Source organism: Mobula birostris, chromosome 3, assembly GCF_030028105.1.
Source record: "Mobula birostris isolate sMobBir1 chromosome 3, sMobBir1.hap1, whole genome shotgun sequence".
Classification (NCBI taxonomy): Eukaryota; Metazoa; Chordata; class Chondrichthyes; order Myliobatiformes; family Myliobatidae; genus Mobula; species Mobula birostris.
The window spans coordinates 172884634-173006529 of record NC_092372.1 but is presented as its reverse complement, the minus strand read 5'-3'; the positions used below and the strand labels follow the sequence as shown (position 1 = coordinate 173006529).

The 121896-nt window shown below is 40.6% G+C and overlaps 1 protein-coding gene across 3 annotated transcripts; it reads right to left on the bottom strand.

The window, feature by feature from the left end:
• Window positions 1-320: 320 nt before the first annotated feature.
• On the bottom strand, window positions 321-105750 carry LOC140195421 (cytoplasmic dynein 1 light intermediate chain 1-like). Of its 3 annotated transcripts, XR_011885467.1 has the most exons (14): window positions 105552-105750; window positions 105388-105461; window positions 97610-97726; window positions 92499-92729; window positions 79698-79867; window positions 67604-67697; window positions 56598-56733; window positions 53149-53260; window positions 52439-52498; window positions 48382-48426; window positions 46735-46855; window positions 39157-39267; window positions 36815-36883; window positions 1215-1268 (listed from the first exon to the last, which is right to left on the bottom strand). XR_011885467.1 is itself a non-coding variant. In XM_072253691.1 (13 exons), the coding sequence occupies exons 1-13, from the start codon at window positions 105707-105709 to the stop codon at window positions 1159-1161; spliced, it is 1539 nt and encodes a 512-aa protein (XP_072109792.1). In that variant the 5' UTR covers window positions 105710-105749; the 3' UTR covers window positions 324-1158. The 3 variants fall into 3 exon arrangements, 2 of the variants coding, with proteins under 2 accessions (XP_072109793.1, XP_072109792.1); XM_072253691.1 differs by lacking the exon at window positions 36815-36883 and having other exon boundaries at window positions 324-1268; window positions 105552-105749; XM_072253692.1 differs by lacking the exons at window positions 36815-36883; window positions 92499-92729 and having other exon boundaries at window positions 321-1268.
• Between the last annotated feature and the right edge of the window lie 16146 nt (window positions 105751-121896).

The following is a 121896-nucleotide window of genomic DNA, read 5'->3' as shown; positions in this document are numbered from 1 at the left end:
TTTATCTGAGCAACAACGTAAGCACATTAAAAACAAGGCACGTATGGAAATGACCAAAACAAAGCAGCCATATAAATAAAGATCACCTTTAAGTGGTGTAGTCTGCAGAGAATTTGATTGTTAGCATTCATTTAATCTAATGTTTAATGTTCTTCCATTTTCATTATTGGAAATAACCACACAATTTCTGGGCCTTCAACACTTAAAAACAATTAAATAGGTGAGAAAAAAAGTCTTGGTTGAAGCACATCCATGTGAACTTTAATAGGGGCAGAGAACATTAAAAGTATCCTCCTAAATGACAGACAAAATTTGCATAGAGAACAGCTAACTGTGAATTACATAAACTACTATTTCCTGAATAAAGGACCAACATGTTTTAGATCTGTTGAAGAGAATAAATACAACTTTATTGAAGGATTACAATCCTTACATCTTTCTGTAGTTAGAAACAGCACAATACAGAAACCAGACAGAACTGTGTGAAGGAAGTATCATAAAACAACCAGAACAAAGGATGAAAGTTTCAAGTTGAAATAATGTACATTCCTTGGGTGACTGACCACTGCCCCCTTTTTCCAATTTTAACACTGCAGTTTACAATTAACAGGCTACCATACAAAAATCAGGCATTTCACCATATTGTTCAGGCTGTTTAAAGAGTACTTCTGTTCAGCATACTTTTTAAAATTTGGCCACCAGCAATGCATCTTTGAGGCAGTATTTCTGTAATGCAAGTTTGTGAAAAGTTTATTTAAGTAGCCTGGATTCCTGCTATGCCTCTAGCCAGCAAAACTTCTAGATACTTCGTTTTAGGCACCGTAGTTATGATTTGAATCTGACATTTCCCAATTGAACACCTGGGAAATATAAATAACTTGCCAAAACTGGCTGCAAATTAGCATTATTTTAACAAAGAGATGCAAAGTCCAATAATTAAATTCATCTCATTATTTTCCTCAGAAAACACATCAATAGAATCATTTTTGCAGCAAACTCCCTCTTAATAGCTTCTGTACATACAACGAACAATTCATCGAACGTAGTAGTCCAGTATTTCAAAACAAAAACAGCCTATGATCCTCAGTACATGTTCTGAAGGAAAAAGGAAAGGCAAAGCCAACAATATAGTATTAAGAATCACACAGTAGCTTTTCTTCAGGATGCTTTGTCTTCTGCTATGGATGTATGGGCGGGAGATACAGCTTCTGGCTTACGTGCAATTCTGTCCAGTTCTGCTTGTACATCCGTTAATACGGGTTTATGACCTACAAATAGAAAGGAGCTTGAAATCATTATGATCATTGTAAACACCAGGAAAAACTAGTTATATATCTGTCTGTAATCTTAATTGAACATTTAATCACTTTTGAAATGAGCAATTATCAGTTATCACATGCAATGACTTTGAAGAATCTCAAGTAATTAAAGCAATTCTGTCTTTTATAGGGACAGAACTAACCAAACAACAACTAAAATATGATTTACATTCCAGGTAACCTGTCACACTAATTTGTTTTTGGGTCTCTAAAAGCTTGCACATTGTGAGGATCCCTTGGTGTCTTTTGACAGCAATCCGACTTGCAAGTTTATGAGGAGGCAGGTGAAAGGTGATATAATAATATGACTCTTATGATTGTGGATGCAATCTATCAAGGGATGTTCATTTTTTGTCTTAATAAAGGAAACAAACCAAATCAACTGTGGAAGTATAAACTATTTTGATGACTGGCTTCTTAAAGAGACTACTTGAAGAATGTGCATTTATGTAATTGGCTTTTTTCAGATGGCCAATCATGTAACCTTCGCACAGGAACACAGCAGAATTGAAGCATTTTACATGATCAATATGAATGTCTAAAAATACATTTTTAAAAGCTCCTTTCACCAGATATTCCAGCTGAATCATTTACTCAAAATTGGATTCACTAGCTGTCAATGCAGTAGAAACTGATGACTTATCAGCAAGTGTAGAATTAATATGGTTTATCAGCGGCTATATTTCATTAGGAGTTTGAGGAGACTTGGTGTGACACCAAAGATACTCGCAAATTTCTACAGCTGTAATGTGTTGAGCATCACCGTCTGGTACAGAGGGGCCATTGCACAGGATCAGAAAAAGATGCAGAAGGTTGCAAACTGAGGCAGCTCCATCATAGGCACTGCCCTCCCCAGCATCAATGACATCTTCAAAAGACAAGGTCCATCATTAAGGACCACCATGATGCAGGACATGCCCTCTTCTCACTGCTACCATCGAGGAGAAGGTGCACACTAAATGTTTCAGGAACAGCTCCTTTCCCTCCGCCATCCGATTTCTGAATAGACGATGAACCCATGTTCACTACCTCAACACCCCCCCTTTGCACTAGTTATTAAATTAAAAAAATATATCTTACTGTAATTTATAGCTTTTTATTATGTATTGCAATGCACTGCTGCCACAAAACAACAAATTTCACAACATATTCAGTGCCCATAAAAAGTATTCATCTTCTTTGGAAGTTTTCATGTTTTATTGTTTTACAACATTGAATCACAGTAGATTTAATCTGCCTTTTTGGATATTGATCAAGAGAAAAGATTCTTTCATGTCCAAGTGAAAACAAATTTCTACAAATTGGTTTAAATGCATTACAATTATTAAACACAAAGTAATTGATTGCTTAAGTATTCACCCCCGTCACGTCAGTATTTAGTAGATGTACCTTTGGCAGCAATTACAGCCTTGAGTCTGTGTGGATAGGTCTCTACCATTTGCACATTTGGACACTACAATATTCCTCCATTCTTCTTTACAAAACTGCTGAAACTCCATAGGTTGCATGGGGATCATGAGTGAAAGCCCTTTTCAAGTCCAGCCTCAAATTCTCAATTGGATTGAGTCTATTCTCTGATTTGGCCACTCCAGGATATTAACTTTGTTGTTTTTAAGCCATTCCCTGTGTAGCTTTGGCTTCATGCTTGGGGTCATTTTCTTGCTGGAAAACAAATCTTCTCCCAAGTCGCAGTTCTCTTGAAGACTGCATCAGGTTTTCCTCCAGGATTTCCTTGTATTTTGCTGTATTCATTTTATCCTCTACCTTCACAAGCCTTTCAGGGCCTGCTGCAGTGAAGCATCCCCACAGCATGATGCAGCCATCACCATGCCTCACAGTAGGGATAGTGTGTTTTTGATGATGTGGGGTGTTTGGTTTACACCAAACACAGCGTTTAGTCTGATGGCCAAAAAGCTCAATTTTGGTTTCATCAGACCATAGAACCTTCTTCCAGCTGGTATCAGTCTCCCAAATTACCTCTGGCAAACTCTAGCCAAGATTTCACGTGAGCCTTTTTCAACAGTGGCTTTTTCTTTGCCACTCTCCCATACAGCTGTGACTGGTGAATCACCCAGGCAATAGCTGTTATAGATGCAGTCTCTCCCATCTCAGCCACTGAAGCTTGTAACTCCTCCAGAGTTGTAATAGGTCTCTTGGTGGGCCCCCACACTAGTCCCCTTCTTGCAAGGTTACTCAGTTTTTGAGTGTGGCCTGCTCTAGGCAGATTTACAGCTGTGCCATACTCTTTCCATTTCTTGGTGATAGACTTAACTGTACTCCAAGGGATATTCAGTGACTAGGAAATTTTCTTGTATCCATCTTCTGACGTGCTTTTCAATAGCCTTTTCGTGGAGTTGCTTGGAGTGTTCTTTTGTGTTCATGGTGTAGTTTTTGCTGGGAGGCAGGCTCACTAGCAGTCGGACCTTCCAGATACATGTGTATTTTTACTAAAACCAATTGGAACACCATGACTGCATACAGGTCTCCAAAAACAGATCTCCATTTAACTAATTATGTGACTTCTAAAACCAAATGGCTGCACCAGTGATGATTTGGTGTGTCATATTAAAGGGGAGGAGGTGAATATTCATACAATTATTTTGTGTTTTATATTTGTAATTAATTTAGATCACTTTGTAATATTCTATTTTCACTGCGACAGAAAAGTCTTTTTCTGTTGATCAATGTCAAAAAAGTCAATTAAATCCGTGATTCAATATTGTAAAGCTACAGAACATGAAAACTTTGGCGGGGGGATTCTTTTAATAGCCACTGTACCTGCGATATTAATCCTGATTAGGAGAGGAGTAATATTGAAATTTTCAAATTGAAATAGTAGCACAAAGGAAATTGAGGTTGCCTGGGCACATGGGATTTTTGGCATCTAAATCAACAGCACACCTAAATAATATTGGCTATTTAACTAAGTGCATTGGTTGAGGTATTAGGTAAGTAATGGATACAGGTACCAAAAATGCTTTGATTATTACAAAGAACAGAATTCACTTGTTTAAAAAAAAGCAGAACACAATTAAAATACGGGTTATCACTTCGTAACATTTAAAGTAATGATTGGAATGATAATTTATTTTAATCATATCAAATAGTATTTAAGAATTCACTTTATTTCCAAGGGACAAAAAACCCCGCATAAATATCTATAAATAAATGCCTGTCACTTTCAGCAAGTAGGTGGAACGGAGTTAAAATAACAGCTGTAAAGATATTTTTATTCCAATCTTTTGTGAATCAAATTGAGGATTCTGTTTGAATCTGATCAAGGAATAATGGAATTGCAGACACTGATGAGTCCATTTATAGTTTAGAAACCATAGTGCATTTTGATTTTAATTATAATTTTAGAATGCCACGCAGGTAATTCAAACCACTCTCTCCTAATGTTCATGTCTTCAATTTATTTCATGACAGTTTTGAAGTTCTTGATGTGAAAGTTTTAAATTGGAACATTTTAATCCCAAGCATGTTTAAAAATGAAAATGATTTCCAGTTTCATGAACTAAAGTGGGACAGATATTATAATTTAACACATACTCTGAATATTTCCCAGTAGTAGTCACCATAAGTATTGGCAAGTTTTGTTTGCCTCTAAGAAATGTGAGGAAACAACTTTAAAAGACTTGAGGGATCTTCAGGTTTTATATATAAAAAAAAGAATTTGCTCAACAAAACTAAAAAATTTTAATTAATCTAAAATAGGCAAAGCTCCAATGTTTTAATTATACACAACAATAACTGTAGCATTAGTGTAATGGAATTTTAAAATTATCTTTAGAGTATTTTATAAATCCCTGTACTAATCAGTGCAAACATCAAGAGAAGAAAATCACTGCACAACATTTTAAATAATTTAACATGATTTTAGATTCCTAAAAAAGTGGTTTTAGTCTCTATAAGAAAATACCAAAATGATAGCTTGAAGAAAAAATAAAACTGATGGACTTGTTATGGAAGTCAATTCTAATTAAATCTTGTATCTCAAAAGGGTTCAATGAAATGTACATCTCAAAAAGCCATGAATCAAAAATTGCCCAATATTGCCACAACTAGTTAGGATAGCAGAGTTATGAAAAGGATAATATTACTAAGGTAACACACATGGAATGCTCTCGGCTTGAAATGTCGACTGTTTATTCCTTTCCACAGGTGCTGCCTAGCCTGCTGAGTTCCAGCAGCATTTTGTGTGTGTTACCTTGGATTCCAGCATCTGCAGATTTTCTTGTGTTCGTGATATTATTTCTAAATGGTTAGGGTGGAAAATTTCACTTTTCATTAATATGATCAGTTTCTAATAGAATCTTATACTTATTAGTTTTGTGAGTAATTTGCAACTAACTCCACTAAGTAATACTGAAAGTTTGTAAAATATTTAATTAATTAATAATTAAATATTGACTGTGACTAGCCACTGATGTGGATATCATCAAGTAATCGGGTATATAAAAGACAATATGCACAGCACAAGTTAAGGAGGAGCTGGGTAGAATGCAATTGTAATAAAATCAGGACTATCCAGACACAACATCAGCAATGCATGAAATGATGTGTAGAAATCCTTCCACTAGGCTGTCATAACAAGATTTTTGATAAATACACCTAAATTATCAGCAAAATGTCTTGCAATTCAGTTACTATGTACAAATTATGGCTAAAGTGTTTCTAACACACTTTAAACAGGTCATTCTGACCATCCTGTGCAATTAACAATGGCAGTTTAGCAAATAACTCAAGTTGTTGAATTTAACAAACAGTACCATATGTTCCTCCTTGATTGTAAGGAAATTATTTCAAAATTTTCTCTTTAATCTTGTAATCACTTGGAGTATGTTGTAACATTTCATTTCACCTTGTACTGTCCATTTCTACTGATCTAGCAACTTTATCGTTTACCTACATTGCACTTTTTCAGTAGCTTTTACACTTTATTCTGCATTATTATTGTTTTACCTTATTCTAGCTCAATACACTGTGTAACAATTTGATCTGTATGAGCAGAATGGAAGGCAACCTTTTCACTCTATCTTGGTACATGTGACAATAATAAATCAATATATTTCTTTAATTGAAAAACATCCAAAATTTGAAATTTTATTAATCAACACTTGTAGATTTGTACAACTGTTACTGAATCCAATGAAAATACATTTTAAAAGCTATTTCATATAGCCTTGTATTTAATTATATAACGTAACATCTAAACAACATGAAAACATTTCAAATAACCCATGTCTTATATTACAAATTTATCAATTTATTGCTAGGTCCAAAGACTTGACTGCAGATTTCTCAATGGAAACTATTACAATGACACAGGAACATAAACAGCTATCTATTTAAATGGCCATTGCATCTTGGGACTCTTGGCAAGTTGAACAAGATCTGGGGTAAATAGAATTAACCTTCCACTTTATTAAAAAAAAGGATTAAACATTCTCCAATTCTCTCAATTGCCAATGTGCTAAAATGAAAATTTTACAATACAGATGATTCCCATTACTGGGGGTGGGGCAGTGCAATTTCAGTAATGCAAAACCATGCCATCTGCACATCCATTAAGAAACCCAAGCTGGAAAAAAACTGTTAAATTATGTTCCCCCACAGATTCCATCAGAGTGAATTTTATTGTGTTTTTTACAATTTTGGATGGTGATTTGTGAATTCTGTAAGGGCAAATAACTGTAATATAGAGGTTGCTAGTATTGGCTAAGTTTTTAAAAATTCCCACAGTTGAATTTGACTATAAAGGAGTTTAAATTTGCTCTGGAATGAAGAAGCAAGGATTACCACTAAATAAAAGGTAATCTGGGGGAAAACTCCATAGAAATTTCCATAGAAAATCTGATGCAATTCATTAAACATCCCATTATTTATTTTCTTTGCTGCTTTCTTTGAGGCATCATTTCTGAGTCAGGTCACCTGAGGGCAGCCAGCCACTGGGTTTCTCAACACTCACACCACGCTGGAGGAACTCAGCAGGTCGGGCAGCATCAGTGGAAACGATGAGTCGACGTTTCGGGCCAGAACCCTTCGTCAGGACTGCAGAGGCCCTATAAAGAAGGTGGGGAGAGGGTGGGAAGGAGAAGGTTGGTAGGTTCCAGGTGAAGAACCAGTAAGGGGAAAGATAAAGGGGTGGGGGAAGGGAGGCAGGGAGGTGATAGGAAAGGTGAAGAAAGAATAGGGGAAAACACAATGGGTAGTAGAAGGAGGCAGGACCATGAGGGAGGTGGTAGGCAGCTGGGGGAGGGGGCAGAGTGACATAGGGATAGGGGAAGGGAGAGGGAGGGAATTACCGGAAGTTGGAGAATTCTATGTTCATACCAAGGGGCTGGAGACTACCTAGACAGTATATGAGGTGTTGCTCCTCCAATCTGAGTTTAGCCTCATCATGGCAGTAGAGGAGGCCATGTATGGACATACCTGAATGGGAGTGGGAAGCAGAGTTGAAGTGGGTAACTACTGGGAGATCCTGTCTGTTTTGGCGGATGGAGCGGAGGTGCTCGATGAAGCAGTCCCCCAATCTGTGTCGGGTTTCACCGATGTAGAGGAGGCTGCACCAGGAGCACTGGATGCAATAGATGACCCCAACAGACTCACAAGTGAAGTGTTGCCTCACTTGGAAGTTCTGTTTGGGGCCCTGAATGGTGGCAAGAGAGGAGGTGTAGGGACAGGTGTAGCACTTGCGCTTACAGGGATAAGGTGGGAGATCCGTGGGGAGGGACGTGTGGACCAGGGAGTCACGGAGGGGCCGATCCCTGCGGAAGGCAGAGAGGGGTGGAGAGGGAAAGATGTGCTTAGTGGTGGGGTCCTGTTGAAGGTGGCAGAAGTTGCGGAGGATAATGTGTTGCATCCGGAGGCTAGTGGGGTGGTAAGTGAGGACAAGGGGAACTCAGTCCCTGTTGTGGTGGCAGGAGGATGGGGTGAGAGCCGAAGTGCGGGAAATGGAGGAGATGCGGGTGAGGGCATCATTGATGACAGCAGAAGGGAAACCACGATCCTTAAAGAAAGAGGACATTTGAGATGTCCGGGAATGAAAAACCTCATCCTCGGAGCAGATGCGGTGGAGACGGAGGAACTGGGAATAGGGAATGGCATTTTTGCATGTGGCAGGGTGGGAAGAGGTATAGTTGAGGTAGTTATGAGAGTCAGTGGGCTTGTAGAAGATGTCAGTGGACAGTCCGTCTCCAGAGATGGAGACCAAGAGATCGAGAAAGGGGAGAGAGAAGAGGGAGAGAGAAGTGTCCCGAGACTGGGTTTCTCAACTTGGCTTTTCTTGACTTGTTAACCTGAAAGCTACTGCCATTATTAGTAGACCGAATAGAGTTAACATTGCAAAATAGTTAACCTTGTTCATTGTACAGTGCCTATAAAAAGCACTCACCACCCCCACCCCTGGAAGTTTTCATGTTTTACAACATTGAATCATAGTGGATTTAAATTGGCTTTTTTGACACTGATCAACAGAAAAGACTCTTTCATGTTAAAGTGAAAACAAATTTCTACAAATTGGTCTAAATTTATCATTAAACACAAAATAATTGATTACATAATTACTCACCCCCTTCAAGTCAGTATTTAGTAGATGCACCTTTGACAGCAATTACAGCCTTGAGTCTGTGTGGATAGGTCTCTACCAACTTTGCACATCTGGACACTATCATGTTCTCCGATTTGTCTAACAAGATTGCTCAAGCTCTATCAGATTACATGGGGATCATAAGTGAACAACCCTTTTCAATTTCAGCCACAAATTCTCAATTGGATTGAGGTCTGGATTCTGACTTAGCCACTCCAGGATATTAACTTTGTTGTTTTTAAGCCATTCCTGTACAGCTTTGGCTTTATGGCTGGGATCATCTTCTCCCAAGTCACAGTTCTCTTGGAGACTGCATCAGGCTTTCCTTCAGGGCATCCCTGTATTTTGCAGCATTCATTTACCCTCTACCTTCAGAAGCCTTCCAGGACCTGCTGCAGTGAAGCATCTCCACAGCATGATGCAGCCACCACCATGCTTCACAGTAGGGATGGAGTGTTTTTAATTATGTGCGGTGTTGTTTGGCTTTTGCCAAACACAGGGTTTAATCTGATGGTCAAAAAAGCTCAATTTTGGTTTTTATCAGACCATAGGACCTTCACCCAGCTGACCTCTGAGTCTCCCACATGCCTTCAGTCCAACTCTAGCCGAGATTTCATGTGACTATTTTTCAACAGTGGTCTCCTTTTTGCCACTCTTCCATAAAACTGTGAAGCACCCAGGCAACAGTTGTATGTACAGTCTCTCTCATCTCAGCCATGGAAGCTTGTTACTCCTCCAGAGTTGTCATTGGCCTCCCCCACTACTCCCCTTCTTACACGGTCACTCAGTTTTTGAGGATGGCCTGTACTAGGCAGATATACAGCTGTGCCATATCTTTCCATGTCTTGATGATAAACTTAACTGTAGTCCAAGGGATATTCAGTGACTTGGAAATCTTCTTGTATCCATCTCCTAACTTGTGCTTTTCAATAACCTTTTTTGCAGAGTTGCTTTGCATTTTCTTTTATCTTTATTGTGTAATTTTTGCCAGGATACAGACTAACCAGCAGTTAGAGCTTCCAGCTACAGGTGCATTTTTACTACAATCAATTGAAACACCTTGACTGCACACAGGTGATCTCCATTTAACTAATTATGTGATGTCAGAAACCAATTGGCTGCACCAGTGATGATTTGGTGTGTCATATTAAAGGAGGTGAATGCTTATGCAATTCATCATTATGTATTTTATATCCGTAACTAATTTAGATCACTTTGCAGAGTTCTGTTTTCACTTTGACAGGATTCTTTTTCTGTTGATGTGTCAAAAAAAAGCCAAATTAAATTTGGCACCCCAATCAGTGGTGCTCGTTTAAAGGAGAGTTTTGTGGGTGTTTGGTGTCATTCTGGTGGCCCAGTCAGTAACAGGAGCAGTGCATAGTGAGGAGGCTTCTTGAGTTGGCCCTGGGTAAATTGTCCAGGTAAGTTTCTGTTAAGTTTCCCCTTTTTCTTACTGTGTCAGGGGCACTTAGTATAATTTATGTGTTCTTCAAGCTGGATGTTGGGAATCCTGGGAGACCCAGAGTCTCCCAGGGAACTACATCTGTGTGAAGCGCATCCAGCTTGTAAGGGAGAGTGAGACCATCGACTGGAGTTACAGGGAAGTAGTCACCCCTAAATTGCAGGTGGCAGGTAGCCAGGTGACTGTCAGGAGAAACATAGAAAATAGGTGCAGTAGGCCATTTGGCCCTTTGAGCCTGCACCGCCATTTATTATGATCATGGCTGATCATCCAACTCAGAGCCCTGCCCCAGCCTTCCCTCCATACCCCCTGACCCCTGTAGCCACAAGGGCCATATCTAACTCCCTCTTAAATATAGCCAATGAACTGGCCTCAACTGTTTCCTGTGGCAGAGAATTCCAGATTCACCACTCTCTGTGTGAAGAAGTTTTTCCTAATCTCAGTCCTAAAAGGCTTCCCCTCTATCCTCAAACTGTGGCCCCTCGTTCTGGACTTCCCCAACATCGGGAACAATCTTCCTGCATCTAGCCTGTCCAATCCCTTTAGGATTTTATATGTTTCAATCAGATCCCCCCTCAATCTTCTAAATTCCAACGAGTACAAGCCCAGTTCATCCAGTCTTTCTTCATATGAAAGTCCTGCCATCCCAGGAATCAATCTGGTGAACCTTCTTTGTACTCCCTCTATGGCAAGGATGTCTTTCCTCAGATTAGGGGACCAAAACTGCACACAATACTCCAGGTGTGGTCTCACCAAGGCCTTGTACAACTGCAGTAGTACCTCCCTGCTCCTGTACTCGAATCCTCTCGCTATGCCAGCATACCATTTGCCTTTTTCACCGCCTGCTGTACCTGCATGCCCACTTTCAATGACTGGTGTATAATGACACCCAGGTCTCATTGCACCTCCCCTTTTCCTAATCGGCCACCATTCAGATAATAATGTTTTCCTATTTTTGCCACCAAAGTGGATAACTTCACATTTATCCACATTAAATTGCATCTGCCATGAATTTGCCCACTCACCCAACCCATCCAAGTCACCCTGCATCCTCTTAGCATCCTCCTCACAGCTAACACTGCCACCCAGCTTCGTGTCATCTGCAAACTTGGAGATGCTGCATTTAATTCCCTCATCCAAGTCATTAATATATATTGTAAACAACTGGGGTCCCAGCACTGAGCCTTGCGGTACCCCACTAGACACCGCATGCCATTCTGAAAAGGTCCCGTTTATTCCCACTCTTTGCTTCCTGTCTGCTAACCAATTCTCCACCCACACCAATACCTTACCCCCAATACCGTGTGCTTTAAGTTTGCACACTAATCTCCTGTGTGGGACCTTGTCAAAAGCCTTTTGAAAATCCAAATATACCACATCCACTGGTTCTCCCCTATCCACTCTACTAGTTACATCCTCAAAAAATTCTATGAGATTCGTCAGACATGATTTTCCTTTCACAAATCCATGCTGACTTTGTCCGATCATTTCACCGCTTTCCAAATGTGCTGTTATCACATCCTTGATAACTGACTCCAGCAGTTTCCCCACTACCGACGTTAGGCTAACCGGTCTATAATTCCCTGGTTTCTCTCTCCCTCCTTTTTTAAAAAGTGGAGTTACATTAGCCACCCTCCAATCCTCAGGAACTAGTCCAGAATCTAATGAGTTTTGAAAAATTATCACTAATGCATCCACTATTTCTTGGGCTACTTCCTTAAGCACTCTAGGATGCAGACCATCTGGCCCTGGGGATTTATCTGCCTTCAATCCCTTCACCTAACACCACTTCCCTACTAACATGTACTTCGCTCAGTTCCTCCATCTCACTGGACCCTCTGTCCCCTACTATTTCTGGAAGATTATTTATGTCCTCCTTAGTGAAGACAGAACCAAAGTAATTATTCAATTGGTCTGCCATGTCCTTGCTCCCCATAATCAATTCACCTGTTTCTGCCTGCAGGGGACCTACATTTGTCTTTACCAGTCTTTTCCTTTTTACATATCTATAAAAGCTTTTACAGTCCGTTTTTATGTTCCCTGCCAGTTTTCTCTCAATCTTTTTTCCCCTTCCTAATTAAGCCCTTTGTCCTCCTCTGCTGAACTCTGAATTTCTCCCAGTCCTCAGGTGAGCCACTTTCTCTGGCTAATTTGTATGCTGCTTCTTTGGAATTGATACTATCCCTAATTTCTCTTGTCAGCCACGGGTGCACTACCTTCCTTGATTTATTCTTTTGCCAAACTGGGATGCACAATTGTTGTAGTTCATCCATGCAACCTTTAAATGCTTGCCATTGCATATCCACCGTCAATCCTTTAAGTGTCATTTGCCAGTCTATCTTAGCTAATTCACGTCTCCTACCTTCAAAGTTACCCCTCTTTAAGTTCAGAACCTTTGTTTCTGAATTAACTCTGTCACTCTCCATCTTAATGAAGAATTCCACCATATTATGGTCATTCTTACCCAAGGGGCCTCTCACGACAAGATTGCTAATTAACCCTTCCTCATTGCTCAAAACCCAGTCCAGAATAGCCTGCTCTCTAGTTGGTTCCTCGACATGTTGGTTCAAAAAACCATCCTGCATACATTCAAAGAAATCCTCTTCCTCAGCACCTTTACCAATTTGGTTCACCGAATCTACATGTAGATTGAAGTCACCCATTATAACTGCTGTTCCTTTATTGCACACATTTCTAATTTCCTGTTTAATACCATCTCCGACCTCACTACTACTGTTAGGTGGCCTGTACACAACTCCCACCAGCGTCTTCTGCCCCTTAGTGTTACGCAGCTCTACCCATATCGATTCCACATCTTCCTGGCTTATGTCCTTCCTTTCTATTGCGTTAATCTCTTCTTTAACCAGCAACGCCACCCCACCTCCCCTTCCTTCATGTCTATCCCTCCTGAATATTGAATATCCCTGAACGTTGAGCTCCCATCCCTGGTCACCCTGGAGCCATGTCTCTGTGATCCCAACTATATCATAATCATTAATAACAATCTGCACTTTCAATTCATCCACCTTATTACGAATGCTCCTTGCATTGACACACAAAGCCTTCAGGCGCTCTTTTACAACTCTCTTAGCCCTTATACAATTATGCTGAAAAGTGGCCCTTTTTAATGCTTGCCCTGGATTTGTCGGCCTGCCACTTTTACTTTTCTCCTTAGTACTTTTTGCTTCTACCCTCACTTTACACCCCTCTGTCTCTCTGCACTGGTTCCCATCCCCCTGTTGTGAACTAACCTCCTCACGTCTAGCCTCTTTAATTTGATTCCCACCCCCCAACCATTCTAGTTTAAAGTCACCTCAGTAGCCCCCCGCTAATCTCCCTGCCAGGATATTGGTCCCCCTAGGATTCAAGTGTAACCCGTCCTTTTTGTACAGGTCACGCCTGCGCCAAAAGAGGTCCCAATGATCCAAAAACTTGAATCCCTGCCCCCTGCTCCAATCCCTCAGCCACGCATTTATCCTCCACCTCATCGCATTCCTACTCTCACTGTCGCATGGCACAGGCAGTAATCCCGAGATTACTACCTTTTGCGGTCCTTTTTCTCAGTTCCCTTCCTAGCTCCCTATATTCTCCTTTCAGGACCTCATCCCTTTTCCTACCTATGTCATTAGTACCTACATGTACCACGACCTCTGGCTCCTCACCCTCCCACTTCAGGATATCTTGGACACGATCAGAAATATATCAGATATCAGAAATAAGGAATGGGACTGTGACTAGGCAATTAGTGCAGAGCACCCCGTGGCCATTTCCCCAATAATAAATATACTATTTTAGATACTATTGTGGGGGATGATCTCCCAGGGGATATTGCAGGCACCAAGTTACTGGCACTGAGCATGGCTCTGCGGTGCAGAAGGGAACGAGGGAGAAGCGGGGAGTGGTAATGACAGGGGACTCTATGTTGCCTCCTAGGTGCCAGGGTCAGGGACGTTATGGAGTGCATCCACAGCATTGTGGAGAGGGAGGGAGAGCAGCCAGATTCTTGGTACATATTGGTACTAATGACATAGGAAGGCAAAGCAAAGAGGTCCTGAAGAGAGAATTTGGAGAGCTAGGTAGAAAGCTGAGTAGCAGGACCTCCAGGGTAGTAATTTCTGGATAGTTGCCTGTGCCATATGCCAGTGAGAGTAGAAACAGGATGATTTGGCAGATAAATGCCTGGCTGAGAAGCTGGTGCGGGGGTGGGGTGGGGAGGGCTTCAGATTCTTGGATCACTGGGATCTCTTGAGGGAGGTATGATCTGTACAAAAGAGACCGGTTGCACCTGAACCAGAAGGGGACGAATATTCTCACGGGCCGGTTTGCTAGAGCTGTCAGGGAGGGTTCAAACTAATTTGGTGTGGGGGGGGGGGGGTAGGGTGGGAACTGGAATGAAGGGACTCAGTATAGGACAGATAATTAAAAAAAAAAGAAGCAAAGATAGCAAACAGTCAGACTGTCAGGAAGGGCAGGTAGATTATAGGACAAAACTGCAGCCAGCAGGGTGAGCATCAGTGAATTGGGGATGAAGAATCAAAAGGGTAGCAAATACAGTACTCAAAAGTGTTGTTTCTCAACACACAGAGTATAGGAAATAAGGTGGATGACCTTGTTGCACTTTTACAGATTACCGGGTATGATGTTGTCGCCATCACCGAATTGTGGCTGAATGATAGTTGTAGTTGGGAGGGTAGGCAGAAGGGGTGGCGTGGCTCTGCTGGTAAAGAATGGCATCAAATCAGTAGAAAGATGTGACGTTGGATTGGAAGATGTTGAATCCTTGTGGGCTGTTAAGAAACTACAAGGGTAATTGGTAGTGTGGAGGAGCAGAGAGATCTGGGGGTACATGTCCACAGATTCCTGAAAGTTGCCTCACAGGTAGATAGGGTAGTTAAGAAAGCTTATGGGGTGTTAGCTTTCATAAGTCGAGGGACAGAGTTTGAGTCGTGAGGTAATGATGCAGCTCTATAAAACTCTGGTTAGGCCACACTTGGAGTACTGTGTCCAGTTCTGGTTGCCTCACTATAGGAAGGATGTGAAAGCATTGGAAAGGGTACAGAGGAGATTTACCAGGATGCTGCCTGGTTTAGAGTATGCATTATGATCAGAGATTAAGGGAGCTAGGGCTTTACTCTTTGGAGAGAAGAAGGATGAGAGGAGACATGATAGAGGTGTACAAGATATTAAGAGGAATAGTTAGAGTGGATAGCCAGCACCTCTTCCCCAGGGCACCACTGCTCAATACAAGAGGATATGGCTTTAAGGTAAGGGGTGGGAAGTTCAAGGGGGATATTAGAGGAAGGTTTTTTAGTCGGAGAGTGGTTGGTGCGTAGAATGCACTGCCTGAGTCAGTGGTGGAGGCAGATACACTTGTGAAGTTTAAGAGACTACTAAACAGGTGTATGGAGGAATTTAAGGTGGGAGGGGTATATGGGAGTCAGGGTTTGAGGGTTGGCACAACATTGTGGGCCGAAGGGCCTGAAATGTGCTGTACTGTTCTATGTTATATGTTCTAAAAGGACCCTGATGGCAGTTTTATAGAGACCTCCTAACAGTAGCTGAGATGTGGACTAGATTACAGTAGGAAATAAAAAAGGTGTATTGAAAGGGCAATGTTATGATAGTCATGGGAAATTTTAACATGCAGGTCGATTGGGGAAAATCAGGTTAGTAATAGATCTCAAGAGAGTAAGTATGGGGATTGCCTATGAGATGGCTTTTCAGAGCAGTTTGTCATTGAGCCAACTAGGAGATCAGGTATACTGGATTGGGTATTATGTAATGAACCAGAGATGATTAAGGAGCCTTAGGAACCCTTAGAACTCAATAGGATTGAAACTTGATAGTGAGAAAGTAAAGTCTGACGTAGCAGTAATTCAGTGGAGTAAGGGAAGTTACAGTGGTATGAGGGAAGAGTTGGCCAAAGTAAATTGGAAGGAGATGCTGGCAGGGATGACAGCAGAAGAGCAATGTCTTGAGTTTCTGGGAAAAGTGAGGAAGGTACAGGACAGGTGTGTTCCAAAAACAAAGAAATACTCAAATGGCAAAATAAGTACAGCTGTGGCTGACAAGGGAAGTCAAAGCTAATATAAAAGCATACAACAAAGCAAAAATTAGTGGGAAGATAACAGCATTGGGAAGCTTTTAAAAACTTAAAGCAACTAAAAGAATCATTAGGAGGGAAAGATGAAATATGAAAGCAAGCTAGTAAACAATATTAAGGTAGGTAGAAAAAGCTTTTTCAAGTATATAAAATATAAAAGAGATGAGTATGGAAATAAGACCACTAGAAAATGAGACTGGAGAAATAATAATGGGGGACAAGGTGATGGCAGATGAACTAAATGAGTATTTTGCAGCAGTCTTCATTGTGGAAGACACTAGCAACGTGCCAGGTGTTGAAGGGTGTGAGGGAAGAGAAGTGAGAGCAGTTACTATTACAAGGGAGAAGGTGTTCAAAAAGCTGAAAGACCTAAAGGTGCATAAGTCACCCATACCAGATGAATTGCACCCTAGGTTTCTGAAAGAGGTAGCAGTAGAGATTGTGGAGGCATAAGCAATGATCTTTTAAGAATCACTGGACTCTGACATGGCTCTGGAGCACAGGAACATTGCAAATGTCACTCCACTCTTTAAGAAAGGAGGGAGGCAGCAGAAAGGATGTGGTACACCAGTCAGCCTAACCTCAGTGGTTAGGAAGATGTTGGAATCAATTGTTAAGTATGAGGTTATGGAGTACTTGGTGACATAGGATAAGATAGGAAAAAGTCAGCATGGTTTCCTTAAGGGAAAATCTCACCTGACGAACCTGTTGGAATTCTCTGAAGAAATCACAAGTAGGATAGATAAAGGGGATGCGGTGGATATTGTATATTTGGGTTTTCAGAAAATTTTTGACAAGGTGCCACACCTGAGGCTGCTTATCAAGTTAAGAGCCCATGGTATTACAGGAAAGTTACTAACATGGTTAGATCATTAGCTGATTGGTAGGAGGCAGCAATTGGGAATAAAAGGATCCCTTTCTGGTTGGCTGCCAGTGACTAGTAGTGTTCTGCAAGGGTCGGTGTTGGGACTTCTTTTTATGCTGTATATCAATGATTTAGAATAGATGACGGATTTAGATGTTGCCAAGTTTGCAAATGATACAAAGATTGGTGGGGGGCAGGTAGTTGAGGAAACAAGGAGGCTGCAGAAGGCCTTGGATTAGGAGAATGGGCAAGAAAGTGGCAAATGAAATAGTGTTGGAAAATGCATGGTTATGCATCTTGGTAGCAAGAAATTAATGAGAAGACTATTTTCTAAATTGGGAGAAAATCCAAAAATCTGAGATGCAAAGGGAGTTGGGAGTCCTTGTGCAGAACACCCTAAAGGTTAACTTGCAGGTTGAATCAGTGGTGAGGAAGGCAAGTGCAATGTTAGTATTCATTTCGAGAGGTCCAGAATACAAGAGCAGGGATGTGATGGTGAGGATTTATAAGCCACTGGTGAGGGCTCACCTTAAGTATTGTGAACAGTTTTGGGCTCCTTATCTAAGAAAAAAAGTATGGACATTGGACAGCGTCCAGACAAGGTTCACAAGGAAGGTTCACAAGGATGATTCTGGGAATGGAAGTGTTATCAAATGGGGAACATTTGATGTCTCTGGGCCTGTACTCGTTGGAATTTAGAAGAATAGGAGGGATTCACTGAACCTTTTGAAAGTTGAAAGGCCTAACAGAGTGGATTTGGAAAGGATGTTTCCTTTGGTGGGAGAGTCTAAGACAAGAGGGCATAGCCTCAGGATAGGGGAGCATCCATTTAAAAAAGAAATGTGGAGAAATTTCTTTAGCCAGAGGTGCTGAATTTGTGGAATTTGTTACCAGAGGCAGCTGTGAAGTCCAGGTCTTTGGGTGTATTTAAGGCAGAGATTGATAGATTCTTGATTTGCCACAGCATCAAAGTTTATGGGGAGAAGGCTGGAGAGTGGGGCTGAGGAGGGAAAAAAGTATCTGCTATGATTGAATGGCAGACCAGACTCCATGGGCCAAATAGCATGATTCTGCCTCTTTATTTAATGGTCTTAAATCCACTGTGATTCAATGTTGTAAAACAATAAAACATGAAAACTTCTGTGGGGCTGGGGTGGGGTGGGGTGGGGAGGGGATGATTACTTTTTATAGTCTATATACTTGCCTTACATTTATAGATTGACATAGGAAGGAAACAGACTATTTAGCCCACTGAATCTGTGGCAACCATTAAACACCCAGTTACATATACCCTTCACCAAACCCACTTTATTTTTCTCATTTAAAAGAAAATCAGCCCCCCTAAGATTATAAAGCATCTAAAAACCAAGGACAATTTACCACTGCCGATTAACTTATCAGCTGGGTAGCACAACTCTTTACATTACCAGCAACCCAGGTTCAATTTCTGTCGCTGGCTGTAAAGAAGTTGTACACTCTCCCCGAGACTGCACGTGGTTTCCTCCGGGTGCCGACTTCCTCCCTCATTCCAAAGACATATCAGTTGGTAGATTAATTGGTCATTGTAATTTGTCCTGTGATTAGGCTAGAATTAAATTGGGGGATTGCTGTGCATCGTGGCTCGAAGAGCCAATTCTGCATTGTATCTCAAAAAATAAATAAATAGCACATTTTTAGGATATGGGAGGAAACTGAAGTACTCAGAGTAACCAATCAAGTCACAGGGGGAATGAGCAAACTGAAGTCCGTATTGGTGATCAGGACTGAACCTAGGTCACTAGCACTTTGAGGCAGTAGCATTATTAGATGTGCTGTTATGCCATCCACTTTTACTCTGTTAGCTAAATTTTCATCTCCACTGATTCCAATTTGAATTCCTTTATTGCTGCCCTAGATGGGAGTAAGTGGCACAAACAAACAAGTATAAAATTTTCCACCTTGCAAGATTTGCCAGTCAAGAATGTGAGCTAAATAAGGAAATATAGGGACATTTGGTTTTGCTGTAGATCTATTCCTTGGTACCTCTCCAGATTAAAATAAAAATAAGAATATTAAGAATAATTCCCACTGCAGTGTTTGAGATTCTGCAATATTAAACCAATTGGCAAAAAAACTGGTGCAGAGAATTAGTGGAAGTATTGATGGTGAAATTCTGCTTCTATCTCTTATGGTTTTATGCTGTTGTTATTTCATAAATACTGAATTGGTACTACTCAAAATGAATCTAAACCAAAACAAAATAGAATCAAACTGCCAAATGCTATATGAATGGCGGGGTCAAAATGAACAGATTTATTAACAGTGTATATTAGAAGCAGCATATTTCCCCTACTGGAGACATTTAAGAGGCTCACAGGTAGCCACATGGATGAAAGAAAAACAGGGCCCTAAGGGAGGGAAGTGTTAAGATTGATCTTGGAGTAGGTTAAAAGATCAGCACAACATTGTGGGCTGAAGGGCCTGTACCTTATACTGTGATGTACTACATGTTCAGCAATTACTGTCTAGCTCACAGCTGATGCATAACTGTTTCTAGGTGCCTTTATTTGTTTTTTTACTATGAATGAAACTTCTTCCTCCGCAGCTGGGATTATTTGTGCAGGTTTGAGAGAAGTTCAATGAACACGAGAATAAAGTAATTGTGCAGCTTATTTTTGTGATATTGCCAGCATTTCATGAATCCTTTAACTACCACAAAAGTATTTTCTGCAGAGTTAAGCTCCTCATTATTGGGATTTCCAGTGATTTTTTTCCCAATAGGTGCAAGAAGGGAAACACAGATTATGCAACCACTACAATATCTATTCCAGAGACACTTGAATGGTATTTTAACTAGACAACCATATACTTATTTCAGGGTAATTTTCTAGCAATTTAAGCATCCACAAAATCCATTTTTCCCTCCAACCCCATCCAAAAAAAAATTAGAGCAGGCTGCATGCTTCATGCTTAAGAAGCTAAAGGCATTAATGACAAATACCAATATCTGGAAAATGACAGAATTTATGATAAAATGTGCAAGGCACAAATCTTGCTCTTAAATTTGTTGATGTGTAGTTGAAACAAATTCATTACTCTGCATTAGGTCATTTTCAGCATCACTATTCCTTCCTCCAATTTTGATAAGCCTGCAATTTCTCAACAATGAATCTGTATCCCTTATAATCCAGGAGGATCGATGATATTGCTCAAAATACAAACTGGACACCAAATATACATGTAAAGTTTGCTTTCTAATCTCCTGATTGATTAAAGCTTTCAAAAACGCAAAGGCAAATAAACATTGATTTACTTAGAGGAAAAAAAACTTCTGAAGACAGTTGATTCTACAACATGGTAAATCAAAACTAACCTCATGTTCATGCTGACCAGCTAATCAGAAAATTTTTGAAGTGATTATCGTGATTTTAAATAAAACAACTTTCCTGTTAGATCTGGTTCCACTTCAACCTCCCTGGATCCATTGAATTATGTCTTGTTATTTCCTGTCTAGCTAGGAAATTCTAACCTCTGATCATAATGATAGTCTTTAAGTAGTGAATAGCTTCTTAGATTTTAAGTCCTATATCAACATCATGGTTACAAGATTATTGTTGAGACAGAGTACTTGGCAGTGCAGTCAATTTCCTGAGCTATCATAGATCTTCATCTACAAAGCTGAAACCAAGAATGTGATGGAATTCTTAACTACTCAGTTGGTAGGGTCCAACTATTAATAACAAATTCTTAACAGTAGCGAAAACACAGTGGATTTCAGTTAATCGGGCTATCTATTAGTCGAGGCAAACACTCCTTTGGGACAACTCTTAAAGAACAAAAACAAAGTGAACATTTGCAAAACATTTTCTAACTAGCATCAGTCACATGCATGCCATGTGGCTGTTGGGCACTACAATATGCTTACAGCGAGTAGTTTATAAATAGCACCACTTGCACGTTTGTGTTAAAAAAGCGCTGATTTTTGTCATGGATAGTTTGCAAGTAACAACAGTAAGACAATCCAGAACTGTTGTTTTGCTCACTGTGGTTTCAAGCATTTAGGCTTGGAGATGCCAGAAATGGTCAGGTGTGAAAAAGAAACCATTTCATTACTTCAAGTTAGGAACCATAAACAATTTGAAGGTATCAACAATGATAAGACCATAAGATATGGGAGCAGAAGTTGGCCATTCAGCCCATTGAGTCTGCTCCGCCATTCAATCATGGGCCAATCCAATTCTTCCAATCATCCCCACTCCCCTGCTTTCACCCCATACCCTTTGATGCCCTGGCTAATCAAGAACCTATCTATCTCTCCCCTAAATACACCCAATGACTTGGCCTCCACAGCTGCTCGTGGCAACAAATTCCACAGCTTAACCACCATCGGACTAAAGTAATTTCTCCTCATCTCTGTTCTAAAAGGATGTCCTTCAATTCTGAAGTCATGCCCTCTTGTCCTAGAATCCCCTACCATGGGAAATAACTTTGCCATATCTAATCTGTTCAGGCCTCTTAACATTCTGAATGTTTCTATGAGATTCCACCCCCCCCCCCCCACCCCATCCCCATCAACTCCAAGGAATAAAGCCCAAGAGCTGCTAGATCCTTTCATTCCTGGAATCATTCTCGTGAATCTTCTCTGAACCCTCTCCAATGTCAGCATATCCTTTCTAAAATAAGGAGCCCAAAGCTGCACACAATACTTTGTGCGGTCTCACGAGTGCTTTATAGAACCTCAACATCACATCCTTGCTCTTACATTCTATACCTCTAGAAATGAATGCCAACAATGCATTTGTCGCCTTCACCACCTACTCAACCTGGAGTTTAACCTTTAGGGTATACTGCACAAGGACTCCAGTCCCTTTGCATCTCTGCGTTTTGAATTCTCCCCCCCATCTAAATAACAGTCTGCCCATTTACTTCTTCCACCAAAGTGCATGACCATACACTTTCCAACATTGTATTTCATTTGCCACTTCTTTGCCCATTCCCCTAAACTATCCAAGTCCTCTGCAGGCTCTGTTTCCTCAACATGACCCACTCCTCCACCTATCTTTGTATCATCAGCAAATTTAGCCACAAATCCATTAATACCATAGTCCAAATCACTGACATACATTGTGAAAAGCAGCGGTCCCAACACCGACTCCGTGGAACTCCACTGGTAACCTGCAGCCAGCCAGAATAGGATCCCTTTATTCCCACTTTGTGTTTTCTGCTGACCAGCCAATGCTCCACCCATGCTAGTAACTTCCCTGTAATTCCATGGGCTTTTATCTTGTTAAGCAGCCTCATGTGTGGCACCTTGTCAACGGCCTTCTGAAAATCCAAATGCACCACGTCTACTGCATCTCCTTTGTCTACCCTGCTTGTAATTTCCTCAAAGAACTGCAGTAGGTTTGTCCGGCAGGATTTTCCTTTCAGGAAACCATGCTGGCTTTGGCCTATTTGTCATGTACCTCCAGGTACTCTGTAATCTCATCCCTAACAATCAATTCCAACAACTTCCCAACCACTGAAGTCAGGCTAACAGGTCCATAGTTTCCTTTCTGCTGCCTCTCACCTTTCTTAAATAGTGGACTAACATTTGCAATTTTCCAGTCATCCTGTACAATGCCAGAATGTATCGATTCTTGAAAGATCATCGTTAATGCCTCCACAATCTCTCCAGTTACTTCCTTGAGAACCTGGGGGTGCATTCCATCAGGTCCAGATTTATTCACGCTCAGAACATTAAGCTTCCTGAGCACTTTCTCAGTCGTAATTTTCATTGCACAAACTTCACTTCCCTGACAGAATTGAATGCCCAGTATACTGCAGACATCTTCCACTGTGAAGCTTGATGCAAAATATGCATTCAGTTCCTCTGTCATCTCTGCATCCCTCGTTACAATATCTCCAGTGTTATATCCACCCTCGACTCTTTTACCCTTTATATACTTAAAGCTTTTAATATCTTCTTTGATATTAGTCACCAGCTTCCTCTATAATTAATCTTTTCCTTCCAAATGACCTTCACTAGTTTCCTCCTGCAAGTTTTTAAAGCTCCCCAATCCTCTATCTTCCCACTAGCTCTGGCTTCCCTGCATGCCCTCTTTTGCTTTTGCTTTTACTTTTACTTTGGCTTTGACTTCACTTGTCAGCCACGGTAGTGTCCTTCTTCCCTTTGAAAATTTCTTATTATTTGGAATATATCTGTCTTGCACTTCCCTCATTTTTTTGCAGAAACTCTAGCCATTGCTGCTCTGCTGTCTTTCCTGCAAAAGTCTTTCAGTCAACTTTGGCCAGTTCCCCTCTCATGCCATTGTAATTTCCTCTATTCTACTGAAATACTGTCCGATTGGATTTTATTATTTTTTTTTCCCCTCTGAAATTTCAATGTGAACTCGATCATATTGTGATTACTGTTCCCTAAGGGTCCCTTAACCTTAAGCTCTCTTATCACCTTTGGATCATTGCACAACACCCAATCCAGCACACCCGATCCCCTAGTGGGCTCAACAACAAGCTGTTTTAAAAAGCCATCCCTTAGACATTCTACAAATTCTCTCTCTTGAAGTCCAGTACTGACCTGGTTTTCCCAATCCACTTTCATGTTAAAATCCACAACTGTTATCATGACATTGCCTTTCTGACACACTTTGTAATCCACATGCCAGCTGCTGTTTGGAGGCCAGTATACAACTGAGATTAGGGTTGTTTTACCCTTGCCATTTCTTAACTCATCCCAACCCATACCTTGAATGTTGGAATTAAAATGAAGATTTGGAGGATGCAATTGTCAAAAGCACTGTTTGAAGGTACTATCTGCACTAGGTGTCTGTGCTGATTTTGTTCATATACAGTCAATCAAAAGAATATGTCAGCATACCTCCAAATTCAAGGTTCCTCCAATAATGATCAGAAACTAATAAAGAGTTTTATAGTACTGTAGTAGTTTTGGTTGTTCTAATTTGCTCTGTATTTCATTTAAATACATAAATTGTTACTTAGTTAAATGGTACTTTGTCTTTTTTATACTGTTTTAACTAATTCCATGAAACTTCAGCTAATTAGGACAGCTGCTTAATTGGGTCAAAATGTACTGGTCCTGATGTATCCCAATTAACCAGAATCCACTGTATTAGTATCTCTGTCTATCTTCTCTTAAAGTCTCAGTATCCATTAGGTAGTCAAGCTTGAACAATTGCATATGCACCATTCAGGATTCAGGAGTGCCCTCTAACGTCAAGAAACTCAGCCCATCTTTACTGGTTTCTCAGTTGACTCTTTATAGTCAGCATAGCTTCTATAGGCCTCTCAGTCATCTCCCCTGCAGCTCTCAGATTCACCTCCATTCATTTATCAAGTGGTTTAGCATCATCTGTGGAGGGAACAGAGTGTGTTTACTTTTCCAATTGATGAGCTAAAGCAGGACATGCAGTGACAGCTCATGTGAGCAGGCTGGGCAGCTGGACCGGTTGGAATGAATGGGCACAAACAGCACATCAGGCCAGGTAGGAGTCAAGCCTGCGACCTATGATCAGTAGTCAGACCCAACAACAACTGCATCACTTTCCCATCTGAGGAAAAATCTGGCAGCTTTCAATGCCGTAGTGCCATAAGGAACAGCTGACATAACAGGCTGCAAGAATCTCTAAAGAGTTACTACATAGCAACTTCTTTATTGCTCCAGTTCAACAGCTGAGTTGCTGGAGAGGACAAGTAGAAAGTAAGTTGATCCTTTGGTCACTGACTCTTCCAGCACAAAAGACATCTTTTGTCTTTCTTTACTGGCCAGCAGAAATTCCCACAGATCTTGCCACGTGAAGGGAAAGAGGTTGATGGCAGAGGAACTGCTGAACTGTTGTCATGGACGAGACAGATCTTCAGCTCACAATGTCCATTGCTAGCTAAGTATATGGCAGAACAGAAGACTGTGGCTTCATTATCCAGTGTGCACAAGCAAATAATGCAACCGTTCTGGAACTGACGCGCCTTGATATGATTCAGCAAGAATTTCATGCAGGCTCTTTTACATGGTCCTTATAGATTAAAAAATGCAAGCTTAACTTAAAATTGTAGTAACATCTTGATATAAAGTTCACCAAAAGTCCTTAATTAAATATGAAAAAATCTACATAGTGAAATTAATTTACAGGAAGTAAAATAACAGTGGGGAGGGAGTTAATGTGGTGCCAAATGCCTGCCTCTTTGAACTCATCTGCAGAAGCAGCTTAAATTCCTCTCTTTAATGTCTCTTTTTCCCTTTTCAAGGTGGCTGGGGTTCTATTGAGGTTCCTCAACTGCAATCAAAACTGCATTTTTTTTTTCACAGCGATGAGTTCCTGTTCTTGAGCTCACCAGCTCACCAGTATGGAAGTTGCCAGGGTGCGTCCCATGGACGACCGATTCCAGACTGGTGCTGTGGACAGAGGCGTATGTGTGTGTGTATATGTGTGTGTGTGTGTGTGTGTGTATATATATATATATATATACACACACACACACATATACATATATAAAATTCTCGAGTCGGAGAATCGCAGAATAAAAACCCGTAACAGTGATTGTTAGTCTTCCTTTTTGCTGTAAAATGGGTGACATCTCTCTGTCCCTTGTTAGAGAGGGAGGGAGGGAGAGAGAGAGAGAGAACATGGCATGTCAAACTGTCGGGTAAATAAATGTTTTTGTTGACTGCACATCATGGCCTGTCTTTGGGGGCTTTGCTGTTACTTGGTGGGTGCTGACAGTTTTTGCTGAAATGGGTGTGGGGGAGGGGGGAGGTTGCTGCTTGCGTGGGGGGGGGTGGGCTTTGGGATTCAAACATTTTTCTGTCATTCATTCTTTTATGGTTCTTCTGTTTTCCATGGATGTCTGTGAAGACCAAGTATTTCAGGTTGTATACTGCATACGTCCTCTGATAATACACAGAACCAATGAAACCATTCGATATCCTTAAATAAAAGCTATACATCAATTTGAAAAAGCTGCCAACCTTGTGTTTTTCACTTGTTGCACTGTGGTCAAGATTCATTGAAATAATATATTTAACATGGTTTTAAATAAATCAAGAAAAAACTGGAGAAATTATATAAAATAATTTTTTTTTTAAAGAGACAATTAGGCAGGCCTACAACTTTTATATCAGAAACTTTGTCAATGATCAGTGGGCTTTATCCTCAATAGCTAGTTTATTAAGTTAAAGCAGAAAGGATGAGACAATCATCTTTTTTGGGTCGTCTTACAGATGAGAAATTAGGGTCTTTAAGCATGATAAAGAAAAGCCACAAAGAGGGGATTATTCAGAAATAAGATTAAAATAAAATTAATCAAAATTATTTGCATTAAACAACAAACTGGCAATTGGTATGCCAAATGTTTTTTGTAAAGTTTATGTAGAAAATAGAACTTTGTTAAATAAATAAATAAATAAAGAAAGAGCTTAGCTACCTGAGAAGACACTGAAAGCAGAATCCACAACAGCTTTGGAAAGGGTAATGGAGAGTATGAATTATTTTATAAAATATTAAATGATAAATGAGGGTAGTGGAAAAATCTTTTAGAAATCCCATTGTTCTCTTCTGTATTGAAGTACAAATCCATTACTATATTAATTATAGTTTCACAATTAAAGAAATACAAACGTTAGTACATTTTGTTGTGGAAACCATTGCTAAAACATTTAACCTATTTTCTCTTACACCATTGCAAGAAAAGGGCTGTGAACCCTTTGCAATTACTTAGTTTGCTGCATGAATTACTCATAAAAATGTGGTCTGATCTTTATCTAAGTCATAATAATAGACAAACACAATCTGCCTAAACTAATAACAATTGTACTTTTCATGTCTTTATTCAACACAGTTTAATCATTCACAGTCTAGGCTGAGAAAATGATATGAACCTCCTTTAGCAGAAATAACCTCCAACAAATGTTTCCTGTAGCTGCTGGTTAGACCTACAAAATGGTGAGGAGGAATTTTAGATCATTCCCCCATACAATACTGTTTCAGGTCATCAATATTTCTGGGATACCTTGCATGAACAGCCACAGCATCTCAATTGGATTAGGGTCAGAACTTTGACTTGGCAAAACCAAATCACAAACTCCCTTCTTTTAAAATCATTCTGTTGTTGACTTACTCTTGTGTATTGGATTATTGTCTTGTTCATCCAATTTCTATTAAGCTTCAGGTTATGAACTGCTATCCTGACATTCTTCTGTAAAATGTCTTGGTACAATTTTGAAATCATTATTCCTTCACCGAATGCAAGCTGCCCAGGCCCTGAGGCAGCCCATGATGCTCCTTCTACCACGTTTCACAGTTGGGATGTGGTTTTGGTGTTGGTGTGCAGTGCCCTTTCTCTTCCAAACATAGCAACGTGCACTTCTGCCAAAAAGTCCAACTTTTGTCTCATCTATCCACAGAACATCGTCTCAGAAGTGTTGCGGAAGATCCAGGTGGTCTTTTGCAAACTTGAAAGGTGCAGCAATGTTTTTTGTTGGGAGAGCAATGGTGTCCTTCCATGAACACCATTCTTGTTCAGTGTTTTTCTTACAGTGGACACATGAAGAGACTTTAGGAAGTTCTAGAGATTTCTGCAGGTCTTTTGATGTTACTCTTGGGTTTTTTTATCACCTCCTTCAGCATTCATTGATTGGAACATCTGACTCCAAATAGCTTTTGTAGAAGGCATTATTCTAGAGGTTCACATACTTTTTTGAACCTAAACTGTGATTGTTTAAATGCTGTACTCAGTTTGTGTTCTTAGTTAGGCAGATTGTTTATTATTGTAACAGATGACGATCCGATCACATTATATGAGTAATTAATGCAGAAAACCTGATAATTGCAAAAGGATCACAAACTTTTTCTTGCAACTGTATATGGAGAATGAGATACCCATTGTGCAGCTGAGTATCTAGCTGGCTGGTCAAATCGTGAAATTACCAATCTTTTCTGACCACAATTATTGTAACAACTTAGGAAACAGGAAACTGCTTAGGTTATCAATAAGATGACGACTAATCTTCTAACTTAGCTACTTTTCTCTGTATTTCTAAATTACTTAATTTCCTTAATTTCTAGAAACTAGTTGATCTCTACTTGCTGTTCACCTCCATCTTGAATCCTTAATTGAAGAACATGACCTCCGACTTTCCAACACACCAGCCATTTGAAACATCAACTCCACACATCTCTTTGTAAAGGCTGGTTTGTATATTTCAATGAGACCTTGCTAAAAGCAAATCTACGGATGTCATCTGGGCAGGATTGGCAACAGATAAATATTAAATGGTTTCTGAACCTTTTTTACATTATCCTTATTAACAAGTACTTTTAATTGTCATAGAAAAGAACATAAAATTGTGTTAACGCAATTCCCTTCTGAATATCAGCCATTTCAGCTCACAACACTGACAATTTTTTGGGCCTGAGTTTGCTTCACTTCTGCCCATTCACACTATTTGCAAAGCCTTGGTTTCTAACACTTAATTCTGCTTTCCAGTTTGTGCTTCAGAAAATGTTCATGGCTTTTATGATCATGTCCACTTATTTCACTACTTTCATCAAATTTTTACTGTACAGAACTATTACTAACACTTCAAGAGGGAAGGGATTTTAATGTTTCGGATATGATGCGCTTTCATCCAAATAAACCAAATTCTTGTACATGTCTAACACAGGAGCAATCAACTACACGCTGACTTCTGGCAATACTTCTAGTGCACGCAAAACAATTAATTGTACTGCACTGACCTCGTGACTACATTCGAAACACATATGCTATGAAGAAAAATAATTTTCTTTTAATGGCCAAAGTAAGCATGACAAAAAGTCTGGGACAACTTTGTCTTTCATATCAGAACAAACACTAACAGGCAATCAGTAGCAGTACAATCACGAGGAAATCTGCAGATGCTGGAAATTCAAGCAACTCAGTCCCGGAACATTGACTGTACTTCTTCCTATAGATGCTGCCTGGCCTGCTGCATTCCACCAGCATTTTGTGTGAGAAGCAGTATAATGACTATTTAAGAAATATTTGTATATTATATCTTTGTCAATATTTTAAGGATCATTTATTTTCTATAAATTTATTAAAATGGGGTTCCTTTATGTCCAATGTTAAGCAGGAATGACATTAAAGCTTAAAGTAAAATGAGAATGGACATGCTCAGCCATCGTGGAATAAAATTAATTTGCGTGATCTTCATGATTCCAAAAACTTAAGCAGAAACACTGACCTTATCGAGGCCAACAACTTGGAGAAACTGTCACCACATACAGAACAAGAAGGAAATTAGAACAAGAATGTATTGGACATAAGATATAACAAGTCAAATCCAAGAATTAAATCTATCCTTTAAGGTAGGTGCTATTGAAATTACTCCAAATCATTTAACAATTCAGTTTTGCATGCAACTAAAATGATATTCCTTCACTACAAATGGGTCAAATAGCATATGTAGCAATATGAGGACAGCTTGATATTGTTCCAATAGTATTTGGGCGAATCCCTGTTGTGTTGTTGATTGTGGCTAAATTCTATAGATGATTTACAACAACTGGTCCGAGTCTGCTTCCTTTGGAATTATATGTTTAAATTAAGCTTCATCTGTGCCCTTGATGAAGAAATTCCTATGGCATTATTCACCATAGGAATGAACGTAGGGGACCTCTGATTTCTTCATTACTTCCAGTCTCCCAACCCACAGGTTTGTCTGGTCAACTTTCCCAGTGGTGTTAGTGAAAGTGTGGCTATTCTTTCCTTTAGAACTATGCTAAAAAAGTTATTGTACCCATTTTTTGGAACTTCATGAGATCATGAAAAGCACAGCAAGTTCTTTCCTTTCATGTCCTTGAAGGGAATGGAAACCTCTGCTCCGAGTTAGGAAAATAACTGTGAATTGCCAATCTGAAAACATTTCCTCAACTAAAACTCACCCAATAAACATTGATATTAGCAGAAAACAAAATGTTTTGTTTTGAAATAATCCAAGTATTTCTAATTATCAGAAAAAACAACCCACACAAGGCACTGATACGGATGTGCAACATCCATATGCATTGCAACGAAAGCTCCACTATAGTTGCATACTGTAGATGAGGAGATGGTGCAGGAGGGATGGCCTCAGATTTTGGGCTTTCAGAGAAGCGAGATCTATACAAATGGATCAGTTGTACCTGAACTGAAATGGGACCAATATCCTTGCAGGAAGGTTTGCTGATGCTGTGTCGGGGAGGGGGGGGGGGTCTGGTGCTTTAAACTTGAGTTGCAGGGGGATGGAATTAGAGTGCCAGGAGTGGAGTGGTTGTGGGGAAAGATGATGTTAAGCCTACATACTGACAGGAACCAATGGTAGAAACAATGTTCTGAGTTGCATCCAGTTCAATGCAACGAGTACTGTAGGTAAGGCAGATGAGGATATGGAATTATGATAGCTTAGCCATTAGTGAGACTTTTACAGGTGGGGCACAACTGGCAGCTCAAAGTTCCAGGGTTTGTTGTTTTAGACATGATGCCGGGGTACGGGTGGCTATATAAGGTAGCGTTACTAGTCAGGAGAAATATCACGGTAGTGCTCAGACAGGACACAATGGAGAGATCATCCACTTAAGCTATCTGGCTAGAACTGAGGAATAAGAAAGCGATGACCATGTTACTGGGATTATATTACAGAACAGCCAATAGCCAGTGGTAATTAGAGGAGCAAATCTGTAGAGAGAGCAGATAGTTGCAAGAAAAATAATTATAGGCTGGTCATCCTGACATCAGTAGTGGGTAAATTATTAGATGGTATTCTAAGGGCAGGATATACAAGTATTTGGATAGACAGGCCTGACAGGTTATGTCTAACCAATCTTATGAGCTTTTTGAGGAACTTAGCTAGAAAAGCTGATGAAGGAAAGGCAGTGGTCATTGACTACATGGACTTTAGCAAGGCCTTTGCAAAGTCCTACATGGGAGGCTGGTCAAGGAGGTTCAGTTGCTTGGCATTATGAGGTAGTAAACTGGTTTCAACATTGGCCTTGTGAGAGTAGTGGTAGATGGAGGCCTATGGCTAGCGGTGTGCCACAGGGATTGGTGTTAGCAGTCATTGATATCAAAAATCTGGCTGATAATATGGTGAACTGGATTAGATATTTTGCAGATGACACTATGATTGGGGAAGAATGGACAGCAAGGAATGCCATCAAAATTTGCTGCAGGATCTGGACCAGCTGGGAAAATGGCAGATGGAATTTAATGCAGACAAGTGTGAGTTGTTGCACTTTGGCAGGACAACCAGGGTAGGACTTGCACAGTGAATGTTAGGCTCTAAGGAGCACAGTGGAACAAAGTGATCTGTGAATACAGAACCATATTTCCTTGAAATTAGCATCACAGGTAGACAGGGTCATAAAGAATGCTTTTGGCACACTGGCTTTCATATATCAAAAGTATTAAGTACAGGAGTTGAGATGCATGTTATAATTGTACAAGATGTTGCTGAGGCCTAATTTGGAATAGTGTGTGTAGTTCTGGTCACCTACAGGAAAGATATCATTAAGAAAAGAGTACAAAGAAAATTTACAAGGATGTTGCTGGGACTTGAGACCTGAGCTACAGGGAAAGATTGAATAGGTTAGGACATTATTTCCCTAGAGTGTTGGAGCATTAGGGGAGATTTGATAGAGGTATACAAAATTACGATAGGGTAAGTGTTTTTATACTGAGGCTGGGTGATACTAGAGCTAGGAGTCATGGGTTAACAGTGAAAGGTGAAATATTTAAGGGGAACAAATCTTGGGGGAAACATCTTCAGAGGGTGACCTGAGTGTGGAATATGCTGCCAGTGGAAGTGGTGGCTGCGAGTTGATGGGACTCGGCATAGACTAGATGGGCTGAACGGCCTGTTTCGGTGCTGTAGTGCTCTATGACTGAATAACTCATTGACAACGTCTATGTAACTGGAGATTCGTAATTTACTGGCCAATTCTCCCTTTCGATCACTAAATAAACTTGACAAGTAGCTGGGTAGCTGTAGCACCTTGCCACTTTCCTCTACAAGTTGGGGTTGCTTAATAATACAGATTTTCCTATTTTTAAATGTAAACCAATTAATACTGAGGATTAGAGATGCTACACAACTAGTCTACGCAGAAACAGAACATTTTATAAACAGTCAGCATTCATTTAAAAGTCATTTCCACATTAATGCAAAGACATTGTTCTAAATCTCCTGCAGATATTGTAGAGTAAACATTTCTGGTTTATTAAATTTCCAAAATGTGAAGAAAGCCCTATCATAACTGTTGGTCCATCAATATACTTCTATTGTTTGGGAGTCTGTCTTTTTGCATTCTAGGTCATTGCATAAATGAAGGTGTGTCATAAATACAGTGGCGGCATCACATTATCAACACAAAAGATACACACTGGATAGCCCAGTTGATCCTTTCACACATTCATGAACCATTCTTTTGTTGATCTCTGTAGGACTATGTACAGCTGACAATTCACCTGGGTAAAGTGGGTTGAGTATTAAATAGCAATCAAATATGTTGCATTCTTAATCCTAAATCTGAGATCATATTTCTACAAGGGAATTTTAAATTTTGAAGGCAATTTGATGCTTATTGGAAGCCATAAACGAGATTTGAAAATCAATGCTAAAACTTACTGATTTTCATCAATGCAGAGGAAGATTTATGTTGGACACATTTCCAACCTGATTAAAATGTGAAACACTATTTTCTTTGTATCTTCCAAAAATCATTCATCATTTTTTAAGTGTAGCAGAGCATGATGCTTGCAACCACAGGAAAAGCAATGAACATGTAATGTTCAAAGTAAAGCATTTGTTTGTGATGAAATTATCTCAGTGTTTTAACAAATGCCAACGTATTAAGTGGTGGAAGAACAGAAAGATCGCATTCTTAACTGAAAGGTGAAACCAACAGACTTTCTTCTAACTTTATGCAGTAATATCCCTTTAAGCAGTGTAAGTTATTTCATTGCTAGACAATACTAGCATGATTTCCAGTAGCATTATTTAAAGAAACAGAACCAATATTCCCAAAACACAACAATCTAGTAAAAGAAAAATTGCATTTCGAATGTATCATATCAATTGTGCTCTAAAGTAAAAAAAATGCTAAATATTGGTATAACATTCTTGCCCCTTATTCTGTTCAAAATAAAAGCACAACTTGTAAAACTTAGATTTAAGACAAACATTAGATGATTGAGTTCACATTTATTGTAACTATTCTTTGATAAAATTACTGTATAAATTCACAAATAGATGTTTAACGTATTATTCTGTTTCAATTGAAAAGTCTAGCCATTTTAAAATGTAAACATGTGCAAAATGTTTTTCAATTCAATCACCAAAATTGCAAAAGGTTTAAAAGAACAATAATAGCTATTTATTCTTTGCCTAATATTTCAGTCCACTCCTGAATGGGAATTCTCTAATACATTACCCATTCACCTCTTGGAATGAGCAATGTCCTTACTGGGAATTTAATGTTTTTTTTCTGCCTTCAAGTAAGTCATTCTGAATGAATTAACAATCTAATTGAAAACTTCTTGAACAATCAGTCATTTCAAATGTTCTCAACCAAATAGCTGCGGTATTTAAGGGCGTCTTCAATCTCTCACTGCTGCAGTCTAAGGTTCGCACCTGCTTTAAAAGGGCACTCATCATTCTGGCGCCCAATGACTTTTGGAGGGTGAGCTGCCTCAATGACTTTTGCCCAGTAGCATTCAAACTTACTGTAATGAAGTGCTTCGACAGTTGGTTATGGCTAGACTTAACTCTAGCCTCAGCAATAACCTTGACCCACTGTAAAATACCTTCTGCTGCAAAAGGTCTACAACAGAGACAAACTCATTGCCTCTCTAGTCTGCTTTGGTGCACCTAGGTAACAAGACATACATCAAGCTACTGTTGGTTGCTTACAGCCAGGCATTCATTACCATCATTCCTTAACAACGAAGCTTCAAAACTTGGGCCTTTGTACCTCCCTCTACAACTGCATCAACTTCCTTATAGGAAGGCCACAGTCAGTGCACACTGGTAGTAACAGCTCCTCGTTGACTATTAACACAGGTACACCCTTAGGATGTGTGCTTTGCCCACTGCTCTACTCTCATGATTGTGTTGCTTAGCACAATTCACTATCTATACTGTATTTCACTGCTATTGGTAGAATCTTAGTTGAGTGGTGCCACAACTACCTTGCACTCAATGACAGCAGGTTCAAGGACCTGATTGTGGACTTCAGGCAGGGGAAGTTGGGAGAACATACACCAGTACTAACTGACGAATCAGCATCGGAAAGGGTGAGCAGCTTCAAGTTCTTGCGTGTCAACATCTTTGAGCTCAAAACATTAATGCAATCACAAAGAAGGCATGCCATTGGCTTTACTTTGTTAGGAAATGATGAGTTTTGTGTGTCACCAAATTCCTACAGATTTTTGTGGATGTATGGTGGAAAGCACTCTGACTGGTTGCATCGCAGCCTGATATGGAGGCTCAAATGCACAGAAACATAGGCGGCTTCCAAGGGTGTAGGTTCAGGCAGTTCCATCATGGGTACAAGTTTCCGCACCATTGAGGACATCCTCAAAAGGTGGTGCCTCAAGAAGGCAGCATCCATCACTAAGGACGTTCACCACCCAGGCCGTGCCCTCTCATTTCTACCATCAGAGAGAAGAGAATGATTTAGGAACAGCTTCTTCCCTTCTGACACCAGATTTCTGAATAGACCTTGAACACATGAACACCATCTCTTCATTCTTATTTTTAAATGCCTTCTTCATTTATTTTTGTAAATAAGACCATTAAGCACAGGAGCTGAATTAGGCCCTTGAGCCTGCTCCACCATTTGATCATGGCTGATTTATCTTCCCTCTCAACTCTGTTCTCCTGCCTTCTCCCTATAACCTTTGATATTTTTAATAATTTTTTATGTCATTACACTACACTGCTGCTCAAAATTAAAATTCATGTCACGTGTCAGTGATAATAAATCTGATTTGAATTTGGAGCATTTTTTGTATTTGAATGCACAAGTTATTAGAAAGTTGATAAGGAAATTATCTAAATGAATTCAAACATAAGTACTGAAAATATAACATTAACTCACATCTGATAAAAGCTGACCAGGTTAATTCAGCACAAGAAATGACATAATTCATGACATTTGAATTTTAAGGAACCATCCCAGTTGGACAACATATATAGTGACGGTTCATTTAGAACAGGGGTTCCCAACCCTTTTTATGCCCTGGACTCCTACCATTAACCAAGGGGTGCGTGGACCCCTGATTTAGAGACAACCACATCAAAGGCATTCCAGTTAATCAACACTATGTGAAAAGACCCAATGTAGACAATAGATAGTGTATTATTCGGGACCACCATTTTAAAACACTTGGAGGCTGAAGCAGAATAATTTGTGGTTGAATTTTGTATTATAGCTAGTGAGAGTTACTAGGAGAAGGAGGTGTGAATGGAGAAGGATTGGTGGTTTAAAAAAAAAAAAAAATTGGAAAGCCAGGGCTGACAGAGAAGACAGGCATGAAATAGAGTTGGGATGGAGAAAGATTAGCAGGGTGGGCCAGGATAGGAAGATGCCATCAGTCTGCCAGGCCTATAAATGGTACTGGAAATGGTAATGATGCTGTTTCTTGCAGTCCTTGCCTCTATTTGGCTGTTTATTTTCTTCAACCTCTTCAGGATACTTTTATTCAAAGTGAGATAGATAGGGTGATAGGGAGGTTGAGGAGGCACAAGGTGTGTTGGCCTTCATTAATTGGAGGTTGAGTTCAAAGTTGCGATGCCGTAGCTCAATAAAACCCTCAGTAGACCACACATGCAGTGTTGTGTTCGGTTCTGGTCACCTCACTATAGGAAGGATAGAGAAGCTTTAGAAAGACTTACCATGCTGCCTGGATTAGAGAGCATATCTTATGAGGATAAGCTGAGTGAGCTAGGGCATTTTCCTTTGGAGCAAAGGAGGATGAGAGGTGACCTGACTGAGGTGTATAAGATTATAAGAGCATACAGAGAGAATAGGTGGAGACTTTTTCCCCAGCGTGGAAAAGGCTAATAAGCAGGGGCATTCTATAAATGTGTTTGGAGGAAAGTATAGGGGTTGTCAGAGGTAGGTGCGTGAAATGCACTGCCATTTATCTTGCATCAGTCTTCACTGAGGAAGACAGCAGGATACCAGACACTCAAGGGTGGCAGGGAAGAGAAGTGTGCGCAGTCCAATTACAACAGAGAAAGTACTCAGGAAGCTGAATAGGCTAAAGGTCGATAAATCTCCTGGACCAGATGGAATGCACCCTCGTCTTCTGAAGGAAGTAGCTGTGGAGATTGCAGAGGCATTAGCAATGATTTTTCAAAAGTCGATAGATTCTGGCATGGTTCCGGAAGACTGGAAGATTGCAAATGTCACTCCGCTATTTAAGAAGGGGGCAAGGAAGCAAAAAGGAAATTATAGACCTGTTAGCTTGACGTCGGTGGTTGGGAAGTTGTTGGCAGTCGATTGTCAAGGATGAGGTTACAGAGTACCTGGAGGCATATGACAAGATAGGCAGAACTCAGCATGGATTCCTTAAAGGAAAATCCTGCCTGACAAACCTATTACAATTTTTTGAGGAAATTACCAGTAGGCTAGACAAGGGAGATGCAGTGGATGTTGTATATTTGGATTTTCAGAAGGCCTTTGACAAGGTGCCACACATGAGGCTACTTAAGCCCATGGAATTACAGGAAAGTTACATACGTGGATAAAGAGTTGGCTGATTGGCAGGAAACAGAGAGTGGGAATAAAGGGATCCTATTCTGGTTGGCTGCCGGTTACCAGTGGTGTTCCACAGGGATCAGTGTTGGGGCCGCTTCTTTTTACATTGTACATCAATGATTTGGATTATGGAATAGATGGCTTTGTGGCTAAGTTTGCTGACGATACGAGGATAGGTGGAGGGGCCGGTAGTGCTGAGGAAATGGAGAGTCTGCAGAGAGACTTGGATACATTGGAAGAATGGGCAGAGAAGTGGCAAATGAAGTACAATGCTGGAAAGTGTATGGTTATGCACTTTGGCAGAAAAATTAAACGGGCAGACTATTATTTAAATGGGGAAAGAATTCAAAGTTCTGAGATGCAACGGGACTTGGGAGTCCTCGTACAGGATTCCCTTAAAGTTAACCTCCAGGTTGAGTCGGTAGTGAAGAAGGCGAATGCAATGTTGGCATTCATTTCTAGAGGAATAGAGTATAGGAGCAGGGATGTGATGTTGAGGCTCTATAAGGCGCTGGTGAGACCTCACTTGGAGTACTGTGGGCAGTTTTGGTCTCCGTATTTAAGAAAGGATGTGCTGACGTTGGAGAGGGTACGGAGAAGATTCACTAGAATGATTCTGGGAATGAGAGGGTTAACATATGAGGAACGTTTGTCCGCTCTTGGACTGTATTCCTTGGAGTTTAGAAGACTGAGGAGAGACCTCATAGAAACATTTCGAATGTTAAAAGGCATGGACAGAGTGGATGTGGCAAAGTTGTTTCCCATGATGGGGGAGTCTAGTGTAAGAGGGCATAACTTCAGGATTGAAGGGCGCCCTGTCAGAACAGAAATGTGAAAAAATTTTTTTAGTCAGAGGGTGGTGAATCTATGGAATTTGTTGCCACGGGCAGCAGTGGAGGCCAAGCCATTGGGTGTATTTAAGGCAGAGATTGATAGCTATCTGAGTAGCCAGGGCATCAAAGGTTATGGTGAGAAGGCGGGGCAGTGGGACTAAATAGGATAAAATGGATCAGCTCATGATAAAATGGCGGAGCAGACTCGATGGGCCGAATGGCCTACTTCTGCTCCTTTGTCTTATGGTCTTATGGTGGTAGGGGCAGATACATCAGGGACATTTAAGAGTGCTACACACAGGTCAGGCAACATCGGGGGGGGGGGTGGAATTAACAGTTGACATTTTGGTCCAAGTACCAGTATTATTGAATGGTTTTGGTCTGAAATGACAACTGTTAATTCTTCTTCTTAGATGCCTCCTGACCTGCTGAGTTTCTCCAGCATTTTGTGTGTGTTACTCTGGATTTCCAACATCTCGTGTTTAGGGACATTTAAGAGACTTATTAGATAGGTACATGAAAATGTGGGAGGGAAAGGAAGGGTTAGATTGATCTTGGAGTAGGTTAAAAAGTCAGCACAACATTGTAGGCCTGTACTGTATTGTACTGTTCTACATTCTAAAATTTGAGGGATTATCATTATTCAAATATTCAACTGAGTAACTCATTCTCAGGAGAGGGTTGATTATCTGTCAAAGCTGAAAGAGAATTGAGAGTGAGATTTTTAAAAATTTAAGCAACCTACCAGCAGCTTGAGCCTGTTTTTAGTTTTAAATGCACTATCCTTTCATTGCTCCAAATCAATAGCACTATTGCTATATTTGAACAGTGGACAGGACTCAAATGCAGGAATATTCTAACACAGATCACCTAAACCATCCAGATTTCATTAAAGTAATAATCCTTCATCAAAAGATCCCAGAAATCCTGATATAAAAATCCTATGATAAAATCCCAAAGAATATTTTTTGGATAACATTGCAAAATGGTTTTCCTTAAAAGGATAAGCTTTTAACAGTCTTATACTGCATAAAAATACATTTGTATGTTAATCTCTAATGCATTTGTACAAATCTTTTATACTTATTTCGTACAAAATGCCCAAATTAATCAAAAATTAAAATACCATCCAAAATACTTTGCAAGTGTTATCACAGTATGTAAACATCAACAGTTAAGATGTCTCAAAGAGTAAATTAATTGCTTACCACCTTTCTTTACCGAACCCTGCAAATTACCAGCACCTCCTCCAGGAGAGACTGTCTTTTTGCTCAGAAGACTGTTAAAGAAATTTGCCAGAACACCTTCACTTGCAGCTCCTATATGTGCAAAATACAAAAAGGGGATTACTCTAAATTAGAATAATTTGCCAGATCATTTCAAGCATCTTATGCTATTATAAAAATGCTTGAAACACTCAGACCAAGTAATATCAGTGGAAAGAGAACAGGAGTTTACTCTAAAGAGTTAACTCTATGAAACAAGTTAAAGGTCTTTGACTGGAAAAGTTCACCATTTGTCACCTTACAGATGTTCCCTAGCCTTCTGCACATCGCCAGCATTGCTGTTTTGCTTTGCATTTAGAGGAGTTTATTGACATGAACAATCACAGACTTGGATCAAAAATTTAGTGTACACATTTGTCCATGAAGCCCAGTTGGCTGTAACTTTCATTTCAAGAAATGCACAATGAAGTTTAAAATATTCAGTTTGAGGAACTTCATAGATATATATTCAGTTTGAGGAAATTAACAACCAAAGATTTTACAAAATCATTTTTAGAAAAGGACTGAGTTCATTTCCAACAAACTGGCCAGTAGACAGTTAGAGTGGGAAAATGGGGTATTGGCAAGGAGAGGCAGAGGTCAAGGTCCAGGGACCATTTTGGAGCAACCATTGTTTGTGAGAGCCAGTGCAGGAGTCAACGCTCTGAGGCTCTGACTCTACAAGGAGGCACAGGCGAGGAGTAAGTAAGAAAAGACAAGGAAGAATTTTATTTTTATTTATGGCAGCTAACTAAAAAGATACAAATTACAACAATTTTAATAAAATAGGAGTGCAGAATCAGGTAATGTGTTGTTGCTGCATGATGTGGGAACTGATGGATCCCACTGTGGTTCCTGCTGACCACATCTGCAACAAATGTCCGTTGCTTGAGGAACTCAGGCTCAAAGTTGACGAACTGGAATCTGAGCTCCAAACACTGAGATGCATCAGGACACTGTGTTTCAGGAGGCAATCACATCCATTAGATGAAGTACTTCAAATTTAGTCTGTAACCACAAACAAGAGCATTTGACTGTGAGTAAAACAAGAGAGGGATCCAAAAGGTTGTGCTGGATGAGCCTCGGCCCTTAAGCTTGCCCTACAAGTCTGAGATTGTTGCTCCATGTGTGGATGGGAGAGCAGGCTTAGGAAGGATGAGCAACCAAACCGTGGCATCATGGTCCAGGGAGCCATTCAAGAGGGTGGAGAGAAGAGAACGGTAATTGGGGATAGTATAGTAAGGGGGAAGAAAAAACCCACAATTTGCTGTTGGAGGAATCAACAGTCCTGAAAACTGTGCTGTCTGGCTGATGTTCAAGTTCGGGACAGCTCATGTGACGGACAGAGGAATTTTAGAGTGGGAAGGGTAAGATCCAATTGTTGTGGTCCATGCAAGTACCAACATTGTAGGAAGAACAAGAAAAGAGGTTCTGCGGAGGGAATTTGAGCAGCTAGAGAGTATATTAGAATGCAGAACCTAAAAGGTAATATACTTGATTATTACCTCAGCTATGTACAAATTGACATGGGGTTAATAAGATCTGAGTTAAAGGTGTGGCTCAACGATTGGTGTGGGAGAAGTGGGTCTGAATTGGTGAGACATTGACACCAGTATTCGAGAAGGAGGGAGCTGTTCCAATGAGACAGGCTTTACTTGAACCATGCTGGGATGGGGGTCCTGGTGCATTGTATAACTAGCGGTGTGGCTAGGGCTTTAAAATAAATAGTATGGGGTTCAACATGGAGATACTGTAAAAGGGAAGGAGAATGAAGGAGAGGGTATGGAGTACTCCAGAATAATGTGGTGGTTGTCTATAGTGTCCAACGATAACAGGCAAACTCTACAAGAAGTTTTTAAAGTGGAAAAGCTATTGCACCAGAGTAGTTCCACTCAATCGACCTCAGAAGTCTGGGTCCAGTGGCACAAACAAACTCACAAACTGTGGTCTTCCCTGATTGCAGGAGATGACCATGGCGTCTTCTGTGCCTTGTCATACCCTTCGCTCTCCACAGAGTGTTGCAGTATTGCCTTCCTGGCTGTTGGATCTCACTGTAGATCTCGCCCGCCCGGTCTGCTGGAGCTGACTCTGCGAGCTAGGGCAGGCATGTTCCTATCTCAGGGGCAAAAAGACCCTGATGGGAGTCATATACAGGCCTTTGGACAGTAGCCAGGATGTGGGACATCAATGAGAATGAGAGATAGTAAAAGCATATCAAAAAAGGCAATGTTACAATGGTCATTGGGGATTTCAATATGCAAGGTAAATTGGAAAAAAACAGGCTGGTGTTGGAACCCAAGAGAAGCAATTTGTAGAATGCCTACGAAATGACTTTTTAGAGCAACTTATGGTTGAGTTCACTAGGGAAATGGCAATTCTGGACTGGCTGTAATGAACCAGATTTGATTAGGAGCTTAAGGTAAATGAACCCTTAGGGGTAATGATCATAATATCATATAATTCACCCTGCAGTTTGAGAGGGAGAAGCTAAAAGCAGATGCTTCAGTATCAGAGTTGAGTAAAGGTAACTACAGAGGAGCTGTTTGGAAGTGGACACTAGCTGGGGTGACGGTACAGCAGCAGCAGTAGCTGGAGATTCTGGGAGTAATTCAGAAGGCGCTGGATTAGTTCATCTCAAAGAAGAAGCATTCTAAAGGGAGGTTGAGGCAACTGTTGCTGACAAGGGAAGTAAAAGCAAAAGAAAGGGCATATAATATAGCAAAAATTTGTGGGAAGCTAGAGGATTGGGATGTTTTGAAAAACCAACAGAAAGCAACTATAAACAATAAGGAGAAAAGAGATGAAATATGAAGTTAAACTAGACAATAATATAAAAGAGGATACCAAAGAGAGGCAAGAGTGGACATTGAACTGCTGGAAAGGTCATAATGGGGAACAAAGAAATAGTGGATGAACTGAATAAGCATTCTGAGCAAGTCTTTACTGTGAAACCCACCTGCAGCCCACCAAAAATTCAAGAGTGCCGGGGCAGAAGTGAATTTAGTCAATATTATTAAACTGAAGTGCTTGGGAAGCTGAAACAGCAGAAGGTAGGTAAGTGACCTGGACCAGACAGGCTACACCCCAGGGTTCTCAAAAAGGTAACTGAAGAGATAGTGGAGGATTTGTAGTGATCTTTCAAGAATAATTAGATTCTGGAATTGTTCCAGAGGATGGGAAAATTGCAAATGTCGCTCCACTCTTTAAGAGAAGGAAGCAAAATGCAGGGAATTATAGGCCAGTTACCCTGAGTTCAGTGGTTGGAAAATGTTAAGAGTTCATTATTAAGAATGATGTTTTGGGGAAGGTGGAGGCACATAATAGGCTGAAGTCAGCATAGTTTCCTTAATGTACAATCTTACCTGACAAATATATATTGAGGAAGTAACAAGCAGGATAAACAAAGGAGAGCCAGTGGATGTTGCTAACTTGGATTTTCAGGAGGCCTTTGGCAAGGTGCCATACATGAGGCTACTAAACAAGGTAAGACCTCATAGTATTACAGGAAAGATACTAGCATGGATAGCAGACTAGCTAACTGGCAGAAGACAGAGTGGGAATAAAGGAGGACTTTTCTGGTTGGTTGCCACTGACTAGTGGTGTTCTGCAGGAGTTGGTATTGGGTCCCCTATCTTTCACATTATACAGTATGTTAATGATATGGATGAAGGAATTGATGGTTTTGAGGCCAACACAAAGGTAAGTGGAGGGGTAGGTAGTGATGAGGAAGCAGGGTATCTGCAGGAGGACTTGGATAGACTAGGAGATTGGGCAAAGAAGTGGCAGGTGCACTTTTGGTAGAAGGAAGAAAAGTACTGTGGAAATATACCTGTAACCCTGAAGGTTTTATGAATTTATAACTTTTGTAAAATGTAATGTGACAAAATGGAACCTGTGTGATCCCAGAGTGCTTTGCAGGTTTGCTGATGTGTTTGGATGTGCTTGCAAATGGCGTGATTTATAGCAGGGAGTGTTTGGATATTGCATGACTGAAAGCAGAGGAAAACAGGACATTGCTGTTGGGTGGAGAAATCTCAGACAAATATGGCTCATTTAAGATGGATGTGAGATAAGACAGGAATGCAATTAACAGATGGAACGACCTCAAAGAGATGAAGTTGATGAATTACTGAACTCTGTAAACGCATAAAAATGATCCGTTTTAATTGATTTGTAAGATTGAAGTTACCTACTGATGACTTAACTATGGGGGAGGACTTCCCTTGCAAGTAGTAAATGCCCTTATAATTTGATACACTCTGAGTTTGTTGTAGTCTGTTTCTTTATATTTAGAAGAACTAGCTGAACGACACATGACAGTACAGACTATTTTCTAAATAGAGAGTGAATTCAAAATTGAAAAACAATTTAGAACAGTGCAGGTTTTCCTGAAGTTTAACTTGCATGTTGAATTGGGAATAAGGAAGGCAAACGCAATATTATTGTTCATTTTGAGAGTACTAGGATATAAAAGCAAAGATGTAATGCTGAGGCTTTATAAGGCACTGGGTGACTGCATTTATAGCATTGTGAGCAGATTTGGACACAATATCTAAGAAAGGATGTGCTGGCATTGAGGAGTGTTTGAGCTCGGGGCCTGTACTCACTGGAGTCTAGGGGGATATCTGGATGAAGGGGGATCTCATTGAAGCCTATCGAATATTGAAAGGCTTAGAGAAAGTGGATGTGGAGAGGATGTTTCCAAAAGTGGGAGAGTCTAGGACCAGAGGGCACAACATCAGAATAAAAGGATGTTTCTTTAGAACAGAGATAGAAAATAATTTCTTTAGCCAGAGAGTGGTGAATCTGTGGAATTCACTGCCACAGATGCCTGTGGAGGCCAAGTCATTGGGAATACTTAAAGTGGAGATTGGTATGTTCTCAAATAGCAAGGGTGTGAAAGGTTACAGGGAGAAGGCAGGAGAATGGGGTTGAGAGCGAAAATATATCAATCACGATTGAATGGCAGAGCAGATTTGACAGGCCGAATGCCCAATTCTGCTCCTCTGTCTTATGGTATCTTGCTGCAAATTGTTATTCCAACTTCACTGATTCTTTGATGTTGTCAATATCTATTCATATTCAACAAATTCTACTCCACTTTCGTTTTATACCTCTATGACTCTCGCTGCTCTTCATTTTCTGTTTTGCTTTGCTGATACTTCCCCTTGTATTCCTCAAATGCTGCTTCAAGAATTAGTCAATTTTAGACATTTTGAAGTTTGCACATTGAAGGCACACTTTCAGAGTCTGCCTAAGGTCACTTGAAACACTACCAAATGAAATATTAACAGGTCCAGGATAACCTAAATTGTACTATTGTTACTGTGACAAAACTTTAGATAGATTATAGCTAAATAGGAAGGTAATGATATTGAGGAAGAGCCTGCTAATATGCAGTTTCCAGCACCCAGGTAAGCAAGACCAATGTTCAAGGCAAAAGAAATATATACGCCTTTAAGGCACAAATACACAACAGGAAAATCAGTCTGCTTACAGCTTACGGGAGAAATTGAAACTCATATTAAACCAAAAGATGAGGTTTATAAACTTAGTAAGAATGTAGCACGTCTGAGGATTAGGATCACTTTAGAACTTGGCAAGGGAAGATCAAGCAATTGACAAAGTAAAAGAGAATATAAATTGCTGGCAAATAACTGGGCTGCAAGAACTGGGCTTTCATTAACCTCTACACAGAAGGTTGATGAATAAAGTCAGGACATGTAAAAATGTATTATATTTGTAATACTTCACTTTTGCCATATCACGTCAGCTACCACTGTCCTGATCACTTACTTAATTTGTCCAGTTCAGGTTGATCCCAGAAAAATGACTAATAGATGAGGATTAGATAGATTTGCAAGTGGTGCTACATTTTCAAAGACACTAAAAAAAAAAAGTGCAAAGGGCTTAGATCGGATGCAGTTTAAGTGTGTCCAAGATTGTCTCTGAGACAATAAATAGATTGTCCTAACAGGGAACAGGATGACCTTGGGAATGAAATGCAAGTGTGTAAGTTTTGGAAATAGTAAGCATAATTCTGCAAGTTTCAAGGTGATTACAGAAAGAGGTAAGGCTTATTCCCAAGTCATGGGTCCTAAAGGTGGGTGGGGGGGGGGGGGGTAGAAGGCTGATGTTGATAGTACTTAAGAGGACCTGGCAAAATAAACTGGGAGGAGATCTTGCAGGTAAAAACAACATTTGACAAATGAAAGTCCTTAAGAAGAGCATTAACATGAGTTCAGAACCAGAACATTCAGTATGGGTAAAAAACAAAGATAGCAAAATTAGTGAAACCTGAATGACAAACGTTCATAGAATTGATCAGGGGTGAAAAAAACCTAGAACAACTATAGGAAACTACAATCAAGCAAGTCCCTTCATGAACCTATAGGATAACAATAAATCGGATGGAAAGTTAGGTGGAGCACTGGCAGACAGTATTTAATCCTAACAAGGGCCAGATAATACACTTCGGGAAGTCAAATAGTGGTATAACATATCCAATAGATAGTAGGGTGCTAAGGAATGTTGATGAACAGGGAAACTGAAGGCCACATGCCTATTGTTCCCTGAAAGTAACAGCACAAGTAGGTGTGCTTTATAGGGCAGGCAAAGAACATTATGTTGAAACCTTATTGTCTGTGGTTCCTGTTGCCACACTAGGAAAGATGTGATAGTATCGGACAGAGTGCGAAGATTTACCAGGATGCCGCCTGGGTTGGATGACTTTAGTGATGGGGAGAGATTGTATAGAATGCGTTTGTTTTCTCTGGAACAAAGTAGAGTAAGTGGTGACTTGATGAAAGAAGATAACACTGAGTGGCAGAGATAAAGGTAGTCAGGTAGTCAAAATTTTTTTGGCGTGTGCGTGCGAGTATGTGCGTCTGTGTGCGTCCGTATTGATGCCTTTTTCATGGCTTTTTACAAGGCGCAGAGCGAGAGAGAGAGAGAGAGAGAGACTGTGCGGCGCGCCACTCCTCACACAGACATTTTTGCAATAGTTTCCCTTTATTTTATGAGGTCGAGTTGCGATCTCGACACTCAACCCGGCACGGATGGAAAGCGTACTCGGGAGCGGACCCGACTGGTTTCCAAACTGGAAACCTCCATTCCTGGGTCTGGCACCGATGTCACTGCGCCACCAGCCAGCCCCAGGTAGTCAAAACTTTTTCCCCTGTGAAATGAGTATCAAAAATAAAAGAGCTTAAGTTTAAGGTGAGAGGACGAAGTTCTAAAGGAGATTTGAGGACAGAGTTCTTCTACATAGTGATTGATATCTGGAACCCTCCACCAGAGGAGCTGGTGTAATCAGTTACAAAGATTATGCGCAGACAGTGGCATTTAGAGAGATAAAAACAGGGAAGGTATAGAAGGTTATGGTTCTAGTGCAAGTAAATGGATTAGTGTAGATGGTCAAAACATCAACATGGGCTGAAGGGCTTGTTTTTGTACCTTATGTTGGAAACCTCAGGAATTTTTGTGCTGCATGAATGCATGACAAAAGTATTTCAGGAATACCTTTGATATTGGGATCAATCTTTTTGTTTCCTGCAGGAATAGGAGTTACATTAACAACATTGGCACTTCCAGATCGACTTGGTGTTCTTGGAGAACCTCCAGCAACTCTTGTTGAGGAATCCTGAACAAAGACAAAACAAGATTTCAGGATATACAATAAAGTGCAGGTATGAAAGATTCATTGCCTAAGTGCCCCTATAGAAGAATTTTGAACATTTTTGCTACACAAGGTAGTCTAGAAGTCTAGCAATATTAACTGCCCAAACTCAAAAGGGAAGGTCTGTGAAGCCCTAGATTTTGGGCATCGTTTTAATGCAACACTGTGTATAGGTTAAAATGCCAACTTCCAGATTGGGTGATTCTGAGAGGGTACCAATGGTCCATAGAAGGCCATGCTGAATTTGTTTGGAGGGGACAGGGTGAGAGCAGAAACTGAAACAGCATGGACCTTGGGATCATTGCTGGAGAGTTGGGTACGATTATCATAAGTATTGAGAGTATTATTAAAATTTGATAATGTGCTCAGTGAGTTGATTGTCAGAGTAAAGATCTCAGAATCTGCAGGGATGACAATCATGCAAAGAATTAAAAAAAACATGTGAACTGGTTTTCCCAGAAGCAATCGAAAAAAGGGAAAGCAAAGGCTGCTGCAGAAAGCAATCAGGTCTTTATTTTCATTCATAAAGACTGCATTGGACAAGGACAAAAATTGTCAAGCTGGCAATGGGCACACATTTTGGCAGAATATTCTAGTCCAGGGGTTGGCAACCATTTTGCCTCTGTGGGCCGGATTGTGTATTAATGAGCGGATGGTGGGCCAGATAAATGCCATAAAAAACTTGAAATATGGAAATTATCCATTTAACTACATCTAGTTATGTTTTGCCTCAAATTAATGAATAATGCATGCTAGAAAATCATTTGTGCTTAAGGTTGCCTACCCCTGTTCTAGTCTCCAGCTGGCAAATGAATAGCACCACAATAATAACTGCAACCAATTCACACACAGTCTTTTACAAATTCTTCTCTCAAAAACGTAGATACTTTAGCAGTGTTGTGTTGCATAAGCAGAGATTTACTCCCAAATCACTTGGTTTATTGATATAATGCTTGACAACGGTGTGGGGTAGGTGAAGAAGGGAGAGTCCAGGTCACGACTGATTCCTATTCAGGTACAGAATGACAGTTATATCCATGCATATTCAGTGAACCACTGGACAGTGATCAGAACCATTGCAAATTGACCCAACTCTCCTATATTGATCTGCAAATATTAGAACTTGTTATGGTGCCTTTCAGTTCTCAGTATGTTAAAATTGAGTTGGATTGGTTCACTGCACCATGAATCAGAGTAGTAACCATGTAAATTGCTACCAAATTATTTGAATTTAAACTTGACAATTTAATTACAGTGAAAGAATTACTTCTCTGTACAAATTATTATTTTGTTTTCAGCATAGGCAACCAAACTTTCAATTTATCTCATGTATGCAAGCAAAGTCTATTTTCTACAGCGTTCTTAGCAATCAAAGTTAAACAGGCCATAATTATCTAACTATGTTGAACTGTATTACAAATTGAGAGTAATAAGTTCTATTAATGTACAATGCTGTGACTTTCACATAAACACAAATTATATTTACTCACTAGTGGTCTTCCAGTTGAAAGAGGTGGCTGTTTTGCTAAGAAAGACTGCAAATTAAAAGACATATTATAATTGTAGCAGAAATCCACAAATTTTACTTTTCCCAGAGTTACCAAAATAAAAAAAAACATACCATCTAGAGGAACAACATACACAAAGTGCTGGAGGAATTCAGCAGGTCAGGCAGCACCAATGGAAATGAAGGGTCATGGCCCAAAATGTGCACCGTTTATTCATTTTCATAGATGCTGCCAGACCTGCTGAACATTTTGTGTGTGTTGCTCTGGATTTCCAGTATACGCTAAATCTACTGTGTATATAATCTAGGGGATTATGTTTTCAAGATTATTTTCCACTATGTTGTTAGAAGATGTTTGCAAGTGTAAAAAGCTAAACACTGCAGCACTACTACTTATAACATAAACAGATCGTTTAGCTCATCTAGTCTACAACAGTGTTTGTTCTACATAACCTTTCTCTCCTGCATGACTCACCTGAACCTCATGACAGGTACTTATTTATCTCATGCACTTATCTGGCTACACAATTTAAGAAGTTGCCCTAATATCTATATTGAACTTTTATTTTTACAGACCCATTCTCAAATCTTATTAATATCTTATTTTAGGTACAGTCCCAATTTGACGTAACAAACAAATTTTGACATTCTGCTTCTTACTTTCAATCCAAGAAAATATCACAACTTTAAACAGTGTAATTTAAACAGCAATATTTCAAAGTGCCAATTATGAACAATAAATAATATTTAGTAAAGACGTAAAAGGGCAAGTGGCAAGTTAATCACTGTTATTCAATGCCACGAAGATTATCCTCAATAGCAATTAAGAGAATATTCTAAAACTATTTAAAATGAGCACCTTTACATTGTGTTACAAATTGGTTTTGAACGTCTAGCAATCTGTAATCTTGGTTATGCTCATGTCATTTAGGATTTTATAATACTGCATGAGTAACAAGATGCCAGTACAACTTTGGTGGTGTCTGACTGTCAGATCTTCTGGACTAATGAATGATATTCCTATTAATACCCCAGCTTACTTCCAATTCACTGAAAAACAATAGTTGTCTAGGTACACAACAGGAATTCTGCAGATGCTGGAAATTCAAGTAACTTTGATGTTGTCTAGGTACAGCTCACTTCCCCCTGCGAAAAGATAGTGTTTCTACTTCATGTGGAATACAGATAGGGATAGAAATTTTCGCCTCCCCTGTTTTTCACCACAGTATGACCTACATGAGGGAGTATGTTCAGGTGATAAAAATAGGATATTTCTGATACAGCAATAAAATGTGCATTGTTCCTCACTGCATCAGTCTCTAGTTTTAAATTATATACTACACAAAAACAGAACTTAAATCTGTATTTAGTCAAACACTATGTATTCCTGTTTTGGTTGTATTACACTGTTGGCTACTTTCTACCTACAGGTAATATCTGGTTTACTCAATTTATTACGATGACTATATACTACCACATGTACTGCTTAGTGCTGAGGCCAAAAAGTTCCACTGGTTTCATTCCACTACAAGACCTTCTTTCAAATCTTTACAGCATCTTCTAAGTGATGCATTGTGAAGTCTTTACAAGCAAAAATTTTTCTTTTATTTTTTAAAAGTGGTATGTATAGCGTCAATCCAATACTATGAATCAGCCAGGTAACACCCATCCTACTGTAAAGTATGGTGGAGGTAGCATCATGCTATGGGGATGCTTTACAGCAGCAGGGACTAGAAATCTGGTCAATATTGATGAGAAGGTGAATGCTACTAAATACAGAGATCCTGGATAAAAACATGCTAGCCTCGGCCAGAAAGCTTAAACTGGAGATGGAGTTCATCTTTTACCGGGACAACGACCCAAAGCACACTGCCAGAACAACCATGGTAGTGGCATGAAATGAAAAACATTGATGTCCTTGAGTAGCCCAGTTAGTGTCCTGACTTTAAGCCGATCGAACATCTCTGGCAGGACCTCAAGATTGCTATACACTGCTGCTTCCCAACTAACCAGGCACAGTTTGAGCAATTTTGCAAGGAGCAATAGGAAAATTTTACCGTCATATTGTGCAAAGCTAATAGAGACTTATCCAAAAAGACTACTGGCTGTAATAGCTGCAAGAGGTAGTTCAACTGAGTACTCAGCAAAGGGAGATGAATAGTTTTGGACTGCTGACATTTCAGTTTTTTGAATTGTTACTTTTTCATGCTTTACAATTTTCCCTGTTTTTGGGCTCTACTGTGAAAAAGGAGTACAGGTGTCCCCCGCTTTTCGAACGTTCGCTTTACGAAACCTCACTGTTACGAAAGACCAACATTAGTACCTTGTTTTCGCTTTCAGAAAGTGTTTTCACTGTTACGAAAAAAAAGTAGTGCGCGACAAAAAATTCAGCGCGCGCCCCGAGCAGCTGTTTGCAAGATGAGCACTATGGTGTCGGAAAAGCCTAAAAGAGCTTGTAAGGGTGTTACACTTAGCGTAAAACTAGACATAATTAAGCATTTCGATCGTGGTGAACGAAGTAAGGACAAAGTGAGTTTGGCTTGTGGAAGCTGACGAAGATGATGTTGAAAAGGTTTTGGCATCCCATGACCAAGAACTGATAGATGAAGAGCTGATGCAATTGGAAGAGGAAAGGATAACAATCGAAACCGAGTGCAGTAGCGAAATGAACGTGAAGCAACTGCGTGAGATTTTCGCTGCAATGATAAGTACGACTTTAATTTTGAAAGGGAATGTAGGTTTAGGAGATACTTGCAGCATGGTTTGAGTCCTTACAAAGAACTGTGTGATAGAAAAATGCGCAAGAGTCAAGCAAGCCTTCCACATCAGCCCCAGCAGACGATGAACCTTGACCTTCAAAATCGAGGTGGGCAGTCATAGGAGAAGATGAGCTGCCTGCTCTAATGGAAATAGACGACGAGATGACACCCCAGTGTCCCACCACCCCAACACCCAGGCCGCAGACAGATACTGTACCGATTTGCGGAGAATTCAGCAGTAGCCGGCAGGCACACAGCACATCTTTAAGAAAAAAGCCGAAATAAACATGCTAATTAATTAGGTGCCGCCCCACACTTAAATGTCGGCCCAGATCAAAGGTGATGCAATCAGCAATGGGCACTGATCTGGGCCGATAATTACGTGCCCAGCAGCACCTAGTTAATTAGCATCTTTATTTCGACTTTTTTCTTAATGATGTGCTGGATGCCTCCCGGCTACCGCTGGACCCCTGCATGCTTCGCGGTTCTGTATCTGTCGGCGGCCCAGAGGGTGGGGGCCACTGCACCAGCCAACCTGCGACAACTCAGTCTAACACACCATCATCAGTTGCTCGGTGCTGTCCCGATTCTGGTAAGTGAAACTACACTGTACATACATTATTTCTGCTTTATATCGGCTGCGTATTTTTACGTGTTGTTTGGTATGATTTGGCATCAGCTTAGCTTAAAGGTTACTGGAGAGCGCTTGCGCCAGGTTTTTGCGCTTGCGTGAGATTTTCTGCCGACGGCGCTTGTGTGAGATTTTCGCTACGGAGAACAGTTCAGTAATGATTGTGGAAAAGTATTTCTACTTTATATAGACTGTGTATTTATCATAGCGTTCCTGCTTTTACTATGTGTTACTGTTATTTTAGGTTTTATGTGTTATTTGGCATGATTTGGTAGGTTATTTTTGGGTCTGCAAACGCTCTCGAAATTTTCCCATATAAATAAATGGTAATTGCTTCTTCGCTTTACGACATTTCGGCTTACGAACCGTTTCATAGAAACGCTCTACCTTCAGATGGCGGGGGAAACCTGTATGCGATTCATAAATAAAAATTCTCAGTTAAACTAAAACCCCTGGTTGTAATACCATTTATGTGAACAATGGGCTGAATACTTTTACAAGGCATTGTACTTGAAACATAAGAACAAAACATTAAACATCAAAACTCTCCACTTGGTCTGATATCCTGATTATTTCTATTATTTCCTATTACTGTATTAATTTGAGATTTCCCCAACTCCTGGTTTTTAACATTTGAATAAGTATTTTACCTGTTGTTTCATAAGAAAGACCTGATCATCTTCTGATAAAACTTCTTTTTCATGTACAAACTGCAAGAGGAAAGAAGGAAGGCTGAAATTGCTGCCCTAAAGTAGAATAATGTATCTAGATAATTTTTAAAGATATACAAAACACTTGTATAGGTCTAGTACCCACTTTAGAGGTCTAAATCAATAACTGCAAAATAACTTCACTAAAAAAAAATTGTAACATTTTCTATTCCATCAGCTTTAATGTTTTGTTTGAATAAAGCGCATTATTTCATAAATGAAATAATTTTCTTGTCCACTCAAGGCCACAGATCATTGCACTGAATGACACAATGCAGTTTATGAGCTTCACATCAAGACTGTGAAGTTAGCAGTCTGCCTTCTCGTGGTAGTTAGATGAAAAGATGTTACTGGTTACCACAGTCTAATTTGAAATGCAAGTTCAACAGCATACTGCCAACTGGAATCTTTAAATATTAAGTGTATGGTACATACTCTTAAAGCAGTACAACTACAAAACAATTAGACAGATTTGTAAGCTAATTTAAATAGCAACACAGACAGTAGCATCCAAAATGTTATGCATGAATCTCAAGTCTTCTAATCATCAAAATTATTCAATCTGCTTCCTTATTACCTAATTCATCTATAAAATGATATGGCAATCCACTAGAATGATTTAGTATCAGGACAAAAATGGAAAAAGATACCTTTCTTACTGGAGGCTTCATAATGCCATCTTCAAATTTGTCATCAGGTTTTAACGACTGAAAATTTTCATACAAAATTCCTATTTTCTTTTCATTGTCCCATCCTGCAGGACTACGGAAGATTATTTGATTTCAAACAATAACCAAAGCAATAAAATGATCAACCCTTTAACAAGGTCTTACAGAAAGTGTTAACACACAGAGTTAAAGAATGGCACAAAATGAAAGTAAAGTCTAAATATTCTTTACTTGTGTAAAAATCAATGCCAAGTCAATTACATGAAGTTAATTTGCTCTGGTAATATGTTAAAATTTCTCCTGGAATCTTAAAAATATGAACTAATAACATTCCTGTTTAAAATACCAGGAAAGCTTATGCCATTGAAACGTTTATAATTATATGACCTGAGTTTCAAAATGATGGAAACTATGATATCTTCTTGAAAGAATATGAAGTGGAATTTGAAAATAGATCTGTTTGTAAGGTTGTGCACTCCTCATCAGATATTCCAAAATCTGAAATTCAATAATGTTTTTGAGCACTAACATGACGTCACAAATGGAAAATTCCACATAGTGTTAGGAAGGTTCCCAGGCAATGCACATGTCTCTGTGCACTGCAGACACTTTTGAGATGTGACCTCACATATATAATGAACAGAAGTGAATGAAAAACACAAAAACACTGCATAAAGTGAAAACTGAAAGTCTTGATTGTGTAGTGAAAGAGTGAATTCATCTGCATTGGAGTGAATATATACTGCTTAATGGTATGCTGATCATGAAGCAAGCACAGGTCTATCATGAGGAAATGAAAATTGAATGTATGTGAATATTCAGCAGGCTGGTTACGGAATTTTAAGAAAAGGTACAGCATTAAATTTTTAAAGGTTGGTAGTGATAATGCATCTGCTGATCACAAAGAAGCTGGGAAATTCATTCAAGCAACACACACAAAATGCTGGTGGTACACAGCAGGCCAGGCAGCATCTATAAGAAGGAGTACAGTCCACGTTCCCGGCCAAGACCTGTCGGGTCTCGGCTCAAAACGTCGACTGTACTTCTTCCTATAGATGCTGCCTGGCCTGCTGCGTTCCACCAGCATTTTGTGTGTGTTGCTTGAATTTCCAGCATCTGAAGATTTCCTTGTGTTTGGGAAATTCATTGATGATTTTACCGAGATTGTTGCTGATGAAAATTTGAGATGCTGATTGGCTATATCAGTACATATATGCGATGAACAAGTGGAAGACAAAGAGTGCTTACTAGTAGCACATAAATTCAGAATCAGTAATGATGGTGGTTCCAAACATCCACTGACTGTCCAACTAGATGGCCAAGGTAGTGACAGTTTACCTTTCTGATGGTTCAATGTACACATTATTGTTTTATGCATAATGTTATTTAATATTACCCCCAGCTTATACTATGTATAAGCTGTATACATACTGTAAATGGATTTCATGTTACACTTACCAAAGTTCAATTTGTCATTCAAACATACATGAATATCGATCAATACAGCCAAATAAAACAGCAATACTTCAGGACCAAGGTGCAAAGCACAGTACTCATAGTCAGACAGAGCATAAGCCTGCCACCCTGGGTTCCATCTCCAAGGTATCTCATTAAATACATGCAAATATTCCAAAATCCAAAAAAATCTGAAATCCAAAACACATCCGGCCAAAGCATTTTGGGGAAGGGGTGCTCAATTTGTATTGGCAAATGTTTGTAAGAATATTTGTAATTCACTTGTTCAACAACATACAGTAGCTTATAGACCCTTTGCACATTTTAATCACATTTAATGAGGAAAAGATTTAGTCAATAAGTAACATTCTGAAATACAGAGGATTCCAGCTAATTGTGCCATCAAATAATTGGGGCAGCTGCTTTCTTGGGACTACACTTAAAAAAACAAAATCGAATTGAGGCAAAATTCCCTTTGTTTATTTGGGACACTATGTCGCTTAATTGAGACAGGAGCTTTGCTAGTTTCTAACTACAGTCAGTCATGTGGCTGTTAAGACACAACACCATGCTTAGAGCCAGGGAGAGACAGAGAGAATGAGAATGAGTATATGTGTTCGTTCGTTCGTTCGTTCAAAAAGCAGTGATTTTTTTTGGGTCACTGATAGTTGGCGAGAAATAAGCAGTAAGAGAATTGAGAACTGTTTTGCCCATTGCCATTTCAAGAATTCAGGCTTGGAGATGCCAGAAACAGCCAGAAGTGAAAATAAAATTATTTTACTACTTGCAATGTTTGGAACTATGAAGAATTTGAAGGCATCAACAATCTTAAATATTACAATGAAAATGATTTGGAGGATGCAATTATCAAAAGCATTGTATGAAGGCAATCCATTATCTGCACTAGGTGTCTATGAGTGATTTTGTTAATTTACAGTCAATCAAAAGAACATGGCAGCATACACTGGATTAATTCCTCTGACCATTACTATTAAGAATTAATACAGTTTTATAGTACTGTAGTAGTATTGGTAGTGTTCTAATTTGTTCTGTATTCCAGTTCAATACATAAATTATTGCTCAGTTAAATGATAGTTTATCTTTTTAAAAAACTTTTTCCACTATTTCCATGATACTTTAGCTAACTAGGGCAGCCGCTTAATTGGGGCAAAATGTCTGGTCCTGATGTGTCCCAATTAATGAAATCTACTATATCTTAAAAAAATACTCCTGCTCAAACAGCGAGGAGTTACTGCCGCAAACTCAAGCTCTTTGATTTACAGGCAAAAACGTGTCCTCAATGACATAATAAAAAGACACCAGATATGAATTTGGCTCATAGGCTCATTTTTACAGGATCAATTATTAAAACAATCATTCTGAATATCTAGTAAAAGTGGAATGATTTGTATTTTGTCACATTTTTTAAATTGTTTAGTTAAAAAAAGAGCAGCACGCTGGCTCATTTAAGTTATAGGCTCTCCATGATTACTCAGTACATACAAATAAGTGTTCTGGAGACCGGCAAGAAGGACGGGGATGGATTTGCCACCTGCTGCAGGGCTGCGGGCATTTTCTATCATTTGGGGGAAAGGGCAATTCTATGTGCCATCTCTCCCCATTCCTCCTTGAGCAATAATCGGGTGTTGAGCTGAGCAGGCTCACTGAGTCAGTGAGGTTGGCCGGTCGCTTTTCCTGTGCCTGCTTGATCTTCCATTACAGATGTTTCTGTAATCCTCCCTTACGCACAGTCCTTGTTCATTTCTGACTAACAGAAATATCTGTCTTATGAACATGTTCACAGGAATTGAAACTCTGACCTAACTTGGGACTGCCTGTATTACTTGAGATAAAAAGGATAAATCATCTTAAAATATCGAACCCAGAATTGAATGAAAAAAAATCGATTACCAAACAAATGCTTTTCATTTATAATATGTATGAGGAAAATGTTTGTAATTCAAAACTGAACTTACATAAATACTGCATCTTTTTCTACAACCAGTACTGGTGAATGGAAAGGAAATCCATATAACTTATGGACAAGGTACTTATACATTAAATCAATATTTTTATTTTCTTTTATTGAAGTATAAATAAGTGCAGCACCATCTAAAATATCTGTATTAAGGAAAGTAACAAAGTAGAGTAATTAAGAAACTAGAATGTTGGTGAACAACAGGAATTCTGCAGATGCTGGAAATTCAAGCAACACACATCAAAGTTGTTGGTGAACGCAGCAGGCCAGGCAGCATCTGTAGGAAGAGGTACAGTCGACGTTTCGGGCTGAGACCCTTCGTCAGGACTAACTGAAGGAAGAGCTAGTGAGAGATTTGAAAGTGGGAGTGGGAGGGGGAGATCCAAAATGATAGGAGAAGACAGGAGGGGGAGGGATGGAGCAGCTGGACAGGTGATTGGCAAAGGGGATATGAGAGGATCATGGGACAGGAGGCCCAGGGAGAAAGACAAGGGTGGGGCGACAGAGGATGGGCAAGGGGTATAGTCAGAGGGACAGAGGGAGAAAAAGGAGAGTGAGAGAAAGAATGTGTGTATAAAAATAAATAACGGATGGGGTACGAGGGGGAGGTGGGACATTAGCGGGAGTTAGAGAAGTCAATGTTCATGCCATCAGGTTGGAGGCTATCCAGACGGAATATAAGGTGTTGTTCCTCCAACCTGAGTGTGGCTTCATCTTGACAGTAGAGGAGGCCGTGGATAGACATGTCAGAATGGGAATGGGATGTGGAATTAAAATGCGTGGCCACTGGGAGATCCTGCTTTCTCTGGCAGACAGAGCGTAGGTGTCAGGCAAAGCGGTCTCCCAGTCTGCGTTGGGTCTCGCCAATATACAGAAGGCCACATCGGGAGCACTGAATGTAGTACATCACCCCAGCCGACTCACAGGTGAGGTGTCGCCTCACCTGGAAGGACTGTCTGGGGCCCTGAATGGTAGAAAGGGAGGAAGTGTAAGGGCATGTGTAGCGCTTGTTCCGCTTACAAGGGTAAGTGCCAGGAGGGAGATCATTGGGGAGGGATGGGGGAGGGGGAACGAATGGACAAGGAAGTCGCGTAGAGAGCGATCCCTGCGGAAAGCAGAGAGAGGTGGGGAGGGAAATATGTGCTTAGTGGTGGGATCCCGTTGGAGGTGGCGGAAGTCACGGAGAATAATATGTTGGACCTGGAGGCTGGTGGGGTGGTAGGCGAGGACCAGGGGAACCTTATTCCTAGGGGGGTGGCGGGAGGATGGAGTCAGAGCAGATGTGCGTGAAATGGGGGAGATGCGTTTGAGAGCAGAGTTGATGGTGGAGGAAGGGAAGCCCCTTTCTTTAAAAAAGGAGGACATCTCCCTTGTCCTGGAATGAATAGCCTCATCCTGAGAGCAGATGTGGCAGAGACGGAGGAATTGCGAGAAGGGGATGGCACTTTTGCAAGAGACAGGATGAGAAGAGGAATAGTCCAGATAGTTGTGAGAGTCAGTAGGCTTATAACAGACATCAGTGGATAAGTTGTCTCTAGAGATACAGACAGAAAAATCTAGAAAAGGGAGGGAGGTGTCGGAAATGGACCAGGTAAACTTGAGGGCAGGGTGAAAGTTGGAGGCAAACCTCCTCTTGTACCCCATCCGTTATTTATTTTGATACACACATTCTTTCTCTCACTCTCCTTTTTCTCTCTCTGTCCCTCTGACTATACCCCTTGCCCATCCTCTGTTTCCCCTCTCCCCCTTGTCTTTCTCCCTGGGCCTGCTGTCCCATGATCCTCTCATATCCCCTTTGCCAATCACCTGTCCAGCTCTTGGCTCCATCCCTCCCCCTCCTGTCTTCTCCTATCATTTTGGATCTCCCCTCCCCCTCTCAAATCTCTTACTAGCTCTTCTTTCAGTTAGTCCTGACGAAGGGTCTCAGCCTGAAACGTCTACTGTACCTCTTCCTAGAGATGCTGCCTGGAACGTTGGTAGGCAGTTTAGAATTGTATGGTAACTCATAATGTAGAACAGCATGACAGTTGTCATATAGTCAATCATCCCAGTCTTAGAACATTACCGTAGGAATTTTGCAGGGCAGTGTCCCAAGGTTCACTTGCCTCATCAATTAACATCCGGTGCTGCTGGCAGATCATCAACTTGGTGAAGGACGCCCTTTGGTCAGCCCGAAACTTGGTGGTCTACCAGCACATGGAGATGTCCGTGGCTAAATGCTGCCGGCTGGCACATTCTCGCATGCAGGAATACATGCTGAGGAATGCACTCAATCTTGGTGCGGCCACCGCGAAGGCCCATTGGGGAAGGACCACAGTTTAAGGTTCATCACCTTTCTGAATAAAGTATATTCTTGGGGAAAAAAAAAATCCCTTCTTTCTGTCACAAGGTTTAAAGTGGGGATGTTCATACATGATTCAATAGTATTAACAATTCTTCTTCAAAAAAAGATCAACGTTGTACCTTAATGCAGCAAGACTTGGACAAGAATCAGGAATGATCAGGTAAATAGTAATACACATGTACCAGGCAATAACTATCTCCACAAAAGAGAATCGAATCAAATACGATTGATATTGAACAGCATTACTATCATTAAACCTCTATCGTCAGTATCTTGGATGTCATCAGTGAGAAGAGACTTAAGTGCACCAACCACAAATTACACCAAAGATTACATATCCTGGTGAGTGACTCACTTTCTGACTCCCTAAACCACTCCACCATATACAAATCATTAAAGTGATGTAAAATCCAGGCCAGTGCAGAGTAAGCCATGCTCAAACTTTCAACTTGGTTCACAGTACTGGACAAAGTAGCCTGCATGATTGGAACCAAATTCATAATAAATATCATGGGTGCAGTATGTGCTACCTACAAAACACACTTCAGTTACATGTCAAAGCCATTCAAATGTCCCATGCCTCCAAACACATAACCTGTACAAGCTAGGACAGCATTTGTAAAATATCATCAGCTGTAGGCCCCCTTCCAAGTTGCACAGCATTCCAAATTTGTAATACATCCCAACTCTTTGACCATGCAGTGATTAGTGCTGGTACCACTGTTATTTGTGGTCTGATTAGTAATCTTGCAGATCATGAAAAGTGGGAGAATCATAGATAGTGAAACAGGTTGTCAAAGGGTCATAGATCAGCTATAAAGCTGGATGGAGTAGTGACAGGCAAGTGTGATGTAAGAAAAGAAAGATAAAAGAAAGACTTGCTTTATTTATCACATGCACATTAAAGCATACAGAGAAATGTGTCATTTTGAAAGGATTGTGCTGGGCAGCCTGCCCAGTATCACCACACTTCTGGCACTGAACAGCCCAAGGCAATGTATTTTGGGACATCAAATACTGGCATGAAAAATACATCACAGGGATGTTAGGAGCATTGATGTAAGGAGACACCTTATGGTGCAAGTTCGTAATTCTTTGAAAATAGTAAAACTGGCAGATAGGGTAGTGCAGAAGAGTTTGGCACACCTGTCTTCATAGATCAAGGCTTGGAGTGTAAGATGTTATGTCGTAGGTGCATAAAATACTAGTTAGATTTCACTTTAAGTATTGTGTACATTTCAGGTCACCACACTACAGAAAAGATCTAGGATTAGAGAGCAGAAAAGATTCATCACGATGTTGCTTAGAATGGAAGGATTAGATTATGAGGACACACAGTCCTCTTTTATTGTCATTTAGTAATGCATGCATTAAGAAATGATACAATGTTCCTCCGGTGTGATATCACAGAAACACAAGACAGACCAAGACTGAAAAACTGATAAAAACCACATAATTATAACATATAGTTACAACAGTGCAAGCAATACCGTAATTTGATAAGAACAGACCATGGGGACGGTAAAAAAAAAGTCTCAAAGTCTCTTGGAAGTCCCAACATCTCATGCGGACGGTAGAAGGAAGAAAACTCTCCCTGCCATGAGCTTCCAGCACCACAAACTTGCTGATGCAGCATCCTGGAAGCACCCGACCACAGTCCGACTCTCAGTCAGTCCGTAAACTTTGAGCCTCTGACCAGCACTCGAGCACCATCTCTGCCGAGCGCTTCGACCCCAGCCCCACCCGCCAGCAACAGGCAAAGCCGAGGATTTGGGGCCTTCCCTCCGGAGATTCTTGATCGCACAGTAGCAGCGGCAGCGAACCAGGCATTTCAGAAGTTTCTCCAGACGTTCCTCCGTGCTTCTCACGTCCATCTCTATCAAATCAGGATTGTGCACGGCCCCATTTAACAAATACGATATAATTTCATCGGAGAGGCCACGCGCGCTGCGTCGCGTCGCCATCTTCTCCTCCATGATTTGTGTATAAGGAAAGATTGAACGAGCTGTATTCATTCACACTGAAGCACAGGAGGTAGAGGGGTAACCTTATGGAGACGGATATGATAATGTAGGCCATGGGGTAGATAGTCAGAGTCTTTTTCCCAGGGTACAAGAGTCTTAAACTAGAGGGCATAGTGTTAAAGAGGGAGGGGAGGGGAGGAGAAGATGGCCGCTCTGAAATGATATCAGTATTTGTTAAGTAGGTACCATGCATAATCCTGATTTATACTTACACTTTATTGTCGCCAAACAATTGATACTAGAACGTACAATCATCACAGCGTTATTTGATTCTGTGCTTCCCGCTCCCTGGATTACACATCGATAGTAAGTATTAAAAACCTATAAATGGAAAATAGAAAAATGAGAAGTAAGGTAGTGCAAAAAAACCGAGATGCAGGTCTGGGTCAGGATCCGTTCAGCAGTCTTATCACAGTTGGAAAGAAGCTGTTCCCAGATCTGGCCGTACAAGTCTTCAAGCTCCTGAGCCTTCTCCCGGAGGGAAGAGGGACGAAAAGTGTGTTGGCTGGGTGGATCGTGTCCTTGATTATCCTGGCAGCACTGCTCCGACAGCATGCGGTGTAAAGTGAGTCCACGGACGGAAGATTGGTTTCTGTGATGTGCTGCGCCGTGTTCACGATCTTCTGCAGCCTTTTCCGGTCTTGGACAGGACAACTTCCATACCAGGTTGTGATGCACCCTAGAAGAATGCTTTCTACGGTGCATCTATAAAAATTAGTGAGGGTTTTAGGGGACAAGCCAAATTTCTTTAGTTTTCTCAGGAAGTGAAGGCGCTGGTGGGCCTTCTTGGCAGTGGACTCTGCTTGGTTGGACCAAGTCAGGTCATTTGTGATACTGACCCCGAGGAACTTAATTTGATGGAGACAGACGTGAGAAGCATGGAGGAACATCTGGAGAAACTTCTGAAATGCCTGCTTCACTGCCGCTGCTACTGTGCGATCCAGAATCTCTGGAGGGGTAGGCCCCAAATCCTCAGCTTTACCTATTGCCTGTTGCCGGGGCCGGGGTCCAAGCACTCGGTGCTCAGTGTCGGAGGCTCGAAGTTTTCGGACGGACTCAAGAGTCGGCTGTGGTCAGGTGCTTCCAGGGCGCTGCATCGGCAAGTTTGCGGCGCTGGAGGTTCATGGCAGGGAGAGTTTTTCTTCCTTCTACTGTCTGTGTGAGATGATGGGCCTTTCAAGAGACTTTGAGACTTTTTTTTTTAACCATGCCCATGGTCTGTTCTTTATCAAATTACGGTATTGCTTTGCACTGTCGTAACTATGTTATAATTCTGTGGTTTTTCTTTTTAAATCTTTTTATTGAGTAAGTACACAGAAGGTAAACCATATAGGCACTAATACACTGTTAGAATATAATATATTACAGGAAATATTAATACAGAAAAAAATTAATACAAACAGTGCAATTTAAACATAAAATAACAAGGTAATACAATAGTATACTAAATTTTATATATATCAATAGAGAAAAAGAAAAAAAACCCCAAAAAAACCCACCGTGCGAACTAAACTAAAAAACAAAGCAAAGCGATGGGCTAACTAGGAAACAAGTAGAGTTAAGGAACTTAAAATCACGTCCTCAAACCCAACCTCCATTAAAAAGTTAAAAAAAAAACAAGGGAATATAAATATGGACCGAGAAAAAAAAATTACATTAAATGAAAATGTTGAATAAAAGATCTCCAGGTTTGATCGAATTTAACTGAAGAATCATGAAGATTACTTCTAATTTTCTCCAAATTTAAGCATAATATCGTCTGGGAAAACCAAAAAAACGTAGTTGGAGCATTAGTCTCTTTCCAATGTTGTAAAATACATCTTTTCACCATTAAAGTAAGAAATGCAATCATTCTACGGGCTGAAGGAGAAAGATTACTGGAAATTTTAGGTAATCCAAAGATGGCAGTAATAGGATGGGGAGAGATATCTATATTCAATACCTTTGAGATAATATTAAAAATGTCTCTCCAAAAAGTTTCCAGAGTAGGACAGGACCAAAACATATGAGTTAAAGAGGCTATCTGCCCCTGACATCTATCACAAAAAGGATTAATATGAGAATAGAAACGAGCTAATTTATCTTTGGACATATGTGCTCTATGGACAACTTTAAATTGAATTAGGGAATGTTTAGCACAGATAGAGGAAGTATTGACTAGTTGTAAAATCTGCACCCAGTCATCCGCCGAAATAATAAAACCCAATTCCTGTTCCCAATCTGACCTAATCTTATCAAATGGTGCTTTCCTAAGTTTCATAATAATATTATAAATAATAACCGTTGCACCTTTCTGACATGGATTAAGGTTAATTATAGTATCTAAAATATATGTAGGAGGGAGCATTGGAAAGGAGGAAAGTATAGTACTTAGGAAATTTCTAACTTGGAGATATCTTAAAAAATGTATTCTTGGTAAGCTATATTTATTAGATAATTGTTCAAAAGACATAAGGGAACCATCTAAAAATAATCCAAAAACCCTGAAATACCCTTAGTCTTCCAAATTTGAAAAGCACGATCCGTGAAAGAGGGAGGAAAAAATGTTACCTAAAATGGGATCGCTAGCCCAAATTGGTTAAGATCAAAAAATTTTCTGAATTGAAACGAAATACGTAAGGTATATTTAACTATCGGGTTACAGACCTGTTTGTGGCGTTTCAAATCAAAAGGAAGAGAAGAACCTAAAATAGAACCAAGTGCATAACCTTGAGCAGATTGTAATTCCAATGCTACCCATTTAGGAATGGATAGTGGATCTTGGTCAAGTAACCAAGATTTCATGTGTCGAATATTAATTGCCCAATAATAGAATGTAAAGTTAGGTAATGCTAAACCTCCATCTCTCTTAGCTTTCTGTAAATGTATTTTACCCAGTCTCGGGTTTTTATTTTGCCAAATAAATGAAGAAATTTTAGAGTCAACTTTATCAAAAAAAGATTTTGGAGCAAAAATCAGTAATGCCTGAAATATATATAAAAATTTAGGCAGAATAAACATCTTAACTGCATTAATACGACCGACCAAAGTTAAATATAATGGACGCCACGATGCAGAACTTTTCTTCCGCCGTCTCCGTCTCCGAGCCTACTTCTTCGGCAAGGACTCTTCCACCCGCACCGATGACCCCTTCTCCCGTCTTCAACCCTCCTCTTCTTCATGGACACCCCGCTCTGGTCTTCTGCCTGCTCTGGATCTCTTTATCGCTAATTGCCGACGGGACATCAACCGTCTCGACTTCACCGCACCTTGTCCCCATTCCAACCTCACTCCTTCTGAACGCTCTGCTCTCCACTCCCTCCGCACTAATCCTAACCTTATTATTAAACCCGCCGATAAGGGGGTGCTGTTGTAGTCTGGCGTACTGACCTCTACCTTGCCGAGGCACAGCGGCAACTCGCGGATACCTCCTCTTATTTACCCCTCGATCGTGACCCCACTAAGGAGCACCAGGCCATTGTCTCCCACACCATCACCGACTTTATCCGCTCAGGGGGTCTCCCATCCACTGCTACCAACCTTATAGTTCCCACACCCCGCACTTCCCGTTTCTACCTCCTACCCAAGATCCACAAACCTGCCTGTCCTGGCCGACCTATTGTCTCAGCTTGCTCCTGCCCCACTGAACTCATTTCTGCATACCTCGACACTGTTTTATCACCCCTTGTTCAATCCCTTCCAACCTATGTTCATGACACTTCTCACGCTCTTAAATTTTTCGATGATTTTAAGTTCCCTGGCCCCCACCGCTTTATTTTCACCATGGATGTCCAGTCCTTATATACTTCCATCCCCCATCAGGAAGGTCTCAAAGCTCTACGCTTCTTTTTGGATTCCAGACCTAATCAGTTACCCTCTACCACCACTCTGCTCTGTTTAGCGGAATTAGTCCTTACTCTTAATAATTTCTCCTTTGGCTCCTCCCACTTCCTCCAAACTAAAGGTGTAGCTATGGGCACCCGTATGGGTCCTAGCTATGCCTGCCTTTTTGTTGGGTTTGTGGAACAATCCATGTTCCGTGCCTATTCTGGTATCTGTCCCCCACTTTTCCTTCGCTACATCGACGACTGCATTGGCGCTGCTTCCTGCACGCATGCAGAACTCGTTGACTTTATTAACTTTGCCTCCAACTTTCACCCTGCCCTCAAGTTTACCTGGTCCATTTCCGACACCTCCCTCCCCTTTCTAGATCTTTCTGTCTCTGTCTCTGGAGACAGCTTATCCACTGATGTCGACTATAAGCCTACTGACTCTCACAGCTATCTGGACTATTCCTCTTCTCACCCTGTCTCTTGCAAAAACGCCATCCCTTTCTCGCAATTCCTCTGTCTCCGCCGCATCTGTTCTCAGGATGAGGCTTTTCATTCCAGGACGAGGGAGATGTCTTCCTTTTTTAAAGAAAGGGGCTTCCCTTCCTCCACTATCAACTCTGCTCTTAAACGCATCTCCCCCATTTCACGTACATCTGCTCTCACTCCATCCTCCCGCCGCCCCACTAGGAATAGGGTTCCCCTGGTCCTCACCTACCACCCCACCAGCCTCCGGGTCCAACATATTATTCTCCGTAACTTCCGCCACCTCCAACGGGATCCCACCACTAAGCACATCTTTCCCTCCCCACCTCTCTGCATTCCGCAGGGATCGCTCCCTACACAACTCCCTTGTCCATTCGTTCCCCCCATCCCTCCCCACTGATCTCCCTCCTGGCACTTATCCGTGTCAGCGGAACAAGTGCTACACATGCCCTTACACTTCCTCCCTTACCACCATTCAGGGCCCCAAACAGTCCTTCCAGGTGAGGCAACACTTCACCTGTGAGTCGACTGGGGTGATATACTGCGTCCGGTGCTCCCGATGTGGCCTTTTATATATTGGCGAGACCCGACGCAGACTGGGAGACCGCTTTGCTGAACATCTACGCTCTGTCCGCCAGAGAAAGCAGGATCTCCCAGTGGCCACACATTTTAATTCCACATCCCATTCCCATTCTGACATGTCTATCCACGGCCTCCTCTACTGTAAAGATGAAGCCACACTCAGGTTGGAGGAACAACACCTTATATTCTGTCTGGGTAGCCTCCAACCTGATGGCATGAACATCGACTTCTCTAACTTCCGCTAGGCCCCACCTCCCCCTCGTACCCCATCTTTACTTATTTTTATGCACACATTCTCTCACTCTCCTTTTTCTCCCTCTGTCCCTCTGAATACCTCTTGCCCATCCTCTGGGTTCCCCCCCCCCCCCCCTTGTCTTTCTTCCCGGACCTCCTGTCCCATGATCCTCTCGTATCCCCTTTTGCCAATCACCTGTCCAGCTCTTGGCTCCTCCCTCCCCCTCCTGTCTTCTCCTATCATTTTGGATCTCCCCCTCCTCCTCCAACTTTCAAATCCCTTACTCACTCTTCCTTCAGTTAGTCCTGACGAAGGGTCTCGGCCTGAAACGTCGACTGCACTTCTTCCTACAGATGCTGCCTGGCCTGCTGCATTCACCAGCAACTTTGATGTGTGTTGCTTAAATATAATGGAGACCATTTAAATGAAAGTTGAGTAATATGATCAATTAAGGGTAAAAAATTAGTATAATTCTGTGGTTTTTGTCAGTTTTTTAGTCTTGGTTTGTCTTGTGTTTCTGTGATATCATACTGGAGGAACATTGTATCATTTCTTAATGCATGCATTACTAAATGACAATAAAACAGGACTGCGTGTCCTCATAATCTAATCTAATCTAATGTGAGAGAAGAGAAGTTTAAAGGATTCTGAGGGGCACACCTTTCATATGCCGGGTTGAATGAAATGAACTGCCAAAAGAGGTAGTAGAGACAGGCAAAATGTTTAAAAGACGTTTGGACACGTATTTCGACAGGAACTGAATAAAAGAATACAGGCAAGTAGGATTTGCGCAGACAGGCATCACTGTTGGTATGAACCAATTGGGACGACAGCCCATTTCTGTGCTATGTAGTTCTGACTCATCCATCCCAACAATACTTCACTAGGGGTTGCAGTAGCCCAATACAACAGTGAATCACAATCTTGGTAGGTCAGCTTTTAAGGAACAAATGGACCTTAAATGCTGACCCAGCAAGCAATGCTCACATCCAATAAATTACTGGTAAAATTATACCCTTATGGATGCAACTTCTACTGGCTGACATAAAGGATGATAGCTGTGATTTTTCAAATCAAATTAATGCAGCTTTAAGTTTATGTTAAAGTAATTCCCCAGAACAGCATCCTTAGCCTTTAGTTCACTTCCTTCATTTAAAATGAATGAATTATGGTTTCTTAACCAATGTCCATTTTCCAAAGCCATTTTTTACATCATCTATCACTTCTCACTCAACACTTCTAGAGAAAATTCCAATAAATTTTGGATAGACATTATGATATATTTTTACTTAGTTCCTCCTCTGTCTCAGAATATAACATTGTGCATTTTTTTTTCACATATTACATCTTAAACCTTTAAAAAACACGAAGTTGGACTAGAAGGTGATTTCTTTCCAGGATGCACAATGCTACAGAATGAAATCAGTTCATTGTTTTATCATCACCCACTCTTAAACATTATAACCTGGGAGTGAGACAAATATCATGTGAATAACACTCAGGGAAGAAGATTGAAAAGGATACACTGAAGGCAAAACCTTCGAATGTGTGACTGAATGAAGTCGAAGTGTTCATCTCTGTAATCGTGCTCCTTTTCCAGCAGACTAATCGCATCACACTGCAGGGAAGAGAAAAAATACACTAGTAAAAAATTATTGAACAAGCTCTTTCTAGTACTAACTGATATAAATTAAGAACTGAGCCTCCCAATCAGATAGCTGTTTCCTGTACTTAAAACAAAACTTAGCTGATTAACGCATCATCTCACAGTCATTGAAGGTACAATTAAAAATGGCAATAACTATGTTGCAGCCATCCACAAAACTATGATACACAATGCTGAAGTGCACTAAATGCCATTATGGGGCATCTCACTCTCAGTGGATAATCAATTTAGTACTTGGATTGAAAAAGAGGAGATGAAAGCCAGGACGAAGGAATATTTTCAAATATTGCAGAAGTTTTATTTACAGTCAGTTCAGTGGATTCCGGTTAATTGGGACATTTTGGTCCAATTTAGCGTCTGCCCAATTAGTCAAAGTTTCATGAAATAGTTCAAAACGTATAAGAAAAAAGACAAACTACCGTTTAACTGAGTAACAAATTATCATTTAAGTGAAATACAGAACAAATTAGAACAGCTTTAGAGTACTACAAGACTGTGTATTAGTTCCTAATAGTTATTGACGGAGGAATTATTCCAGTGTATGATACCACGTTCTTTAAATTGACTATAAACGAACAAAATCAGCCATCTAGTACAGGCAATGGCCTGCCTTCATTGCCTTCCTGTATGAAGTGGTGTTGTACTCCAACATTAAATAAGTGCTGATAGGCGGATGGCTTTTTAATTTGGACCAGTAGGGTAATTTTTTCAGCTAGTGTCAAATCTTTTCATAGTACCATGGCAAGGGTCTGAAATTTTTGAAAGTCAAAATAAAAAAAAAGATCAAAAATCGCTGCTTTTTGAATCGGCATTGGTCAGCCAAAATGGATAACACAACGCAAGCACATATAGCTGATGCTATTTAAAAACTGTTTGCTTTGAGCACAGTGTAGGGTTTAACAACCACATAAGTGGTGACGCTAGTCAGAAACTGTTCAGTAACTGTTTCCTAACCCAATAAAGCTGCATCATGGCCCTAGTAAATGAAGAATGGGTTTTTGAAGAGTTGCCCCAAATAAGCAGCTGTCCAGACAAAATGATGGCCCAATTAACCAGAATCCACTGTATTGTTTTCTGCCAAAATCAAAAGTATTTGGCTCGCTTCTTTTCTGGGTTCCTAGCCTAAGGCATTTTGCAAAGTCTTTATTTATTCCAATTTGCCAAAATAAAGAATTTTCCAAGGCAACTAGCATCTATGGGAAAAGTCAACTTTTTAGGTCAAGAGCCTTCATCACTCTTTATTCCTTTCCACAGATGGTGCCTGACTTGCTGTGTTGCTCCAGCATTTTGTGTCTGCCATTCTTAATTTCCAGCACTTGAAGAATTTCTTGTGTTTATATTTTCCAGGATAACTCAGATTAACAGGCATATCCAAGAACAGAGTAACCTTTACTGCACAGATTTACATTTAATGGACCAAAGTTTTGACCTAGAAATCCCAATTTGGATTTTAACATGATGGTCTCCACTAAAAAACAAAGAAAATCACTACTTAAGCAACAAAAAAGGTGTCACTGAGTACAAGTCATGTTGCAGCTGTATAAAATCTTGGTTAAGCTATACTTGGAATACTGTGTGCAATTCTGGTGGCACTATTACAGGAAGGATATGAAGGTTTTGGAAAGGGTATGGAAATGGTTTACTGGGATGCTGTCCTGATTAGAAAGTATTAGCTATAAGGAAAAGTAGGATAAACTTGGGTTGTTTTCTCTCTGGACCATTGGAGGCTGAATGGAGACCTGACAGATGTTTATGAGAGGGATAGGGCAGACTGTCGGAATTTTTTCCCCAAGGTAGAAATGTCATATACGAGAGCACATGAATTTAAAGTAGGAGATAAAATGTATAGACAGTTGAGGAGATAAGAAAGAGTTAGGTGGAAGTATTGAAAAGAACAAAAGGTCAGTATGAAGCTGAAGGGATGATCAGATGTGGGCTCGCATTAACATCTGAATGTTTGGTCAGTGTGAGAACATAACTGCATTAATTTTTTCACCTGAGACAGCAACAGTCCTGTACTTCTCCCCACTAGTCCTGATTCCAGGAGACACATACAATATCCCAGGGACAAAACTGTACAAGTCTGATTTTTATCTTTACCTTTATCTGATAATTGCAGACCAAGTTGCTAAAGTGATTATGGGAATCAAGGAGAATTCAAAAGTATCAAAGAAGTTTATGTATGGGGAAGGAGTAAACTTATAGTCATATAATTGGTAATAAAAGCAAAACAATGTCTTAGAAGTTTACAAAGAAATATATAAAAACTAACTCATGAGATAATTGATAGCAGTAACTCCAGAGACTAACAATCTCAGGAGAAAACCCCCAAGTTTAAGTCAGAGAGGAATTCACCACATAAAATGCTGGCCACGTTCGCCTAGAGCAATGGTTCCCAAAGTGGGTGATATTGCCCCCTAGGGGTGGTGGGAGTTTCTAATGGACTAATCCAGGTGCTGGTAGTAATGAGGGCAGCTAAGGGATTACAGGCTTAACTTAAGAAATAATTACTTATTATAAGCATTTGATACTCAGTGCCTCATAATTGATTACAATGATCATGTAATCACCTCATCTTTCACTAACTCACCATTCTTGTAAAATTTCAAAGCTTAAAGTAAATAATCAAGAGTACATATATGTCACCATATACACCCGAGGTTTTTTTTCTGTAGGCATACTCAGCAAATCTATAGATTAGTAACTATAACAAGATTCAATGAAAGATCAACTAGAGCACAGAAGACAACAAACTATGCAAATACAATTATAAATAAATTAGCATTAAATAACAAGAACTTGCAATAACAAGATAAAGAGTCCTTTCAAAGTGAGATCATTGGTTGTGGGATCATCTCAATAGATGGGTAGTTGAGTGTAGCTATCCCCTTTTGTTCAAGAGCCTGATGGTTGAGGGGTAGTAATTGTTCTTGAACCTGGTGGTGAGTCCTGAGGCTCTTGTACCTTCTACCTGATGGGAGCAGCAAGAAAAGAATATTAACTGGGTGGTGAGGATCTTTGATGATAGATACTACTTCCCTCGAAGCACATTATAGTTGTTGAAAAGCAATACGACACTTCTGTACTTGTCGTATCAAAAGGAATCTAGACATGAGATATGATGTTATCTCCAGGTCCAGCCTGCACATTACTGCCATTCACTATTGTTGTACAGTGACAGTTAGTACAATTCCCATATTCTAATCGCACAGTGAAGCAATTCCTGTGAATCAGACATGGCTCTCAATGGGGTAAAGATCCGTATCTGCCCTTTCGAATGGTCTTGAGCATGTTTCTCCAGCCCAAGGCCCAACCAAAATACCGCTGTCCCACTTTATGTACCTTCTGGCAGAGAGCCAGGTTTTATCTGAGCTATGATGACATCAACATTTTCGCCTTTATTGATTGTAGCACTTGAAGCTAGACTTAAACAATAGATGACTGACTGTGGTTGTTATCTGTAATGAAAATGGCAGAAGCAGACTGAACAAAAGAGAAAAGTAATCTGTATAGTATGGAATATCTGAATATTGATTTATACTAGCACCAAGTAACCAACATTAGCCAATGTGTCTGTTGTGTGAATAAGTTATTTTCAAATGAGGGAATGAAACTGTTCAGGCTCCTTGAACATTTGAAGAGAATACGCTGATAAAACAAACAGGAATTTGGCTTATTTTCAGTCACTTCGTGAAAACTTTCAGAAACGAAAAATACTTCAAAGAACAACATTTCATTGCTCATTGCTAAATCTGGAAAGCCCCATACAATTGGAAAAGAACTAATTCTGTCAGCCCTAAGGGAGGTTCTGAGTACAGCTTTGTATAAGTCATCAGACCAAATAAAGTGATTCTGGTCAGCAACAAATCTGTTCAAAGATGAAATGTCTGTATGTGGAAGATGCATTGTAATGTACTTGGGATAACAATTTGCTTTGTAGTTGGATGAGTCAACTTTGCCAGGTAACATATCTAATTCTTGGTTATGTTCGCTCTACTAAAGTTGAAAACATAGTTCATGAGATATTATTTGCAAGGGGCCTGGAAACAGATATGAAGGGGGGGGGGGAGTCAATATATTGAGTTGTTGAGCAGTTTTTCAAAGAGAAGGACATTCCACACACCAGCATTCTTGCCTGTGCAACAGATGTGCCATTAATGCAGGACGCCACCGTGGCATGATTTCTTTCTTGAAAAAAGCTGTACTTAATATATTTACCATTCACTGTAATTCACAGACATCTTGTCACAAAGAAACCGAACTGATCAGCTGCACAAATCATTAAATACTGTTATCAAGTCAAGTTGCTTTTATTGTCATTTCGAACATAAACTGCTGGTACAGTACACAGTAAAAACGAAACAACGTTCCTCCAGGACCATGGTGCTACATGGATCAACACAAAACTACACTAGACTACAGACCTACACAGGACTACATAAAGTGCACAACACAGTGCAGGGCAGTACAATAAATAATAAACAAGACAACAGGCACAGTAGAGGACAAATTACAATATAATAATAAGTGATGTAGATGTCAGTCTAGACTCTGGGTATGAAGGAGTCTGATGGCTTGGGGGAAGAAATTGTTGCCCAGTCTGGTTGTGAGAGCCCGAATGGTTCGGTACCTTTTGCCAGATGGCAGGAGGGAGAAGAGTTTGTATGAGGGGTGCGTGGGATCCTTCACAATGCTGTTGGTTTTACGGGTGCAGTGTCTGTAATGGAGGGAAGAGAGACCCCGATGATCTTCTCAGCTGACCTCACTATCCCAAAACTGTAAATAAACTCAAGTCACATGCTCTCAATTCTCAACTATTTTGAAGGCTTTGCATTGAGAAAGATGAACAGTTTGAAAGCTTGCAGTTACCCACAGAAGTCAGATGGCTCCAAAAAGGAAACTGTCTGAGACGTTTTTACGCACTTTTGGAAACTGAAAAATACTTTGAAGTCTCGAATGCTTTGATCAGTAATCAACTCAAGAATATTATATTGCTTATTTGTCAGAATTATTCATACAGTTTAATGAAATCAATCTTCAACTGCAAGGAAATGATGTGAATCTTATTAAAGTCAAATCAGTCATCACATAGTTAACCTTATTTAAGTGGAACATTGGCCATTGTGACCTTTTCCAATTACTGAGCCTCACTGAACTGGGAGAGAAAGGAAGAATTCCAGATGATGATCTTCAAGTATACTATTCCTATCTGGGTGAGCTGCATAAAGATATGTCAGAGAGATTTTAGGATCTTCTCTTGATCCAAATTTCAGATTGGGTAATAAATCCACCCACAACACTTGTAATGAGGAATTAATAGGAAGGATGGAGAAAATCTGATCTCGCTACCAAATGACTGCGCTGAAGCTGAGATTCAAAAAATCATTTCGTTTGCAGAAGGATATCTCCGAATGCTATCCTTCACTGTGGAAGAACAGCCAAGATGTTCTTTATTGCCTTTCCATCTCATATTTAGTGGAGCAGGGCTTAGTACAGTTGCCTAACTTTTTTCAGAATGCAAATTACTGAATGAGGGTATCTGAGATGACTCCTGAGTGACATTCAGCCTGATGTTGAAAAGCTGTTATCACTGCACCAAACTCATCCATCTCATTGAAAGGTTGAAAAGTAATAAAATACTGAATAGTTGTACTACTGATGTATGCTCCAAAATTGTTGAAAATTGTTTTTACTATAATTAAACAAATAATTTTATTTGCAACTGTAAATATATTTGAATAATTTTTGCCATTATTTGTCAGTGCTTGGAATTAGCAGTTCCTATTTTCTTTCACTGTGCATTGTAAATCAAGATTCTTTATAAATTTTACGTAATGACTGGAAAGGGAGAGGGGTGGCGCTGGGGATGTGGTCTGGGAGCCAAGGGTGCAGCAACCCAAAAAGGTCTGGGAATCACTAATTTAGAGCAAGTAATATCTGAGAACAGTTAACGAGTTTTAGAAAGTTACGAAATTGCTAAAACAGATTTCTTTAACTAAAAAGTGTTAATGAAGATTTTTTTATAATTTAGTGAATCTGAGTTATTTGTTTTAATCACAATTATTAACTGCCATTAGTAGGCAAAGTCATTGTCTGGTGCAGATTGTCGTGTGTTGCATTTAATTTGGTTTAATTGGCAAAAGTCGTCTGAAACTGATGCTTGGAGCAAATTTTATTTATATATAAAGTGGTAGGTGCTAGGATGGGCTGTCAGGGCTGATGGTGAAAGCAGCCATCTGAGAGGTGTTTCAGAGGCCTTTAGATAAGACACATGAATATACATGGGTGGAGGACATGCATCATCTACAGACAGAAGAGATTTAGTTTAATTTGGCATCATGTTTGGCCAAAGGGCCTGTTCCTATGCTGTACTGTTCTATGTTCTAATCTTAATTTCACAAGTGCATTCCCCAACCCCCCAAAAAAATCAAGTTTCTTAATCATAAGAGGGAAAAGATGAAATATGACAGCATGTTTGTAGGAAATATAAAAATTATCTCTAAACACTTTTATGAAATATGAAGAGGAGAAAAAGTAAAAACAAATGTTGGTTTCTCAGTCAGAATTGGAGAATATCCTAAATTGGAAGCAAAGAAATAGCACAACATTTAATGTGTTTGATGGCCCCGGACCTGTACTTGCTGATGATTAGAAAAATGAGGGGGGCTGTCACTGAGGTCTGTTGAATATTGAAAGGCCTAGATATCAGGGATGTGGAGAGGATGTTTCCAATAGTGAGAAAGTCTAGGACCCATACTAGAAGGAATTCCTTTAGCCAAAAAGTGGTGAATTTGTGGAATTCGTTACCACTGACAGCTGTGGAGGAAAAGTCATTGGGTATATTTAAGCAAATGTTGATAGGTTCTTGATTAATAAGATGGCAAATAAATCAGCCCTGACTGAATGGCAAAGCTCACTTGATGAGCCGAATGGCCTAATTCTGTCCCCATGTCTTATGATCATATAGAATTTGGGACAATATACTGATATGATACAGGTGGGGTACCTGGTTGACTAATCCTGTGCTAAACAACTGGCTGGAGCATTCACCAATATCTTTAACCTCTTGTTTCAACAATCTGAGGTATCCAAATGCTTCAAGCAGGCTTCAATTATACTGGTGCCTAAAAAGAATGCCGGGGACCTGTCTCAATGACTATCATTCAGTAGCATATGGATCCACATTGAAGAAGTGTTTTGAGAGGCTGGTTATGTAACACATCAACTTGTGTCTGAGAAGTGTCTGCTTCAGTTTGCCTACCATCACAACAAATGCCATTTCATTGGCTCTTCATGCAACCCTGGAACACTTGGATAGTGAAAATGCATACATCAGGATGCTCTTTATTGACTACAGTTCAGCATTCAATACTATCATCCCGTCAAAACTAATCAGTAAGCTTCAAGACCTTGGCTTCAATACCTCCTTGTGCAACTAGATCCTCGATTTCCTCACTTGCAGACCCCAGTGAGTTTGGATTGACAACCGCATCTCCACAATCAGCACAGGTACACGAGGCTGTGTGCTTAGCCCCATGCTCTACTCACTTTATACTTATGACTGTGAGCCTAAGCACAACTGCAATACCATCCTTAAGTTTGCTGACGTCACCACTGTCGTTGGTCGAATCAGCATAGAGCGAGATTGAAAATCTGGCTGAGTGGTGCCACAACAATAACCTCTCACTCAATGTCAGCAAGTCCAAGGAGCTTATTATGACTTCAGGAGGAGGAAACTGGAGCTCCACGAGCCAGTCCTCATCAGAGGATCAGAGGTGCAGAGCATCAGCAACTTTAAACTCCTCGGTGTTATCATTCAGAGGATCTGTCCTGGGTCCAGCACACAAGTGCCATTTTGAAGAAAGCACGGCAGTGCCTCTACTTTCTCAGAAGTCTGCAAAGATTTAGCATGTCATCTAAAACTTTGATAAACTACTATAGATGTGCAGTGGAGAGTATATTGACTGGTTACATCATAGTCTGGTATGGAAACACCAATGCCCTTCAATGGAAATGCCTATAAAAAGTAGTGGATACAGCCTAGTTCATCACAGGTAAAGCCCTGCCCACCATTGAGCACCTCCATATGGAGTGCTGTCGTAGGAAAACAACACTGATTATCAAGAATGCCCACCATCCACACCATGCTCTCTGCTCACAATTGCCATCAGGAAGGTGGTACAGGAGCCTCAGGACCCACACCAACAGGTTCAGGAACAGTTATTACCCCATAACCATCAGACTCTTGAACCAGAGGGGATAACTTCACTCACCCCATCAGTAAATTGTTCCCACAACCTATAGACTCGTTTTCAAGGCCTCATTTTCTCAATATTTATTTATTGTAACTTATTTTTGTATTTGCACAGTTTGTTGTCTTTTGCACATTGTATGTCCAAACTTTTGGGTGTGTTCTTTTTTTGATTCTATTGTATTTCTTATATTACTGTGAATGCCCGCAAGAAAATGAATCTCAGTATTGTATATGGTGACAGAAATCTACTTCGATAATAATATACTTTGAACTTTGAATTGAAAACTGGGGAATTGTTTGACAAATTAGGAAACAATTAAAAAATGTAAAATAAACAAGTTCTTTTTTCCCCAAACAAAACAGATTATTTGAATGGTGATAAATTGGGAGTAGGAGAGGTGAACTAGATCTGGGTGTCCTTCCACACAATTAGCAGAAAACATGCAGTCACATGTAGCAAATGGTATGGTGGACATCACTGCAAGAGGACATGAGTACGAGGCAGAATATCTTGCTGCATCGGTACAAGGACTTGATAAGACCCCTATTGGAGTTGTGTGTGCAGTTTTGGTCTCCCAGAGGATGTACTTGCTATAGAAGGAATGCAACAAAGTTTTACTATATTGCTTTCTGGGATAATAGGACTGATTTACAAGGAAGAATTAAGTGGCTTAGGCTTAAACTCTAGAGCTTAGAATTAGAGGGAATCATATAAAAACCCACAATATTCTTAACAGAACTAGACAGACTACATATCGTATTCCCCAATAACTGGAAAGTTCACAACCAAAGATCACAGCCTCAGGATGCAGGATATGGCATTTAGAACTGAAATGAGGAGAAATTTCTTCATCCAGATGATGATGAACCCAAGATATTCTCTATGAGAGAGGTCTGGAGGGGATGAGGACCATCACTAGGTTCCAGCAAACTAGCAACAGAGGAGCTGAAGGCAGTGTGGACAGGGCCAACGAACTTAACCTGTTCTTTAACAGATTTGACATTCTGGCCCTGCCCATCCCCCACATGAGCCATCTGTTGTCGGCCCTCAACCAACACATATTTCACTCACCCCTCCTACCCCTCCTCACAGTCCCCCACCCTGCTCTCATGACTATACCCCCTCCCCACACGAAACCACCACGGTGGGCTTCACAGCTGAACAGGTGAGAAGACAGCGGAAACGTCTCAACCCAAGCAAGGCTGCAGGACCGGATGGTGTCAGTACCAGGGTGCTCAAGGCCTGTGCCCCTCAGCTATGTGGAGGACTTCGCCATGTATTCAACCTGAGCCTGAGGCTCCGGAGGGTTTCTGTACTGTGGAAGACGTCCTGCCTCGTCCCTGTGCTGAAGACGCCGCGCCCCAGTGGCCTCAATGACTACAGACCGGTGGCATTGACCTCCCACATCATGAAGACCCTGGAGAGACTTGCTCTGGAGCTGCTCCGGCCTATGGTCAGGCCACACTTAGATCCCCTCCAGTTCGCCTACCAACCCCGACTAGGAGTTGAGGATGCCATCTTCTACCTGCTGAACCGTGTCTATGCCCACCTGGACAAGCCAGCGAGCACTGTGAGGGTTATATTTTTTGACTTTTCCAGTGTGTTCAACACCATCCGCCCTGTTCTGCTGGGGGAGAAGCTGACAGCGATGCAGGTGGATGCTTCCCTGGTATCATGGATTCTTGATTACCTGACTGGCAGACCACAGTACATGTGCTTGCAACACTGTGTGTCCGACAGAGTGATCAGCAGCACTGGGGCTCCACAGGGGACTGTCTTGTCTCCCTTTCTCTTCACCATTTACACATCGGACTTCAACCACTGCACAGAATCTTGTCATCTTCAGAAGTTTTCGGATGACTCTGCCATAGTTGGATGCATCAGCAAAGGAGATGAGGCTGAGTACAGGGCTACGGTAGGAAACTTTGTCACAGGGTGTGAACAGAATTATCTGCAGCTTAATGTGAAAAAGACTAAGGAGCTGGTGGTAGACCTGAGGAGAGCTAAGGTACCAGTGACCCCTGTTTCCATCCAGCGGGTGAGTGTGGACATGGTGGATGATTACAAGTACCTGGGGATACGAATTGACAATAAACTGGACTGGTCAAAGAACACTGAGGCTGTCTACAAGAAGGGACAGAGCCATCTCTATTTCCTGAGGAGACTGAGGTCCTTTAACATCTGCCAGACGATGCTGAGGATGTTCTACGAGTCTGTGGTGGCCAGTGCTATCATGTTTGCTGTTGTGTGCTGGGGCAGCAGGCTGAGGGTAGCAGACACCAACAGAATCAACAAGCTCATCCGTAAGGCCAGTGATGTTGTGGGGATGGAACTGGACTCTCTCACGGTGGTATCTGAAAAGAGGATGCTGTCTAAGTTGCATGCCATCTTGGTCAATGTCTCCCATCCACTACATAATGTACTGGGTGGGCACAGGAGTGCATTCAGCCAGAGACTCATTCCACCAAGATGCAACACAGAGCATCACAGGAAGTCATTTCTGCCTGTGGCCATCAAACCTTACAACTCCTCCCTTGGAGGGTCAGATACCCTGAGCCGATAGGCTGGTCCTGGACTTATTTCATAATTTACTGGCATAATTTACATATTACTATTTAACTATTTATGGTTCTATTACTATTTATTATTTACGATGCAACTGTAACGAAAACCAATTTCCCCCGGGATCAATAAAGTATGACTATGACTATCACAGATGCCAAGTCATTAAGTATGTTCAAGGAGGAACTAAGAATATTTCTTAATGCTAGAGGGAACAAGGGATATGAAGAGAAGGCAGCAACATTGTACTGATGTGGATGAACAACCATGAATATATTGTGACGTTCTGGGTGGGGGTGTGGTCGACATCCTGCCCCTGCATTTCTAATGACCAGTACCGTTTACTGTTCCTATGTTAAAATGCTTTTGTGGGATTATGGTGGGAAGTTCCAGTTCATTTACTGCTACATTTTAGCTTGGGTTATATAGTTATTTGCTCGTGTATTTGTGGGTCACCCGAACTGTAACTGGGGTGTGTGATGGTCACCTCCCCAGTCTGTGTGAGACTGGTTGGATTCACTCTCCGGGCCATGGTACCTGATCTGTTTGTGTCTATCACAATAAAACTGTTGTTGAGTTAAAGAGCTTCCTTGTCTGTTATTGTGGACCAAATGCTCACCACAATATTGAATGATAAGCTAAGTGGCCTACTCCTGTTTCTTTTTTGTCTTCCAGAAAAATCTGTTCATCAAAATTTAGTATTTTAGATACCCAGTTTTAACTACTGAGGTCCTCATTTGCTTGAAAACATTTATTGGACTGAAAGGTTCAAATCCACCTATTTTACATATCTGAATGATATTATCATCGGCTTCCATAAAACTAAACAGTTAAGTCAAAATTTATCTTGGTTAATTTAACATGGTGGTATTAAAGATTTGCCAGTTATATGGTATGGCTTTAAAAAAAAACTAGAAGAGTGAGATCACAAACTAACAAATGTAAATTATAAGTATCTGTAAAAACTGAAAAAGCTTGGATTATCAACAATTTGCAGCTCAATCCAGATAAACAATCTAACCCACTCTTTAAATGCAAGTACTTTCTCCAGAGACACGGGTTACAGCAGGAAGGAGGACAGGCTCTGTAAGTTACTCCAGCTATTGTGCATCAAGTTAATGTTTTCATAACATACCTTAGTGCAAACTACTAGGACTGGAATGCCAAGATTATGTGTAAGTGTATTACTGCCTAAAGGCAAGACCACACTCTCTTCACTCGTTTCTTGTGACACTGTACTCCTTCGTTGTGGAGATACTGGTATTTCTTTATCTGGTTCTTCATATTCTTGAAACTGTCTCACTACTGTAGATAGGAAACAAAAAAGAGAGACTTAAATAATAAAGCATCAAATTAGCATAATTTTTCCTTCATACGTACTCAATAGCGAAGGCTACTTAGCCCAACAAGTCTATGCCCACTCATACAATATTGCCATCAATCTTATTTCCCCTACTTGGTTCCATGTAATCCATCCTCCCCTACATGCCCATCAATAAAACCCGATATTGTTCTTTGTGAAAGATTTTCCGATTGCAACTTAACTCTGTGTTGTTGATGCACATGTATCTAGTTAAAATTATTGGCAACAAATAGTGTAAATACATTAATAAAACCAAAAATGAGTCGCTGTTTTAAAAAAAGTTCCTCCAATTAAAAATATCATTTCCCAAATTGTAAATATTTTGCATTTTCTTCCAAATGTTCTCAAAATATATCAGGGCTATCCTATACATTTCACCATACTTCATAACATAATGTCCATAGCTTTCTATATATCAGAGAATATGAAGCAATAAATCTTAAGAACTCAATGACCTGCACGCAGGAAATTGAAAAAGGTGCCTATGAAGAAAATAGGTGCATTGTTTGTCATCTTGCAAGATTTAACAAAATACCAGTTCCAAAGATGTAACCATTACTTAAAAAATGGGGGGGATGGGGGGGGGGGGCGGAGAGAGAGAAACAGGGAATTATAGTCCAGTTAGTTTGACACAAGCTGTAGGGAAAACGAGTGAATAATGTCACATCAGGGTGTTTAGAAAGTAAATTCAGTTCTGAACATGGGGAGATCAGTTTCAATTTTTAAAAAAAAACAGCCTGTAACATGCAGAAGAGGTTAAGAACAAACCTGGGGTGTATTTGGATTTTTTTTCAATGAGCCTTCAATAAAGTGATATGCATGAGATTTATTTACAGCGCTAAGCACTATACACACAGCTACCACTTTATTAGGTAAAACTGAACACCTGCTCATTAATGGTGTAGAACGATTGTTGGTGCCAGATGGAGAGGTTTAAGTATCTCAGAAGTTGCTGATTCCCTGAAATTTTCATGCACAACTGTCAGCGGTGCAAAAAACAATCAACATTCAGTGAGCTGCAGTTCTGTTGGTGAAAGCACCTTATTAATGAGAGAGGTCAGAGGAGAATGGTCAGACTGGTTCAAGCTGACAGTAATTCAAATAACCATACGTTACAACAGTGGTGTGCAGAAAGGTGTCGCTGAACGCACAACATGAAGATTGAAATGGATGGGCTACAGCAGCAAAAACCAACGAACATACACTCAGTGGCCACTTTAAGTACGGAAAACAATACTAATAAAAGGTTCAGTTTGAGTTGTGAGCCTGTGAATATCAGGGGTTCAGAGGGCTTAGTGATAGAGTCCAGCTTTTCATGGAGTACATCAGTGATCCAAGGAAAGGATTATGTAATATATCCATGCTTTATTTATGAGGTGGCAAAACAGGGCGGCAGTGTGGAAGTTGCAGCAATAAAGGGTTGTGTAAAGTGTCTGTACTCTGTTCTGTTAGCACACCATTTTAATCCTTTTCTTATGGCAACTTTCACAATTGGAGAGCAAAGTGATGCTCCAGGGAATTACTGAGAGGTTAAGTCAATAGACAAGGAGATGACTGATGAATCTAACACAGCAAAGACAGGCGTAGTAGCAATATAAACAGGTAGAGCGCTTCTTTAAAATAAATGTTGGGAAAACATTTTAAGGTGTTTTCAGAGGGATCTTGGTATCTTGTATATGAATCACTAAAAGTTCAAGTGAAAGTACAAGCAATAAATTAGGAAGGCAAACAGCACATCAACCTTTAATGTCATGATCACATATGAAAAACAGTGGATTAATTTCCCTAACCAAGGAACGATCTACTTGCAACAGAGTGAATGCAGCAAAGATTGACCAGGCTGATTGCAATTGTGGGTTTCTTATGCGAGGAGAGATAAAGCAGATTGGATCTAAATTTTTTTTGAATTTGTGTCAAAGGTGATCTTATTGATGCATTCAAAGTTCTTATGAGCTCGATAGTGTCAATGTTTTCCTTGACTAGATTGTCTGGAATCAGGGGTCAAGGTCTCAAAATAAGGCTTGGCTACTCAGTTGACATTTGAGAACAAGTTTCTTTACAGAGACAATAATGGGTCTTTGGAATTCTCTAAACAAGGAGCTCTGTCATTCAGGACATTTGTTGAGAAGTTTTTAAATATCAAAAATATCATGGGATATGGGGCTAATGCAGTTATTAACTTCATTATCATCTCCAGGGGTTGGGAGGGATTTCAGGGCAATGGTTGGAAAAATACTGGAGGGGAAATTTCTTATATTTCAGTTGCTGGCCTGATCTTTATAACTCTAAGCAACACATACAAACACCAAGCTCTTTGGCTTGGTAAACTGTGTTATGAAATCATGTGGTGAACTTGGCAAGAAGTGCTGAAATCTGAATCTTCCAGCAAACATCAAATGTTGACAACAAACTTCAATCCACTTATGCTGTCCTACTGTTTGACATTTGTTACTTCTAATTGCAATCTCAGTGCAGCAGATGCCAAAATTCCCAATAATTTATTTTTACAGCTGTTCGGACCAACCACTGCTCTGACCAGGAACTTTTTTTACATGGCCTGAAAACTGCATGGCATTTTTTTGGTAATATGTACATCAAGCAAACACAAGTGACAACTCACAACACAAGTAAACAAAGTCAGGCAGTCAAAGCAACTGACATGCACAACAGCAAAACAATGTTTCAACTAGGCAGCATTGGCATTCAGCGGGTCGCCGGTTTATTAAGGATGAGCTACTGACTTCCATTCTGTGATGATTGTTACAATTTGCAACTGTGTTGCAACTTGAAACACTGACAATGTAAATACGTTGAAGCGCTAAAATGTTTCATTGTAAAGGGTGCGACATTTCTCCATCTAAATAACACTGCCGTTTTGTTCTTCCTTCCAAAATGAGCAATTTCACATTTTACCTCATTTATCAACTGGCCTACCCTGTCATTATCTCTCTGAACTACATGCATGTTCTGCACAACTTGCATCGTCTGCAAATCTGACCACAGTACCTTTGTTTCTTTTGTCAGATCAGTAATATATATTGCAAAGAGTTATGGTCTCTGAGTATACTTGTCCAAATGCAGGCAAATGGGATTAATGTACATAACAAAATAAGAAATAGGAGCAGCAGTAGGCCACCTGGCCCGGCGAATCTGCTCCACTATTCAATAAGATCATGGCTGATCTGGCCATGGACTCATCTCCACCTACCTGCCTTTTCCCCATAAAACCAGTAATTCTCCTACTATGCAAAAATCTATCCAACCTTGTCTTAAATATATTTACTGAGGTAGCCTCCACTGTTTCATTGGGCAGAGAATTCCACAGATTGAACACTCTCTGGGAAAAGCAGTTCCTCCTCATCTCCATCCTAAATCTACTCCCCTGAATCTTGAGGCTTTGTCCCCGAGTTCTAGTCTCACCGACCAGTGGAAACATCTTTCCTGCCTCTACCTTATTTATCCCTTTCATAATTGTGTATGTTTCTATAAGATTTCCTCTCATTATTCTGAATTCCAGCGAGTATAGTCCCAGGTGACTCAATTTCTCCTCATAGTCTAATCCCTTCATATCTGGAATCAACCTGGTGAATCTCCTCTGCACCGCCTCCAAAGCCAGTATATCCTTCCTCGAGTAAGGAGACTAGAACTGCAGACAGTACTCCAGGTGCAGTCTCACCAGTACCCTGTATAGTTGCAGCATAACTTCCCTGCTCTTACAATCAATCCCTCTCGCAATGAAGGCCAACATTCCATTCGCCTTTTTGAAAGATAACCTGCTGCATCTGCAAACCAACCTTCTGTGATTCATGCACAAGCCCACCCAAGTCCCTCTGTACAGCAGCATGCCGCAATTTTTACCATTTAAGTAGTAATCTACTTTCATTTTTCAATCCAAAGTGGACGACTGCGCATTTGCCAACATTGTACTCCATCTGCCAGACCCTTGCTCACTCACGTAGAGGGTCTGAAGAGAGTCTCTTCAGACTCTCTGTATCCTCTGCACAATTTGCTTTTTCACTCAATTTAGTATCATCAGCAAACTTAGGTACACTATACTCGGTCCCCTTTTCCAGATTGTTAATGTATACAGTGCACAGTTGCAGGCCCAGCACTGACCCCTGCAGCAAACTGCTCACCACTGATTGCCAGCCAGAGTAACACCAATGTATCCCAACTCTCTTCTTTCTATTAGTTAACCAATACTGTATCTGTGCTAATACATCACCCCCAACTCCATGCATCCTATTTTATGGATAAGTCTTTTAAATGGCACCTTATAGAATGCGTTCTGGAAATCCAAATAAATAATGTCCATCTGTTCCCCTCTATCCACTGCGCTCATTATATGCTCATAGAACTCTAGTAAGTTTGTCAAAAGGGACCTGCCTTTGCTGAAGTCAATCTGTGTCTGCCTGATGGATCCATTTCTTTTCAGATGTCTTCCTATTTCTTCTTTAACAATAGCTTCAAGCATTTTCCCCAACTACAGATGTTAAACCAACTGGCCTATAGTTACCTGTCTTTTGCCTACATCCTTTTTTGAACAGTAGCTTCACAATTGCCATCTTCCAATCTGCCAGGACCTGCCCAGAATCCAGAGAATTTTGGAAAATTATCCTCAAAGTCTCTACTATAACTTCTGCCATTTCTTTCAGTACCCTGGGATGCATTCCATCAGGACCAGGGGATTTGTCTATATTCAGGCCCACAAATTTGCTCAGCACCATCTCTTTGGTAATAACTATTGTATCGAGGTCCTCACCTCCCATCACATCCGTAACATCTCACTTTGGCACGTTAGATGTGTCCATGAAGACTGACACAAAACAGTCATTCAAAGCCTCAGCCATTTCCTCATTACCCAATATCAATTGCCCCTTCTCGTCCTCCAAGGGACCTACATTCACTTTAGCCACCTTTTCCACTTTATATAATAAAAACTTTTCCAATCCATTTTTATATTTTGTGCTAGTTTATTTTCATAATCTATTTTTCCTTTCTTTATCACTTGCTTAGTGGTTCTTCGCTGCTTTTTAAAGTTTTCCCAATCTTTCAGTTACCCACTACTCTTGGCGACTTTGTATACAGGAGCTTTTAGTTTGATGCCTTCTGTTATTTCCTTAGTTGTCCAAGGCTGTCCCTCCCCACCCTTACTGTCCTTGCTTTGAATTGGAATACACTTTTGTTGGAGCACCATGTAAAATCTCTTTGAAAGTCTTCCACTGTTCCTCAACTGTCCCACCATATAACCTGTGTTCCTAGTCTACACGAGCCAAATCCTCACTCATCCCATTGTAGTTTCCACTGCTTAGACATAATCCAGTGATTTTAGACTGAACTATGTAGAAGGCCGCAAAGATGAGCCTGGACTAGGTGGGCCAAAGAGCCCATTTCTATGTTACAAAACTTGACGATTGGACGTCATCCTATCTAATACTCCACAAACTTTGGAGACCTGTCCGTTGTCTCCCAACAATTTCCAACCTGTCAGTCTGTAGTTCAGTGTATTTCCTCTGATAATTTCCCCAAGTTTCTCCCTTCCAATTCTAGACTAAGATGCATATCTAGGATCTTATTTGCAACCTTGGTTGGAAAGATAGAAGCAAAATATGCATTTAATTCATCTACATCTCTATGTTTTCTGTTATTAATTTCTGAGACTCAATTTCCATGGAACTAACACTCACTTTTCTGTTTGACCTTATCTCATTATCACCAAATCACAACTTCCTCTACCCCTCACAATTACAAGCCAAACGCAATGGCTGGGATTAAGATGTGCAGAATTTTGTTGCTGAAATGTTGCAGGAACCATTGTGTGACTCATGTACCAGGGTAGATTTTTTTTTAAATGAGCACAGTGGATTCATGGGACACATCCGTACCAACACATTTTGTCCCAATTAAATTGTTGCCCCAATTAGCCAAAGTTTCACAAAGATATTTAATAAGGTATTAACAAAAGACAAACTACTATTTAACTAAGTAACAAATCATATTTAAATGAAATACAGAACAAATTAGAACACTACTAATACTACTGTGATCGAGGAACGGTCAGAGCAGGAGGAGGAGTGAGAGGCTTGGGAGGGCGCTGAGTGCTGGGAAGCAGCTCAGGTGAGCGTGCTTTAAAAAGGAATGTGGAGGGCAACTGAAGGGTTAAACAGAGTGTTGATTAGTTGATTAGAGGGAGTGAGTACAAGATAATTGGCAGGGGCAAATAAAAGGAGGGGTAACTGAAGAGGAGCGGCCAATGTGTGTGTGGCTCAGGGTAGGAGTGGAACTTTGAGGCTTTGGCTCGAGAGGCTTCGGCGAGCAGAGGCCGAGGACGAGCCTGTTCCCAGTGAGGTAAGGCCAGGTAAGTTCCTTTAATTAGGAGTCGGTAATGGAGGCAGCAGTTAGGGCAGTCGAGTGCTCTATATGCAGTATGTGGGAAGTCAGGGACAGCACAATCGTCCCTGATGACTACACCTGTAAAAGGTACATCCAGCTGCAGCTCCTGACAAACCGAGTTAGGGAACTGGAGCTGGAGCTGGATGAACTTCGGATCATTCGTGAGGCAGAGACAGAAACAGACAGGAGTTTCAGGGAGATAGTCACCCCTAAAAGTCAGGAGGCAGGAAGATGGGTGACTTCAGGAGAGGGAAGGGGAGTAGACAGAATGAGCAGAGCACCCCTGTGGCCATTCCCATCAATAATAAGTATACTGTTTTGGATACTGTTGGTGGGGACGACCTACCAGGGACAAGTTGTAGTGGTCACATCTCTGGCACTGAGACTGGACCCTCAGCTCAGAAAGGAAGGAGGGAAAAGAGGAGAGCAGTAGTGATAGGGGATTTGATAGTCGGGGGACAGATAAGAGGTTCTGTGGGAGAAATTGAGAATCCCGGATGGTCTGTTGCCTCCCTGGTGCCAGGGTCCCGTGATATCTCGGATCGAGTTTTCGGTATTCTCAGGAGGGAGGGTGAGCAGCCAGATGTTGTGGTCCATATAGGGACCAATGACGTGGATAGGAAGGAGGAGGTCCTGCAAGAAGACTTTAGGGAGTTAGGTGCAAATTTGAATGACAGGACCTCCAGGCTTGCAATCTCAGGATTGCTACCCCTGCCACGTGCTAATGAGGCTAGAAATAGGAAGATAATGCAGTTAAATACGTGGCTAAGGAGATGAGGCAGGAGGGAGGGCTTCATGTTTCTGGACAATTCGGCTTTGTTTCAGGGAAGGTGGGACTTGTTCCAATGGGACGGTTGGCACCTGAACTGGAGGGGGACTAACACCTTTGCGGGTAGGTTAGCAAGTGCTGCTCCAGGGGTTTAAACTAGATTTGCAGGGGGAGGGGAACCAGAGTGTTAGAGCAGATAGTGAGGTGGAGGAGGATAAAGGTCATGCGAGGACTGCATGTATAGCCAGTAATCAAAGGTTTGTACGTGATAGACTGATGTAATAAACAGGAAGTTGTAATAGTAGGGGATTTTAACTTTCCACATATTGACTGGGACTCCCACACTGTGAAAGGGTTAGATGGTCTGGAGTTTGTCAAATGTGTTCAGGAAAGTTTTCTAAATCAATATATAGAGGAACCAATGAGAGAGGATGCAATACTTGATCTCCTATTCGGGAACCAGACAGGTCAGGTGACAGAAGTACATGTAGGTGAACATTTTGTGTCCAGTGACCATAATGTCATTAGTTTCAAGTTAATTGTGGATAAGGACAGGTCTGGTCCTCGAGTTAAGGTTCTAAATTGGAGAAGGGCCAATTGAACGGATCTCGGAAGAGTGGATTGGGATAAGTTGTTTTCTGGCAAGGATGTGTTCAGTATGTGGAAGGCATTCAAAGGCAAAATTTTGAGAGTTAGAGTTTGCATGTTCCTGCCAGGATTAAAGGCAAAGTTAATAGGCATAGGGAACCTTGGTTTTCAAGGGATATTGGCGATCTGGTTAAGAAAAGGAGACAGGTTTATAGCAGGTATAGGCAACAAGGAACAAATGAGGTACTTGAATAGTATAGAAAATGCAAGAAAATACTAAAGAAGGAAATCAGGAAGGCAAAAAGACATGAGGTTGCTTTGGTAGATAATGTGACGGTAAACCCGAAGGGTTTCTACAAGTATATTAAGAGTAAAAGGATAGTAAGGGACAAAATTGGTCTCCTCGAAGATCAAAGTAGTCGTCTATGTGTGGAGCCTCACGAGATGGGGGAGATCTTAATCAATTTTTTTGCATCAGTATTTACTCAGGAAACTGGCATAGCGTATATGGAAGGAAGGGAAACAAGCAGCAGTGTCATGGAACATATAGAGATTAAAGAGGAGGTGCTTGCTGCCTTACAGCGAATAAAAGTAGATAAATCCCCCGGGTCTGACATGATATTTCCTCGGACCTTGAGAGAGACTAGTGTAGAAATTGCAGGGGCCCTGGCAGAAATATTTAAAATGTCCTTGGCCACGGGTACGGTGCCGGAGGATCGGAGGGTAGCTCATGTTGTTCCATTGTTTAAAAAAAGGCTCCAAAAGTAAACCAGGTAATTACAGGCCAGTGAGCCTGACATCAGTAGTAGGTAAATTATTGGAAGGTGTTCTGAGAGATCAGATATACAAGTATTTGGACAGCCAAGGGCTGATTAAGGATAGTCAGCATGGCTTTGTGTGTGGTAGATCGTGTTTAATGAATCTTGTTGAGTTTTTTGAGGAGGTTACCAAGAAAATAGACGAAGGAAAGGCTGTGGATGTTGTCTGCGTGGACTTTAGTAAGGCCTCTGACAAGGTCCCACATGGGAGTTTAGTTCTGAAGGTTCAGACACTAGGTATCCATGGAGAGGTTGTACACTGGATTCGAAATTGGCTGTGTGGGAGAAGACAGAGAGTGGTAGTGGATGATTGCTTATCAGACTGGAGGCCTGTGACTAGTGATGTGCCTCAAGAATCTGTGCTGGGTCCATTGTTGTTTGTTGTCTATATCAATGACGTGGATAATAATGTAGTAAATTGGATCAGCAAGTTTGCTGATGACACTAAGATTGGAGACGTTGTGGACAGCGAGGAAGGCTTTCAAAGCTTGCAGAGGGATCTGGACCAACTGGAAAAATGGGCCAGAAAATGGCAGATGGAATTTAATGCAGACAAGTGTGAAGTGTTGCATTTTGGAAGGATAGATCAAGGTAGGACATACATAGTAAATCGTAGGGTACTGAGGAGTGCAGAGGAACAAGGGGATCTGGGAGTTCAGATACGTAATTCCCTGAAGGTGGCATCACAGGTAGACAGGGTTGTAAAGAAGGCTTTTTGGCATCCCGGCATTCATAAATTCGAAGTATTGAGTATAGGAGTTGGGGAGGTTGTAGAAGACATTGGTGAGGCCAAATTCAGAGTATTGTGTACAGTTTTGGTCACCTAACTATAGGAAGGATATCAGTAAGATTGCAAGAGTGCAGAGAAGATTTACTAGGATGTTGCTGGGTCTTCAGGAGTTGAGTTACAGGGAAACACTGAACAGGTTAGGACTTTATTCCTTGGAGCGTAGAAGAATGAGGGGAGATTTGATAGAGGTTTACAAAATTATCAGGGGTATAGACAGAGTAAATGTGAATAGGCTCTGTCCACTTAGATTAGGAGAGATAAATACCAGAGGACATGGCTTTAGGATGTAAAGGGAAACGTTTAGGGGGAACATTAGGGGGAACTTCTTCACTCAGAGTGGTGGGAGTGTGGAACGAGCTGCCATCTGACATGATAAATGTGGGTTCACTCTTAGGTTTTAAGAATAAACTGGATAGGTACATTGATGGGAGAGGTCTGGATGGTTATGGACTGGATGCAGGTCAATGGGACTAGCGGAATAACGTTTCAGCACAGACTAGAGGGCTGAATGGCCTGTTTTCTGTGCTGTAGTGTTCTATGGTTACTACTATAAAACTGTATTAGTTCCTAATAACAATTGATGGAGGAATATATTCAGTGAATGATGCTGTCTATGAGGTTTCCAAGGAGGGGTGGCACCTCTGGTAAAGAGTCTTTTCGTGTCCATTCTGGGGCAGTTCATTCACCTTTGTTCCCTACCAGACACTCAGCTCTCATCTGTGGCTCCAAGTAGTTGTATGCATGAGACAGCGGTCACACCGGTACACCACTTTGACAGGTGGGCTAAACCAGGTGAGGGTCACCGGCAGGCCTCATACCCCAGTGAAATAGGGACATGTCTGTCCCAGCATGTGAAATCAGCTCTGGTGGACTGGCAGATGAGATCCAACGACCAAGAGGGCAGCTCCGCAACACTTCATGGAGAGCAAAGGGCATGATAAGGCACAGAAGTAGTCACAGTTACCCACCGTAACATGGAAGACCCAAGTTTGTGACAACTACTCATACCACTGGACCCAGACTTCTGAGGTCAACACAGTGGAACTGCCCAAGTGCAACAGCTTTTCCACTTTAAAAACTCACCAATACAGGATTCTTTATAATTGTCAACAATGGATGACCAACACACTTTTGATTGACCATAAGTGAACAAAATTGATGAAGACATCTAGTGCAGATAATGGACTGCCTTCATATAATGCTTTCAACAACTGCATCCTCCAAATCTTCATTTTCATTGTAACATTCAAAACTGATTTTCAATACCTTCAAATTTTTTGTAGTTCCAAACTTGTCGCATTTTCACTTCTGGCCATTTTAGGCATCTCCCAGCCTGAATGTTTGGAACCACAGTGAGCAAAACAATTCTAATTCTAAACTGTCTTACTGCTCATTTTTTTCCTCAATTATCAGTGACAAAATCACTAGTTTTTGAACACAAACACAAGCAACTAATGCTATAAATAATGGCTGACCCAAGCACAGTGTAGTGTATAACGGCCACACAAGTTATTTAGAAACTGTTTGGCAACAAGATCCTGTCCCAATGAAACAGCATAGTTTCCCAAATAAACAAAAGGAATCCTGGCTATTTCTGTTCTTTAGGAGTTGTCCAGACTGCCATATAAAATAAGACCTATTCATCACTACCCTATCTTCTACGAGCATGGCAACTTTGATTCCAATCAGTCAAGTCACCATGGATCCCATGCATCTTAACTTTCTGCATGAGCCTACAATGTGGGTCCTTGTTGAATACTTTACTAAAGTATATACAAAACCCATTGCTCAACCTTCAATCACCTTCATTACTTCTCGGAAAATTCAAACTACTCAGACATCACCTGCCCCGCATAATGCCACACTGATTTTCCCTAATTAGGCTATGCTTCTCTAAATTGATAAATCCGAGTCTTCTCCATTAGTTTTCCTACCAGTGACATGAGACTCACTCGTGATTAGTCCTAGATCTATTTCTGGAAGCTTGAACACCACAATCCTTTCCTCTTCTTACAAAAAATAAATGTTGTGCAACTTTGCAAAAAAGCCAAGGTAACTCAAAAGCCACAACCTACTTTTAAAACAATACTCTCTATATAATGGAAAACTTTTTTTTAGGAAGCGAACTTTTTCTTAAGCTTCATACTATTTTTCACTTTAGGAAAGTGTTAGCAGATGACAAAGACAGATTTCAGAAATGGCAACGGTCATCTTTGTACCATGTCTATTATTTAGGCGAGGCATATTTCGTACTATTGACCGAAAGGGTTATACTTCATCACTATAAAACCAATTCCTTCGACATTTTTCCTTGTTTGATATCCAATATGCATTTTAACACACAAGGATAAAGACGTTCTACGGACTTCTAGTTTTTATTTTTGCAGAATACATACAAAACTACTTAAGATTTTACAATAAACCAGCATTTTGGAGTTCCTGATAACTACTGTGAAGAGATAGCTCGATCTATATTCTCACAAGCTTTTATAAAACATTATCGTAGGCTGCACAAAATAGAATGGATGACAGTTATCAGTTTGACAAAAGGTGTTTTGATCTGCAGTTTGCAATAATGACCATTTGTAAAGAATCCTCATGTAGAAAATCAATAGCCTTGAATTTAAGATACTTAGAACCTTACTTAATTCCCCCTTTCTGTAAAAGTTACACATATTGGATATATCAAGGTAATGCTCATTATGGATTGTCAATACTACAGACATTGTACAATAAACCTGATCTATTTCAATATCACAAATTCAAGGCTAGCTACTTCTGGCCCAAAGTTCAATCACGCTGTATTTTTATAAACTAGTATTTTTTTTGCTAAGCTTACGGATATCAATTTAAGTTCCTGAATATTGACACCTTAGATAAATTCTGAAGACAACTGCAAAATTTACCTCAACTGCAGTAGTTTTTGAAACCCTAGAAATTAACAAAATGCTGTGGTGCCCTGGTTTCCAATTCTAATTGTATGGAAAAAGAACAATAAACTTTAAAAATATTGTTATAAAGATTCATTCTGCTGCTATAGGCTTTGTGTTAATCATATTCAATACATATAAAACAAGCCTTAATGTGGATTTGTTTCAAATGTTATAAAAACAGATGTTGTGTGTGTAGTTTCAGCAGTAAATTGTGTGTGTAGTTTCAGCAGTAAATTTTCACACCCTCTAAATTGATCTACGCCCATTCAGCTCTGTACTTACAAGTCTGTTCCATTTCTTTCATTTCCTCTGGAGGTATTTTCAATTTGTCAAGGTGCTCTTGAACAACACTGGCCCACTTCTGTAATGAATCCATGGCCATCCAAGGCCGAGACATATCCACCACCAGCATTAGTAGAGTATCTTTTACATTTTCAGCAGTAACTGCAAACTTCAGGAGACCTTTATGGTAAGTGTCACCATCCAAGATCCAAACATTGCAGCGCGTATGATCTGTTAGTATAGAGGAAGTAAAGATAGAACATAGAACAGTACAGCACAGTACAGGCCCTTCGGCCCATATTGTTGTGCCGACCCTCAAACTCTGCCTCCATATAATGCCCCCCCCACCTTAAATTTAGTTTCTTAAATTTCACTAGTTTATCTGCCTCCACCACTGACTCAGGCAGTGCATTCCACGCACCATCCACTCTCTGAGTAAGAAACCTTCCTCTAATATCCCCCTTGAACTTCCCACCCCTTACATTAAAGCCATGTCCTCTTGTATTGAGCAGTGGTGCCCTGGGGAAGAGGCGCTGGCTGTCCACTCTATCTATTCCTCTTAATATCTTGTATACCTCTATCATGTCTCCTCTCATCCTCCTTCTCTCCAAAGAGTAAAGCCCTAGCTCCCTTAATCTCTGATCATAATCCATACTCTCTAAACCAGGCAACATCCTGGTAAATCTCCTCTGTACCCTTTCCAATGCTTCCACATCCTTCTTATAGTGAGGCGACCAGAACTGGACACCGTACTCCAAGTGTGGCCTAACCAGAGTTTTATAGAGCTGCATCATTACCTCACGACTCTTAAACTCTATCCCTCCACTTATGAAAGCTAACACCCCATAAGCTTTCTTAACTACCCTGTCTACCTGTGAGGCAACTATCAGGGATCTGTGGACATGTACCCCCAGATCCCTCTGCTCCTCCACACTACCAAGTATCCTGCCATTTACTTTGTACTCTGCCTTGGAGTTTGTCCTTCCAAAGTGTACCACCTCACACTTCTCCGGGTTGAACTCCATCTGCCACTTCTCAGCCCACTTCTGCATCCTATCAACGTCTCTCTGCAATCTTTGACAATCCTCTACACTATCTACAACACCACCAACCTTTGTGTCGTCTGCAAACTTGCCAACCCACCCTTCTACCCCGACATCCAGGTCGTTAATAAAAATCACAAGAAGTAGAGGTCCCAGAACCAATCCATGTGGGACACCACTAGTCACAACCTTCCAATCTGAATGCACTCCCTCCACTACGACCCTCTGCTTTCTGCAGGCAAGCCAATTCTGAATCTACCTGGCCAAACTTTCCTGGATCGCATGCCTTCTGAATTTCTGAATAAGCCTACCGTGTGGAACCTTGTCAAATGATTTACTAAAATCCATATAGATCGCAGCCACTGTACTACCCCCATCTATATGCCTGGTCACCTCCTCAAAGAACTCTATCAGGCTTGTTTGACACAATCTGCCCTTCACAAAGCCAGGCTGACTGTCCCTGATCAGACCATGATTCTCTAAATGCCCATAGATCCTATCTCTAAGAATCTTTTCCAACAGCTTTCTCACCACAGACGTAAGGCTCACAGGTCTATAATTACCCGGACTATCCCTACTACCTTTTTTGAACAAGGGGACAACATTCACCTCCCTCCAATCCTCCGGTACCATTCCCATAGACAATGAGGACATAAAGATCCTAGCCAGAGGCTCAGCAATCTCTTCCCTCACTTTGTGGAGCAGCCTGGGGAATATTCCGTCAGGCCCCGGGGACTTACCTGTCCTAATATATTTTAACAACTCCAACACCTCCTCTCCCTTAATATCAATATGCTCCAGAACATCAACCTCACTCATATTGTCCTCACCATCATCAAGTTCCCTCTCATTGGTGAATACCGAAGAGAAGTATTCATTGAGGAACTCACTCACTTCCACAGCCTCCAGGCACATCTTCCCACCTTTATCTCTAATCGGTCGAACTTTCACTCCTGTTTTCCTTTTGTTCACATAATTGAAGAATGCCTTGGGGTTTTCCTTTACCCTACTCGTCAAGGCCTTCTCATGCCCCCTTCTTGCTCTTCTCAGCCCCTTCTTAAGCTTGTTTTTTGCTACCCTATATTCCTCAATAGACCCATCTGATCCTTGCTTCCTAAACCTCATGTATGCTGCCTTCTTCCACCTGACTAGATTTTCCACCTCACTTGTCACCCATTGTTCCTTCACCTTACCATTCTTTATCTTCCTCACTGGGACAAATTAATCCCTAACATCCTGCAAGAGATCTCTAAACATCAACCATATGTCCATAGTACATTTCCCTGCAAAAACATCATCCCAGTTCACACCTGCAAGTTCTAGCCTTATAGCCTCATAATTTGCCCTTCCCCAATTAAAAATTTTCCTGTCCTCTCTGATTCTATCCTTTTCCATGATAACGCTGAAGGCCAGGGAGTGGTGGTCACTGTCCCCCAGATGCTCACCCACAGAGATCTGTGACCTGACACGGTTTGTTATCTTATACTAGATCTAGTATGGCATTCTCCCCAGTCGGCCTGTCAACATACTGTGACAGGAATTCGTCCTGGATACACTTAACAAACTCTGCCCCATCCAACCCTTGGAACTAATCAGGTGCCAATCAATATTAGGGAAGTTAAAGTCACCCATGATAACAACCCTGTTATTTTTGCACCTTTCCAAAATTTGCCTCCCAATCTGGTCCTTGGTATCTCTGCTGCAACCAGGGGGCCTATAGAATACTCCCAATAGAGTAACTGCTCCCTTCCTGTTCCTGACTTCCATCCACACTGACTCAAAAGAGGATCCTGCTACATTACCCACCCTTTCAGTAGCTGTAATAGTACCCCTGACCAGTACTGCCACCCCTCCTCCCCTTTCCCCACCTCTACCCCTATAGAACAACTTACATCATTTTTACATAAACCTCTCATCACAAAAGCATTCACTATTCAGTCCTCACACATCAAAGTTGCTGGTGAACGCAGCAGGCCAGACAGCATCTCTAGGAAGAGGTACAGTCGACATTTCAGGCCGAGACCCTTCGTCAGGACTAACTGAAGGAAGAGCTAGTAAGAGATTTGAAAGTGGGAGAGGGAGGGGGAGATCCAAAATGATAGGAGAAGACAGGAAAGGGAGGGATGGAGCCAAGAGCTGGACAGGTGATTGGCAAAAGGGATATGAGAGGATCATGGGACAGGAGGTCCGGGGAGAAAGACGGGGGGGGGGGGGGGGGAGGGACCCAGAGGATGGGCAAGGGGTATAGTCAGAGGGACAGAGGGAGAAAAAGGAGAGTGAGAGAAAGAATGTGTGTATATGAATAAATAACGGATGGGGCACGAGGGGGAGGTGGGGCATTAGCAGAAGTTTGAGAAGTCAATGATCATGCCATCAAGATGGAGGCTACCCAGACGGAATATAAGGTGTTGTTCCTCCAACCTGAGTGTGTCTTCATCTTTACAGTAGAGGAGGCTGTGGATAGACATATCAGAATGGGAATAGGATGTGGAATTGAAATGTTTGGCCACTGGGAGATCCTGCTTTTTACGGTGGACAGAGCGTAGGTGTTCAGCAAAGCGATCTCCCAGTCTGCGTCGGGTCTCGCCAATTAATAGAAGGCCACATCGGGAGCACCGTACGCAGTATATCACCCCAGCCGACTCACAGGTGAAGTGTCGCCTCACCTGGAAGGACTGTCTGGGGCCCTGAATGGTGGTAAGGGAGGAAGTGTAAGGGCATGTGTAGCACTTGTTCCGCTGCAGAAAGCAGGATCTCCCGGTGGCCACACATTTTAATTCCACATTCCATTCCAATATGTCTATCCACGACCTCCTCTACTGTCAAGATGAAGCCACACTCAGGTTGGAGGAACACCACCTTATATTCCGTCTGGGTACCCTCCAACCTGATGGCATGAACATTGACTTCTCTAACTTCCGCTAATGCCCCACCTCCCCCTCGTGCCCCATCCATTATTTATTTATATACACACACATTCTTTCTCTCACTCTCCTTTTCCTCCCTCCGTCCCTCTGACTTTTCCCCTTGCCCATCCTCTGGGTTCCCCCCCCCCCTTTTCCTTCTCCCTGGGCCTCCTGTCCCATGATCCTCTCATATCTCTTTTGCCAATCACCTGTCCAGCTCTTGGCTCCATCCCTCCCACTCCTGTCTTCTCCTATCATTTTGGATATACCCCTCCCCTTCCCACTTTCAAATCTCTTACTAGCTCTTCCTTCAGTTAGCCCTGACGAAGGGTCTCAGCCCAAAACGTCGACTGTACCTCTTCCTAGAGATGCTGCCTGGCCTGCTGCGTTCACCAGCAACTTTTATGCGTGTTGCTTGAAATTCCAGCATCTGCAGAATTCCTTGTGTTTGCACTATTCAGTCCTGTTAGGTGAATCTATCAGGAGCTTAAAGTAACCCATAAAACAAAAACTGATCACGTCTATAGTTCAACAACAATTTCAGGAACATTTATCTCTAATTCAGATTTGGGGTTAATTGCTCTAGATGCTTCTAAACACATCTATCTCCTAAAGCAAGTCTACCTGAGGTGCTTGGGAAAAACTAACAATAAAATGCCTAAAATTATAGAAAACAAGAGGATGGTTTGCTCAGTACCACACACAAAAGTAAACTCAATTTGGCTGGTGGCTGTTACATGTGGAGGCTACTACAGGGCTCTGCTCTTAAGAACAATTCATAACCTGGGTGTTGGCATGAAGAGGGACTGAGTGAAAACAACAATATGTTGCAAAGAGGCAACATATTTTAATAAGGACTCCAGTGAATACAGGATACATGGCAGACTCCAAGGATAATGCTTAGGGCCTGAAGTAGAAGCCCTTGTTGAGGGTGTTTTGACTGTAATTCCTTAAAGTACAGCAGTCCCATTGATCTGGGTAATGAAGGAGCAACTCTGGAGAATGATAGCCTGATCAGATGTTATAAATGCTGTAAAGTTGATTACTACTTTCTAGACCCAAATATTTATGTTTTATATAAAGGAGGTAAAAAAAAACACCAAGAGCATCCAAGCACAGAGAACTAATGGAAGGAAAATTTCAAGCATGGAATGGTACTCACCATCAATATCTTCATCATGAACATCCAGGTATAAGAATTCCATTCCTCGTCCTTTCTTGTAGTCCTCCACTCCTTGTAGTTTTGCTATTAAAGTGGTTTTACCAGATCCATCTTCTCCTGGCCAATAAAAAATGGGAGAAAAATATTAACATATCTGAAAACATCACATCAAAATATAACCAATACCTTCTCTCTCTAGATCAGAAAAAGGCTACTTGCTCACCAGAAACAAACATTGTATTTTTTTTTGTGAATAATACATACTAATTGGTATATTACAAAGTTTATTATATCTGATTTGGAGTTATTAAATAACTAAGTTAATTTAGTGGCAACATACAAAATGCTGGAGGAACTCAGCAGGTCAGGTTGCATCCATGGAGGGAAGGACAGTCAGCATTTCAAGTCACAATTCTTCATCAGTTGTCACTTCAAGTCAAAATCCTTCATCTTTGGAAGAAAATGGGTAGACGACATTTCTTGACCTGAAAATCCACCTGTTCACTTCCCTCCATTGATGCTGCTTAACCTGCTGAGTTCCTCCAGCACTTTGTGTGTTGCCCCAGATTGCAGTATCTGCAATCTCCTATATCTCTAAACTAACTTAGTAGTTTAGAACTGGTCATTGATAGCACATTTATGTAAAAAGAGTTCCTGGAAGCAATTATACACAAACAGCTTCCGGTTGTGAACGCGTTAGAAATTAAACTGCAATTAAAATTTGTGGGTTCTATAAATGCTGAAATGCTTTCTGGGTAATTGAGCACAATTGCATCACTGCATCTTCTCAAATGTTGGTCAAATATCTATAGAACCTAGCAAGCCCTTTGAATGGGCATTTTATGACCAAGCTGAGTAGCAGCCTCCAAATATGGTAATTTCAGACTGTGAAAGCCTTTGTGTCACTGATGGCACCTGTGAAAACCACTGCTTTTTTTGGTATCTGTGGCATTAAATTGCTGGTAGAAGAGCTTCTTTTATAATAGCAGTTTATTGTCAGTTACAAAATAGCAATGTAAGCATAATATGTTAGGATAGTTCTGAATTCAAACAAATGTGTATGTGAATACCCTGGTGGGTATCAATATCATCAAGTGCATCCAAATGAAAACATTAGGAGCTGGCTTTCATTCTACCAAAACTCACACCCAAAGAAATAATCCATTCCATGCAAGTTAACAACCAAAATCCATTGAGACTTCAAAATGTATCTCCTTATTTAGTATGCAAGCTTGATATGATAAAACATAAGAATTTCTACTAGAAATCAAGAAGCTTTGATCTAAACTAACAACTGGAATTTTCAGGATGAAAAAGATTTCAACTATTCAATTATTTGCTCACAGTACTGTTCTAATGTACTGTGTTCAGTGATCATGATCATCTCTCAAAGGCTGGTGGGTAAACTGTCCTCGATGGTACTTAACACTTCTTTCTGTAAAAGGATCTTTGTCTTCTTGACAGAAAGACCTCAATCAGTCTGTGTTGGCAGCAACAACTCAAGCTCCATCATGCTGAGCACTGGTGAGTACCCCCAGGGTTGTGTACTCAGCCTGCTGTTGTTCATGCTGTTGAGTCATAACTGCATTGCCAGATCCAAATCAAACTGCATCAATGGTTGGCCTCATCAGCAACAAAGATGAGTCGGCATTATTCTGATCAATAATGAATCGGCCAAGGCTGTGTGCTCAGCCTCTGCTGCTCACAATGCTGACGCACGACTGTGTCGCAGAATCCAGTTCAAACCGAGGCATCAAGTTTGCAGATAACACAACAGTGGTTGGCCTTATCAAGAAAGATGATAAGACAGTAAGTAGAGGAAGTGGAGCAGCTGGTGGATTGGTGTGAGAAGAACAACTCAAGCCTGAACACGGAAAAGACAAAAAAAATCATTGTGGACTTCAGGACGGCGCAGACAAACCATCCCCCTCTGTGAATACATAGCTCTTCCATAGAGAGAGCTAAGTGCACCGAGTTCCTGGGAGTTCACATCACGGATGACCTCACCCGGTCCCTTAATATCACCTCCTTGAACAAGGCACAGCAGCACCTCCACTTCCTAAGAAGACTGAGGCAAGCAAGGCATCCCCCTTCCCCCGCCATCTTAACTGCATTTTACAGGAGCACAATTGAGAGTGTCCTGACAATTGCATCTCCATCTGATATCGGAGCAGTCGAGCATTGGACCAGAAGTCCCTACAAAGGGCTGTGAAAACAGTGGAAAAGATCATAGCGGTCTCCCTACCATCCACTGGGAACACTTATCAGGAGCGCTGCTTACACAGAACATTATTAAGGATCCCACGCATCCATTCAGCATCCTCTTTGACTTTCTACCATCAGGCAGGAGACTACAATGTATAAAAACAAGAATGGTCAGGATGAGAAACAATTCCTCCAATTCCAACGGCCCCCCCTCTCCCGGTCATTAGGCTTCTGAACTCCCAGCCGCATCATATTCGAAGTGTCACCACTGGTTAATTTGCTCCGTACCTTGTTTCTGTATACCATTATATTTTATACAAATGTATGTAGTTAAATGACAAACTTCACTTCATACAGAGGCTTGTCAAATGGTGTGAGAACAACATGGACAAGACAAAGGAGATGACTGTGGACTTCAGGAAGGTGCAGGTTGACCACTCCCCATTGCACATCAATGGCTTTGCAGTAGAGAGAGTGAAGAGCACAAAGTTCCTTGGTGTGCACCTAATGGGTGATCTAACCTAGTCCCACAACACCTTCTCATTAGTCAAGAAGGCACTGTAGTGTTTATACTTTCTAAGGAGATTTAGGCATGTAAATCTCCCCACCCCCTTTCTACAGGAACACCACAGTCTCTTGCCTGGCTGCATCACTGTGTGGTACGGAATCTGCAATGCCCTTCAGAGGATAATAAAACTGCCAAGAGAATCACTGGGGTCTCCTTCCTCCCAGGAGCATTGTAGATGAAGGGCCCGAAGCATTGAGAGGATCTCTACCACCCATCCCACTATCATCAGGAAGGAGGTGCAGGAGCATCCGGACCAGGACTGCCAGACTGGGTAATAGCCTCTTCCCTCAGTCTGTTAGATTAATGAATACCCTGCCACCCCTGAGGCCTTGTCACTAGGACAGCAAGCTTTTTACTTGTGCTTCACACGACATACACTTTGAACGATATATTATTAACTCATTCATGGTAATATTTTGCTTTACATGCTGTGTGTGATATATGTTTTGTGGGTGCATCATGGTCTGGAGGGAAGTTGTTCATTTGGTTGTACATATGTACAGTTAGATGCCAGTAAACAAACTTGAATGATGTTGTTTCCTTTACACTGGAGAAACAAAATGCCATTAGCTGACCATTTTACAAAACATCGCCACTTAGTTTGCAAAAGTCACAGCACTACCAATCTTACTAACCCTCCCATTGATACGAGTTTTATAACTGGCAAACACCCCTACTCACAGACCGCCATCCAAAATAAGTACTATCAACCACTACCTTTTATGTTCTATGATCAAACCAGTTCTGAATTCATTCAGCCAAATTACTGTGGATCCCATGCATCCTAAACTTCTAAGTCTTCTTCTTATCGTGTCCACGGACAGTCTATACATGGTCCAGCCAGAAATGGACACATTTTTGCGCCTTGTTGTTGAATTCGGCAAGAACTGCAACAGTACAGGGTTCCTCTAGAGATGGGCATTGAAGGAGATGTTGCATAGTTTGTGGCTCAGTTCCACATTCACAAGTTGTCAGGCTGGTTGTATATCCCCATTCACTCAGTGACACCTTTGAACGACCTACACCAGTCCTAGGTCTGTTAAGGCACTTCCAGGTTGCCCAGTTGCAATTAGCTCCAGGGGGAAGGCTTTCATCCGGTGGAATTTCCATCGTTGGGGGTTGTTTGAGACTGGCAAGACCGTCTTTCCACGAGGCGATGCGGGCTTCAGATGGAGTTGATTGTAATGGAACAACACTGTTCATGAAGCTCTTCCTTGACTTTAGGCAGCTGGGTGTAGTTGTATGACCATATAGAGGGTGCCTCTCATCTGATGTTTGACGGAGTCCTTTTTTCTTACTGGCTACCGTTCTCCTTATATCACAGGGAGCGATACCCACCAAGATATATAGGCTGTTGGTGTTTGTTGGTTTTAAACAACCTGTGATAAGTCAGCAGCTTGCATTCAGAACGGCATCCATCTTCTTAGCATGAGTAGATCTTTCCCATGCAGGGCAGGCATATTCAGCAGTGGAACAGCAAAGAGCAAGTGCGCTGGTTCGTAATGTTTTCGATCTTGCTCCCCATTTTGTGTTAGTGAGCTTATTTAGGATGTTGTTTCGTGCGCTCACTTTTGCCTTTGTCTTATTGATGTGGTTCTTGAAAGCGAGGCATCTGTCAAGGGTGATTCCAAAGTAGATAGGGTGCTCGCAATGCGTCAGCATTGCTCCACACCAGGTCACTTTAAGCTGTCGTTTGGCTTCACGGTTCCAGGTGGAATACACAGACTAGCGTCTTTGATGGGTTTGCGCGGAGGTGGTTTTCTTCATAGTAGGATGTTAGTCCCTCCAAGGCCTCAGAAAGCATTTTCTCCATGGTGTTAAAAATCAGTGCTTTGGGCAGTGATGCACAAGTCATCAGCACATATAAAACGGCGTGTGATATCATCTGTAGGTTGGTCATTCGTGTAGATGTCGTACAGCAGTGGTGCAAGCACACTTCCCTGAGGAAAGCCATTCTTCTGAATACGCCACCTACTGCGCTTCCCACCTAGTTCAACGTAGAACCGGTGATTCTGAAGCATGCTTTCTAACAGCTCTGTTAAGTGGGGCCAAGGTAGAAGCATTCACGCCGCGGCCCTGTTGCAACTAATTCTACCACCACCACGCGCAGCAAGTAGTGTATTCAACTTCTAAGTGAGCCTACCATGATGGCTGTGCTGAGAATGACCTAAAAATTAAACAAGCCAATGGCAGATTGATTGTGTCTTTGAATCTGACCATTAGAATTCATTAGGATCTGCTGGGGGAGGATACTATCTCAGTATGGATACTGCATCTTTATATGACATGAGCTCCTGTAGTAAATATATGATATACGCTAATGCAAGACTGAGAAATAACTTTATCTAAAGAATGGCAAGAATGTGGACCTTGCTGCCACAGGGGTGGTTCAGAAAAAAAAGTGCAATAAAACCGTTAAAAAAAGGAGCAGAATTAGGCCATTTGGCCCATTGAGTCTGCTCTGCTATTCCATCATGGTGGGTTTCTATCCCTCTCAACCCCACTCTCCAGCCTTCTCCCTGTAACCGATGACACCCTTACTAATGAAGAACCTATTACCTTCTGCTTTAAATATACCCAATAACAGCATCTACAACTATCTATGGCACTGAATTCCACAGATTCACCAACCTCTGGCTAAAGAAGTTCCTTCTCATCTCTGTTTTAAAAGCACACCCTTGCATTCTGAGGCTGTGCCCTCTGGTCCTAGACACCCCTCCACTGCTCACAATGAAGAAACATCTTCTCCACATCCACTCTATCTAGGCCTTGCAATAAGATCACCCCTCATTCTAAACTTCAGCGAATTCAGGCCCAGAGGCATTAAAGACACTTCATATGTTAACCCTTTCATTCTTGGGATCATTCTTGTGAATTTCCCCAGACCCTCTCCAATGCCAGCACATGCTCTCTTAGATATGGGTCCCAAAACTGCTCATAATACTCCAAGTGCAGTCTGACCAATGCCTTATAAAGCTTCAGCATTATATCCTTACTTAAATATTCTAGTCCTCTTGAAATGAGTGCTAACACTGCATTTGCCCTCCTCACCACCAACTCAACCTGCAAGTTAACCTTTAGGGAATCCTGCACAAGGACTTCCAAGTCCCTCTGCACCTCTGATTTCTGAATTTACTCGCCATTTAGAAAATAGTCTACACCCTTATTCTTCCTACCAAAGTGCATAACCATATATGTAGTTTTCTCACAGTATTCCATCTGCCACTTCTTTGCCTATTCTCAAAATCATGTCCTCCTGCAGACTCTCTGCTTCCTCAATACTACCAACCTCTCCACCTTTCTTTGTACACTTGGCCTCAAGGCCATCAATTTTATCATCCAGATTATTGACATACAACATGAAAAGCAGTCCAACACTGCCAGCCAACTAGAGAAGGCCCACTTTATTCCCACTCTTTGCCTTCTGCCAGTCAGCCAATTTTCTATACTTGCTTGTATCTTTCCTGTAATACCATGGGCTCTTATCTTGTTAAGCAGCCTTACATGCAGCACCTTGTCAAAGGCCTTCTGATAATCCAAGTAAACATCCAATGACTCTTTTGTCTATCCTGCTTGTTATTTTTTCAAAGATTTGTCAGGCAAGATTTTTCCTTTAGTACACCCTGCTGATTCTGCCTACGTTTGTTGTTGTTACTTTGTTGGTCAATACGTAGATAGAAGTTTAACTTCCTAATAATACACATTCCAACAAAAATACACTTTATCAACAGAAATAAGTGAATAAAAATAGATGTCTATAGAACAAAATATACATAATTTTAAAAAAATTGAGATTCCAATTAGCAACAAAATAACTCATTCAATACAAATAGCTTATTTGGCAAAAAGGTTCAGCCGTGAGGACGTCATTTCTTTCAACAAGCTAAAAAGGAGCAACATCTAGAGTGGTTATGAAGATGGGGAATTAGATACAGCAGATAGGCTGGAAAAATATTTGAAAGAAATTTTTAAAATTGTAAAAGAGTTTAGACCCGGTGAATCAAAAGGAATGCGCAACAATTGTAAGGGACAATAGATCAAAAGGCCACAGATTTTAAATCACTTGTAAAAGGATCCTAAGGAGAAAGTTTCAGAATGATCTTCCTGAAACAGTAGTAAATAAATCAATTACACTGATAAGAGAATTGGATATATAAAAGAAATAAAAGTGAGGGGAATGGAAGAAACAAAATACCGTGATTAAGATTATGATAAAAGATGCAACAATGACTCAATTGAACATACTATATTCTATACTCAGCACATGACATTTTGATAGTTCTTGAAACCACACTTTCAAAATAACGTCAAGACTGCAGTTTCCCTTTTTTGCGTAGTTCCTTCCGCCCAAGCACAAAACACACCCCACATAGGCTTGAACGAACAGGCGGGGAGACCGTTTAGAACTAGATCAAACAACCAAAGCAAAATCATATTTCTACAAATACTTTGATTCCCATCCGAGGGTTCCAACACCAACAATAACGTTAATTTATTTGAACCCGCAAGACATAGGGAAAACAAGGTTCTGATTTATTCTATAAAGGGCTTCTTTGGTCACCAAAATAATAAAACAAAAGCCACGAGCCTGTCAAAACCGAAGGGTGCCCCGGCCTCCTTGCTCATCAGGCTGGTTGCCATGGCGACGTCGAGCCTGCAGCCGCCGACTGAATGGGCTGAATCCTCATCACCGCTCCGCTCCGGCCAGGGTCAGGAGAGGAGTGGAATCACCCTCGGAGCGCCGGTGGGGCAGTGGCTCGGGCCGTACATTGAGGCGCGACGACCACCCTCCTCCTCCCGCAATACCGACTGAAGGGGCAGCGCCGCTGGGGTCCCACAAAACCCTGGTGACCGGGGAAGAGCAGATGAGTGGCAGCCGACGGGAGGGAGCAAGGCCCAGCGGTGGGGAAGGGTCGGTTCCTTCTCTCCCCTGGGGAGTCACCGCTGACAAAGGGCCGTGAGAAGCGGGAGCTGGGGAGGAGGAGCGAAGGGACTGAGCACTCACCCGTCACCAGCACGGCTTTCCCCGATGGCAACTTGGAACGAGAGCGGGTGGACACTTCACTCAGGATGGAGGACCTGCAAGACAAGAGGCGGGTCAGTACGGCCAGGACGGAGCGCGGCTCGGGGGCGCAGAGAGCGGGCCGGGTACGGCCATCAGCGTCTTACCACAAGTTATTCTCTTCCTCCTCCTCCTCTCCCTCTCCGGCCGCCCCTCGCCGTTTCCGCTGCTGCTCTCCCTCTCCGGTGCCCGCACATTTGCCCTGCGTCGCCGCCGGGTGATTAGCGGTTCGTCTCCGGGACTTGCTGGCCTCAATCGGCGCCATCTTCACGCACTGAGAGAAAGGGGGGAGAGACGGCGGCAGGAGGAGCCGGCAGACAGGGCGGGGTCAGGCCGCCCCTGCTCAGCTCTAGATAAAGGAGATACCCCTGGGATAGAGGAGTCCGCACACAAGATTCCTGTTCCTGCTGGGGAGGTGTTGTGAAGATTGCAGTGATCGAGGCTTATACTCCAATAAGAACACATTTTTTTTTTTACTGACGGTGTCTCAGTTTCAGTTCAAATGGTGCTGAAAGACTGGTCCGTGCCTTTGTTACCGACAGACTTGTCTGTTCCACCGCATTTTGGAAGATTCCCTCACTCTGCTGTCATCCAAAACTGCTTACTTGCTTACTGACACAAAACCCCCTTCACCTATTACCTATTTCTTTGCTGATCAACATTGCCTTGGACATTTCAGGAATACTTCAATTTCAGAATGCTATCCTTGTTTACAAATCCCTTCGACGCTTTACTCTGAAGTAGTTATGAATCTCCTCCAGCCTCACAGCTTTAGTGATTTCTGTGATTTTAGCCGTCTGAGTATCCAATAACTTAATTGCTCTTCCATTTGTGGTTTTGATAACAAAGACTTATTCTTTGACATTGGGTCCACTCCCCAATTCTCAGTCTTCCCTTCCTCCTCAAAGGCTTTGGTTCTCTGTCTTGGGGGCAGTATGTAAACAGTTTGGCCAGGGATCAAATGCAACATTTTTCCAAGTTTGGCGATGGACAGGAATGTGAATACTAATCAATCAGAAGGTAAAAATACTTCAGTAGGTTGTAGATAAATTGGGATTATTTAGGATAATGAGGAAAAATCTCTTCACTTTGAAAGTGATGAAGCTTTGGAATACTCTGCTCCAGGAACTGTGGAGACTTAATCAAAACTGATCAATAACTTATTAGATATTGGACAGTAGGCTTAAGGAGCTGAATGGTCTACTCTGGCTTCTGTTTCTTATGTTCTTGTTGTACTGTCGTTTGGTGGGAAATTTTATTTGCTTATGCTTCTGTGAAGCATCTTGAATTCTTACTAAGTTAAAACAAAATGTCCGTGATCTCATGTTTCCTTTTGGGATTCATGCATTGCTGAGCAGTAGTGCTAAAAACAGCTCTTTCTGATCAGCTAAGTGATAGAATGCAGACATGCTCTTTGGCCCACTACACTCATCTATACTAATCGTAGAATATATTGGTCCATATGTTAAGAGTGGGGACAAATCAACAAATAAATGTGAGCAGAAATAGGACTGTGAGCATTTATTACCTATATTCAGAGCATATACTTTCGGCAGTTCTATCAATAATTCTAAAATTGGATATATTCCATAGCACCATATAACAGAAGGCAAAGCATCAAAGGCTACACGGTAGGTTCCAAATAAAAGGTATAATACTCAGTGGTAGAGGTAAACTACCTGAAGGATAGTTTTAGGTAATGCAGAAAAAGATGATTGGATAAAGTCAGTTTTAGTCAGTCTTTTAAATTTCTTCACATTCTTTGTGTGATGAGGTAGGGAAGAACTGCATGTAACTGATGTCTTATACCACTCCAACAAGTTGTTGAGCAATCTAACATGTCATTAGCTATTTTTGCCACTTTATCTACATGTTGCAGTACCTTAAGGAATTGACTGTCGTGCATTGCCAATTTTTTTTTACTCTGAACATTAACGTCCTGCCACTTTATACATATACCCTTGCCAAGTTTGAATGCATTTCCCAAATTTATTACCCGATGCTATTCTTGACGGGACTCCCTGTGTCTCATTTCTGTCCATGTCTAATCCATTGATATATCTTCTAGTTGGCTGGATGGGAAGCGGGCTAGAGGGAGTTGTTAATACCTATTGGTGCTACTGCCCACTCTTACTCCAGAACTTGGTGAGGGATACAATGCTGTTAATACCTTTCATTATCAAGAGAAGTGGTTCAACTGTGTGTTTTATAGATTCTTATCGTTTGGCACTTGGGTGTTTCTACCAGTTGCCTATCATTATAATTTTGAATGTCGTCCAGGTCTTGCTTACACTTATGAAGGTTATTGATGAAATGGGTTCCCTTAAAACACTGTTCTGAGTTGCTACGGCAGCAAAATCATGTTGTTTTCAACAACTACAAATATTTTATTATATGATAGATTTGACCTCAGTCAGCGGAGTGTTTTTCCAGCAACTTCCTGTGATTGCAGTTTAACCAGCTCTTCTTGATTCAACATATCAGCAAATGCCATATGAATTTCAAAATCAGCCCTCTCAGTTCACTTCTGGATTCATGTCTTTTATTCATGGTTCAGTAGTCATCAGTTTAAATTGTTTTCAGTTTAAAATGTATTTGCTTTTTGATATGTGCCTATTGTTGCTGAACTCTGGAGCCCCTGATGTTAATGAGTAATAAATTCCAGCAAGTTGGTAATGCTTCATGTGATTTTGTTTCCAAAATCTGTTTCAATTAAGTTTGTTCCTTGTTCTGTAGAAGAAATGTTATATACATTGGCCAAACCAAATGAATGATCCCATTCCAGTCAAAGTAAAAGGATTTATTCCATACTTACTGCAATGTTCTTATTTTACGTTTTGGTCATACTTCTAAAAGAGGAAAAATCCACCAGATTATTTTCATTTCAAAACTTTTATTGTTTTTCTTTTTCTAAAAGTACTCTTAGTCATCTATAAGTTCTTTAAAAGTTGTTTTACCCTTTTTTATTTCCGTTCCATTGCAGATGACTCCTGGAAAGGTGTACTCACTTCAGCAGCTTCATCAGTGGAAGTGAACTGTATTTGCAAGAATAAACATCATAAAAACCAGCCCTGTTAGGCTGGGTAACAGCTTCTTCCCCCAGGCTGTCAGACTTCTTAACACCCTGCTGACACTCAGCACATATGTACACTCTGTATGAATATCCTGCCATCCCCCACCTCCTCACTCTACAACTCGGACAAACTCTCATCCTGCACTGGTCACTTCCCATCTTTTATTGCTGCTGTTTCACATACTTTTACTCCTGCTCATTTTATTACAATAGTGCCAGTAACATTACACTGCCTTACATAAGCATAAACATTGCACTTGATATCAACTTCAGGCAATACCACTCAGAGACTTGTGTTAATATTATTCTGGGACTGGGTCGTAACTATGTGTATTGTGTGTGGCTGTACAATATGTATTGAGTTTTGCACCTTGGCTTAGAGGAATGATGCTTCGCTTGGCTGTATACATGTGTATGGTTGAATGACGATAAATTTGAACAGTGTAGCTTTTCCACTTCAAAAACTGACAAAATAGTAACTTTAAGTATTGGCAGATAAAATCAATTTATTCTTTTAGTAAGTATTTTATTTTAACATAAGACTTACAACATAACAGTATTAAAATATTCAGTTGATTCATTTTCATACCATTCCTTGTTTAGTTTAATTTGAGCATTATTTAAATAGTGAACTACTTAAAAAGCTTAATGCATTTAATTTTCACATGTTCTAAATGGCTACAATATTGATTTCTTCATTGGAAATGAGAGTCCATGTTTGTAAAATTATATTTTCAGGATAATTAAAGGCATGTGCTGCCATGCTAGGTGTTAAGAGTCTTATGGTTGCAGGAAACAATCAGACTACTTTTGCAGAACATAGAATGCGGATCCTAAACTAAGAACAGGAACTTGCCCTTTGGCTCACAGTGTTTGCGTCAAACAGAATGCTAAATTAAACTAAATCTCTTCTGCTGGCACATGATCCATATCTCTCCACTCCCTGCATTTCATGTGTCTACCTAAAATGGCACTATCATATCTGCTTTCTTCACTAACCCTGGCAGCCTGTTTTAGGCACCTATCACTTTCAGTGTTAATAAAAGAAAAACTTGTCCTGCACAACCCCCCCCCCCCACCTTAAATGCATGTCCTCCGGTATATGACAACTGTATCCTGGTAAAAAGATTCTGACTGTCGATTATACCGCTCATGATTTTATAAACTCTATCAGATCTCCCCACTGCCTTGTATGTCCCAGAGAAAATAACCTAAGTTTGTCCAATCTCCCCTTATGGGTCGTACCTTCTAAACCTGGTAACATTCTGTACCTTTTGTAAAGACTCAACATCCTTCCTGTAATGGGGCAAATGGTGCAGCATAAACAACCTTTACATAGTTGCAACATAAGACATAGGGGCAGAATTAGGCCATTTAGACCATGAAGTCATGGCTGATCCTTCTTTTCCCCTCCTCAGTCCCACTCCCTGACCTTCTCTCTATAATCTTCGATGTTGTGACCAATCAAGAACCTACCAAGTTCGACCTTAAATACACCCAATGACATGGCCTCCAGAGCTGCCTGTGGTAACAAATTACACAAATTCACCACCCTCTGCCTATAGATAATTCCCCACATCTGTTTTAAATGGACACCCCTCTATCCTGAGGCTGTGCCCTCTTGTCCTAGACTCACCTACTATGGGAAATATCCTTTCCACATCTACTCTGTTTAGGCCTTTCAACATTCAAAAGGTTCCAATGAGATCCCCCCTCATCATTCTAAATTCCAGCAAGTACAGGCCCAGAACCATCAAATGTTCTTCATATGATATCCCTTTCATTCCCAGAATCATCCTTGTAAGCCTCCTCTGAACCCTCTTCAATGCCAGCACATCTTTTCTTAAATGAGGAGCCCAAAGCTGTTCACAATACTCAAGGTGAGGCCTCACCGGTGCCTTATAAAGCCTCAGCATTACATTCCTGCTCTTGTATTCTCGACCTCTTGAAATGAATGCTAACATTGCATTTGCCTTTCTCGCCACCGACTCAGTTAACCTTTAGGGTGTTCCACACAAGGACTCCCAAATCCCTTTGCATCTCAAATTTTTGGATTTCCTGTTTAGAAAATAGTCTGTACATTTATTTCTTTTACCAAAGTGCATGACCATACATTTTCCAACATTGTATTTCATTTGGCACTCTCTTGCCCATTCTCCAAATCTGTCTAAACCATTCTGCAGCCTTCCTGTTTCTTCAACGCTATCTGCCCCTCCACCAATCTTCATAACATCTGCAAACTTGGCAACAAATCCGTATTCCATCATCTAAATCATTGATATACAGCATAAAAAGAAGCAGTCCCAACACTAACCCCTGTGGGACACCACTAGTCACTGGTAGCCAACCAGAAAAGGATCCTTTTATTCCCACATAATGCCTCCTACCAATCAGCTAATGCTCTAACCATGCTAGTAACTTTCCTGTAATACCATGGGCTCTTAACTTGTTAAACAGCCTCATTTTGGCACTGAAAATCTAAATCCAGAAGGCCGCCTGAAAATCCAAATACACAACATCCACTGCATCCCCTTTATCTATCCTACTTGTGATTTTCTCAAAGAATTTAAACAGGTTAGTCAGGCAAGATTTTCCCTTAAGGAAACCATACTGACTATGTCCTAACTTGTCCTGTGTCACCAAGTACTCCATAAAAATTGACTCCAACATGGACACAGCCACTGAGGTTAGGCTAACTGCTCTATAATTTCCTTTCTGCTGCCTCCCTTCTTTCTTAAAAGGTGGAGTGACATTTGCAATTTTCCAGTCCTCGGGAACCATGCCAAAGTTCAATGATTCTTGAAAGATCTTTGCTAATACTTCCACAATCTCTACTGCTACCTCTTTCAGAACCCGAGAGTGCAGTTCATCTGGTCTGGGTGACTTACGCACCTTTAGGTCTTTCAGCTTTTTCAGCACCTTCTTCCTTATAATAGTAACTGCTCTCATTTCTCTTCCCTTCTACCCTTCAACACCTGGCATGCTGCTAGTGTTTTCCACAATGACTGATGCAAAATACTCATTTAGTTCATCAGCCATACCCTTATCCCTTGTTATTTTTACTCCAGCCTCATTTTCTAGTGATCCTATATCCACTCTCATCTATATATTTGAAAGAGCTTTTTCTATCCACCTTGATATTGCTTGCTAGCTTGCTTTCATGTTTAATCTTTTTCCTCCTAATGATTCTTTTAATTGCTTTCTGTAGGTTTTTAAAAGCTTCCCAATCCTCTTTCCCACTAATTTTTGCTTTGTTGTATGCCCTCTCTTTTACTTATACATTAGCTTTGACACCTTGTCAGCCACAGTTGTACTATTTTGCTATTTGAATATTTCTTTGTTTTTGGAATACATCTATCTTGCACCTTCCTCATTTTCCCCTAGAAACTCACACTATTGCTGTTCTGTTTTCCTCCTTGCCAGCATCTCCTTCCAATTTATTTTGGCCAGCTCTTCTCTCATACCACTGTAATATTATTTACTCCACAGTCAGACTTTCTTCCTATCAAATTTCAAGTTGAACTCAATCATATTATGATCACTGCCTCCTAAGGGTTTATTTACCTTAATCTCCCTAATCACCTCCGGTTCATTACTAACACCCAATCCAGTATAGCTGATTCCTTAGTAGGCTCAATGACATTTAGGCATTCAACAAATTCACTCCCTTGAGATCCATTACCCAATCTACCTGCTTGTTAAACTCTTCCCATGACTATCCCATTGTCCTTTTGACACACTTTTTCTATTTCCCATTGTAATCTGTAGTCCACATCCCAACTACTGTTTGGAGGCCTATATATAACTGCCATCAGGGTCCTTTTACCGTTGGAGTTTCTTAACTCAACCCATGAGGACTGAATATCTTCTGATCCTATGTCACATCTTTCTAATATTTGATGCTATTCTTTACCAGCTGAGCCATGTCACCCTTTCTGCCTACCTTCCTATCCCTCTGATACAATGTGTAACCTTGGACATTCATCTCCCAACTATAACTATCCTTCAGTGATGGCCACAACATCATACTCAGCAATCTGTAGAAGTGTCTTCCTTACCCTTATATTTAATGTCTTGGCCAATAAAGACAAGCATGCTGTACCCCAGCTTTGCTGCCTTAGCTACTTGTGGCCACTTTCAGTACTTTGATCCCAAGACACTTTACTTTTAGTATAATTTTAAAAATTGTGCTTAATTTATATTTTTCTTGTGGAAGTTCTGAATGTACCTGCTGTATCTAATAAAGTAACCTAATAAATAACTGAGTGTACTTTACCCTGATATCCAACCTCCCAAATTGCAACACAAGATCTTCACTTTGGATGCAATACGTTGAGATAAACAGCATTTAGGTGTGCAAAGGTCCTAGAAGATTATAGCAATTGGCTCACTTTCTTGGTTTCTGCTTAGAAACCACCCAGATGACACAGATAAGGTAATCTTCTTGGGCAATCCTTTGATATTGAGGATGATTCAATTTCTGTGTACGCAGTGATTGAAGAGGCCAATGTGAGAATTTTTAAAGTCTTCTATAGCAGGGGTAGAAAATGCTTGTCAATGCGGGTGGTTTGTGAGAAGATGTGCTGTTTCTGTTATGTGCTGTTTGCTGAGATTTTATATGCTTCTCATGCGTGGGTTTGATCTGGTTTGATTAGTGACAGGTAACATATGCACAATTACTATTACATATAAAGGACTGTCTCATTCACTAGCTTTGATATTCAATAGAATTCATATCAGTATTTTAGACCATGAGACTATAAGACTTTGGAGCAGAATTAGGCCATTCAGCCCATCAAGTCTGCTCCGCCATTTCATCATGGCTGAACCATTTTCATCTCAAACCCTTTTTCCTGTCTTCTCTCAATAACTTTCACATCTTGACAATCAAGAGCCCTTCAACCTCTGCCTTAAATGCACCCTGTGACTTGGCCTGCACAGCCTCCTGTGGCAATGAATTCCATAGATTCAACACCCTCTAGCCAAAGATACTGCTCCTCATCTCTGTTCTAAACGGACATCCCTCTATTTTAAGGCTGTGCCCTCTGTTCTTAGACTCCCCCACCAAAGGAAACTTCCTCTTTACATCCAATCTATCTCGGCCTTTCAAAATTCAATAGGTTTCAATGAGATCCACCTCTTTCTTCTGAATTCCTGTGCGTACAGACCCAGAGCCTTCAATCACTGCTTGTATGATAAACTTTTCATTCCTGGAATCATTCCTGTGAACCTTCTCCAATGTCAGCGCATCCTTTCTGAGATAAGGGTCCAAAAACTGCTCACAATACTCCAAGTGTGACTCCACCAGTGCTTTATACAGCCTCAGCATTACATCCTCGCTTTTGTATTCTGGTCCTCTTGAAATGAATTCTAACATTGCATTTGCCTTTCTGATTCAACCTGCAAATTAATCTTCAGGGAATTCTGCGTGAGGACTTCCAAATTCTTTGCACCTCAGATTTTTGTATTTTATTCCCACTTGGAAAATAGTCTATGCTTTTACTGTTTCTACCAAAGTGCATGACCATACACTTACTGATATTGTATTCCATCTGCTACCTCTTTGCTCATTCTCCTAATCTGTCAAGTCCTCTGCAGCCTCTCTGCTTCCTCAACACTACCTACCTCTCCACCAATCTTTGTAACACCTGCAAAGTTGGCCACTAAGCCTAAGATTTCACCATTCAAATCATTGACATGCAATGTAAAAAGAAGTGGTTCCAACACAGACCCCTGTAGAACATCACTAGTCACTGGCATCTAATCCGAAAAGGATCCCTTTATTCCCATTCTTTGCCTCCTGCCAATCAGCAAATGCTTTATCCATACTAGTATCTTTCCTCTAATACATTTGGTTCTTTCCCAATATTTTTATTATTAATTTTACATGTAAGAATACAGAGTACAAGAAAAAAATATGTATCAATACATTATACTAAATCACTTATAAAGACTCCTTACCCTATATTCATACAGATTAATTAATTTGTAACATTGAAATATAGTAATTTTATTATATAAAAAATCTAACCCACTACCAAGACTGAAGCTGATTAGTAAAGAAAAAAGGAAAAAAATATTATTAGTCATCATCTGTGCTTTAACAGCAAATCAAAGGTTTTGAAAATAATTCAAAAAAGGTCCCGACAATGTTTGAAAGTCTTGGCTAGATTCAGAGATTGAACATTGAATCTTCTCTAAATTTAAACATGACATCACATCATGTAACCACTGGGCGTGAATAGGAGGGGCCGCATCTTTCCATTTAAGCAAGAGCGTCCTTCTGGCCATAAGAGAAATAAAAGACAAAATGTGCAAGTCAGATGACTCCAAAATGATATCCTTTCCTCCATCAATACCAAATAAAGTGGTCAAAGGATTAGGCTTAAAGTTTACTTTGAAAGGTATCGAGAAAGTTTAAAATACTTCTGCCCAATATTTTCCAAGACTTGGGCATGTTCAAAACATAAGAATGAGTGAAGCTTCTCCATTATTACATTTATCACAATACGGAAATATATCTAAATAGAAGCGAGACAACTTTCCTTGGTCATATGGGCCCTATGGACCACTTTAAATTGTAGGAGAGAGTGGTGGGCACGTAACGATGAAGTGTTAACCAATTTAAAAATTTGATTCCAAGTTTCCTCAGAAACTGAAGTCTGTAAATCTTGTTCCCAAAGATTTTTAATTTTATCTAAAGGAACACTTCTCATACCCAACAGCATATTATAAATATTAGATATAGATCCATTATAAAAAGGTTTCAAATTAAAAATTACATCTAATAGGTTCTTATCAGCTCTTTTAGGAAATGTACTTATTTGAGACCGTAAAAAATCTCTTACTTGTAGGTATTGAAAAAAATGAGTTTTGGGTAACTATATTTAGTTAACAGTTGTTCAAAGAAAAAGAGACTTTCCTCTACAAACAAAAGCATTTAATACCTAATCTATTCCATTCTTTAAAAGTCACATCAATCATAGAGGTTTTAAAAAATAATTAGAAAAAATGGGACTCGAAAGAGAAAATCTCAATAAGTCAAACTATTTTTGGAATTGTATCGGAATTCTCCTAGTGTGTTTAACTACCAGATTATCAGTTACCACTCAGAGACAAAGGAAGTGAGGATCCAGGAAGAGAAATAATAGAACATTTATTGACAGAGTTAGCTTCTAAAAAAACCCACATCAGACAATCCTCACGATTAATGTAATATAACCAAAATGTAAGATTTCTTATTTTAACTGCCCAATAATACAATCTAAAGTTTGCTAAGGCTAATCCTCCATTCTTTTTATCTTTCTGAAGATGAATTTTATTTAATCTAGAATGCTTATTCTTCCATATATAAGAAGATATAATAGAGTCAAGAGAATCAAAGAAAGATTTAGGTATAAAAACAGGCAATGCCTGAAAAAGATATATAAATGTAGGTAATATATTCATTTTAATAGAGTTAATTCAGCCAATCAGTGATAACGAAAGAGACAACCAATTTGATAGTATCCTTTTACGTGATTCAATGGGTAAGAAAATTTTCTTTAGATAGACGCTTATAGTTTTTAGTAATTGTTACACCTTAGTGGGTGAATTGGTTTCTTACAATGTTAAAAGGAAGGTTAGAATTTGTTGGTATCAAATTATTCAAAGGGAAAAGCTCACTTTTATGTAGGTTTAATTTATAACCTGAGAGCAAGCTAAAACAGGAGAGTAAAGAAAGCGCATGGGGTAACAAAGTCCCAACATTAGAAATAAATAGCAGCTGATCATCAGCGTACAGCGAGACTTTGTGAAAAGTGTCTCTCCTTAAAATACCGGTGATATCATTAGATTCTCGAAAGGCAATGGCTAAAGATTCTAAGGCCAGATCAAAAAGCAAAGGGCTCAACGGACAGCCTTGTCTAGTGCCACGTTGAAGCTTAAATGGTTTGGAATTATAAAAATTAGTGATAACCCTAGTGGAAGGAGCTAAATCAGGTAATTTAATCCATTGTTTGAAAATGGGTCCAAAATTGAATTTTTCTAAAGTTTTAAATAAATAATTCCATTCAACTTTGTTGAAAGCTTTCTCAGCATCTAGGGATACCACACATTCCGATATCATGTTAGAAGGAGAATAAATAATATTTAATAATTGATGAATATTAGATTAGATTAGATTATGAGGACACGCAGTCCTCTTTTATTGTCATTTAGTAATTCATGCATTAAGAAATGATACAATGTTCCTCCAGAATGATATCACAGAAACACAAGACAAACCAAGACTAAAAACACTGACAAAAATCACATAATTAAAACATATAGTTACAATAGTGCAAAGCAATACCATAATTTGATAAGAACAGACTATGGGCACAGTAAAAAAAAAGTCTCAAAGTCTCTCAAAAGTCCCATCACCTCACACAGATAGTAGGAGGGAGAAACTCTCCCTGCCATGAGCTTCCAGTGCCGCAAACTTGCCGATGCAGCAATATTAAAGTGAGAATATCAATTTTTGGTAAATCCAGTTTGGTTATCGGAAATGACAGATGGTAAAATTTTTTCAATCCTATGGGCCTAAACTTTAGGTAGGATCTTAGTATCAACATTAAGTAAAGAAATTGGTCTATAAGAAGAGCATTCAGTTGGATCCCTATTCTTTTTCAGGATAAGCGAAATGGAAGCCTCATAAAAAGATTGAGGGAGTCTGCCCGACTTGAATGAATCTGAAAAAACTGAACATAAATGAGGTATAAGCAGTGAGGAAAAGATCTTGTAAAACTCTCCAGAAAATCCATTTGGACCCGGAGCTTTCCTCAAATGTAATCAGCGCACAGCCTCAAAAATTTCCTCAAAAGAAATAGGTTGTTCCAACAACTTTCTGTTGTCGGCAGAAATTGTAGGAATGTTTAGTTGGTCTAAAAAAATGTTCATTACAGTGTTATCCTTAGAAGATTCAGAACTATAGAGTTTAGAATAAAATTCTCTAGAAGTATCATTTATTTCTAAATAACCAGTTGTCCTATCACCATTAGCCCATTAGCTTTGCATATTTCTTTAATCTGCCATTTAGCTATAAAGGTTTTAATTTGATCAGCCAATAATTTACCTGCTTTATCTCCATGAATATAAAATTGACTTTATCTTTTAGAAGTTGGGTTTCAATTGGATAGGTTAAAAGGAGATCATATTTAGTTTTAGTTTCAATACTTCTTTTATATAAAGCAGGTTCTGGAGCCAAGGCATACACTTGGTCTAATTGTTTCAGCTGATTAGTTAAATCACCTCTCTCTTTATTAGCCTTCTTCTTAATACTTGAAGTATAAGAAATAATTTGTGCTCTAATATCTGCCCTGTGTGTTGGCGCATGGCCAAGTGGTTAAGGTGTTGGTCTAGCGATCTGAAGGTCGCTCGTTCGAACCTTGGCTGAGGCAGTGTGTTGTGTCCTTGAGCAAGGCATTTAACCACACATTGCTCTGTGATGACACCGGTGCCAAGCTGTATGGGTCCTAATGCCCTTCCCTTGGACAACATCAGTGGCATGGAGAGGGGAGACTTGCAGCATGGGCAACTGCGGGTCTTCCATACAACCTTGCCCAGGCCTGCGCCCTGGAAACCTTCCAAGGCACAGATCCATGGTCTCATGAGACTAATGGTTGCCTATAGAAAATATATATGCCTTAAAGGCATCCCATCTGATAAGACTAGAAGTCTCCTCTAACGTATTCTCTTCAAAAAAAAAGAGTAATTTGTCTCTCCATAAACTTTAGAAAATCTTTATCAGATAACAAAGTTAAATTCAATTGCCAAAACCCATTTGTTTGAAGAAGACCAGGGAGATTTAAAGATAGGAGCACAGGAGCGTGATCTGAGACAGCAATCTCTTTATATTCACAGGATCGAACTGATGGAATCATTTGGCTATCAATAAAAAAACAATCAATCCTGGAATGGATTCTTCCAGGATGTATGATGGACATGAGAGAAAAATGAGTATTCCTTGTCTACTGGATGAAAAAAAGGCCAAGCATCAATAATACCACATTTCATTAAAAAAAGATTTAATAAACACAGCTGATTTATTTGGTATCATTAGTTCAGAAGATGAACGATCTAAAGCTGGATCTAAGCAACAATTAAAGTCTCCACCCATCACCAATGAGTACAGACTTAGGTCTGGCAAAAATGAAAAATAAAACGCTCAAAGAAACCTGGGTCATCTATATTTGGAGCATACGCATTGGCAAATACCATTAGCTTGTTATTTAGTTTCCCTGATACTATAACAAATTGCCCATTAGTATTAGAAATTACTTTATGTTGAACAAAGGGAACTTTATTATCTATAAGGATCGAAACCCCTCTGGCTTTGGCCTGAAACAAGGAATGGAAATTAGAGTCCCTCCATCGATTAAAAAGGCGTGAATTGTAATACTTACGTACATGGGTTTCTTGAAGAAAAACAATTGGTACCTTAAGTTTTTTAATATAGGCAAAAATCTTATTTCTTTTCATGGGATGATTTAGCCCTTTCACATTAAAACTAAGTAAATTAATACTTTGATCCATTTTAAAACTATCTATAAGAAAGGTTAAAGAAGCAATCAGAGAAATGTATATTAAACCCAAATAACATACCTTGAGATATATTAACTAAGCAACAGAATTGACTACATTCCCAAATCAGCTTCAAGAAAAAAGAACTCTCCATCCCCCTCCCTCCCCCCAAAGAGAGAAAATTCATCAGAGAACAACCGCTATATACCCTCACTGGAAACATCCTCTTAGAAAGCCTGTTGGAACCGCTCCAAAGAATTTAAGGTTATTTACTGTTCCAACCAAGACTAAATAATATACAGTAAAAAAACAAGCTTAGACAGGTTTATCAAACAGAAGGAACAATTATTCAAACTGAAAAATATTAAAATCATTTAAAAAATATGTAGTATTTCTGTTTTTGCAACATTTTTAATCTATTCATTATATATATACACACAGAGTCTTTTTTGAATCTAAAAATTCTTGTGCCTGCTCCTTCGTACAAAACCATTTAAATGATCCATCTTCCATTGTGATTCTCAGTCGAACCGTAAAACAAAGAGAAGGCTTAAAATTTTGGCTGTATAGCTCCACCATAACTTTTTTAAACTTAACAAGTTCTGCCATAACTCCTGATGAAAAATCTTCAACAATATGAATCTTCTGACCTTGGTAGTCAATCATACCTTTTCCACGGGCATCATGAATCAGACGGTCCTTTATTTGAAATTCATGGAAACATATAATGACTGATCTTGGTTTTGATTTTGAAGTCGATCCGTAGATAGGCGATCTGTGAGCATGATCAGTCAAAGGCAGAGACTTTATAATATCAAGGAATAATTCCATCAAAAGGTTTGCAAGGAATTCTTTAGGATTATCTCCTTCTGTTTGCTCTTTAAGTCCCAAGATTTGTAAATTGTTTCTCCTACTCCTGTTTTCCAAAACAATAATCTTCTGTCTCAGTATTTCGTTGGACTTGGATTGTTTTTCATACAGCTTTTGCAAATCATTCATTCTCTCGTCCAGTATAGTAATAACCTCTTCGTGTTCCTTTATCTTCTTATCATGTTCGGTTAGGATTGCTTGAATATCATCTAATTTCGTACCTATTTGTTTAATTTCAGTACTGATTTATTGCGAATCAGCCGACGCTTCTTTTCTGAACTGTTGAAACTCCTCAGTAAGCTTTTGAATAGCTTCCAAAGCTGCTTTGGTAGTCATAGTAATATAATAACCCATCTAACAGTAGTATTTCAAAAGGTTGGAGACAAAAGTAAGTAAGTTAGGAGCACCAGCAGAGAGCTGTTACTCCATCAGCGGCGACCAGGCAAATCCCATACATTGGGTTCTAATTTTGTTTAGCAGCCTCATGTGCGGCACCTTATCAAAAGTTTTCTGAAAATCTAAGTCCACAACATCCACTAATTCTCCTGCTTGTTATTTCTTCAAATAATTCCAACAGATTTGTCAGGCAAGATTTTCCCTTAGGAGACCATGTTGACGTTGGCCTATTTTGTCATGTGCCTCCAAGTACCCTGAAACCGCATGCTTAACAATCAACTCCAATGTCTTCCCAACCACTGAATCAAGCTAACTGGACTATTGTTTCCTTTCTTCTGCCTCCCTCCCTTCTTGAAGAGTGAATAATGTTTACCATTTTCCAGTTCTCCAAAACCATGCCAGAATCTATTGATCTTTGAAAGATCATTATAATGCCTCCACAATCTCTTCAGCTATTCCTTTTAGAAACCTGGGTGTAGTCCATCAGGTCTGGGTAACTTACCTACCTTCAGACCTTACAGTTTCCCAAGCACTATCTCCCTAGTAATATCAACTGCACTCACTTCTGTCCCCTGACACTCTTGAACTTTTGACACAGTACTAATGTCTTCCACAGTGAAGAATGAATACCTGTTCACTTCATCCACCATTTCTGTGTCCCCTGTTACTATCCATCATCACTGTCCAGTGGTCCGATATCTACTCACACCTTTCTTTTACTCATTATATATTTAGAAAAAACTTTTGGTATCATTTTGATATTATTGACTAGTTTGTCTGCTTTTTAAACATTTCCCAATCCTCTATTAACTTCCCACTAATTTTAGTTCTATTAAATGCCTCTCTCTTCTGCTTTTATGTTGGCTATGACTTCCCTAGTGAGCCACTCCTGTATCACCCTGCCTTTAGAATATTTCTATATTATAATGATATATAGTTAGTTCATTCATGTTATTTATTGCTATTTATTTATATCTGCATTTGCACAGTTTATTTACCACTAACAGTTCCTGATGTTTACAGTTTACAGTTACTGTTCTATAGTTTTGCTAAGTAAGTAATCTCAAGGTTGTATGTGGTGACATGTATGTACTCTGATAATAAATTTTACGTTGAACTTTTTGAACTTCCTCTTCCAAATTGCTCCCAGAAATTCCAGGCATTGCTATTCTGCTGCCATCCCTACAGGCGCCAGCTCCTCTTTCATGCTTCTGTAATTTCCTTTACTCTGCTGTAGTATTGATACATCTGACTTTAGCTCTTCCCTCTCAAACTGCAGAGAGAATTCTATCATATTATGATCAATGTTTCCTAAGGGTTCCTTTACCTTAAGCTCCCTAATCATATCTGGTTCATTACACAACACCCAATCCAGAATTTCTGATCCTCTAGTGGGCTCAACCACAGCTTCCAAGCTGCTCCAAAAACCCATCGCAGAGGCATTCCACAAACTCTCTCTTGGGATCCAGCATCAACTTGATTTTCCCATTCTATCTGCATGTTGAAATTCCCCATTACTACTGTAACATAGCCTTTTTGACATGCTTTTTCTATCTCCCAATGTTATTTGT

What these genes read in the sequence shown, in the direction of transcription:
- LOC140195421 (XM_072253691.1), bottom strand. Translation starts at nt 105,709, where the DNA reads ATGGCGCCGATTGAGGCCAGCAAGTCCCGGAGACGAACCGCTAATCAC. An exon ending in TCATGATGAAGATATTGATG is followed by an intron (nt 92,730 to 97,609) that starts GTGAGTACCATT and finishes CTATACTAACAG; the next exon opens with ATCATACGCGCTGCAATGTT. An exon ending in TTTCAACTGGAAGACCACTA is followed by an intron (nt 46,856 to 48,381) that starts GTGAGTAAATAT and finishes GTCTTTGTTCAG; the next exon opens with GATTCCTCAACAAGAGTTGC.